General features: G+C 42.3%; 6 protein-coding genes and 14 non-coding genes across 20 annotated transcripts; 8 read left to right on the forward strand and 12 right to left on the reverse strand.

The window, feature by feature from the left end:
- Positions 1 to 7,716: 7,716 nt before the first annotated feature.
- LOC100665711 (histone H1.3) lies at positions 7,717 to 13,272 on the reverse strand. Its single transcript, XM_064281753.1, has one exon. The coding sequence runs from the start codon at positions 13,202 to 13,204 to the stop codon at positions 12,539 to 12,541; it is 666 nt and encodes a 221-aa protein (XP_064137823.1). The 5' UTR covers positions 13,205 to 13,272; the 3' UTR covers positions 7,717 to 12,538.
- A 6,189-nt stretch (positions 13,273 to 19,461) lies between these two features.
- Positions 19,462 to 26,717, forward strand: LOC100665424 (histone H4). Its single transcript, XM_023555727.2, has one exon. It carries the CDS (start codon positions 19,502 to 19,504, stop codon positions 19,811 to 19,813), a length of 312 nt encoding a protein of 103 aa, XP_023411495.1. The 5' UTR covers positions 19,462 to 19,501; the 3' UTR covers positions 19,814 to 26,717.
- LOC100664283 (uncharacterized) lies at positions 24,870 to 50,987 on the reverse strand. Its single transcript, XM_064293594.1, has 7 exons — positions 50,050 to 50,987; positions 44,006 to 44,017; positions 41,792 to 41,806; positions 40,173 to 40,589; positions 32,176 to 32,513; positions 29,945 to 30,159; positions 24,870 to 25,749 (listed from the first exon to the last, which is right to left on the reverse strand). The coding sequence occupies exons 1-7, from the start codon at positions 50,970 to 50,972 to the stop codon at positions 25,297 to 25,299; spliced, it is 2,373 nt and encodes a 790-aa protein (XP_064149664.1). The 5' UTR covers positions 50,973 to 50,987; the 3' UTR covers positions 24,870 to 25,296.
- On the reverse strand, positions 25,814 to 32,116 carry LOC111752372 (histone H3.1). The gene has a single exon (XM_064281800.1). The coding sequence runs from the start codon at positions 30,898 to 30,900 to the stop codon at positions 30,490 to 30,492; it is 411 nt and encodes a 136-aa protein (XP_064137870.1). The 5' UTR covers positions 30,901 to 32,116; the 3' UTR covers positions 25,814 to 30,489.
- LOC100664570 (histone H2B type 1-C/E/F/G/I) lies at positions 32,132 to 32,775 on the forward strand. The gene has a single exon (XM_023555708.2). The coding sequence runs from the start codon at positions 32,177 to 32,179 to the stop codon at positions 32,555 to 32,557; it is 381 nt and encodes a 126-aa protein (XP_023411476.1). The 5' UTR covers positions 32,132 to 32,176; the 3' UTR covers positions 32,558 to 32,775.
- Positions 42,488 to 47,249, forward strand: LOC100663722 (histone H2B type 1-C/E/F/G/I). The gene has a single exon (XM_064281916.1). The coding sequence runs from the start codon at positions 42,513 to 42,515 to the stop codon at positions 42,891 to 42,893; it is 381 nt and encodes a 126-aa protein (XP_064137986.1). The 5' UTR covers positions 42,488 to 42,512; the 3' UTR covers positions 42,894 to 47,249.
- Positions 50,988 to 51,403: 416 nt separating the features above from the next.
- Positions 51,404 to 51,475, forward strand: TRNAM-CAU (transfer RNA methionine (anticodon CAU)). Its single transcript has one exon. It is a non-coding gene; the product is annotated as a tRNA-Met (tRNA).
- Positions 51,476 to 55,416: 3,941 nt separating this feature from the next.
- Positions 55,417 to 55,489, forward strand: TRNAR-UCG (transfer RNA arginine (anticodon UCG)). The gene has a single exon. It is a non-coding gene; the product is annotated as a tRNA-Arg (tRNA).
- A 5,098-nt stretch (positions 55,490 to 60,587) lies between these two features.
- On the reverse strand, positions 60,588 to 60,669 carry TRNAS-GCU (transfer RNA serine (anticodon GCU)). Its single transcript has one exon. It is a non-coding gene; the product is annotated as a tRNA-Ser (tRNA).
- Positions 60,670 to 67,174: 6,505 nt separating this feature from the next.
- TRNAQ-UUG (transfer RNA glutamine (anticodon UUG)) lies at positions 67,175 to 67,246 on the reverse strand. Its single transcript has one exon. It is a non-coding gene; the product is annotated as a tRNA-Gln (tRNA).
- A 504-nt stretch (positions 67,247 to 67,750) lies between these two features.
- On the reverse strand, positions 67,751 to 67,822 carry TRNAQ-UUG (transfer RNA glutamine (anticodon UUG)). Its single transcript has one exon. It is a non-coding gene; the product is annotated as a tRNA-Gln (tRNA).
- A 1,118-nt stretch (positions 67,823 to 68,940) lies between these two features.
- Positions 68,941 to 69,022, reverse strand: TRNAS-UGA (transfer RNA serine (anticodon UGA)). Its single transcript has one exon. It is a non-coding gene; the product is annotated as a tRNA-Ser (tRNA).
- A 343-nt stretch (positions 69,023 to 69,365) lies between these two features.
- On the reverse strand, positions 69,366 to 69,437 carry TRNAM-CAU (transfer RNA methionine (anticodon CAU)). Its single transcript has one exon. It is a non-coding gene; the product is annotated as a tRNA-Met (tRNA).
- Positions 69,438 to 69,900: 463 nt separating this feature from the next.
- On the reverse strand, positions 69,901 to 69,971 carry TRNAG-GCC (transfer RNA glycine (anticodon GCC)). The gene has a single exon. It is a non-coding gene; the product is annotated as a tRNA-Gly (tRNA).
- Positions 69,972 to 75,283: 5,312 nt separating this feature from the next.
- On the reverse strand, positions 75,284 to 75,355 carry TRNAW-CCA (transfer RNA tryptophan (anticodon CCA)). Its single transcript has one exon. It is a non-coding gene; the product is annotated as a tRNA-Trp (tRNA).
- Positions 75,356 to 76,926: 1,571 nt separating this feature from the next.
- On the forward strand, positions 76,927 to 76,999 carry TRNAR-UCG (transfer RNA arginine (anticodon UCG)). The gene has a single exon. It is a non-coding gene; the product is annotated as a tRNA-Arg (tRNA).
- Positions 77,000 to 80,764: 3,765 nt separating this feature from the next.
- TRNAS-AGA (transfer RNA serine (anticodon AGA)) lies at positions 80,765 to 80,846 on the forward strand. Its single transcript has one exon. It is a non-coding gene; the product is annotated as a tRNA-Ser (tRNA).
- Positions 80,847 to 81,215: 369 nt separating this feature from the next.
- On the forward strand, positions 81,216 to 81,288 carry TRNAR-ACG (transfer RNA arginine (anticodon ACG)). The gene has a single exon. It is a non-coding gene; the product is annotated as a tRNA-Arg (tRNA).
- A 1,857-nt stretch (positions 81,289 to 83,145) lies between these two features.
- On the reverse strand, positions 83,146 to 83,217 carry TRNAM-CAU (transfer RNA methionine (anticodon CAU)). Its single transcript has one exon. It is a non-coding gene; the product is annotated as a tRNA-Met (tRNA).
- A 1,357-nt stretch (positions 83,218 to 84,574) lies between these two features.
- Positions 84,575 to 84,646, reverse strand: TRNAW-CCA (transfer RNA tryptophan (anticodon CCA)). The gene has a single exon. It is a non-coding gene; the product is annotated as a tRNA-Trp (tRNA).
- Between the last annotated feature and the right edge of the window lie 35,749 nt (positions 84,647 to 120,395).

Consider the following 120,395-nt stretch of genomic DNA (forward strand, 5'->3'; position numbering starts at 1 on the left):
AGATCCTACATAAGGCTTGTCATCATCTGACCTCTGGTTTTTGGGACTTGAGGCAGTGGCCTGCCATATTGCCTGCCAATCATGGGTTTTCTTGGCCTTAGCAGCCTGTGAGTCAGCAGCCTGCTGTCTTACCTGCCGACCTTGCATTCATCAGTCCCTGCAGCTACGTGAGTTAGGAAAAGCCTCTAGCGTGATGCCTGACCCATGGATTTGGGACTTGCCAGCCTTTACAACTGTATAAGCCATTTCCTTGAGATAAAGCTCTCTTTCTTCTTCTTCTCTCTCTTGCTCTGTACATATATACACACTTCTATGGTTTTGTTTTTCTACAGAACCCAGCCTGAGACAGTATTTTTTTGTATGTCTGGTGTGAGAAGGGGATTACAATTTTTTCCTTCACATGGGTATCCAGTTGACCTGGCACTATTTATTTAGAAGACTTTCCTTTCCCCACTGCACTGCAGAGTCACCTTTGTCATAAATCAAGCCTCCTCTCTTTCTAGTTCATATGTGTTTCAATTTTTTACTTTTCTGAATTATTATAATCTTTTTTAAACTTAGTTAATTAATTCATCTGGACAATCAACTGTATATGGTTCAAACATTTATTCATTTGTTTCTTCTTTTTGGAAACACATACTGATTGCCTACTATAGCCCATATACTAGACCAGGCATAATCTAGGCAAATATAAACAGGTGTTCGTTTGGCTAAGATTTAATTGGATATAATACACTCTGATAAATTTTAAGAAACAGGCATGGACATGATCCTATGCAAAAAGATATGGAGTACCCATATATTGCCTAGGCTTTGGGAGAAGGGTAGAGAGAGCAGACAGGCTTCCTGGAAGAGGTGATACTTGGGACTGTCTTGAAAAATAATTAAGAGTAGCAGGTGTATTACGGATTGAATTGTGTCCCCCAAAATGTGTGTCAACTTGGCTAGGCTGTGATTTCCAATATTGTGTGATTGTCTACCATTTTGTCATCTGATGTGATTTTCCTGTGTGTTGTAAATCCTACCTCTATGATGTTAACGAAGCAGGATTAGAGCCAGTTATGTTAATGAGGCCCTCACTTGTCTGTCAGTTTGTCATACTGTGGGGGCTTGTGTGTTGCTGTGATGCTGGAAGCAATGCCACTGGTATTCAGATACCAGCAGGATCACCCATGGAGGAGAGGTTTCAGCTGAGCTTCCATACTAAGACAGACTAGGAAGAAGGAACTGGCAGTCTACTTCTAAAAAGCATTAGCCAGTGAAAACCTTAGGAATAGCAGCAGAACATTGTCTGATACAGTGCTGGAAGATGAGCCCCCCAGGTTGGAAGGCACTCAAAAGATAACTGGGGAAGAGCTGTCTCCTCAAAGTAGAGTCGACCTTAATGATGTGGATGGAGTAAAGCTTTCGGGACCTTCATTTGCTGATGTGGCACGACTCAAAATGAGAGCTGCAAACATCCATTAATAATCGGAACCTGGAATGTAAGAAGTATGAATCTGGGAAAATTGGAAATCGTCAGAAATGAAATGGGATGTATAAACATCGATATCCTAGACATTAGTGAGCTGAAATGGACCGGTATTGGCCATTTTGAATCTGACAATCATATAGTCTACTATACTGGGAATGACAACTCCAAGAGGAATGGTGTTGCCTTCATCGTCAAAAAGAACGTTTCAAGATCTATCTTGAAGTACAACGCTGTCAGTGACAGGATAATATCCATATGCCTACAAGGAAGACCAGTTAATATGACTATTATTCAAATTTACACACCAACCACTAGGGCCAAAGATGAAGAAATAGAAGATTTTTATCAGCTGCTGCAGTCTGAAATTGATCGAACATACAATCAAGATACATTGATAGTTAATGGCGATAGGAATGCGAGTGTTGGAAACAAAGAAGAAGGATCAGTAGTTGGAAAATATGGCCTTGGTAATAGAAACAACGCCGGAGATCGAATGATAGAATTTTGCAAGACCAACGAATTCTTCATTGCAAATACCTTCTTTCACCAACATAAATGGCAACTATACACATGGACCTCACCAGATGGAACACACAGAAATCAAACTGACTACATCTGTGAAAAGAGACAATGGAAAAGCTCAATATGATCAGTCAGAACAAGGCCAGGGGCCGACTGTGGAACAGACCATCAATTGCTCATATGCAAGTTCAAGCTGAAACTGAAGAAAATCAGAGCAAGTCCACGAGAGCCAAAACATGACCCTGAGTACATCCCACCTGAATTTAGGGACCATCTCAAGAATAGATTTGATGCATTGAACACTAGTGACCGAAGACCAGATGAGTTGTGGAATGACATCAAGGACATCATCCACGAAGAAAGCAAGAGGTCACTGAAGAGACTCTGAAACTTGCTCTTGAGCGTCGAGCAGATAAAGCAAAAGGAAGAATTGATGAAGTAAAAGAACCGAAGATTTCAAAGGGCCTCTCGAGAAGACAAAATAAAGTATTACAATGACATGTGCAAAGAGCTAGAGATGGAAAACCAAAAGGAAAGAACATGCTCGGCATTTCTCAAGCTGAAAGAACTGAAGAAAAAATTCAAGCCTCGAGTTAGAATAGTGAAGGACTCCATGGGGAAAATATTAAATGATGCAGGAAGCATCAAAAGAAGATGGAAGGAATACACAGAGTCATTATACCAAAAAGAATTAGTTGATATTCAAACATTTCAAGAGGTGGCATATGATCAGGAACCGATGGTACCGAAGGAAGAAGTCCAAGCTGCTCTGAAGGCATTGGCGAAAAACAAGGCTCCGGGAACTGATGGAATATCAATTGAGATGTTTCAACAAACAGACGTAGCGCTAGAGGTGCTCACTCGTCTATGCCAAGAAATACGGAAGACAGCTTCCTGGCCAACTGATTGGAAGAGATCCATATTTATGCCTATTCCAAAGAAATGTGGTCCAACCGAATGTGGAAATTATAGAACAATATCATTAATATCACACGCAAGCAAAATTTTGCTGAAGATCATTCAAAAACAGCTGCAGCAGTATATCGACAGGGAACTGCCAGAAATTCAGGCTGGTTTCAGAAGAGGAAGTGGAACCGGGGATATCATTGTTGATGTCAGATGGACCCTTGCTGAAAGCAGAGAATACCAGAAGGATGTTTACCTGTGTTTTATTGACTATGCAAAGGCATTTGACTGTGTGCATCGTAACAAACTATGGATAACACCGTGAAGAGTGGGAATTCCAGAACACTTAATTGTGCTCATGAGGAACTTTTACATAGATCGAGAGGCAGTTGTTCGGACAGAACAAGGGGATACTGATTGGTTTAAAGTCAGGAAAGGTGTGCAGTAGGGTTGTATTCTTTCACCATGCCTATTTATTCTGTATGCTGAACAAATAATATGAGAAGCTGGACTATATGAAGAAGAACAAGGCATCAGGATTGGAGGAAGACTCATTAACAACCTGCGTTATGCAGATGAGACAACCTTGCTCGCTGAAAGTGAAGAGGACTTGAAGCACTTACTAATGAAGATCAAACACCACAGGCCTCAGTATGGATTACACCTCAACATAAAGAAAACAAAAATCCTCACAACTGGACCAATGAGCAACATGATGATAAACGGAGAAAAGATTGAAGTTGTCAAGGATTTCATTTTACTTGGATCTGCAATCAACACCCTTGGAAGCAGCAGTCAAGAAATCCAAAGACACATTGCATTGGGCAAATCTGCTGCAAAGGACCTCTTCAAAGTGTTGAAGAGCAAAGATGTCACCTTGAAGACTAAGGTGCGCCTGACCCAAGCCATGGTATTTTCAATCGCATCATATACATGTGAAAGCTGGCCAATGAATAAGGAAGACCGAAGAAGATGCCTTTGAATTGTGGTGTTGGTGAAGAATATTGAATATACCATGGACTGCCAAAAGAACGAACAAATCTATTTTAGAAGAAGTACAACCAGAATGCTTCTTAGAGGCAAGGATGGCGAAACTGTGTCTTAAGTACTTTGGACATGTTGTCAGGAGGGATCAGTCCCTGGAGAAGGACATCATGCTTGGCAGAGTACAGGGTCAGCGGAAAAGAGGAAGACCCTCAACGAGGTGGATTGACACAGTGGCTGCAAAAATGAGCTCAAGCATAACAACTATTTTAAGCATGGTGCAGGACCTGGCAGTGTTTCGTTCTGTTGTGCATATGGTCAGTATGATTCGGAGCTGACTCAATGGCACCTAACAAGAACAGATGACTACGACAGTGAGTAAACACAAGTAAACCCGTGCATACCTTGCTTAATGTAATCCAGTGTGTACCTTGCTAACTAGTTAATCCACCCCTGTGCAGGAGCATACTATTGTGCTTGTATAACAGCAAAGAGCATTACTGACCCTCCTGATTGGAGTTGCTGGATCAGAAGGTGTACGTGTACAAGACGGTTCTCTCAAAATGGATCAGAGACCCATTAACGGTTAACATAATCCATCCTCGCCCAGTAACTGCTCATGTTGGATCCAGTTGCATATTGGGTGACTATAACAAGAGTTAGACTCAATAGCTCACCCCCACCTCTTGTTTATTAGAAATAGTATACTACCAAGAGACCCACCTAGATAGGGAGTTTCAGTTACACTGGAGGGGACTATAGCAGACAAATGTCAATGAAAATATTGAAGTGGTGGGGGCTTCATAGATTAAACAACCTTGTGTGTGGTGATCTTTATTTCTGGCTGGCATATTCTCACACACCGGAGCTGGTATCAGTTTCATTTAGTGCCCTGCCAGTTCTCTTCCATTGCAGCACTTGCTTTTCCTTGTGTCCTGTCTGCTTGACATACATGGATCTTTGCTTTGGGTGACTAATGTCCCTGTTTTGTTGATGCCCTAAGCATGTGCTTACCTTGCTTATTGGGACATCCATCCCTGGTTGCTTGCATCTCTAGCCTCCATTACAACCAGGACACAAACTTGGGACCCAAGCTCTATCCATTAGGTGCACTATGGCAACTGGGGCAGAGGAGGTGCTGGCAGATAAAGCTGAGAAATAAGGAAAATCATTTCTCAGGTATTATATAAAGAACAGGAACACAGGAACAGATCCATTACCAGAACCAGTTTGGAGGTAGTATTATTTCAAAGATTCGTGCTAGCCAGTACTTACTAGTATGTTTGCACTGGTCATTAAAATCAGGGTGGGACACTGTTCGTACTGCTTAGCACCTGATGTAGTTCCCAGCATTCCTAATGATTCTGTAAGCTTCCCAATATACTCTTAATAAACTCCCTTTCTGCTCAACCCAGCAAGGACTGCTTCAAATGCTTGCAAAGAATATCCTCTGATGCAGAATGTGGTTACTGAATATTAATTACTGTTTCCTTATAATGTGGAGTAAATAGCTTATAGGATTTACCCACCGGACATCTGAAAATCTTTCATTTTTACAAGAATGGGGTATACTGGGTGGCACTAACCTTACACCTAACTTGCTGTCGTTGGTTGGCGTCAATTCTGGCTCCTGGTATCCCCATGTGTTGCAAAGTAGAACTGTGTTCCATAGGATTTTCAGTGCTGTGGGCTTTCAGAAGCAGATCTCCAGGCCTGTCTTCCAAGGTGCCTCTGCGTGGGTTCAAATCGCCAACCTTCTGGCTGGTAGTTGAGTGCTTAACCATTTTTTGCCACCCAGAGACTCTTATCTATCCATCTCTATGTATATATGTCACTTGTGCACAATGAATTTGGAATACTGGCGCTAGCACACTACTGAAGGTATGACTGTATTGATCTCAGGTTCTAATCATATCAAGAAGAGGAGATTTCCAAGTTTCCTCACTCACTTTATTATATCCATTCTAAGTGAATGATAACAAAAGAGTTAAATATCCTTGTACAGTCACAAAGAGGAAGGGGGCAGAATGACAAACGGAAGCTTAATTTTGAGTTTTGGTAAGTAAACATGGCATACAAAAGTTCAGTAATGTGTATTAATGATATCTAGCACTTCACAGCTATAGTTTCTTTCAAAATACATAAAATAACATTTGAAAACATTCAAAAAAGCAAAAAACACTTGGGGTAGTGGAAAAAGGCAATACAAAGAAGAATAATGCCCTAGAGTTTAGTTTAATTAATGAGAGAAAAAAAAAAATTTTGCTATTGATAATAATGGTACCCAAATATTAAATGTCATGAAAGTTCATTATCAGAGATAACTGTAAATTTAAAAATTAGGGGGATTTGAAGCATTGGAAAGATTGTCATAGGTAGAGAGGGGAAACAGGGAATTCCAGGTGAGGAAAGTTGACAAAACAAATATATATATGTGTCAAAATAAATATACATATATACATAGTAAAGGAATAAAAAGGTAAGCTCGCAGCCCTGGTGACACAGTGGTTAAACACTTGGCTGTTAACCAAAGGATCGATGGTTCGAACCCACCAGCTGCACCAAGGAGAAAGATGTGGCTATGAGGTAATTCTAGTTTTTCCTAAAGGGTCACTGTGAGTCAGAATCTACTGCGTTGCAATTTTTGGGGGGTGCAGAAGAGGCAAGGAGGGTCAGTGTGAGCAGAAGACTATTATGAAAAGCCCCAAACACCAGGTCATAAAGCCCTCACTTGAACCTGAGGCAATGGGGAGTCTGCAAGCCTTTTCATAAGGCATGTAATAGTATGACTGGAATTTAGAAATTGTAGGCTGGAAAAACTAGAGTTAGGAAATGGATTAAGAAGCGGTGGAATCATCCCAAGTATGAGGAGATGAGGAAAGAATGGAGAAAGGGAAAATGTCAGCTTCACTGAGAATTCTTTAAAAATCAACCTGACTTAGTAACTAAGTTAATACGGTAACAGAAATGGTTGAGGCCTCCATACAGTGACATGAACTCAATCAGCTCCTTCTCTAGTTAAAAGGAGCCAAGCAATCTGTAAATAGGAGGGAGAAAGTAGTAACTTCAGGCTGATCCTAAAAATTACTTTCAGCATTAACACAAGGCATATGCATAGGCGCTCTCCAGCAGGAAAGAAAAAACGAAAATGCGGACACCTTCCATGCTCATGCTGAGACATCCTTAGTCTCCTTTACCCATCGAGATAGAGGAGCCCTGGTGATACAATGGGGAAGCACTCGGCTGCTAACCAAAAGGTCAGCGGTTCAGCACACAGCACCACCACCCATCAAGACGTTCATTTTAGGTCCCTAGGTGGCTAAAACAGTTTGCACTGGACTACTTACCTAAGGAGCCCAGGTGGCGTAGTGGTTAAGAGGTCACCTGCTAACTAAAAGGTCAGCAGTTTGAATCCACCAGGTGCTCCTTGGAAACTCTATGGGGCAGTTCTACTCTGTCCTATAGGGTTGCTATGAGTTGGACTCCACTCCATGGCAACAGGTTTGACTTACCTAAAGGTTGGTGGTTAGAACCCACCCAGCGGTACTGCTTCTGTAAAGATTGTTGTTGTTGATTGCCAACAAGTCAATCTCAACTCATGGCAACCCCATGTGTATCAGAGTAAAACCATGCTCCACAAGGTTTTCAAGACTGTGACATTTCGGAAGCAGATCATGTGCCTCTGGGTCGTTCCAGCCACCAACTTTTGCCCAGTAGTCTGAGTGCTTAAGCATTTGCACAACCCAGGGACTTCTCCATAAAAATTACAGCCAGGAAAACCCTACAGAACGACTCTACTCTGTAACACATGGGATCAACATGAGTAGAAGTCAACTAGTAGCCAATAGGCTTTAAGATGTTCATTTTAACCTGATTTAACCTTTACAAAAAAATTTGAAGATGGGCAAAGAAGACCCTCATGATTTAAGAAAACTCTACTTTGAAAGCTAGAGACTGTTCCAGGTAGGGAATACAATTAAAAAAATTTACGCAAGAGTAATTGATTTGTCATGTCTAATTGTTTCTGTGACATTTCAATTGGATACCTCACAACGGGCCAAACATAGAAATAAATGCTCTCTATGCCTTTCTCAGGAAACCCGGGTGGTATAGTGGTTAAGCGCTACCGCCGCTAACCAAAGGGTTGGCAGTTCAAATCCACCAGGTGCTCCTTGGAAACTATGGGGCAGTTCTACTCTGTCCTATAGGGTCGCTGTGAGTGGGAATCGACTCGACAGCACTGGATTTGGTTTTTGGGTTTATGCCTTTCTCAATTAGCCTAAAATACAGAGAACTCTATTTTTTTCTAGTTGATATAATGGATGTGGGGCACTGTAAAGTGAATAAGACTAGGAATCAAGAAATGCGTGACCCAGGTTCAGAATTAGCAAGGGAATTGTGTTCATTGCATCTTTCTAAACTACATTTTTCTTAACCATAAAAGAAGCATCTTAACAATAAGTAATACAAATGTTTTGTGGTGGGGCCGAAGTGAGGCAGTCTTAGAAGTGCTTTATTCACCCTGTAGAACTACAGAAGTATGTCACAGACATTTTAACAGCCCTTGTTTCACACCACATTCCCATATAATTCTCTTATTCCTCAACACTCTTCATCAAAAGCCTCTGTCATTTTGGGTGTGGAAGACCTCTCGGGTCTTTTCCCCCTTATCTTTCTCAATCTGTGATTCAGTTTCCTATTTTTAAAAAGATTCTCTGGAGTAACTCTTTCAAATTCTCCATTTATCGATATCTCCTTATCTATTAATCTACTGTTATAAAGGGGTAGGATTTTTTACTTTCTGTGCAAAGAATAAATTACAGGACGCAACTGTGATTCAAAAAACTTGAATTTCTGCTTGGAATAACTAGAAACATAATTACAGGCCATATCCCTTAATTTAGACGTTTCAGTGGAATGTAAAATGTAATGAACTATAAACGAATAAGGGGTTAGTGCTATAAACAAAGAAATAAGATCAATAGACATTTCAATCATGAGGAATTCATGGGAGCTGGTCCCACTGATAACATGCTCAGGAGTTTATGACTTGTTTTCGGCTGTGGACACTGGGTTGTCTGAGAAAACCTATGGATGCCTTAAAAACCATGTTTTTAAATACTTCAAGGGTACAGAAATAAGAAAGGTAGCAACATTAGAATATCATTGTTAGCTGACATTAAGTCAGCCCCAGATTCTTGGAGACCACATGCACAGTGGGATCGGACCTTTGTGATCCATGGCATTTTCACTGGCTGAAACCAAGCCTTTCTCCCTGGTCTATCTTAGTCTGGAAGGTACACTGAAACCTATTTGCAGTCATAGCAATATGACTGACTGGTGGTAGCTGTGCATGGTGTGAATAAGCTGGTATCAAACCCAGGTTTCCTACGTAATAGGTGAGAATTGTTGTAGTGGGAAAAGTCACAAAGTTTAGTAAAGCGAAAAGAAAGTTTTAATCAGCATATATTCAAAAAGGTGATAAGTGGACAAGCATGCTGCCAGAGCTAATGTCTGCTCAAGTCCAAGGAAATATTACAGAGTAAACAAGAATGGGAAAATGGACAAGCACGTTTCACAGCCATGTGTGCTGGACTCCAAGGAACATTGCAGAATAAACGAGAATGGGAAAACAAACAAGCACATTTCACAGTGTTGTCTGCCCAAGTCCAGAGAATATTACAGAATAAACAAGAATGGGAAAACGGACAAGCACACTGCCACAGCCATGTCTGTCCGAGTCTAAGGGATACTACAGAATAGACAGAAGTGGGAAAATGGGCAACCATGTTGCCACAGCCATGTCACCCCAAGTCCAAGGAAGATTACAGAGTCATCAGTATATATTAACATTACAAATGGGCAAAACAATTGAAAGCTTCACCTTTTCACAGATTGGCTAGAAACTGTCATCTTATATATTGAATTGTCTTTCTTAACAATCATTGGTACAGGTTTCAGTAACAACAGTCGGGAGGGTCTTCATTGGTCCAGTAAATTTTTATTCACTAAATGTTAATGGAAAAAGGTAAGAGCGGAAAGTCTTTTGTGTTCTGGCTTATGTGAAAGTTTCCCTACAAGACATTTTCTAGAATTATTCTATCTATTGTCTTTATACCTCAGGGCCCAGTTGATGTGTCTTTGTGAGTCCTTGTGAGCCCTTGGGACCCTTGTGATCCCTTGTGAGGCCAGCTCCAGCTGGGTCACATTCTGTATGCTCGAGGACAGGGAATAATGACTCTAATATTATTTCCTAAATCAGAATTCTACCACTGAACTACCCCCTCTCCAACATTATCAAAATGTGTTAAAAAAAAAAAAAAATACTAAGTATATATAGGAAACCCTGGTGGCATAGTGGTTAAGTGCAACAGCTGCTAACCAAAGGGCCCGCAGTTCGAATCCACCAGGCGCTCCTTGGCAACTCTACGGGGCAGTTCTACCCTGTTGCTATGAGTCGGAATCGACTCAATGGCACTGGGTTTGGGTTTTTTTTTTTGTTTATGTATAATAACATATATACTTGTTCAGTAACACATTAAATAACAAGGTCTAGTAGCGGGTGTAATAACGGATCAGTTTGAAAGACTCACAATGAGTAAGCTATATTTCCAGATACCTGTAATAATAGCAACCATTGCCAACGAGTGGATTCCGACACTCACACTGACCCAATAGGACAGAGTTTCCAAGGCTGTAATCTTTACGGAAGCTGACTGCCACATCTTCCTCCCCGTGGAGCAACTGGCTGGTTCCAAACGCGAACCTTTTCATTAACACCCGACCTTTCCATTAGCAGCAGCGCGGTTAATCCGTAGCCGTTCAGTCGATTCTGACCCACACAGACACTACAGGACGAGTAGAACTGCCCCCATGGGGTTTCCAAGGAGCAGCTGGTGGATTCGAACTGCCGATCTTTTGTATAGCAGCCGAGGTCTTGACCACTACGCCACCAGGGCTCCTCTATGACACCAATGCTCCGTAAAAACTGCAGTCATACGAAAATCTCTGTGATTTCCATTGATGAAAAAGTCACAGATATTGCTAAATCCATTGGTCATAGTTCCCTGTACTTGTAATTGATGGAAAAGATAAATTACATTTACGGTTTGTGAAAATAAAAGTGTAATTTATACCCATCCAAATCGACAGTCCCCATAAAGGTCTGTAGAAATCAGATTCTTTCAGGGTTTGTCAGGTGCGCTATTCACACACACAAAAAAACTTAGAGCCCTGGTGGAGCAGTGGTTAAGCATTGGGCCAGCCACTCTTTGGAAACCTTATGGGGGCAGTTCAACTCTGTCCTATAGGGTAGCTATGAGTCTGAATAGGCTCAGCGGCAAAGAGTTTTTGGTATCCCAAAATGAAAAACAAAAAACCCACCTCAGCCCTAGGGATAAAATATGAAATGCAAATGGTGGGATGTCCAGGTCAAGGCATCTTCCTACAGTCCATTTTGTTGCCCTGGTAACTAACCCTAGCTTCAGGAGATCCCTCAACAATCGGGCAGTCCTCCCAAAAGGTTGGTTTTATTTTGTTTCCCTTCACTCTCACATGCCTGGGAGATCCTGGACAGCCAGCTATGGCTCCCTAGGCCATCTCAACAATCTATGGGATAGGAATCTGGGGAAGAGGGGGCCAAACCAAAAAAAACATTGAATTGCCAGAGGCACCTTTTACACTTACTATCACTTAGCACCAGGTGGCAGCAATAATTATGAGACTTTTGGCAAAATGACAATAGCCCCCTCAAAGAGGATTCCACTGTTGGGGGAGAGGGGTGCAGGACTTTACACTGCTTCACAGTATATAGGAATTCTAGTACCTAAAACTCTGATTGGTACAGTATTTCCTCGGGGCCCACGTAAGTAAGTCAGAGACACTTTCTGATTGGCTGACTTTCGTCTCCAACGGCTGCAAGCCAATAGGAAAGCAGACTTTACGAACCGCCTAGAGACTATAATAACTCCTTCTTCAGTTTGGGTCGTGAAATTGAACTCCACTCATTCTGGCTTAACAGTCCTGGGCGAGCTAAACAAGCAGGCAAAGCTCGCGCTGACACTAAAACTGGCTCTTAATGGCTCCCGTTGCGGGTGGGTCGAGTACAGCACCTGAGGAGTTTCTCCGAGCGAGTCCGGGTGGCGAGCCGGTGTACCTGGCCGCCGTGGAAGCACTTGACTGCCGAGATCCTGAAGGTGACGGGACAACGCCGCCCGGGACAAGAAGCGCATCTTCCTGCGCCACTTGCACTGGCCATCCGCAAGGACGAGGTCAACCTGCTGGGTAGTCACTAAACAAGGCGGTGCCCCCCAAATGCAGTGTAGTGCTGCTGCCCAAGGCCAACTAACTGGGTTAGGGTTACTACATAAGCTGAGCTGTTCAGAGCCATCCCCGACCGTGTGACCAGTCAAATTACACAAACCCTGCCTCCTACGCAGTACGAGGCATAAGCATATGGCCGGACGGGCCAATCACACCAGCGCGGGAATTTTTGAAAGTAAAAATGTAATTATTACTTCTACCGCGCTCCTACCGTTGACATGGCGTAATTGTGGATTCACAATGGCTCAGCTCTTTTGATTTGAGATATGTGGGTGGCTCTGAAAAGAGCCTTTGAGGTTTGAAGCAGGAGGACGTACTTCTCCATACTTTTTACTTTTTCTTGGACGCAGGCTTCTTTGCCTTTGCAACCTTCGGTTTGGCAGTTTTCGGCTTGGCTGCCTTGGGTTTAGGAGCCTTAGCCTTAGCTGGGCTCTTGGCGGCCTTCTTGGGTTTGGTTGCTTTCACCTTCTTCGGGCTCTTGACCACTTTCTTAGTCTTAGAAGCTGCTGCCGGTTTCTTTGCCTTTTTGGGGGTCTTTTTAGCACTCTTCTTTGGGGTGACCGCCCCTGTCGCCTTCTTTGGCTTCTTGGCAGCTCCGGAAGCCTTCTTCGGCTTGGCCGAACCAGCTTTCTTGGTTTTGGGCTTGGCTTCCCCAGAGGCCGCCTTCTTGTTGAGTTTGAAGGAGCCGGAGGCGCCGGTGCCCTTGGTCTGCACCAGGGTGCCTTTGCTCACCAGGCTCTTGAGCCCCAGCTTGATACGGCTGTTATTCTTCTCCACATCGTAGCCAGCGGCTGCCAGCGCCTTCTTGAGCGCGGCCAGGGACACGCCGCTGCGCTCCTTGGAGGCGGCCACCGCCTTGGTGATGAGCTCGGACACCGGGGGCCCGGACGCCTTGCGTTTTCCTGCAGCTGCGCCCGTTTTCTTCGCCTTTTTCTTCACAGGTGTTTTCTCCGCAGGTGCGGGAGCAGCAGGAGCAACTGGAGCAGTTTCTGACATGTTTTTGTTTTGCCAGTAAAGCCAAAAACTAAACTCAAAACTGTCAGAACGGCGTGTTCCCGGCGCCGGAGGCTGGGGGTTTATATAGAGAGAAGCTGAGTGATGATTGGTTCCCTGCTCTGCGCGCCGCGCTGCTGGAGCAGGGCTCCTCGGCTCCGCTGCATGGCTGTGTTTCTTGCCCCTTAAAAAAGAAGAAAAATGTAAGAAATCTGGGCACGGAGCTATTAGGGATTTGGGGGAAACTGATCCCAGAGGCCTCAGGCTTCATTGCTACCTTTTTTGCTATACCTAGTTTCTAAACCGGCACTCTGAAACTTTCCTGATTCCCCCAACTCTCTTCATAACTTAGGTCAAATAGAGACAACTTTCAGGTTTTCCTTAAAAATACTATTTCCCCACGTTACGTTTGTAATGCTTTCTTCCAAGACCTTGTTCCGGACATTCTTTTCTTCTCAACTGTATGTAAATAAACTTATTTTTCCTAAAATGTGTAAGGAAAATCGGTTTCTCCGCGGGAGCAATAGCACAGGCTCTCCCGTGAGTTGTTTGCACCAAGCTCTAGAAATTGGCGCTGGGGTAAAACGTTTTATGCAGAACTGGGATGGTTATTTTGGAAAAGATCATTTTTTTAAAGGTATTTGAGGGACCAGTATGTAAACTGGGTTTGATCTCTTGTGTTTTGGTGATATAAACACTTTAGGAAGGATGGGGGTGGGGCTGCTCCAGGTGTCTTCTAGATCAACTGGTCTAAATAGGGTCACCAGCCTTCTGGAAAAAATCAGTATCATAGACTTTTCAGACATGGAATGAATGTTACAAATTAAGCACGGCGTCTACAAAGAAGAAAAGTGAATCCTGAAGCGATGGAACGGCAGGTCTTGTCATTTTACTATCTGTGAGCTGAAGGGCAATATGAGCTGCTATATGTTTATATCCTATCTCTTTAAAATTGTGCTTCATTTTAGTGACAGACACACTACTTATAAGGTTTTTTCTCCAATATTTAGCAAAGAGCTCTGTAATTATTTCTTATATTTCCAAATGGTAATTAAAATACAAATTTGATTTGACTTTTTTTTTCCAACATTGCAATACGGACACAGAATTATTACAAAGAAACAATTTCTCATTTAAACTACTTAATGAATTTTTGTAATTCTCCCTGGGCTTTTTACTAACAAAATGTGAACTAGACTGTGTTAACTAAAGTAATTGACTGAATGTGTCCACCCAGGGACCACTGAAGGAACATTTCATAGCAAAAAGTAGTGATCTTCCTACTCCATCTCTTTTCGTTGGTGACACGACAGAGCTGGAGGAATTAAGTAAATATTGGATAGTTAAGCACCAAATTAGTAATCACCACAAAATAAACAGATAATGAAATTAAACCTATGTTTGTTAAAATAAATAGACAAGAAAAATATTTTGATGTTTCTTCTAAAGCTATTCCTGTTTCCACAGATCTAGTTACTCTGGCTCATATTCAATGGTGATTTGAGGATTTTCTCATATATATGCAAGATACAACAATCAACTTTAAAGATGTTGTCTCCCCGCACTTAACCAACGAAAGAGAGAGAAAGCTCACAGGGTGCATGGAGGCTCAATAACCACCAGTGGCTCCGAGGGAGAAAGACGTGGCAATCTTCTTCCATAAAGATTTACAGCCTTGGAAACCCTATGGGGTCACTATGAGTCAGAATCCACTCAATGGCAGTGGGTTTGGCTTTTGGTATACATGTACGTGTGTGTGTGTGTGTGTGTGTGTATAAAACTTGGCTTGGCTTTTTTTTTTTTTTAATAGTCATTCGCTGGGTGTCATAGAATGAAATAAAGTCTCCGGAACTTAAAATCATGTTATACGCAGTAAACAAACTACAAATATTGTGAATGAAGGAGGTAAGCTTATAGGATTGGATCTGCAGCACTCTGCTTCCACTAGGGAGATATTTTATGGGTGTCTGGAGAAAGGAGCTATTTGTCATCATCTACAGCATCGTTGTCAATAGCAATGGGCACAAGTTTCTGTCGTTGTTGTTCCATATATTTATATTATCTAAAGACTCAATGGTAATGGGTTAAAGACAATTAAAATTTAGATTTTAAAAACTTTATTATTTTGATTATTTTCACAGTTGTACTATCAGTTATTGAACAATTGTTGAAATTGTTACACGCATAAATTCAAATTATATACATAAATTCCATTTAAGATAGGTGAAAAGTTCTTTCTACAATAGATGTCACCATTTCATTCTTGTGTAACTCTTAATGGTTCCTACGGCTATTTAGGTCCCAAGTAAGTGAGAAGATATTGGGGCTAAGGGCCATTTCCTTAGTTGTTCATAGGTAATCTCTGGTCTTCCTGGAGAGCAATAACGGAGACCTGACTCGATTTCACCCTGCACTTTTATAAACGAAAGAGGCAGTACTGTGCTGCGTGTAGTTACTCTGTTATTTTCTTGCCTGGGATCCAGTTGCTTATCTTCTCTGTAACTGTGTCATGTACAAGGTTCCCGAAAGCAGAATAAACCCTATGGGACCGTAAATTTTAGATCACAAAAAGTTTCCTTTGCTACTTTGGTAGCAAGCAAAAAAAAAAAAAAAAATTGTTTTTTCCTTTTGAATCTTCAATCTGTACATATCCTAAAATGGTAGATTGCCCAAGGCTTGAACCATTTATTGTAAAACATATGCAATAAGAAACACAACAGTTTAGTAAGTGATGGGTAGTTAATGTATGACTTCATGTTTTCTCAATATTTTGGTGGTAAAATCCCTCTCACCATAGTAAATGCCCCTAAGTGGTTTAGGTAATTGCCACCAGGTCAATCCACAGAGGCTGTGCTTAAGGAAAAAAGTGACTAAGTTTTTAAGGAAAAAAATGGCTAAGGAGAATAACTTCCAAAAAGGATAAAGAAAAAATAAGGTCTACATTTCAGACAGTCCTGATGGTACAGTTAACAGTTCTAACCCACTGGCCCACCTCACAGGAGGAAGATCTGGTTGGTAATCTGCCTCCATAAAGATTACAGCCTTGGAAACCCTATGGGGCAGTTCTACTCTGTCCTATAGGAATCAACTCAACAGTAGCAGGGTTGGGTCAGATTGCGTTTATGGCAGACAGGGCATTGTGTTAGCATTATATGTTCAGAAGGACCATGAGAAATCATATCTACTTTAACTTCCTATCAGATGACCTCACCTAAGGATGCTCTTCCATTTGAAACCGCCCTCTAAACAAAACTGTTTATTACTTTTCTTTCCTAAAAGGGAAATTGCTCTCTCAAGTTTCTGATTTCCTTTTTATTATATGTCCCTTTTTATCTCTATCAGGAAGTCCTGGTGGCATAGTGGCCAAGAGCTCAGGAAGTCCTGGTGGCATAGTGGTTAAGAGCTATGGCTACTAACCAGAAGGTCAGCAGTTCAAAGCCACCAGGTGCTCCTTGGAAACCATATGAGGCCATTCTACCCTGTCCCATAGGGTTGCTGTGAGTTGGAATGGACTCGACCGCAATGGACTTTGTTTTCTTTTGGTCTCTCTATCAGTGATACCTTGTATACCCAGAAATTGGCTAATTCCATTATACTTCAAAAATATTCCAATTCTCACTTCCTGCAGTAAGCCTCCTTCTCGAATACCCACCACACTCCCTTCCTCAGTCTAGATTAGGATTGATTCAAAAAGAATTCCCTACAATAGCACAGCACAACAGAGTTTTCTGCAATGCTGGAAATGTTCTATATCTGCACTGTGCAATAGATGGCCACTAACTATATGTGACAGGGTTCCTGGGTGGTGCAAATGGCTAAGCGCTGGACTACTAACTGAAAGGTTGTTGGTTTGAGCCCACCCAGAGAGAGGCACCTTGGAAAAAAAGGTCACAGGCTCAAAAACCGTGTAGAGCACTACTACTCTACACACACAGGATCTTGATGAGTTGGAATCCACCTGATGGCAACTAACAACAACAGTAGCTATATGTGGCTATTGAGCACTTAAGAGTGGACAGAATGACTGAGGAAATCAACTTTTAATTGTACTTAATTTCTTAAAACCTTAAATTTAAATAGGCACATGTGGCTAGGGCTAATATAGGCAGCACAGGTTTAGGAAAACGCTTCTCAAACGTAAATGAGCATACCATTTACTTGGAGGCTTTGTTAAAAATGCCGCATAAATTCAGTAGATTTTGAGGAAAAAAAAAAAAGTAGAACCTGAAATTATCCTTCTAGCAAGCGTGCAGATGAAAGTAATGCTGCTGGAGTACTACTTGTAAACCCATCCCAACTAGTCCGAAATTAAGAGCACGCTTGAGTTAGAATCGACTCAATGGTAACTAGTTACTGATCTGTATGTCAGACCTCTCACCCTGAGTGAACTTTTTCTCTACTAGACTTTGAGTTGTTTGTTTGATTTTTAAAGAATGATTGTGTTTCTACATCTAGTATTTGTACATCATTCTTGGCATGTAAAAAACCAAAACCCATTGCCATGGAGTCACTTCCGACTCGTTGGAGCCCACCGCCATAAAAAAAAAAAAAAAATCCCTTTAAGATCAAGTCGATTCCGATTCTTAGCAACCTTATACCCTAAAGGATAGAGTAGATCTGCCCCATAGTGTTTCCAAGGAGGGGCTGGCTGATTCAAGCTGCCAGCGTTTTGGTTAACAACCGAGCTCTTAAACCACTGCGTCACTATGGCTCCTGCGACTTTATAAAAACAAAAACAAAAACCCAACCCACTGCCGTCGAGTCAATTCCGACTGATAGCGACCCTAAATTGTGAATGAATGAATGACTCTGGTTTCTTTCTCTAAAGGGAGAGCATTGGAGATCCCTGGATCTAGGTCTGCAGGTAACTTTTTATACCTGAACTAAATGCCAAATAGACTTCAAAAAATGAATAATATTCTGACTTCCTATAAGGCATGCGGAAACCCTGGTGGCGTAAGGGTTAAGAGCTATGGTCGCCAACCAAAAGGTTGGCAGTTCGAATCCAGAAGAAGCTCTTTGGAAACCCTATGGGGCAGTTCTACTCTGCCTTTTGGGTTGCTATGAGTCGGAATGGCCTCGATGGCAATGGGTTAGTAGGTGGTAGTATAAGGTGCACCATAGAAGAAGGAAATTTTGATTTGTTTGGTTTTAAATCGTCTCTGTAGTACACGGAATGGAGCCCTGGTGGTGCAGTGGTTAAAGCGATGCACTGCTAACAGAAGGGTCAGTGGTTCGAAACCACCAGCGGCTCTGTAGAAGATGTGGCAGGCTGCTTCCGTAGAGATTTAGGCAGCCTTGGAAACGCTATGGGGTCTCTGTGATTCGGAATTGACTCCATGGCAGTAGGGTTGTGTTTGGGGGTAGTATACACGAGGCACTCAATGTAAATGTTTGGAACATGTGAGAGAAAGTTGGAACTTTTCTACTAAACATATCAACCTGTGATCTATCTGTAGAATATTATTTTCAATTACTCTCTTTACTTGAATAATAGTTCACATAATTTGTCAGTGTTATGTCTCTGTTAATTTGCAAACGTTAACTCACCATGATACACTTTCAATGTTTTACTGGTAGAGGTAGTGGTACGTGACAGTCATGAGACTCCAGGATCAGAAGGCCTTTTTTAACCCCAGATTTATCACCTGGTAGATTTTTTTTTTTTTAGATTAGGTCTGCAAGCACGAGATTCTTCATCCCAACAATGCTGATAATGCTTTATAAATTTGGTAACAGACTGGAAATTCAATTATCGTTGGCTCCTTCCTGGGGCTCCTTCTTTATCAGAGAATTGCTGAAAACGATTATGTATTTGCTCTGTCAAACAGGACTTGCCAAATTTAATAATGAGTATTGGTAGAGCTGTGATCATTAAGAATAATACATTTTTGAAGAAACTTCACATTTTAAAATCAATTACATTTTGATATCTCTCCCTTTTGTAGACACAGACTCTACTGCCTCTTTTTTACATATGATAAAAACGGTCAGGAGACTTGCAGATTATCAATAGTCTGAGAGAACCCACAGGCACAGAACAGGAGGCCACAGAAACCGGCGGCTGAGGACCCATACAAGGAAACAGGAAGAAGTTACACACTGAAGCGCATTTCTCCTCCTCCTTCTCTATAATAGGCTTTGGCAGAGATACCCCTAAGGTGGAAAAGAGGCGGGGACAGAGTTCTTGTTCCCGCCCCCGCCTTTTCAGTTTCCTAAAAGGTCCGCACAATCGAAATATAAAGGGTTGTAGCGAGCCCCAGGCTCATCACAACAGAGACAGGTCATTTCTTGTTCGCCATGTCTGGCCGTGGTAAGGGAGGCAAAGGCTTGGGAAAAGGTGGCGCCAAGCGCCATCGTAAGGTGCTCCGCGATAACATCCAGGGCATCACCAAGCCCGCCATTCGGCGCCTGGCTCGGCGAGGCGGTGTCAAGCGTATCTCTGGCCTTATCTACGAGGAGACTCGCGGGGTCCTTAAGGTGTTCCTGGAGAACGTGATCCGCGACGCAGTCACTTACACTGAGCACGCCAAGCGCAAGACGGTCACGGCTATGGACGTGGTCTACGCGCTCAAACGCCAGGGGCGCACCCTCTATGGATTCGGGGGCTAATGTCCCAGCCCGGGTTTCACATCTCCAACGCTTACCCAAAGGCCCTTTTCAGGGCCACCCACGATTTCATACAAAGGGCTGTGCGTGGTAGTTAATTCAGAAGGTAATCATTTCTCGCATTTGTATGTTGCATCGTGTTTGTCTTAGTGTTGGCAACTGAAAAAAGCGAGTCCGTTTTGCTTTCGGATTAATCTGGTTTAACGTCAGTAGCTGTTTACTAAGATGGCGGCTATCAGCTAAATCAAAAGGACAAAGCAATCAAATTTTAGGTGACGTAAGCGGACGATAGATTAGTGCTAACGCCAATTGGAGGAAAACTCCTTTAGAAGATAGCTGTTTCCCGAGTTCCTTGTGCTACCGATTTCACTTTCCTAAGGAACGTTTAATTTACTCCCTGCCCACTCCACAATATACTCAGAGGCAGCTACCCGGTGTCCTGTGGATGGTAATACGGAGCTTTAAACCCAGCCTACCTCCTGCAGGAAAGCCATAGCTATAATTTACACTGCATTGTTGGTAGCTGTGAATGGATGGATAATAGCTAGTAAATTTAAAAAGGGTAGAAAAGGCATTTTAAGGTTCTGTCTAAATCCTCCAAGGGCATCTTCCTGACAGGGCTCTGCCTGCATTCTTTCCCACAGTGCCATCATTCCACCCCATTGTAATCAGAGACCTGAATGACGCAAATTTCATGATCCCGTCTACGCAAAAATAAAGTAAAATAAGATAAAACCAAGAATGACTTCACTGATTCTCCTATCACCTGCAGAATGAAATCCCAATTTCTTTGCTTCACCTAACACCTGCCGACCTCCACAATTCATCTCCAAGCCCCTTAACCCAAAAATCATTTTTACAGTTGAATATATTAAACAATTCATCATGCCTTTAACACTCTGTCAACAGTAATCCTTTACATATGAATGCGGGTGGTGCAGTGGTTAAGTGCTCATCTGCTAACCGAAAGGTCAGCAGTTCAAATCCAGCAGCTCTGCAGGAAACGCGTCAGTCTGCTTCCTTCAGGATTTACAGCCTTGGGAACCCTATGGGGCAGTTCTCCGTCCTACAAGGTCACTAGGATAGGAGTTGGAATCAACTGTACTGCAATGGGTTTCATCGTTTACATACTTTGTTCTTTCTTCCACAAGTAACCTTCAACTCCTTCACCTCCCTCAAGGGTTTCCCTCAAGAGAACTTTACTCAAATGTCCGAGGCAAAGTCAGTAAGTAGTTAGTATTTGCTGACCCTACACACAAATCAACCCTCCACACATGCACATAGCCCATCTTCAGTTTCCTATATGACTTCAGAGGTAGGGCACACTTAAACAATTGTTTGTGATGTGTAATGCATGTTTTTATGTCAGAGTATAAACTTTTTGAGAGTTAGAACAAATACACATTTTAGTATCCTCAGGACGTACAAAAATTACATAGCCCATATTACTCACTCAATAACAATTTGTGTAATGTCAGAATGAATCAGTGAATTGAACAAGATATCTGGCCTGTTCATATACTTTTATGCAACTGACTCCCCTCTAACTGTGTCTCTGGCCCAGAAGAACTATGGCATGCAAAGAAAGAACCTTCCTGTGGAACTTAGAGGGAAAATTGTTTGCAAGGCACTGGCCTATTGGTTTCCTTCATGTATTTTGAGAAATTTCCAGGTTATGAGCTCAGCCTTACCTAGACTTCAGAACTCCATTTCTTAGTCTCCTTTGAAGCTAGAATGCAGATAGGTGGCCTAGGCTTCACCAATCATTCACACCTCTAAGAGACTTCTCTTCAAAGCAGAAAACAGGAGAGCAGAGACTCTGCTTGGAGCTTCCACTTTTGCAATGATAGGGAATGTCAGAAGCTTCTCAACTTCAGTAATGGCAAAGGTCTAACTTTCCCAGTCGGTCAAGTTCTGGCTCAACAGTTGCCATTGTGACACAGCAGCACCAGGCCAGTTCTGTAACAAGGTTTTGAATTTTTTTCCCTAAAACTGTCTAAATTTCTCCCACTTAACAATGTAGCATAGCAGTTAAGAGCAAAACTATTAGCTTTGGATAAACAAAAATTTTAAATTCATACTAACAGCCTTGTTGGACACACCTTCAATGTATAAACAAATGGATGGTTATAAACAGACTAAAATTTAATAGAAAGAACACAGCCTTCTCTCAGAAAACCTGACCTGTAGTCCTAAACAGCTAGGGGACCTTAGATGAGTCACTTAGTCTTAATATGTGGTTTCTGTAAAAGTCTATGAATTTTTTAGCTTTTTGAGTCTACCATTCTAGATATAATGTTCATTTTACTTTTAATACATTAGCTTTCTTATTTTCACAATATTACTTGGAATATGGGTTAAAAATGAATTTATTTCCCAAGAGCCTGAACAAAACAAAGAGACTCTGAGGCTGCAAAGTCTACGAACTCATTGTGGGTCTGATAGAGCCACCATGAGGGGCAGACAGCTAGTGAGGGTCTGCCTGGAATAAAATTTTAGCCTCTTTCCTTGCCATATCCTCTGTATGTCAGTTTGTGAATTGCCTGGAATTTTACCCTACTTAGTAAAATTAGCCTGTTACGCTTTCACAGATACTGGCAGAAGACAAGATTGCAAGGAGACAAGGGACTTTAGTAGTCAACCACAAAGCAGCAAGGAACATGTTTGCATTGGTTCCTCTTTCCCCCCATGTCCCACAGAGGTGGCATGGAGGAGCCCAGGTAGGTGTTGCACACCTAGTGGGTTTGCATCACAGTTATGGAACAGCAAACTTGGGGGACTTACTGCTTAAACTGACTGTGGTAAGCAAACCTACTCTTTGGAGGAAGATGTTACCTTATCCCTTAAGGCTGCTCACTGCAAATACAATTCTGATAAATGACCCAGGTAAAGAGCTGTCAGGGCCTTGCATTTTCAACATACACAGTAAGAACATGCCGGAACCCTGAGGGGCCCATAGCAGACTGCCTCTCCCAACACTGTTCAAAGGCCACACATAAGATGATGATTTTCCCCACAGGAGAACTGTGAATACGCCTTACCACTCTGCCTTGGGCAAAGGGGAAGTGGGCAGCCTGGCACCAAACACTTGGAATGCTCTTGAGTATTCAGTACAGGCACTGGAAAGGTAAAGAAGAAAACATAGGCCTAACTTCCAGTAATTGATAACTTGGTCGAGCCAAGTTCAACACAAACAATTGGAAAATAATACAAGAAAGAAGTAGTCAAGTAGGAACACAAACGGTGCAAAATTTCATTGTGAGAGCCATTTACCAGAGAGAGGACTATGAGAATTTGAGTCAGAAAGTCATATGACAGCTGGGCCTAGAAGGAGTAGCAGATATTTAGCCAAGTTAAAACCAGGGAAGAGTGAGTATAAATAAAGGAGAAAGGTGTAAAAGGGATTAAACTCTTTATTGAACAGTATTCACAGTTCTACTCTGAAACACACGGGGTCTCTATAAATCAGAATTGACTCAGTGGCAGCTATTATTATTATTAAGTTCTGTGAGAGATACTAAGCATGCATCATAAATTAACAAGTAGCTTGTAAGACAAGTTAGACACAAAGAATGGGGGTGAACAGATTTGTGGTGAACATAGAGAGGAGGGGATGGAAAAAACTAGCTTAAAAAAAAACATTTTCCCAGTGACATCAATTCCTAGTCATGGAGACCCTATGTGAGTCAGAGTAGAACTATATCCCGTAGGGTTTTCAATGCCTTTTCTTCACAAGTAGATCACCACACCTTTTTCCTAGGCACCTCTGGGTGGGTTCAAACTGCCAACCTTTTGGTTAATGGTCAAGCGCTTAACTGTTTGTGCCACCCAGAGAATACAGAAGAACCAAAAAACCAAAACCACACCAAGTGCCGTCGAGTCGATTCAGATTCATAGCTCCCCATAGGACAGAGTAGAGCTGCCCCATAGAGTTTCCAAGAAGCGCCTGGTGGATTCGAACTGCCAAACCTTTGGTTAGCAGCTGTAGCACTTAACCACTAGGCCACCAGGGTTTCTGAAGAGCCAAATAGACCCCAAATATTCATGACCTGTATGAAGTAACTAGTATTCATAACTAAAAAACCAATTCTGATTCCAACTCATAGGGACCCTCTTGGACAGAGTTGAACTGCCCCATATGGTTTCCAAGGACTGGCTGGTGGATCGAACTGCTGACCTTTTGGTTAGCAGATCTTGCTCTTAACCACTGTACCACCAGAGCTCCTAGTACTCACAAAAAAAAAAAAAAAAAATCATAAGGCATCTAAAATTTATGATGTCTTAAAACAGCCACCCACTTCTCTGTGCATGACATGCAGATAAAACCCATTGGTGAGTTACAACTATTGACCAGGCATACAAGCCTTCGTATCACTTTAATAGACCAAGTGTATATGCTTGACCAGATAGCCGAACTTTTATTTATTTTTTAAATGCAAGGACTTTTTGAAGAAAGCAAGCCAGGTGTTTCATAGAATGTCTCAAATTCTGGGTTCTGATTCCCCTCTGTCCCCACCCCCCCACCCCCCCAGTGGTGTTTGGTACGCTGTGCTCTCTATAAACAGTAGATTGAGTCATGATTAGATTCCAGTTATACCTGTCAGAAGTGAGGTTCTGTGTTCAAAATCATCACACAGGGAGACTGTCGATTCACTTTTAGGTCTGCTAAAGTACATCACTTAACTAACACGGGAGTAGGTCACTTCATTGTAGATATGCTTTTCCCTTTCCAAATACATAAATGTCTGGGGACACTTTGGCACCTTGTAAATATACTGGTCCCCAACAGCTTTTCTCCTAAAGATTTTAGCATTCATTAACAATCCTTACCTGAATCAATTGTTCCACTTTCCTGAGTTTTGCAGAATGATCTTCTAATTTTTGACCATCACTCGACTTTTTGAAAATGTTTAACACGTGTAAATAGTGGAGAAAAAATAGTAATCAGAACGTAGTATGCCAAGGCTTATAGTTATTATTCTGTTACCTAATCGAATTGGTTAATGAAAAAGGCTGGGTATAATGCTATAGAGACCCCCACATCACTGTAAAATTCACCTTTGGGGGAATTTTTCTTTTTTTTTTTTGAGCAATTACAGTACTTTACTCTTGATAAAGAAAAAATAGCTGCCTTATAGGAGCATCATATCTAAGATTCATATTGTCTGATGCCAGACTGTCAAGACTTCCTACTTTATCCACACCTGTGGCACTTGAGCCCACTAAATACATACCTGTCAAACATGAGATTAAGTGCTCCATGTGACACCTGTTACGAGGAATAGAGTAAAACACCCAACTATGTTAAGCGAAGCTTATACTGATTTTTCCTCATGCACCCAAGTAACTCCTCACATTGCAGTTATGGATGAGGCGTTGTATTCTCTCTGGGCACGTTAAGTGCAAGCTCCTTAAAAGAAAATGGAGGTGGCCCTGAAAAGGGCCCTTATAGCGTGGCTACAGAAATCTAGCAGGTAGGTGCAAGCTTAACCGCCGAAGCCGTAGAGGGTGCGCCCCTGGCGCTTGAGCGCGTAGACCACATCCATGGCTGTAACTGTCTTGCGCTTGGCGTGCTCGGTGTAGGTGACAGCGTCACGAATCACATTCTCCAGGAAGACCTTAAGCACCCCCCGAGTCTCCTCGTAGATGAGGCCGGAGATGCGCTTAACACCGCCTCGGCGAGCCAGGCGACGGATAGCGGGCTTGGTAATACCCTGGATGTTGTCCCGCAAAACCTTGCGATGGCGCTTGGCGCCGCCTTTCCCCAGGCCTTTACCGCCCTTGCCACGACCAGACATAGCTATACAGAACCGAGTAAAAGGGTTGAGTAAGCCAATCACCCGCTGCAGCTCATATATGTCGATTGAGCGGACCTTTTTGAAAACTGAAAGGATGGAAAAGGCGGGAAGCTGTATTGAGTCCCCGCCCCTGTGCTTCTGCTAATCACAAACCCGTTGGCATCTAGCCGATTCCGACTCAAAAAAAAAAAAAAAAATCTAGTCGATTCCGACTCAAACAAGGTATAAAATAAAAATACAGAGATTTACTGGTATTTAGAAAACAGGAACCTTTAAACAGAAGTGTCAAACAACATATACACAAAGGACATTATCTCGTTTCTGTGTGTGTGTGTGTGTGTGTGTGTATGTATTTAAAGATTCGCTCACTCATTCCATATATATTCTTGCATAGTTTGCTATACCGGATTCAAAAAAGAAGCCCAAATCCCAAGAACCAAAGAAATTAATAGTTATATTGCCAGGCAGCCCAGCGAAGTGAAAGAAGCTAGGCTTTGGGTTTGGAATCCGTGAGCAGCTACTATCAGCCTATGATATTGGGCATGTTTGTTAATTATGTGAATCGCAGTGGCTTTATCCCTAAACTCGATAAATATTTGTTGATAATTGAGTTATTGTAAGCAAAATAGCTGACCTCTAGTTGGTAATTAAATTTCTATTGTTGCTTACTCTATTCTTACCAACAAAATATAGGCAGAGCTAAAGCATATGAAATGATTTGGGGACTTTTCCAAAATAACACCAGTAACGACTGGACCACCAGGCGCTCCTTGGAAACTCTACGGGGCAGTTCAACTCTGTCCTATAGGGTCGCTATGAGTCGGAATCGACTCGACGGCCCTGGGTTTTTGGGTATCGACTGGACAGCAATGGGTTTTTTGGGGGCTTTTTTTTTTTTTTTCTGGTTAAGCGTTATACATTTAATCAATGATGGGTTGCAGGGAAAAGGGATCTAAATTGCCCTGAGCTCATTCTCTGTTCCCTTTCTCATATGGAGGTTGCTGGGGAGGGGGTTGTCTCCTCCTGTGAATGCTGCTTAGAACTCAAGCAAAGCTGTCATAAAATCTAATGCTATGCAAAGGAATCCTGAGCGAGTTCTAAAAATAAAGTGGCAATCACTCTGGATTTTTAAATTTAAAAAGATATTTGCTAAGCTGGTTGCATTAGGAAGACATAGATGACGTCCCTAGAAACCATTGAATGTTAATTTAGGAGATAAAATTGGAGCCATTTATTCCCTGTCCTTGAGTATAAAGAATGTGACCTAGCTGGAGCTGGACTACAAGGACACATCATCTGGGTCCTGAGATATTAAAACAATAGCTAGGACAATCTTGGAAAACATCTTTTAGTGAACTTTTCACATAAATAAATCATAAACAGAGCAAAAAAGACACATATTTTTCCACTCCTTTTTTATTTATTTTTTTTAATTGAAAAAACAAAACCAAACACTTTGTGGTTGAGTAGTTTCCAACTCATAGGGACACTTAGGAGCCAGTAGAACTGACCCATAGGGTTTCTTAGTAGAGGATAGTAGATTCGAACTGCCCAGCTCTTAACCATTGCACCACCGGGGCTCCTTCTACAAAAAAATTAGAGCAAAGAAAACCCTAGGGAGCAGTTCTATTCCGTAACACATGACGTCACCATGAGTCGGAATTGACTCAATGACAAAGGGTTTGGTTTGGAGTTTTTCATATTTTCTTGGAATTCAAAGACAGCAGGTTGTTTTCAGTTTGGGGCTACTACAAATAAAGCTGCTGTTAACTTTCATGTTTAGGGTTTTTGTTTTCTTTCGTTTTCCCTGGTTTTGTTTTGCTATGTCTTTGTACCATCCCACCTTAAAATTATATATATATATACACACACACACACACAGAAATGCTATTTTGAGAGTCGAGAGTCCAATAACCTTTCAATGGTCATATGAAAACACCTTGTATTATTAGAGCTTGGAAGTTTGCTTCAAGGTCCAATAATCTCATTGCCCTGAGCTGTTCCGTTTTGCTAAAATCCGACTTCCGAATTCTATGGCTGAGGATTTACCCCAGCCTACAATATTTGTTGAATAAGCTGCTGGAGTCCAAGTTCTTTGGTCCTGCCTTTGGACTTGTGTTTTCAGTACATGCAGAGCTATACACTTGGTTCCTGAAGCACTTCCAGTGTTTCCTAATCACCCTAGGCCAAGGCGAGGCTGGGACCTTCCACTGCTGTCTGCTAAAAAAAAAACCCTGCTAAATCTACAGACTGCACTGCTTCAGGTGTGCTTTAGAAAAAGCTACACTTTTTCAAAGAAAGTTGGGAGCTGTTTTCTCATTTGTCCTTGCAGCTGACGATTTCTAGCAAATTAGGGGATTATTTAGCATCATCTGTGCAACAAGGTCTGGGTTTTGCTTTAATGATCGCATCATGCTTCTTACTGTGTAGGATTTTATCTTAGAAAATTAATGGAGAAATACTCGGGTTTATCATGCATAAACTCGTTCAGTTTATTGCAAGGTAGTCATGGCAAAGCATGCAAGTAAGACCTCACAACGTTAATTTGGAACTGTAGAATCAGAATTAACGATTACAATGATTAGAGTCTAAATCTTCAGATTTAAGCCTTTTACCTTTAACAAGAGGTCTTGGGAGGAAGGCTTGACCATGCTCCAACTCAACTGAGGTCCCTTGTAGCTGGAGTCCGAGGTCGCTGGTGGCGGGCATGGTCTCAGTAGGCTCTAGGTCTTTTGAGAGAGTAGGAGAGGAGAGAAAATTTTCTTTGCCCCTGCTCTCTCTCCTTGAGTGAGCAGAGATTCAGGGTTTATATGTGAAATTCTCACCTTGGCCTCACACTATAAGGGTCTTTCTTCATGGTTAAAGATGAGCCAAGTGACGCATCTCTCCCTCAAGGTTAGAGATTAGGGAGTCTGTTTACACTTATGTCTCAATGCTCTACAAAGATTAACTATGTCTTCTTTATCACAACATGGCAGGTCAAAGTTCGCTTACATTGTTTACATATTTCACATGCTTCTATGTCTAAGTTCAGAATTTTTCAAAATAACTTTCTCATGACTTAAAGGTTTCTAAGGGCTTATGATTAACATCAGAGAACCTCACAAAAGTTAGACATATTTTTATTTCTAAATTCATATTACGAGTGATACACATATGTATTTTGAAAGCATAATAGTAGCTTATAGCATATGGGATTTGACAGCATAATGGAACCACACAGAACACTTCTCATGTAGGGTGCAGACATGGTCCGCACAAAGTGTGAGTTTTCAGTTATTTGCTGCAACTAACTCTTAATTCCTGGTAAGCTGAACGTACTAGCTGCTGCTGCAGGCCCCACGTTTGCCATAGCACTCTGTCCAATTACACCACTGGAACCACAGCTGCTAGGGCCACTGACACTGCTAATGGTACCCTAGAAGTTAACAAACTCTGGGACACCCGTGAAATCCATGACTGGATAACAGCTGCATTTTCTGGACCTTCACCTGAAGATGTATTTTTCAGTGAGGAAGCAAATGTATGACCATCAATCTCCTCTCCAGCAGCACTCAGCGTGGTTCTTGAGTATCAATGTGCATGCCAGAAAGCATTGAGTCCCTTCAAGAGCTTTTCCAGTTGCTCGAGAATACGTCCTTCCTCTCATCGTTTTTTGCATTACTGAATTCCTGGCAAGTTCCAGTCTCATTACATCTGGATTATTAAGCATATGATTAATTTCTGATTTTATGCCAACTGCTGCATTTGTGGTCTGGCTGTAATAAACTGCCTCATTAGATCGGGATTTGACAGCATGCCCTGAGCAGAGATTTTCCATGTTCAGGCCATTATTTCGGGGTTTGGCATAAATTGCCAATGCATCTGACCTCATAGTACAGAAGTTGGATATATTCAAACCCAAGCTGCTCAAACCAATCTACTCAAACCTGGAAGCCCCCCATGGAGACCTAAACCAATAGGGTTACTTGCCATTGAAAGAACCGATATTGGGGTTACTCTTGGGAGCTGATGATGTAGTAACATTATAGCCAATGATACTTGTTTGCTGAGTTGAGTGATCTGCTCTTTTTAATTTTTCCCACCAAACTCCACATTAAGTTGCTCCGTATGTGATTTAAAACGTTTAGATTTCTTCCTTGAACTGCTAGACGGACCTAATCTCACGCAGAATGTAACTAATACTTCTCAGGCATCTTCACTGTGACTCTGAGTATGAGATTTCGATAACAACCAGAACATAAATGAACGTGACACATTGTGAAAAATGTAACCACTATCCCTGGAAATGAACAGAAATTGAATATGAAATTGAGTATGAACAGAAACTGGGTACCTCATTTGCTGTGTAAACTTTCACCAAAAACACACTATAGCCAACCAGCATTGGAGACAGGAAAGTAGGGTAGTATGTATGCTTCAGTGGCGACAGTGGCTGGGTAGGCTCCGGAGAAGGGTACGGTAGAGCGATGTCGGCAGCCGCCATAGGCGCCTCAAGCGGCCCATACCCATCCCAAGTTATTTTGAGTAAATGGTTATCTCTGATAACACCTTTTAACATTATAGAGAGCTCTGAACACTGCATTTAGATTCAAGCTGAGCTTAGAGCTGACAAAGTTATCAGGGCAAAAAGCAGGGCCAAAGAAAATCCGTAAAGGCTGGCTCGAATAACTTGTTTTCCATAGCAACAAATTTCTAGAGAGGTAAATTCAAAGACTGCAACCTAGGCTTCCCATTTCGACTCTTCAAAATCGACTCCACGGTATTAATATTAACGACGTCATGGTCCTTATAACCTGTGACAGCATCTTTCACTGAAAAGATGGTTGGCTCTGAAAAGAGCCTTTGGGTTCAAAGTCTGCACTCACTTGGAAAGACGATTTACGCCCTCTCCCCGCGGATGCGGCGGGCCAGCTGGATGTCCTTGGGCATGATGGTGACGCGCTTGGCATGGATGGCGCACAGGTTGGTGTCCTCAAACAGCCCCACCAGGTAGGCCTCGCACGCCTCCTGCAGCGCCATGACGGCCGAGCTCTGGAAGCGCAGGTCGGTCTTGAAATCCTGCGCGATCTCGCGCACCAGCCGCTGGAAAGGCAGCTTGCGGATCAGCAGCTCGGTGGACTTCTGGTAGCGCCTGATCTCGCGCAGCGCCACGGTGCCGGGCCGGTAGCGGTGGGGCTTCTTCACGCCGCCGGTGGCCGGGGCGCTCTTGCGGGCAGCCTTGGTGGCCAGCTGCTTGCGGGGCGCCTTGCCGCCGGTGGATTTGCGAGCTGTCTGCTTGGTACGAGCCATGGAGATTGCTGAGTAAACCTCAGGACAATAGAGGTAACAACTGCTCTTGCTCCTATTTATAAACAGAAGGCCTTCCTGATTGGCCCGAATATTCAAACTGCGCGCCTTGAATTAAATAACTTGACAGGCCTTGTGATTGGCTACTAGGTCTCACTTTAAAACATCTTGACCTATTGAACTGTGTTTGATTTTCTCCTTTACTAGATTTGTCTTACATACACTCTAATTGATTTTCTTTTAACCCACTTGCTATTTACTAAAGTTAGAAAAGATGCCTGGGAAGAGACGGAAATTAATTTTCTCCAGCTGCTGAGCCCGGGAATGTAAACCTCTTTGCCATTTCAAAACCCCGCGCTTGAACGTGATTGGTGCAGTTTCGTCCTTTATCCTTGGAAAAACCAAAACCAAACGGTTGTAGTGGAGTCGATTCCGACTCACAGAGATCCTGCAGGAAAGAACAGAACTGTCCCATAGAAATTTCCAAGGATGGAAATCTTTACGGAACTCTACTGCCACATTGTTCTCCCGCAGAGCGCCTGCTGGGTTCGAACCGCTGATCTTTGGTTAGCAGTCGAGCGCTTAACCACTGGCGTTTAACCACTCCGTAACAAGGGCTCCCTTATCCTTAAAAGCTAGCCTTAAAAAAATGTTTGAACAAGTACACGTCCGCCCTCTTTCGTACTTCCGAACATTAAAATGGCACCCCCGTTGTAATATGACGATCCTCTGATTCTTGAAAATGTTTGAATATGTAAGAATGGTGCTGACTCTGATCAGACCAAACTGAGTGCAAGTGACATAACTTTGAAAATATTTGAATATTTTGCTAATTTTTATATTCTCTGTTCTGTATAATTAATTCTTCAAGGATAATTTTAAAAGCACCGGATACTGCACCTTGGCAGGAAATTACAAACGCTACTTTTTTTTTTTTACTTAGTATCACTTTTGTCCTTGTATAGGTCCGGATGGGGTGAGAGGAGAAAATACTTTTTTCGTAACTAGATACTATTGGCAAGATAGTAATTTAATTTTCTGTTTTCAAAAGGAAAATACACTTTTTAAATGCAGAAAAGAACCTACGTTAGGTTTCGCAGACACAGCCAATCAAAAAGTAGACTGGAATTCATCTTATTTGCATAAACCTTACTCACTAATTTCCTCCAATCAGAGATAGGATATGACTAAGCTCTTATTTGCATAGAAGCTCTATAAAAATAAGCCAGCTTAACTGTCAGGCTTCACTCTCCAGTGTCATAGTGAAGAGATCCTTACCATGCCTGAACCAGCTAAGTCCGCTCCTGCCCCGAAGAAGGGCTCCAAGAAGGCGGTGACCAAGGCGCAGAAGAAGGATGGCAAGAAACGCAAGCGCAGCCGCAAGGAGAGCTACTCTGTCTACGTCTACAAGGTGCTGAAGCAGGTCCACCCGGACACAGGCATTTCGTCCAAGGCCATGGGCATCATGAACTCCTTTGTCAATGACATCTTCGAGCGTATCGCGGGCGAGGCATCGCGCTTGGCACATTACAACAAGCGCTCGACCATCACATCCAGGGAGATCCAGACGGCCGTGCGTCTGTTGTTGCCCGGGGAGCTGGCCAAGCACGCGGTGTCTGAGGGCACCAAGGCCGTCACCAAGTACACCAGCTCCAAGTAAATGTTTACATGGGCACCTGAAACCCAAAGGCTCTTTTCAGAGCCACACAGATTCAAAAGAGAGCCATGACACCAGATCAGATGTTTTCCTTATACCCACTTCACCTGTTTAATCGCTCAATGAATCTTATAGTTGGAAGCAATTACTTATATGATGTAAACAACAAAGTGGGAAAGAAAGCAGTGGAGTAAGTACCATTTGTATTTAGGCTCCAAAAGCAGTTGAATGTTAACATAAAAGGTATGTCCTTTAATGGGTTACTATCCAGTAGGATTTAACAAATGAACACTATCCTGATAGGATAAAAACTTTTAACAATAGATCGGAAAAATTGGGGAGCTGATTAGAAAGGGAAAAACCAGATCTATATAGTTTTAGATTTTACCTTTTTTAGAAAGATTAAATAGGATTTGTAAGAGAAAGAGGGGATGAAGAAACTACAGACACCCTGTAAAACAATGTGGCTTGTTCTTAGGTAATGTGGTTGGCAGGCAGCCAGCAAAAAATCCAATCTTGGGTACTCTTCCCCTTAAAGAGGCTGAAAGCATCATCAAAAAATACAATTTAGGTTACAGATTTTCAAAAAAAAAAGTCATGTGTATATAACAGGCTGTCTGCAATGTTATAGCCTTTCTATCACTAAAACACTGCCCCCCGCTTAACCATGTCCCATGTGCATTTTCCCTCCTGGGCGTTTCTCTGTTGAATCATTCACCAAAATTCTTTACTGAATGGAAGTTTGATTGGATGGTCTAGGACTCTTGAGTTTATTTATTTACTGAGAGCCTCTTAAAATCAGAAAGTGATCAGTACCAGGCAAAGAGGAATGAGCAAGACAGAAAACTATCCATGTCCTCAGGTCTCCCAGTCCGAGAAGGGTATTTAAACAATCATCTCACAAACTAACAGAAGTGGGAAGCCTGAGTTTGGGAGTACAGCATTGCCAAAATCTGAATTGACTGAATCTTGAAGAATTTCAAGTTTTCTGGAGGCAGTTCTGGAGGGAGGGTGGAGCAGGAGAAACAGCAAGGAAGAAAGAGACATAAGATGGATTTTACGTTGAATTGCTGGTTTCCTTTGGGACAGTTATAGAAAATTTCTCTATGGGTTGGCCAAATGAATTTTAAGAACAGAGAAGAAAGGGGAAAAAAATTTTTTTCGCTGAGTCTATTTCCCAAAATTGGATATATACATATGTATGTATGTGTTAAGAGAAAGAGAGTGAGAGAATGAGTCACAAAAATGTGCAGAGTTCAACTCTGTATTGATAGACAGTAGTTTAGAACTGGGGCCACACATTTATACTCTTATGTGGCCATTTCTTATTTTTTATCAAGGATTTTGTGGAACTCCTAGTGCAGTGTTATACTAAAATGGCAATATCTTACTGAAAAGTAGGAAGGAATACCATAATTTCAAACCTTGTCCATTATTCCTTTCAAGAATTTTTTTTTTTTAAGTAAGAGAAGGTTTCTTTAGTGTACATCTGTATGCATTAGTAAACTCCTGAAAGTGACAAACAACCTAAAATAATCATCAGTGATTATTTTAAAATACAAGTCTCTTTCTCTTTTATATAAAAGTATATAGCTCAGGCCTGGAACAGAAGTTCCTCTATCCTTAGGGAGCTCAACTCCTTCTGTGTGTATTGTGTGTTTGCTGTACTATTTGAGAATATATTCTGAAATATATTCTGCTCTTGATTTCTGCTAATGAGAACCAAAACAACACCACCACCAAATGGGATGGATGAAACTGATAGGGAATGTTACATAGGAATTTCATAACTACAAAACAAGTGTTAAATAGGTAACCAAAGAGCACGTGATATGTAGGCAAAATTCAAAAGTTATGATAAGTTAGTAATAAGAGACATGTATGACATAGAAAAAATCACACAGAGACTCACAGACATAGAAATAGACAAAAGAATCAAGAAATGCCAAATATCTGTGAGGTACCAAATATTTAGACATCTTAAATGGGCCACCCATTGATGATGCTCATTCTGGTCCTATTTTCTCTGTGCCAGTGACAAGAACATAAAAGGCACAGCTGCTCAGAACTTCATAGGAGAGCTATGCCAGCGGCCCTGTGCTTGTGTTTGTATCTGTCTGAAACAGCAAGCATGTGCTGGATTTAAGTGCCTTCCATCTGCTGAGCCTCTTTACTCATCATGAGCTCTGGTTCTCATAACCACACTATCAGTGAGAAGATTAATCAGACACAGAGAAACAGAAAGCCAGCACATATGAACAATGCATAACCAGGGATTCAGGTAATGTGACTGCCCCATTTGCAAACTATTCTAAATGTGTTAACCTACCGCATCTCTTTCCCCTTGCTTCTCACTATATGTTTTATAAATCAAATAAACCATGAAACTCTGGTATCTGAAATTGTCTGTGAACCTTTCTGTTCCATGACCTCAGGAATGGCCTGCCTGGTAGTGTATGGGGAAGCTACCATTGTCGTGAACATAACTTCCCACCTGACATCCTAGCTCTGTCATTCTTAATATGCCCCTTGCACCTTGTAGTCCAAGATGTCTGCTCTAGCAACAGCTATCATATCCACACTCCATTCTCAAGTAAGGAGAAAAAGGCAAGGGGGGAACACCCCCACCATTTATGGAAGCTCTGGGATGGTATAGCCCCACTTTTGCTAATACCTTACTGACCAAAAACAGTCAATGACCATACCTGGCTGCAAAGGAAGTTTAGGGGTTTAATTACTGAATAAGAAAAGAAAACCAGTGGTCTCTACCAAAACTGATGCCTAAAAACAGTATAAATGAAATGAGAGTGAGAGAGTATGTGTAGCTCTTGGAGCCAAACTGGTGAGTTCTTACATCTTCAGAAGAACGCTAGAGCTTCTCAGCACAAAATAAATGGATTAGAAATACTGGCAAGAATCGTTTGCTTGGAAAGATGTAAAAGCAATACAACTCTAATAAGAATCAAAAAAAGTGTAGGGGGCTTCAGGATAGTGATTTTAAAAGGTAAGCAAGTGTTCTGGAAAGGGAATTAGAGCAGGGTAGAGGGGTGCTATGTATCTAGATGGTTGAGCCACAAAATATATGACACCTAGGTTCCTGATTCTGCTTAGAAAAGCTGCCTGCTGATCCACAGACTCCAGTTGGGACCTCATACAAGCAGAAAATTAACTTGTATTGTGTTAAGCCACTGAGGTTCTGTGGTTTACCTGTTCCAGTAGTAAGCATTACCTTAACTAAAATACCCTCCACCAAAGCAAGGTCCAGATCCCTAATTTCAGGTCAAGACACTCCAACTATAGAAGAAAGTTAAGATTTCATATCTCATAGAAAACCAAAACAAAAGGTAGTTGAGTTTCTCCAAAGTATAAACCAGACAACAGGAAGCCATACTTGTTTTTACCAACAATGGAACTCTGTCCCCAGCCCACTGATCTTTCAGAGCTGGATGTGAAGATAAGGACAGGACAGTTTTAGCTAATATGTTGTTTCTTGGAATATTAGAAAAGCTCATGAAAAAAATAGAGACACTAGGAAATGGATGTTGCTCCCTGAAAATCTCCTAGAGTTATCTGGGCAAATCCTAAAGAATACTAGATTCCTGTTCTTCCCTCAAACACCACTTAGAAAAACGTGAAGGTATTTGATAGTTCGCACATCATAATGAAAATCCCTGCATTTGGTCTGCAGTCTCACCCAGTTTGAAGGGTTCTGAAGAGATGTGATCTCTCAAATTCTATGCCAAGATTCAGCCAGGGCTCAAGATCAGCAGTTGGGGAACATGTATCATCTTTGCCATAAACAAAAAAAAAATTTAAGTTTTTAATCTAATTTTGTTTTGTTTTAACAATTATGGTTTTGGCGATCAAATTATGACCACTATGGAAGTTTTAAGATAGAGTTCACTTAGCAATCAGATGAGGAGTTTTATTTGTACTGGAGAACTCATCTATAGATAGCCTATGCAATGAATTCACAAAAAAGAAATGTACATATTACAATCTAGAAAGCCTTTTTACAAATATCTTGTTTAGATTTTCTTTCTACTGAAAAGTACAACATAATAATGATAATTTACAAACTCAAATCTCATATTTCTCGTTTTAAGTAAATCATCACATAATTAATACTCTTTCTTTAAATACTTGTATCCTTGAATCACGATGACCACTCTTCATGGGGTACATAAGCACTCATCTGTCCCTACTTCTTGGTTCCGCATCTTAACTGAGTGTCCTGAGGGACGTGGAGCATTGATTTTGGGAAAAATATCAAGAATGTTTAAAGTAGTACTGAGTTACCTCAAAATTCCAGCTTGAGATAATAGCAGAGGACCTTGGTTTTATGGAGTTGGTTATCAGAACAGTGGCCATGACCTTGGGTGTGTTCCTGACTCAGGGTCTGTGCGATCACTGTCTCTTCTTGGTGGAATAATCTTCCCACAGATATATGAAGACCTTGCTCCATTAGAAGCTTCAGGCCTCTCCTCAGCCTTATCTCAGTTGTGAGACCTTCCCCAATCACTCTGTTTAAAATTGCAACTATCCACCAATCATCTCTCCCATCCCCTCACAGTCCTTATTTCCCTTAGGCTGTTTTCTGTGTTGATTTTATTTGTTTAACCTACTGGCATACTATATTTGCTTATTTTTTGTTAATTTTCTGTCTCCCGAAACTAGAATGTAAGTAAACTCCACAAAGAAGAGACTTTGCCTATTTTATTTACTGTACCTAGAACAATGCCGGGTACATACTATGTACTCGAAAAGTATTGGATGGATGGATGGATGGATGGATGGATGGATGGATGGATGGATGGATGGATGGATAAAATGAATGGATAGCTGGCTGGTTGACTGGATGGATGAATTAGTAAAATAAAAATTTGCACGTCATGCACAATGCCCATTCATTCACTAGCCCCCAAGATAGGGTCCATGACTCAGTTCTCCAAATGAGCACCAGCATAAAGTAGTTCACCTCACTATACTTCAGAGTCTTCATCCTTGTAGGAGGGCTGTTAACGGTTCCCAAACCACAGAGTTATTGCAAGGATTAAACAAAATAATCCAGGTAAAGCCCTTAGAGCAGTGCCTACATGGTAGATACTAAATTACAAATATTTGAACTAATGAAATCATGAATCCTTTAACCACCTAGACAGTTCTGAAAGTAAGTATTAACACCTCTTTTTGCCAAATGGCACAAGATGGAAAGTGCTACAGGGAACTTACAACTAACAATCAAGAGGGTAGAATTCAGCCAGATTTATTACTGATTGAATCACCCAGTGCAAAAAAGCTGAGTAGTTCACCATTGTTCCCGATACAAGGAACCCTTACCTGGTCCCTGAAGATGCTGGGTTTGCAATCCTGAGGCTAAATAATTTGCCTCTGGCCATGAAATGAATAAACTGAAATACAAAAATATGAGCCAAGATTAACCCAAAATAAGCTATTACATAAGGTTTTCCCTTTTTTCCCTGTCTATGAAAAGCACCAGGTCAGCTTCTATTTTCAAAGTCTGAAAAGCACAAAACAAAACCAAACCCCTGGGCCCTAATTTTCTTATTGGCGCACAAGTGAAAGTATCTAAAAACAAGGCAGAACTGACTTAAATGAGAGGTGAACACAGAAACCCCTATGTTTAAGTCCTCTCAAGGCTTTCCATCTTGCGCAGAGCAAAAGCCGAATTCTGTAGAGTGGCCTACAAGCCCCTATGTGTTCTGACTTTCTTTTACTTCCTTGCTGTCATCTCCTCCTGTTGTTCCCTGCTCATTCCATATAGCTACCCTGGCAACTCAGCACTCTCGCCCTCATCTCCCCCTATACATCCCCACAAGATGTGGATCTCTTCATTTCTTTCAGGCCTTTGCTGAAATATTATCTTCTTAGTGTGGTCTTCATTGGTCACCTTCTCTAAATTTCAACTCCCTATACCACTCCTTATTCTTGTTTTATTTTTTGCTTTCTCAGGATCTAATACACCTCATGTGTTATTTATCTGCTTTTTTGCCTGTGTATTCTAGAATCAAATGTAAATTCAAAGAAAGTGGAGAATTTTGTCTTTTTTGTTCTACAGTGTATTCCAAGTACATAGAATAGAGCCTGGCACATTGTAAACTCTCAGCAAATACATGTGGAGTAAATAAATTTTAAAATTCATTGATAGTAAAGAAGCACTCTTGTTTGTTGGAGGAATAATGATGGTATCATAACTAGGTTTTAAAATGACAGATGTGTATTTAAATTTTGAGAGATGAAATCATGTGATTTGCTTTGAAGTGAAAGGGATATAGATAAAACATATTTGGCCAGTGTTGATGATTTTAAAGCTGGTTTATCATACTATTATCTCTACTTTCATATATTTTGAATGTCTCATAATAAAAAAAAGTTTTAAAAAATAAAAGCAATACCTGGGAAAAAAATTATACATTGCATTAAAAAGGGCAAAGGAGAAAGACCACGGCGTCGCCTGGTCATCCTTGTAGCAACCCTGAAAGCCTGATATTGTCAGTCACCGAAAGCAGCTCCATCTCTCAGGACAGACTCCCATTAGCTCAGCCCTCTGAAATTGCTATAAAAGTCAGGAACCATTCGATTCATTGTACTGAGATAAATGGTTGTCAAGCAAGCCAGAAAGTCCTCTTGGAGATCAGTATAGTCTCTCTGAAGGCAAACTACAAGAAAAGCCTGATTTGATTAGAAAACTCCTTGTAAGTCTGGAATCAAACAAGCATTAGTCATAGGTTTATAATTTATGTAGCTATAGCTGCAGGCTGTGAGGAGTTTTAAAAATTGCTGTTGCCTGGGCCGACCCCTATGCTTTGATTAAAAAACCCACTGCCCTCAAAAGTCGAGTCTGACTCATAGCAACCCTGTAGGACAGAGAACTGCCCCATAGAGTTTCCAAGGAGCACCTGGTAGATTCAAACTGCTGACCTCTTCATTAGGAGCTGTAGGACTTAACCATTACGACACCAGGCTTTCTTTTCCTTAAATTGGCCCTAATTTGCCCCCAGGCAAAGATATTTTTATAAAAGCTACCCAAGTGACTAACATGTGCAGTCAACATAGAGATCAAACTATCTTAGGGTCTCCCTGTGACGCATACTTGCTTTAGGCAATATTTCATTGTATTACAGAAGGAAACATACAATTTGCAAAAATACTGGTAAAAGTTTACAGGTGAGCTGCTTTTCTTGGTAAGGCCTCAAAAACACAAAGAAATCAAACAGGGCATTTCAAAGTGCAACCATCCCACTTCCCACAAATACGAACAAATTCCTTGAGAACTCGTAAGACCTAACTGGGAACTCTGGTGGCATAGTGGTTTAAGAGCCAAGGCCGCTAACCAATAAACATCTGTACTTCGAGTCCTCCACGTGCTCACCGGGAACCCTATGGGATGGTTTACCACGTCCTAGGCTGCTAGGAGTTGGAATTGACCTGCCGGCAAGGACTTTGCTTTTCTTGTGGTATGGAGAATTATGTAAACTTACACATTAGTACTAGTTACCACTCCCCTATTGCCTAAACGGTTTACAGGTTCTTTTTAAGATAAAGTGGGTGGCTCTAAGAAGAGCCTTTGAGTTGTGGAGGTACAAACAAATTTCACGCCCTCTCCCCGCGAATACGGCGGGCCAGCTGGATGTCCTTGGGCATGATAGTGACGCGCTTGGCATGGATGGCGCACAGGTTGGTGTCCTCAAACAGCCCCACCAGGTAGGCCTCGCACGCCTCCTGCAGCGCCATGACGGCCGAGCTCTGGAAGCGCAGATCGGTCTTGAAGTCCTGCGCGATCTCGCGCACCAGCCGCTGGAAAGGCAGCTTGCGGATCAGCAGCTCGGTGGACTTCTGGTAACGCCTGATCTCGCGCAGCGCCACGGTGCCGGGCCGGTAGCGGTGGGGCTTCTTCACGCCGCCGGTGGCCGGGGCGCTCTTGCGGGCAGCTTTGGTGGCCAGCTGCTTACGGGGCGCCTTGCCGCCGGTGGACTTACGAGCTGTCTGCTTGGTCCGAGCCATACTGAAACGACTGGCAAAAGACAGTTGGCAGAAAAACACCTAGAAGGTGCCTTTATATATACTCAGGATCATTCTGATTGGCCTTGAGATTTTTCAAAAGTCCCGCGCAATAAAACCATTGGCTGAAAAAATGAGAGCGGTGATTGGTCCATAACTAGAGACTCTGATTGGAGGAATTACTCCACAGCAGCCCCTCTCCAGTCCGTTAGCCTACGATTCTAAACGCAATCTTGTAATATTCTAATTCGGCAATTCTCTAACTACAGTGTCCATAATGAATTATGTGGAGATCTTGAAAAGATGTTGATTACGACTAAGTAGGTCCGTAGGAGGTCCTGAGATTCCAAGAACCATGCCTTGAGAAAAGATTTACTTGTATTTTTTCTTCTCTCAGGCGGTTTTTCTAACTAAAACCTCGGGTCGTCTGCCTTGCCACTTCCTATCTCCACTCTGTGAAGCCTTTCATCTGTAAGGCAGAGTTCCTAGATGGAATATCTGAGAAATATGGATAAAGAGCCTGGTACGGGGCTACCAGGCACAAAAGTGAGCTACAACTGTTCGTTGCCTTACCTATGCTGGCTGAAATGGGGTTTTGTTTTAGTTCGGAATTTGAAAAGCCAGCGATTACTTTACCAACAATTAGGTTTTGGCTTTTTTTGGGTTTTTTTTGATGACATACTAGTCAACCACGCTCACCACTCCCTTCCGCGGAGTGGACACGTTTACCTCAAAAATAGCCTGTCCCTTACTTGATTTCCATCCTCTCTAGAGAAATATTACAAATCGAATCGATAGGTTAGGCCTGATTCAGAACAACTGAAGGTTTCATAAACGGTTTGCTAGTGGTCCCGAGACGTGGTTTCCTTCCAACTATGTCCCCTAAAGCCCTGATTTGCAACATTACAGCACTTTCTCGTCTTTATGTCTTTTACCCTGAAATACAATACTGCCGTTTTTAGCACAACTTAATAGTCAAAAATACAATTAGCAGTGAGCGAGCTAAGAACTGTATGGTCAGGGTTTTTAAGACCTTTTCCACTAGTCAGTTACAGACTTTTCATGTGAAAACGTGGGTGGCTCTGAAAAGAGCCTTTGGTTAAGACAGAAAGCAATAGCTGAACACACTTTAGGTACTTCATTTGCCCTTGGCCTTGTGGTGGCTCTCGGTCTTCTTGGGCAGCAGCACGGCCTGGATATTAGGCAGGACGCCACCCTGCGCGATGGTGACTTTGCCCAGCAGCTTGTTGAGCTCCTCGTCATTGCGGATGGCCAGCTGCAGGTGGCGCGGAATGATGCGCGTCTTCTTGTTGTCGCGGGCCGCGTTGCCCGCCAGCTCCAGGATCTCGGCGGTCAGGTACTCCAGCACCGCCGCCAGGTACACCGGCGCGCCGGCCCCGACCCGCTCGGAGTAGTTCCCTTTACGAAGCAGGCGGTGCACTCGGCCCACGGGGAACTGGAGACCAGCTCGAGAGGAGCGAGTCTTGGCCTTGGCGCGAGCCTTGCCTCCCTGCTTCCCGCGTCCGGACATGGCAACGAAAAGAGCAAAAGTGCTGAAAGACAGACTTAACTGAAACAGAAGTTGGTGGTCTACGCTCCCAGGAGCTAGGCTATTATAGTCTCCAGTAGTTTAGTAAAATAGCCCGTGCTATTGGCTGAAAAAAAATTTAACCAATCAAGAAGTAGATCTAAACAACCTTATTTACATAATACGTTTCTAGTTCAAAGGTCAAATTTTTCATCTTGAACTGGGAAAGAGCCAATGAGAGTTGGGAATAAAGAAATAGCCTATTACGGGGTAAGATACTGAAACAGCCAATCAGAACCTGTAATCTTGCAATCCTTAATTTGCATATAAACCTCACAAATAATAAGCGCGTTAGTTCTTAAGCTTACTTTGCTTTTTGTCTTTTGGTCGTGTAAATTGGACCTTACAATGCCTGAGCCAGCTAAGTCTGCTCCGGCCCCCAAGAAGGGCTCCAAGAAGGCGGTGACCAAGGCGCAGAAGAAGGATGGCAAGAAGCGCAAGCGCAGCCGCAAGGAGAGCTACTCCGTCTACGTCTACAAGGTGCTGAAGCAGGTCCACCCGGACACTGGCATTTCTTCCAAGGCCATGGGCATCATGAACTCCTTCGTCAACGACATCTTCGAGCGCATCGCTGGTGAGGCGTCTCGCTTGGCGCATTACAACAAGCGCTCGACCATCACATCCAGGGAGATCCAGACGGCTGTGCGCCTGCTGCTGCCCGGGGAGCTGGCCAAGCACGCTGTGTCCGAGGGCACCAAGGCCGTCACCAAGTACACTAGCTCCAAGTAAACTTGCCATCTGCATAATAAGAATGCTAAAACAAAGGCTCTTTTAAGAGCCACCCACGTTTTCATTTAAAAAGTCTGTAACTCTGAAGAGTTTCGTAAATAGGACAACGCACGTAATGAGAATTACTAAAATGTCAAGACACAACGGTTCTCCCTCTTTAGTGTGTAAGGATCGCCAAGGAATAAATTTGTACGCTGTTGTACTCTGGTAGCCACCAAGGAAGTTAGGGTTCTGGTTTGATCTCAGAAAATCACTTTTCCCCACCCTTTTCAGATGTTTTGTTTTCCTAGCTTCAGCTTCTTTTTGTCATCCATCGGTTTTGATAGGGAGTAACGAGTGTTTTATAGCATTTTACAAGGTGTTTTTTTTTTGAATGGTCCTAAATGGACTGATGATTAGATGAGAATAGTAGGGGAAATGAAACTGCTTCATTTTGTAATTTGCTGTCACCTTGAGAATGGCTACAGCTGCGTCATTTTTCTAGGTTGCATTCCTAAACCACAGCAGATCAAACCATTCTTTGCTACCTCCGTCGTTCAACATTCACTAATGTATCCACAAATCTCTTCACTGAATGTACTGTTCCTGGATTATTTCACGTAGCTAAAACACTACCTTCAGGGAAGGTCAGGAACTCTCATCACCCACTGAGTTTTCTACTGGGCTGAACATACTGGGACCTAAGAGACTTACCAGGCAACAAGATAACATGAGCGGGCAGGGAGGAAGTGAAAGTCTCCACTGCTATATAATTTAACAACTGATTCGGGGGGGAGGTGGGGGAGATGGGTAGAAATGGGGATCTGTCTCCATCTGTCAGCCTCCTCACTCTTAGGCTCCAAGGATTCTCAGAGTTCTCCCAAAACCTTCTACTCCTTGTTCTACATATCTATCTGCAAAAGCCTGCATAGCAGATAACTGTGAACATTAAATGAGTGATCCAAAATTGCAATAGTGCTCTGTAGATAAAATTCCCTAAGCACCACCTATAATTAAGGTATTTACTTCCTGTTCTCCAAAAGTTAATTGTAAATACTTTTTAAAAACTATGTATTCGTGAAAAAGAAATATATAAGCATAATTTAAGGGAGAAATCCCCTAGGACATGATACAGATCTGATGGCCTATTTGAATATTGAGTTAAGACATTAATGCCTCTGTGAGCATTTCCTCACCTCTAAAAGGGGAATAATAACTAGTAATTACTGCACGGCATTGCTGGGATGTTCAATAAAGGAATGCAGGTAAAGGTCTTAATGCCTACACGGAGGAAGTCCCCAAACCAATTGCAGTCCGGTCACTTCCAACTCATAGAGGCCCTATAAGACTGAGTAGAAATGCCCCACAGGGTTTACAAGGAGCAGATGGTGGGCTCAAACTACTGATCTTTTGGTTAGCAGCTGAGCTCTTAACCACTGAGCCACCAGGGTGCCAAAGGTGTTAGGTTTGACTAAAACCTCTGGCTGAAGCCAGAGGAAGGGAACCCTTGGTCCTGCCCACATTGGTACCCCAAGGTCCTGTAGCCTTGAACAAGGCAGTAGACTTTAAAGTCCTAGAAACACATAAAAGGGTTGCTTAATAAATTTTTACTCTCTTTTCTTCCCCATCTCTCCTGCTTCCTTTGCACAACCTCGCTTTAAAGCCTACTGGAAATTACTCGCTTTAAAGCCTACTGGAAATTAACACCAATGAAGTTTCCTTGTCTTGGTAGTGCGAAAAAGATTTTTTTAATAGTTCAAGGCCCTCTTTATAACAATCTCTTCCCTCCGAACTGTTATCAGAACATCCTAGTACCTGTGGCTGTGAGACTTCCCTGCCTTTGTGTGCCAATTCAAGCAACATATGCCATCTTCTCCAGGGACTCGCCCACGCTTTCACTAGAACTGTTGCTGCTGCTGTAGAGTCATCTCCAACTCATGGAAACCCCATGTGGCCTCTGGGTGGACTTGAACCTCCAACCTCTCGGCGATCAAGCACTTTACCCCTTTGCACCACCAAGGGACTCAGAACTACGGGTATGCCTCATTTAACGGTCAGATGGGTTGGGTTGTAAGGAAGGGGGCCTGGAAACACATGTAGGAGTTGCTTAGTAAATTTTGATTGTCTTTTCCTCTCCATCGCTCCTGCTCCCTTTGCATAACCTCGCTGCATTTATTTTCCTTTATTTACTAGGCTTCCCTCATATAACTCCAAACTAGAAACATTTTTTGCATAGGCTCCTCCTGCAACTTGGTAAGTACGCTCTTTAATTGGAACATAAGAAATTGGCTGCCTGATAAGGGGCAAGCTGGTCTGAATCCATTCCACCTGAGACACTAATCATTTTAAAGGAAACTCAATGGTGTAAATTCCTGTTGTAAAAGCCTGATATACTTTAGAACACCAGCCCTTCCCTCAAAATAGAGATAGCATCATCTTTAGGTTCTGATTCAAGTAGCTGCTACCTCCCGGTTTGTCTTTCCTATAGTAAATAATTTCTGAAAAGGACCAAAGAGCCACCCTCTCCTATCTACCCTCAGTATTACATATATATTATAGGTGTGGGTGGGAAATCCTGGTAGTGTAGTGGCTAAGTGCTACAGCTGCTAACCAAAAGGTTGGCAGTTTGAATCCACCAGGCGCTTCTTGGAAACTCTATGGGGCAGTTCTATTCCGTGCTATAGGGTCGTTATGAGTTGGAATTGACTCGATGGCAACAAGTTTGGTTTTTGGTTTGGTTAGGTGTAGGTGTGTATCTGTGTTCAGTGTGTCGGTGTGTCTGGGGTAGAGAAGCAGGCATGAAATTGTAAAGACCTAGAGAAAAATAATCACAGGATGAAAATACTTAAGAAGTATGGTATTTAGATATACTTCATCAACTGAGCACCCCACAGGCATCTCAAACTGAGCAGGAACAAAACTGGCCTCATTGTGCTCCTCTTAGCTCCACTTATTACTCATCCAAGTCTGAAATCTAGTCAACATCTCAGAAAATTGCCCTTCTCTTTCTACAAATATTTAATAATATACAAAGTCCTATTGACTCTACCTTCTATTTTTTTTTTAATATCGCCCATATCTCTAGTTATTTTAGCAAAAACCTGGAAATACCATAACTGTTTAAGAGTAGAAGTTTAGCTAGAAATAGTTTTCATCCATAATGAAATACTACGCAGCCATTAAAAATAATGTAGAAACAAACAACATAAAATATGCTCATGGGGTAGTATGGGGGAAAACAAATTGTCAAATAGTGTACTCACATTTATATTTAAACATTATGTATGTATATGTACACATAATATAGTCACAGAGGGAAAAAAAAGACTAGAAACATCAGTGTCAAAATTTTAACACTGATGTTACATTCTTTTGGGTGAAAGGATCAACTCTTTCAAAATTTTTTTCTATTTAGCTCTTTACAAAACTCCCAGTGGTGCAGTTAAGAAATAGATGGTTCTCCCTCAGATTCTTTCATCTTTAAGTCTCCTTATCCTATGCTAAGAAAAACGAAAGTAATTTACTCAGCAAATGATTATTGAGCCCCGACTATGTACCAGATATTATGCTAAATCCTTGAAGTACAAAAATGAATAGAATGATTTTTCCCCCATTTAACAATTTTATTAAGTAATCCACACAATGGAAATTGTACTTTATATTTTATATTCCAGCAAAGCGTATGACAGATCTTTTTTTTTAAAAAGGCAGCCAACGAAGCAAACATTAACCAAACAATAAACAGAGGAATTGCAGCAAAGTCACGTGGTGGAATCTAAGGCAGCTATAAAAACAAAAACTATAGCTACGTGGATGAATTTTAGCAACATAAACGTTCTCTGAATAAAGCCAAGTCTCAGAAAACTTAGATGTAATATGACACCATATCAATAGGCTTAAACTAGTTGTGCTGTGCTAACAAACAATCCCAAAATCCCAGTGGTTTATTACAATAAAGATTTGTTTCTGGCTCACTATGTTTACTGACTGTGGTTCAGCTGTGAGTCAGCTACAGCTCTATTTCACAAGTCTTCCTCATCCTGAGAACTATGCTGAAAGAACAATGACAGACCATACAATGGCTCTTAAGGTTTCTGCTCAGGAGTGGCACATGTCATTTTCTCTCATATTCACTGACCATAGCAAATAACAAGCTCAAGCCTAACGTCATTGGGATAGGAAGCATAACCCTGTCATATAGTTAGCTGGGTCTCTTGAGTCTAGAGTTCAGGAGAAACCTCAGGGCTGGTCACTTCATTTCCGTGTCATCAATGTGTACACAGTATCTCCACAGCAACAAGGAAACATCAGTGGAATCAGGCACGGGATTGCCTTCTCAAGGTCCATCTTCCCAAGAGAGATCAGGAACCAGCCAAGCTAAGGAGGAGAAAAAGCAAAGTTAGACAGAGGGCTCTTAGAAACTAAGTTCCACAAATAGGCTTCAAAAGGCCTGAGAAATCCCTGGAATTACTTGTAAAATATGGTGGGGGGGGTGCATTTTGGGAAGGGCATGTATATCTATCACTGGATCCCCAAAAATGATCTCTCATGGCTCTAAACTTTTACAGACTATTTGAGTACCGGTATCAATTTTATAGAGTATTCTTATTACTGACAGCACTTTTTCACATCTGTAAAATAAGGATAATATTTATTCTGCTAGTTCGGAGGCTAGAGAAGAAAGCCCTTGTAAAACTATAATATGAATCCATATTCATGAATACAGAGCAAACACTATTTCTCTGACATAAGGCTTAGACCTTGAACTGGTTCTCTTCATCAATTCTCTTACCTAAGAGACACCATCTGATCCTGTGGCTTTACTCTCATAGCAGTTATACTCTTACAACTCTCATTTATGTTTCCAGCCCAAACTTCTCCCCTAAACTCCAGACTCATATATCTGCCTATTTCATATCTTCCTCTTAGATATATAACAGACTTTTCCAACTCTACACGTAGAAAGCTAGGTTTGTGATTCTCCTCAAAATTTGCTCCTTCCATATTCTTCCCATCTTTAGCAAATGCATCTCCACCTTTCCAGTTGGTTAAAACCGTTGGAATCATCCTGTTTCTCTCATACCCTACATCAACTCCCTCAGAAAATCCTATCCCTGTCTTCAAAATATATATATACAGAATCCAACCATTTTTCACCATCTACACCAGTAACACACTGGTCCAAACCACTGTCACCTCGCAACTGGATTATTGCAGTAGCCTCCTAACTGGTCTCCCTGATCCCATCACAGTCTGTTCTCTACCAGGTATCCAGGTAGATCATTTAAAAATATAGATCAGATCATGTCAGTACAGGGATCTCACCTCACTTTTGTAAAAGCCAAAGTAGTTACACTGGCCTACAAGGCCCTACCCATCCTCTTTCCACTAGTCTCTCAGACCTCAACTCCTTTTCTTCAAGCATCTGGCCCTCTTCCCTTCACTCTGTCCAGACACTTGCTACTTCAGGGCTTTTGTACTTAGAATTCCTTCTATTGGAAGTACTCCTTCATTTTCCCAATCTTTTTTCCCCAACCATCACTTTATCAGTAATGCCGTCTATGACCGTACCATTTAAAATATCACTTCTCTCCACACTTTATGCCTTTTCCGTTTTAGTGGTCTTCATAGCACTCAGCACCATCTGACACACTGTGTTTTATTGTTTGCCCCTCCCCCAATGAAATATAAACCCTGAGTTCATTAGTATTGTTTTCTCACTGTTATTCACTGCCCTATTCCCAGAGCTTGGAACAGTGCCTGGCACATGCTATGTGTGGGGGGGGGGGGGGCGGGGGGGGTTGTGGCTAAATTAACATATTCAGAAAGCTTCTCGAACTGGTGGCTTAACTACAATACCTCATTTTTTTCGTATTTAAGCACAAGAGTCTGTAACTTTAAAAAAGACGAGATTCAGAATGACTCCACTCAGTCTCCTGATTTCAAAGTATCAACCTACAGGTTACCTGCTGGTCATGACGAGGAAAAAATCTGATTTTCTAATGAACTATCTAAATCAGTGATCAATCTTATCTCAAATTGTAAAAACCAGACATGTGTTCCTGATGTGGTGGAATACCATGTAGTAACATCACTTATAAACTGTTCTGACAAAAACATGAACCTAACTTCAGTCACATCTGTGGAAATCACTTTTAGTTTACAAGACAAACAAGGCAGAAATGTCAAATGATATGACCCTATCAGCAAACAATCAATCCAGAAGAGGCGCCCATTCTATATAACAGGCCTGGTCACCCAACAAATAAACATGTCAAAAAAGGGGTGCTAACCTAGCTCCTCGTTTGAACAAATCAGCTCTAAGACATCTGGGACATAACTGAATTTTCTTAATGTGGACCGAGCGCTAGATATTCAGGAAATTGGGTTTAGTTAGGTGTGATTATGTGGGGTTTTTGTTTTGTATTCACACTTAACAACTTGGGATTAAATGTACCGATGTCTACAGACGTTAAAAAAAATGCTATTTCTTTTAACATAGGTGTTTATATTATTCATTGAATAGTTCCTACTTTCCCGCTTTAATAAATAAAGTCAAGCCTCCTCTATGCCGAACAATACTTGCTAGCTCTCCTCCCGTGTGCCTTTCAGTATTTCCATCACTGTTTGCACACAAGCGGCCAGACAGCGGGGAAGAGCGGCAGTACTCCGGGCAGCTACCCCAGGACCCGGCAAAAAACCAGCTCACGACCTCGCCTTTGTCGCAGCGCTTCCCTGCCAGGCGCCCTGACTCGGGCTTTCTTTGTTCCCCGCCCTCCCCGCCATTTTGAGCACTGGAATCCTGGCGGAGGCGGGGGCTCGCCTGCTCACCTCTGCGAGCTAGTTTCCACCTGCTCTACAAGACTATCCATAAACAACCACCCGAGCTTCCTCACTACCCCTTAACACAAGGAAAGCTTTATACTTACAGTATCCCGGCTGCTGGAAAGCAAAAAGGCATTCTTCGGTGAAACCTCCACGCTCAACTTTGGAAAACATCAACTGACTAACTGGTACTGTCCTCATGTTAAAACGGTAAGGGTAACAAAAGCAGTCTTACACAAAAGAAAGAGAGATGCTAGCTCTTTTATGGAAGCTGTGGGCGGCCCTGAAAAGGGCCTTTGGTTGAGAAGTTTAAAGTGGATGAAGAATGGTAATTTAGCCGCCGAAGCCGTACAGAGTGCGCCCCTGGCGCTTGAGCGCGTAGACCACATCCATGGCCGTGACCGTCTTGCGCTTAGCGTGCTCGGTGTAAGTGACGGCGTCCCGGATCACGTTCTCCAGGAAGACTTTGAGCACCCCCCGAGTCTCCTCATAAATGAGGCCGGAGATGCGCTTGACACCGCCACGCCGAGCCAGACGACGGATAGCAGGCTTGGTGATACCCTGGATATTATCACGCAGCACCTTACGGTGGCGCTTAGCACCGCCTTTCCCAAGACCCTTTCCACCCTTACCACGTCCAGACATCGTCAAGCCACCGCAGTACGAACCAGCTGCAGAGAAATAGCTGCTAGAGGAAAGAACCCGTTTATATGAGCCGGTCTCGGACCTAATTGAAAACCGAGCCCGCGCGCGCGGGGACGTACGTTGGCCTTGTTGGCCCCGCCTTTCGCAGCCCGACGCAACCTGGCTGACGTCATCGAGGACGAATTGGGCCCCGCCCGATGGTGGCGGCGTATCGCACAGGTCCTGCAGCACCAGATTGGGATTTTCGGACCACTTAACAACTGCAGGAGACAAAAGAAAGTGACATTTTTCAATGATTATCATTTGCTGCCTGGAATGGTTACACAGGAGACCTGGCCGACACGACCCAAACTGCAGCAGCCTCCTTTGGGATGCGAAAGTGTGCTCCTTTGCCCTCAGGCTTTGCCCTTTCCGCTTTTCCTCTGCAGCAAAGCCTCTGTGGCCGAAACGGCCCTGCGGACGAAACGCCCCTACTGAGGAGTTTTGGAACTGCAGGACATCGCCCTTCTGCATCACCAAGCCAAAGAAAATCTGACCAAAAGGGTATTTATGAAGACGAATACAGTTTATGTGTGGGGTTGTGATTCGTGGTAGAAATCTCGCCCGCCCCCGCGAGGTCCCGGATGCCATTCCTGGCTTTTATCTTCTCTGTTCACTCAAACCTGTAATTATTTAAATATCCAGTGTCCCCACACCTGTGCACCCAATAACTTACCAGGTTGTTAATGTTTGCTTTTCTACCTCTCGAAAGAAAAACCTGGCGACCTACTAAGGAAGAATCCCAAAAATCCACTGCCGTAGAGCCGATGGCGATTGAGAGCGTTAGAAGCATCAACCATTGAAAACCCGATAGAGCGCAGTACTATTTCGGTATCGACTCGATGGCAACTGGTGTCTTTTGTTTTTCTCTGCTCCTTGCTTTGTTTTCTCTTTGATTCTGGCAGCAAAATTATTGCAAAGAAAATTGGCAACTAGTGGTAGCAAGGGTGTTGAAGTAAATATGCAACAGCGCTTGTGCAGACAGAGTTAAGAGTATTTTTAGGGAAGAAAGCAACACAGGGAGCAGAGTGGCGCAGCGGAAGCGTGCTGGGCCCATAACCCAGAGGTCGATGGATCGAAACCATCCTCTGCTAGCTTTTTTTTTTTTTCCTCTCCCGTTAAAATCCTGTAATTTAGTTTTATAAGATTAAAAAGAAAAGCCAAATATAAAACTAAAATTGTAGAATTAATATTATTTCCTGAGAAAAACGTGAACCCATTTATAATCTTTACAGGTAAACCGAACATCTTTCATGGACACTCAATTATCGTTGTTAATATGTCCTCTCATAATAAACCGAATATCTTTGGTTGCCAAAGTGACTGTGACGCTATTCCGAGCTAGTCATCATGACAGTGCCGTGTTGCCCTTTGAAGCTGAGAAAATGCTGAAACAAGTTCAGTGCCAGAAGTGGAGACAAGGGTGGGGGCCGAATATTGAGTTCTATTTCCTTCTGTACGTAATTCAGGAAGCACAACTTGTTAGGTAGTTGTAGCCAAGTGGTAAGGCAATAGACTAGAAATCCATCGGACAAACCCTGTGCAGAATCTTCGCAACTACGAGAGTCTTAATCTTGGAAGTAAATGAATTTGAGAAAGAGTACAGGGTTTTGGTGGCCATGATTCAATTCTGATCTGAGAAAACCACTTCTGCGCTGTTAAAGGTAAATGTGTCTCTACCCTCAACTCACCTTTACAATCTCTAACAGGAATATACTCTACGCTCATTTTTTAAAGCCTGGATGCTGTCGAATGTTTTATATTTCTTGCTCTCAGAAAGGATGCCTTATTCAAATATTTATTGATTGACTTTTATGTGCCAGATACTGTGCAAGCCACTAAGGAGAAGAAAAAGACATTAAGTAGACTACAGTGTAGACATGCTTTTAAACAAGTAGGTATGTATAGTGCAATAGAATATTTATTTAAAAGGATTATACGCAAAGTGCAGTGGGAACTAGGAAGAATGATGGTTATCTCCAGTAGCCCCACAACCACTCACTAGTTTGGTGATTCTCTGGAAGGATTCACATGACTCAAATATACGCATGGTTAAGATTTATTACAACAGAGGTTACAGTTCAGGAACATGAGAAAAATATATATATATATATATATATATACACAGGCAAAGACTAGGACATGCCTTTCTCTCCAGCTGCCACCTGCAGGGTTTTATACCAGATGCCCTTGCCCAGCAAACTGTCCTTAAGTCTTGAAATTCAAAGTTCTTGAAGGGAGCTGGTCTCATACCTGCCACATGATCAACCATGGGTTGGACCCCAAACCAGATGCCAGGTACACATTACAAATCTTCATATTTCCTTTAAACATGCTGACAACCTACTTCATCTTGACCTACAGCTTCAGGTGTATAGAATAACAGCATTACCCAGTAACTAGTTCCACTATTTTAGTTCTTGGGGTTTGATCAATGGTCATCACCACAGCTACAGAGGCAAGCAAGAACTCAGTGAAACAGAACTGTTGGGTTAACTTTGCTCTGGCAACGGCTTAAGTATTAATGGGGGTTCCAGGAGAGGTGACTGGTTTTGAGCTGAAACTTGAATGAGTAAGCATTTGCTACATGGCTAAGAGCATTCTGGGTAGGAGAAACAAATACAAGGAGGCATAATACTTAGTGGCTTCTAGGGGACTTCAGATAATTCAGTGTGCTAGAAGATGGGGGTAAGGGAGGTTGTGGGGAGAGGGATTTGGAGAGAAAAGAAAAGTTGCTGGAGGGATAGCAGAGCAGGTAGGGAAAGGGCAGTTCATAAGGAGGTGAGTACACAATGCAAACAGGGTTAGATTTTATTTTCCTATGGGCAATGGGAAATCACTGGCCAATTTTGAGCAAAGGAATGACATGATCAGATTATCTCATTAGAAAAAAATTCTGGAGTTTTCAAGTCTGTGGTCTTGCCCTTTAATAGGTTTATTTTTCAGGAAGTCATTTCTAAGATGGGGAAAAAGGTTTGGGGTGAAAAAATATGTATATTTTCATCATATAATCTGACCACTCCATACTTGGCTATTTAATGCACAATTTAAATTTAGCATGTCCAGACAGAACTCCTGATTATAACTGCCCCCCAGATCCACCCCCAAATACTACTCTTGCCGCCTTTCCATTCTGTAAATGGAAATTTTATTGGTATGGCAAAAAATCTTAGAAATGTATATTACTTTTCTATGTCTCTAATACCCCCAATTCAATCAGCAAATCCATTAAAACATATTCAAAATCCAACCACTTTTCACCACTTCCACCAACACAACCCTGCTTTTGTTGTTAGGTGCCATCGAGTTGATTCTGACTCATAGCAACAAAACAGCACAACAAAACAATACATTGTCTGGTCTTGTGCTATCCTTGCAACCATTGCTATGTTTGAGCCCATTGTTGCAGCCAGTGCATCAATCCATCTTATTGAAGATCTTCCTCTTTTTCACTGACCCTCTACTTTACCAAGCATGATGTCCTTCTCCAGGGACTGGTCCCTCCTGATAACATGTCCAAAGTATGTGAAACCCTGGTTTAGCTATCGTTGTGTAACTTGAAAACCATAGTAGGCATAGTGGCTGAGAGCTACGGCTGCTAACCAAAAGATCGGCAGTTAAAATCTGCCAGGCGCTCCTTGGAAACTCTATAGGACAGTTCTTCTCTGACCTATAGGGTAACCAGGAGTTGGAATTGACTCGATGGCAACAGAGTTTTTATGTGTCACCTGACTATTGCAATAGCCTCTCCAACAGTCTTTCTGACTCCAGGAAGAGAGAGAGAGAGAACAAGTCTATATTCACATATTTACAGGCTAGAAGAATCTTCTTGTTAGGTAATTCTCACATTAAAGATGAAAAAAAATGTATGTGAAAAATTAAGCACATTTTTAATTAGCTACTGCTGTTTGCCAGATGTTATTCTATGGACAAGGAAAGAAAGGCTATGTAAAAGGCCCCATTTCTGTGCTCTCAAAGCTGCTAATTTACTTGTCAAGAAAGCCCAAGACCTACCACAAACGAGGCAGGAGAGCCATTGCTCTCAGAGTCTGGGATTTAAGAAAATTAAGGAAGTGCCCTGAGTGTAGACTGCTGTCATTATCTTCAAGTGAGGTACTTAAGGTCACAGAGATTCACTGACAAGCTTGAAAGAAACCTCCCAAAATATAACTAAATCCATATCCTGTTAATGGAGCACTCTACCAAACACTATAAATTGTAAATACTCTGTCCATAGAATATTATTGCAACGTTTTTTGTGCTGAAAGATTCATAAGTATAAAAAGTGTTAATGGCTTTTTTGTTTGTTTGTTTTGTAATCCTATTTGAGGGTTCTTTCATTTCTGAATATATGGGACCCGCAAAAAAATAAGGGTCTTGGACCCTGAGAAACCACAAGAAAAGCATCCTCTTTTCTTTCGAACAAATAGGGACATGCTGTGAAAAAATGCTCTGATGTCACGTTATAACAATCAGAGAGTGTGGGAAAGGGATACTTGCTATGCCCAGGGGCTTGCAGACAGCCACGCAGGACCTCAGAAGATGGTCGTGCAAGCACTGCCTTTTGGCGAGACTGCTTTCCAGATGCGGTTTCCGTGGCAACCGTCTGGGCCGCCATCCCAAGTACCCGGCGTCTGAAAATGGTGAATGTGGGCGACCATCAATAGGTGAGAAATCCTAAGTAAGCTTATTTTAAAATATCCCTCAATATAGAAAATTTTGCAATATTTTGGCATCTTTTCAGTCCCATAAACTCCTCTTTTTGTCTACCTCGGTGTCGTAGAGCCATGATTTTTCTCCATGGGGCAGCCATAGGCTCCAAGGCAGAAATAATTGTCAATCCCAGCTCTTCGTAAAGCCCCTGGCCTCATATAGGCCACATAATCTAGAGCTTCCATTTTCCCGGAGACGAAAAGCGCCGGCGGCGCAGGTTACATTTCTTTTTTTTTCATTAGGTGACTGTGTAATAGGGTCAGGACCCCGGCAGAAAGCTTCCTCTACTTTCTAAGTATTGTAGCACGAAGCTGTCCCCGTGGACCACGTGGCCTAATGGATAAGGCGTCTGACTTCGGATCAGAAGATTGAGGGTTCGAATCCCTTCGTGGTTAGTTTGCATTTTATGTGCTGCAAGATAAATTGCTGTATCTCATGAGGAAGGAAGAAACCAACAAAAACAACGACGTAAGACCACTGTTAGATTATCTGAGTTATTCAAACCCCTGTCTTTCTTCACTCCTTTTAGAGGAAGGAAGAGACCATAACAAAAGATCTTGAGAGAACCGGTGTGAAGAGAAAGCGATTTCAGAGGTGAAGAGATGGTAACAGTCGGAACTGAAATAAAGACATCCAGTACTTTGGGAGCTCTCAAGTTCTCCCCACATTTGCATTTTGAACGCCTGGGTTTTATTTAGTTTTGTATGTTCGGTTTATCAGACGAAGTCTCCCCCAACTGCTGAGTCTCGATTTAAGAAAAAATCAGACCAAGGCCAGGCGCCTGGGCCTACCACAGGTGGTTGCTGTGCTTTTCCCCTGTTGCTTCTTCCCATTAGCTTCGCCCTAGGCTACGATCTCCTTCACTTTTCTAGTCTGAGTCCACGAGTTTTAGGAGCTCTGGCTGTTGTCGGAGTCTGCTGTTACTAGTTTTCACTATCCCTCTCTGGATAAGGAGATGGCAGCTTGTTGCCATCAAAAGGATGAGAAGAGCTCGTATTCAATCCTAAATTAGAGAGTAGCAATATTAAGGTCATTGAAAGAGCCCAACTGTTTGCAGAATATAACTGCACAAAATGCATAGGAACAGTTCATGGGCCTAAGTAATCGAATTTAATAATAATTCAGGATTTACAAAAAGTAATTTTCAGTTGTGAACTTCATGGCGTAAGCCTGTCAAGTTTAACACCAAATCAGAATGTTGCTAGATCAAATCACTTGGGTGCCATAAATGCTTTTGCAAAGTCATGGCAATGGATATTTAAAACACAGCATAGGTTAGCTCTACCTTTTCCCAGCCTCCTTCTTAGGCCTCCCCTGATTCTGGTTTCCTCTAGTCATCTGGAAATTCCAAAAAGTATAGAATAATTGGGTTTTGATCATTAGTACCTAGACGTCGAGATTTCTTGTACTAAAAAAAAAACTTCAATTTCCTAAACCCTGGTAGCCTAGTGGTTAAGTGCTATGGCTGCTAACCAAAATGTCGGCAGCTAAAATCCCCCAGGCACTCTTTGGAAACTCTATGGGGCAGTTTTATTCTGTCCTATGGGATCGCTATGAGTAGAAATCGACTCCACAGCAACTGGCTGGGTTTTTTTTGGAATGTCCTGAGAGCCACTCCCTGTTTTCTTCCCTTCCTCACCCCCAAAAACTTGCACTAAAATCCTTGTCCTTAAGAGGCTTGGTGGCGAGGATTGGTGAAGACAGCAAAACACAAAATGAATAAGTAGATTATATATTAGATGTAAATCACCGTGTATTGTATTGGTGTTCTCCTGTTGAACATAAAATATTTCACAGTACACCAACAACAGACAAGGCCACTCTGACTACGATGAAGCAAGATAAAAACAAGAACGGGCCATAATCATGTCTGAGCACATGTCTGAACATTGTGCACATCACAAAAGTGACCAAATAGTCCCTTCTTCCTGGCTAATATGAGCGATTGCTGCTTCTTTACCAATTCAGCTCTACTCCTACTTCATTCCTCTTTTCTTCTAGATAAAAATTATTACAATATCCAGTCATGGAATTGCTGAGCCACCTCTAGGTTCCCTAGGGTCTTTTGTCTCTCTCGTTGCAATAAGTCAACAAGTCCAACTTTATTCAGCTACTGGTGTGCCCCTATTGATCTTTGGTTGAAGATTATCAACAATTTTCACAGAGATAGAAGCAGCTAAGTTTTATGGAGTATCTTCCCTCTGCCCATTACTAACCAGGTTAAAGGGAGATAGATTAAAATGTTGAAGACATCTATGCATGTCATTAAGTGTAAAAAATTTTTGCTGTATTTGACATTGATATATTTGTGTTTAGATATGGCATGCTTTGAGCCAAATAAAAGTTTTCGATTTTTATGTAGCAGCTTCATCAATCTTCTGCTTTACGATTTTTTTTAATACAATGTAATTCCTAATGGTGTCATGGTCTTCTGTTATTCAGGAGTAAGATAGGTAGTGTAACCAATCCCTTACCGATTTACAGTGTTACTGACATTTGTTGTTCTAAAAAGTGCCGTGATGTACATTTCTATAACTAGCAGGTATATATTTGCTGATGTCCTGTTTTCCTAGATAAATTCATAGCAGTGGAATTTCTGGATTGCAGACTATATATACAGGCTATACATACTTTTAAGGCTCTTCGTGTAAATTGCCAGTGGTGCTCCAGAAAGGATTTCTGATTTACATTGCCTCCAGGAGTGTGGTTCACTAATTCTTAGCAAACAAACACCAACTTTATTAGGCTAATTTCATTATTAGAAATAACTTATGTGTTCTGTGTATTGTATATTGTCTGCCTCCTGTATCTCCACCACCAATAATAAAAGTGATATATTTCTGTTTTGTTTTAATGGTGTATCTTAAGCACCTGAAGCAGTACCTGGTACCTAATAGGTCTTCAATAAACAGTTGTTGAAAAAGGCTGATGGGGGCTATGGAAACGACAAAGCAAGCCAAGGGGACAGATAGCAATGGTCAGGTAAGTCCCCATGAAGTGATACTTGAACAAAGGAGGTCAGGATTTGAGCCAAGTAAATATTCCAGAAGAGCTCCAGGCAGAGAGGCTAGCAAGTGTAAAGGCTTAGAGGTAGAATTGTACCTGAAGTATTCAAGGAATAGCAAGGAAGCCAAGGTGGCTGGGGAGGACGGGTTTGAGCAAGAGAACATGGTAAAAGATTTGCTCAGATAGGTCCCAATGGACCAGATCATGCAGGGTCTTTGAGATCATGAAATAACTCAGGCTTTCATATTGAATAAGAGGGAAGAGGATAGAGGATTTGGATCGAAGGAGTAACATCATGCTGGCTGCTGGGTTGAGAATAGTTCATAGTGGGGCAAAGTGGAAAGGAGGGAGATGAGTTAGGAGGCTAGTTCATGGTGGCCTGGACTACCGTGCCAGCTGTGCAAGTGGTAAGAAGCAATTTGATTCTGGATATTTCGTAAAGAAATAAGCAAGAGGCATTGCTCTTTCTACTTCATGCATTCCTCTTTCCTTCCCTCTTTAGTAGTTAAAGGGAAAAACAGACCTCTTGCATTTGAAAGAGGTGAGGGGCAGTGGCAAAATTGCCCCTGATTTCTCTTCCTACTTTGTAACACTGCAAGGGACTTGGGCACATTTAAAAATCATTGTTTGGTGTGTATTAAAAGCAGTGACAAAGGCCCTGGGTATATTCTGCTTGGAGGAAATTTCAATCTCCCTCTGCCACCAGCACCTTCCCTCCCCCTCTCCTCCACCCCCACCCCTACACACAATATGCCTTTGAGTGTTTCTTTGGTAAGTATCTACTGAATGTTCACAGTGTGCAAAGTGGAAGAGAGAAGGATATAAAAGTGTAGTATCCCTCGGACTTTATTCTCAAAGGAAGGTAAAGGGAGTAAGGAGAACCTAGGGGCAAGACTGCTCAGAGGTCTATAGCATCAAACATCTCCCTCCAGCTTTTTTTTGGAGAAAAGACGAACTATACAAAGCATATTACCCAATTCCTGAAAAATGTACTTTCGCTTCCAATCCAGATCAGCACCTCCCCAGTGTTTATTTCTAAAATTAAATGATTTATAGTTTCTAAACTATCTTTGAGCCACGTATACCACATAAATGATATCTTAGATAAAATCCAAAATTCTCCCCTTTTAGCTATCAAGCCACATGTGGCTTTGGGAGATCTGCACACTTATAAGAAGTTTATTTCAAAAAGCGTCACAATCGCAACCACAGGATTCAAACCTGTGGGAGAGACTCCATTACCTAAACCACTAAGTCTAAAACAACTTGGTTATCCTCACCTTAATAAAGAAAGGCTGATTATATAAATTTTTTAAACAATTAGTTTGTGTGTTCTATACCTCAGTTTCCTCATCTGTAAAATACAGATGAACGCTAAGGCGGGGGGGGGGTGGTTTTCAGCGGGCTAATCTTCCCGCCAATTTTGACACTCCACGCTGTGTAGATGGCCCCTTGCTACGCTTACTATTAAGTAGAAACAGAAAAGTGAGGTTCTGTGGCGTCATGTGTGAAAATTAGCATGTAAGTGGCAGAAGACAATCAAAGAAAGAAGGGGGAAACAAATACAAAGTGGAGCGTTTGGGGAAAAAAAATCTTCAGATAAAACACAGAGAGTGATCCCTCCCGCTTGCCGATTCATGGGAGAAAGGGTGCATTTGATCTGGGTCTGGCAAAAGGATTTTCCCAAAAGGGAGAAGAGACCCATCCGGCGGAGGGAAAGGTTAAGAGCAAAAGTAGAAGGTGAAGGCAGTTTCTCCTACTGGAAGGTGGGGACCAATGGTCAGGTAAACCTACAGTTTGGCGGAAGGTGGCGCGTGTGAGATAGGCTATTAAGAAGGAGAGCCTTGAGCGGGGTCTAGAAACTTCCTAGGTATTTAGAAAGGCGGGGAAGATTTGACAAAACTTGCCAAGACAGGGTAACTCAGACTGAGTAGTGGGTGCGGCCAGCGAGTGAAGAGTACTGTCAGCAGACCCATTCGATCAACGGTGGCGCCTGCAGCACCGACAACTGGGCCCCACCCTCAAAGATTCTGATTTAACTGGTCTGGGGAAGATCCCCTGTTGCGTGTGATTTGCAGCCACTGTTGTTTGCAAACTCAGGCGGGAGAGAGGCCGGTGGCTGCTTGGGCAGGGGGTTAACAAGAGTAACTGTGAAGGAGGAAGTAAGAGGGTCTGGAATTAGGCATTGCACGGAAGGTTTTCGATTGCAAAGGCGGAGAGCCTGGAGCAGCCGTGAGCAGACCTGCCTGAGCACGATACTTAACTCCCTTATAAACGCGATGCAATGCTTCGGGCAGATATCGTGACCTCCGAATCCTTTATAAAATAGGAATAATACCTACTGATCTCTTCTGGGTTGTTAGTCACTAATAAAGTCGCTTGTCACAGCACCTTAAACCATCTCTTCCTCTTGCGCCCCAACTAACAACCACTCGTTAGCAGAAGGCTAAAATCTCACCCTCACAGCAAGGTGAGGAAACCATGGAACGACGAGGATGGGATTCGAACCCACGCGTGCAGAGCACAATGGATTAGCAGTCCATCGCCTTAACCACTCGGCCACCTCGTCTGCCCGCTGATACAGCTTTTCTCAGATGATTACCATGGTTCTTTACTCTGCAGGGTTCCATTTTGTAATTCCTATTTTTATGTGTTAATTAATGAAACCAATGTCTTTATTCTCTATAAACGACCCTGTTGCTTTGTGAAAGGGAGAAAAAAATAAACGGGACTATAGGTGGAAGTAGGGAGGTGGTCTTATGAATAAAGACGACAAAGTACATTTTCGAAGGGAAAAAGGAAGAAACTTGGGGAAATGGAGTTAAAGACTAATTTTGTTTTAAAGATCAAATTGTATTTCGTCACTTCTATTAGGCCATGAATATTAAGACCATCTCAAAACTGGTTATATAATACTTATTGTTGCACCCCTGAACACTCGGTATGATTCTTACGCAGAAGGATCCCTGCCTGTCATATGGAACATATAATTGTAACCTCTTTAGGAATCCCGAGTGGGTATTGGGAGAAGAGGTGTGAAGATGGGTTAAGGTCAAATTGTGATTGGTTCTGAATGCCAGGCCACAGATTTGGGACTTTATCTTAAGAAATGTGGGGACATCTGAGCGTTTGTGGCGTTTTTGTCTTTGTAAGTAGCCATATAATCAAAATTATAATTTCGTGTTATCATTTATTATTATTTATTTCAATGCCCTCCAGCCAAAGACCACTAGGATCACACCTGTAATTGAATAAACTGGGTATATTGCTGCTGAAACTAGGAAGAACCAACACCATGGGGAACCTTGAAACAACTCAATAAACTGGTGTTAAAAAGACCTTATTGCAGCATTTGTGCCTGTGTTGATTTGGGGGAGGATGCAAGAATGCTGGGCTTTGTTCTGAATTGAATGCTGTCAGGAATCTATGATTGGGTATCTTAATAAATTTTATCTACAAGCAGGGAAAAATCGACCAAAGCTAAAACTATAAAATTAGTAGGGGATGTTTGGTATTTTCGTCATTTGCAACAGTGACTGTTTTATTGTCTGTGCTTAGACAAAATTATGCAGTATTTTTTTGTTGTTTGTTTCTATTTCACTGCATCATAATCACAGGGTGATCTCATTTGATAATGGTGTTCTGTGACATTATGCTCTACAAAAGGACCCCAGGACCTCGTGGTACGCACCAGGCCAGTTCCTGACAACACCCAGCCCCAGTGGATAGAATCAGGCCAGTTTCTGGATGCCAGAGGCTGCTTTTCACTTTCTCACCTATACCCAATATCGTTACAAGGAAATGATTGTGTGTGTGGGTGGGTGGGTGTCCACATTATGACATAATGCAACATAAAATGGGTATAAAAATGAAGATGAAGGAAAAATAAAGATGATGTTTGAAATAGGGGCAGGATTCAAATTCCATGTTCTAAGGAAGGGTGGAGAGATGATTAAATATCAAATGTATTATGTGTCAAGTCAGTATCAAAACATACCAATCTAAAACAGGTTAAATTTATGAAGTTGCATTTTTTTGAAGCTTAAGTGAGTGACAAATTCTAAAATATTTCTGGAAACTAAAAAATTACCTTGGCTTGGTAGTGTGATTTTATATATATGCATTATATGTTTTATATGTGTATATATATATATATATAATCACTGACGCTGTTTCTCTAGAGAGTGCTATGACAGGCACATATGAGATGCTCAATAATATTTGTGAAAAGATTGAATAAGTTAAAGAACCAGCAGACAGACCTTCAGGCCCTGATTTGTTTATCATGCTTTACAATTTCCAATCACAAGCTGTAGGAATTATTTTTTCCAGAAATATTACAGAATTTGTTACTCACTTAAGCTTTAAAAAAATACAAACTTGTAGACTTTATGTATGTATACGTACAGAGAGAAAGAAAGTGAGATTTAGTTCAAGGGATTGGCTCACACAATTGCGGGGGCTGACAAGTATAAAATTCATAGGTCAGGCAGCAGGCTGTAGACTCCTGCAGGCTTTGGCCCCAAAATCAATAGGTCAGGTGATGGAAAAAGTAAAGTAAGAGTCTTGCTGAAATATCTATATATATAGCCTGGAAGCAGAATATATCCAAGGGAAACTCCTTTTTGCTTTTAAAGTCTTCGACTCATTGATTGAGGCCCACCCACATTATATGGAAGGTAATCTACTTAAAGCCAACTGATTTAATCATATGTAACTTCTACATAACAGCAACTAGACCACTGTTTGACCAAACAACTGGGCACCATACCTTAGCCAAGTTGACACATTAAATTAACCATGTGCCAGAAACTGGTCTAGGTGCAGTGGTATACAGTACACACAAAATTCCCTATAGAGATAGGCAAGAAACAATTTAAAAAGCAAAATATATATTATGTCGGAAGGTGATAAATGCCTTAAAATGGTGGGCCAAAACCAAACCAAACCCATTGCCAACCAGTGGACTCTGATTCATAGCAACCCTATAGGGTAGGGTAAAACTGCCCATAGGGTTTGTAGAACTGCCCCATACGGTTTCCAAGGAGCAGCTGGTGAACTTGAACTGTCAAGCTTTTGATTAGCAGTCTTCATGGATTGAATTTTGTCACCCAAAAATATGTGCATCAATTTGGCTAGGCCATGATTCCTAGTATTGTGTGATTGTCCACCATTTTGTCATCTGATGTGATTTTCCTATGTGTTGTAAATTCTCTCTCTGATGTTGATGAGATGGGATTATCAGCAGTTATGTTAATGAGGCAGGACTCAGTCTACAAGGTTGAACTGTGTCTTGAGCCAATGTCTTTTGAGATACAAAAGAGAGAAACAAGCAGAGAGACATGGCGAACCTCATACTACCAAGAAACAAGAGCCAGGAGAATAGCGCATCCTTTAGACCCAGGGTCTCTCTCTGTGCTGAGAAGCTGCTTGACTAGGGGAAGATTGATGACAAGGTCCTTCCTCCAGAGCCAACAGAGAATGAAAGCCTTCCCCTGGAAATGGCACCCTGAATTTGGATTTCTATCCTCCTAGACTGTGAGATAATAAGTTTATTTTTGTTAAAGCCACCCACTTGTGGTATTTCTGTTATAGCAACACTAGATAACTAAGATAACAGCCAAGTTCTTAACCACTATGCCACCAAGTCTCCTTGAATAAGACCGTCAGGGAAAAATCAGCTCAATAGTTCTCACTCCATGCTGCGCATTTGAATCCATGGGGAAGTTCTGAGAAATATCTGTGTCAAGGCCTTATTGCTAAAGATTAGAACAGCAACACTCAAGCTATTCAATGCTAGTTTATTTTTAAAGAAAGAAATATAAAAGAAAACTATTTTTTAAAAGTTGTGACTTAGGAGTAATTTTGCCAAGTAGGAGGTACCAGGAGTAGCTCTCAATACAGCACTTCCTGATTACACGGACGAAATTGCCTGCAAAGTATCAGTCATACCGCTAGGACAGAAACAGAGAGGGTTCAGTCTGCCTTGGAGGCCCTAAGGTCTTTAAAACCCTGTGTGTCGGGCTGACTTTTTGTATAATTCCCTCTTTGTGAGTGTAGGTTGGGTCTAGTGTTTTGCTTCTAACCATACAGCAAAGGTGATGAGATACCACTTCCATGATTAGGTTAGAAAAGTTTGTGACTTCCATTTTACCATAAAATTTTCCCTATTGCCGTCTTAGTTTTTATGCATTGATGAAGCAAGCTGCCTCTTTGGTGAGGTTCACATGAAGAGGAACTGAGGATGGCCTCCAGCCAACAGCCAACAAGAACAGAGGCCCTCAGCCCAACAACCTCTGAGGTACTAAACCCTGCCAACAACCATGTGAGTTTGGAAGTGGGCCTTCCCCAACTGAGCTTTAAGGTGACTACAGCTGACACCTTGAATACATACTATGAATGCAGGCTATGAAAGACCCTGAAGTAGAGGGCCCATCTAAACTCTACCTGGATTCTTGGCCCACAGAAAATGTGAGATAATAAATGTGTGTTGTTTTAAGCTGCCAAATTATACACTCAGAAAGGCCTGATGGCTCAGAGATTACTGGACCCCAGGGCTGAGAGGGAATGTAATTGAGAAGGTAAAAAAATACAAGATACCATAAAATTGCCAGATCTGAGTTCAGATACTAATCATTATCCTATGGAACCCTTGCTTAAGTGTCTCTCTATTGAAAAATCTGTGTTGAAATTTAAGTCAGATTGATACATTATCTTTGAAAAAAAGCTCATGACAGATAGATTAAGTCTAAGAAGCACTGATACTTGCTAGCTATTAATGAAGGCTACGGTAGGATGAATAGTGGCCCTGAAATGTGCCCACCTCTTAATCCCTGGAACCTGTAAATATATTATATGGTAAAAGGGACTTTGCAGATGTGATTAAACTGAAAATTTTGAGATGAGGAAATTATCCTGGATTATCTGAGTGGGCCAAATGTAATCATAAAAGCCCTCATAAAAGGGAGGTAAAAGGGTCAGAGTCAATAAAGATGTCATGATGGAAGCAAGAGGTTATACCGATTCAAGGAAGGGGTCACTACAAGCTGAAAAACGCAAGTAAACAAATTTTCCCTTGAAGCCTCCAGAAGGAACAAAGCTGTGCTAACACCTTATTTTAGAATGCCAAAACCAACCAAACTCATTGTGGTCAAGTCCATTCTGACTCATAGTGACCCTGTAGGGCACAGTAGAATTGCCCCCTAGGGTTTCCAAGGAGCAGCTGGTGGATTTGAACTGCTGACCTTTTGCTTAGCAGCCTATTAATGGCTCCATCTCAAGAACTGTAAGAAAATATATTTGTGTTGTTTTAAGCCACTAAATTTGCAGTAATTTGTTACAGCAGCAATAGGAAACTAATACAGAGGCATCAAGACACTACCATGACTGGGGCTCAATAGGTGGGAGGAAGTTCACAGGGCTTTTTCTGGAGAAGTTTTCAGAGGCCAGAGTAGCTCATGGGGCTCTTCCTTTGCTGTCATTGAGAGCACTGGAAAATATGTTTTTGAGCTGCTGTGAGAGAGTCAACAGAAGGAATTTAGGGTCTCAGTGATGACTGGGACTGCTGCATTCAGAGTCTAAGATATGAACCTGTATACCATGGGACCTTTAGATAACAAACCTTCTACAGGAAGATTTGTATACTATTGTATCAGGCTAGTTCATCTTAAAACGTCCTAGGCATAGATCCAATGTAAGAGAGCCTGCTGTATAAGAGATGATAGAAGTTCTCAGATAAAAGTAATGACCAGGTTTTCACTGTACGGTTTGCCATTTTCAGGCCTGTGTTCAGTTAGCTTACAGAATGTTTTAAGTGGGCTCCGGAGAAGAAAGTCATAGATGGGGCCTCTGACACATGAACCCTTAATCACCTGAGCATGCAATTAACTTATGAGATCCAAATGAACAGGCACCAGGCAAAGTAAAAGAGGACATCGAGAGGAAGGGTTTTAGGGGGACATATTTTTTATGGGTGGCAGGGAGAGGGCAATGTTCAGCATTCAGAGAAGAGAGCAAGGAGCTGGACATTGTTTGGGGGGAGAGGAAGTACAGTGGAGAGGAAGTGCCTATGTCTGAGTGTTCTCTTGGTTTGAGAAAAGCAAAAGCAAAGTCACCAAAACCGAGATCATTCCACCAAGAGTTGAAGTCCAGACGCTAGCCATGTAGTTGGGTCTCTACTGAAAGACTGATGTGTACTCTTAACAGACCAGTTCATTTTAAAATGAAGTGGACACAAATTAGTTTAAGAAGTTGGATCAGAGCCCCTGCTGGATACAGACAGTGGAAGCTCTAAGATGTACACGACAACCGTACAGTACAAACTTTTTTACGGTTGTGTTAGTGGTTAGAAGCTGATGAAACACCTCAGTAGTTTCCAGGGAAGGAAAGACCTGAGACTGAGGACTGTGGAACATGAATCTTTAACCACTGGGCCGGGATTCTAATTTACCAGGATCTGAGGAATTCGACAAAAAGGCAAAAGCAAAAGGGGACTGGGGCTGGAATTCCAGAGGTGGATGGTTAGAGACAGTTTTCTGCAGGCTAGAGGCTCCATGTTGATTTGGTGGAAGTAGTTGGCAGCGCTTGCCAATTGCACAGCCAGATCAACTAATGATTTAGGCGAACTGCAGAGGAAATCACCAAGAAGTTGCTGAGGTCCCACAGAGATTCTGACTGAAATAGCTGGATTCAGAGTCCAGGGTGCTATCCATTATACCATAGGGTATCCTTTCATGAGGAGACGGCTACTGCAATTCTTATGTTTTTTTTCATTTTGAATGGGGTCCAGAGAAGAATAGGACCACGGGCGGGGCCTCTGACACGCGACCTCCTAGGCACCATGGACACGGAAATAACGTAAAAGGATCTGACTGATTTTACCAACCAAGGCAAGAGAGGTGTCAAGAGAAAAAGACAAAAGGACAGGAGCCAGAGAGTAAGGAGTAGCACGACGCTCCTTGGGAGAATCAAGTGCGGCGGTAGTGTATATCCATAGACGCTACGATGTGTCCGCGATTAAAGAGAAGAATGTATCTGCTATTAAAGAATGGAGACAGGTTGACCAAAATCGAACCAGGTCCCACCGAGATTTGAACTCGGATCGCTGGATTCAAAGTCCAGAGTGCTAACCATTACACCATGGGGCCTTGATACGTACCTTACTAATGCAATATCTCTGAATATTCATTGTAGAGCGTTTCATTCTGTTCAGAAATATTGATAAGGCCTCTATTTGGAACAAAGACTCCAAGATGAATACCACCGTCAACTACCGACGACTGGGGCTCACATGCTTTACGGACTGTTTAGAACTGAGTTCGTGGTTAGAAGCGGACAGAACTCAGGGAGTTAGTCTCCAAAAAAAGGAAAGACTGAGGTGTCGGATACGAAGCACGAACCCTTAAGCATCCAGGGACGATAGCTAATTTACCTGAACTTGAAAGACCCAGTACAAAAAAGGCAAAAACTAGCGTCAAACGAGAGCGCGGATGTGAAATTCCAGAGGAAAGCGTAGGGGACGGTTTTATTCGGGCAATGTATCGTTGCTGATTGGGAAGGGGTGGTCAGTTTCGCAAGGGGCCGGGTGTCTACCTCCTACAGGTGCGAGGATGATTTGATAGAAGCTGAGGAAAGAGTACCAAAACGTAAGCAGGTCCCACCGAGATTTGAACTCGGATCGCTGGATTCAAAGTCCAGAGTGCTAACCATTACACCATGGGGCCGACAAAGGTCGGTTTCCCAGGCAAGATTTTGTCAGTGCGTTTACAGTGTGTCGGAGGAGCTTGATTGGAATGCATTTTTGATGCATGGAGAATACGCAATGTCTTGAAATGGAGGACTCAGCAAACCTGCTCAATCAGGAAGAAAACAGCAACAGACCTCAGACCTTTGCTAGAATTGCTCTAATCTGATGGTGGAGCGTTTGAGGACGGGCGGGCGTTCCTTGCAAAATCGGAACTGTGCATTTACTGAATTCTTCATCCGGATTTATAGATCAAAATTACAAATCTCTCAGGACATGTATGCAATTGGAAGACAGAATAACAAAAACAAAGTGAAATATTTATGAAATGTCGGGAATTTACTGATATTTTAGGGGATTATCTTTTTTAAAAACGTTTGCTTTTTAACATATTTTGTTTTTTCTTATCAGCATTTATAATGGTGGATTAAAAATAAAAATATTATATTTACTTTACTCTTATTTATGTTGCATATACGTGTGTGTGAGAAATAGTGAGTTTTAGCGAGCAAAACTGTTTTGTTTTGTTTTGTTTTAATAAGATTTAGCCTACACCTGAAAACAGCTTTGAAAATTCTCTATCTGGTATTTCCTCTCTGTAATTCTGCCCCCCCCCCCCGAAAAAAAAAAATGGGATGATAAGAAGGCTCCAGAGGGGAGGAAAGACCGGAAATTTCTGTTAAAAAAAAAAAATTATTCCAAAACAAACTGCTCTTGAGTAAAATAGTGATGAGCTCGAAGCACCCAAATTTTTGAAAGAACCTCAGGCTTTTGAAGTTAGAGACAAGAGAGATTTTGGAAGTCAGACTTAAGCTGCATTTCGGTTAAGAATAATATAGAGAGGACAACTCAAAAAGAATCAAAGTCAAAACAGCCTTGACTTCTTTTGGTTTTTTCAGCATTTTTTGCAGAGGTCTCAGAAACCCCTGGTTTTACCAGATAGTCTCCCAAAGACGTTTTCAAAAACTTTCTCTACCTACTTACTGTAACACAAAAGAACTAAAATTACTTGCCTTCAATTTTATGTAGAAAGATAACAACAACTGAGGAAAACAATTTCGTGGCTTTTTGCGTCCAGCAAGTGACAAAAAGCCCTGTCGTAGTCGGCAGGATTCGAACCTGCGCGGGGAAACCCCAATGGATTTCAAGTCCATCGCCTTAACCACTCGGCCACGACTACACGACTGGCTTTGACTTCTGGATACTTTCCCATGAGGATTAATACCTTTTCTGTTGCAACATTGTTTAGATTTGTTCGTTCAGATAACGCAATAATCATTCTGGAATGCCTGTCACCATGGAAAAATGATCAAGATTTTGAAGATAGACATGTTAGTTAGAAGAGTTATTATAAATTCAACACTTGCCTGACGTGCGAGAAACTAAAAACTTTCCGAGAGTCACATTCTAACCCCTAAGTCCCCAAATACCGAGATTGCTGGTATGCAGAACTTTGATGCAGAATCAGTGACAAATTTGTTCGTTTTTTTCTAAAATCTGGATGGAATTAAAATGTGGCTTTTTAGCAGAGGATGGTTTCGATCCATCGACCTCTGGGTTATGGGCCCAGCACGCTTCCGCTGCGCCACTCTGCTAACACGCTGAGAGGGGCTATAAAATGGAAATTCAAGGCCATAAATTTTGATATGTCTCCAAAAACAATTTACAGTTTTTCAGTGGTTCCAAAATCTGCCCTCGAGAATGGGAAGGACACATTGCTATCAGCAGGCAGTTATACTTCATCTTTAGATACCAGTGGCTTAGAATGCCCCTCTCCAACACACTCAGATCAATTGAGGCAGAAAAGGAAATATGGGAAACTCAAATCTCCCCGAGTTTACTCGAGCTCGGGAGGGATTAAATGTTTCCGATTATCAGGAAAACAAACCCATGCTAGGTGGCATAATTTATGAAGAAAAAATTGCAAAGGTGTTACCCTTGGTCTCTTTTTTGCAATATCTGGGGTACCGGAACCACGGTAATGTTTAAATAATTTTTGTTTGTGGTCTTCAGTTAAAACATTTTTCCTCTCCCAGTGGGAAATGTAAAAGCTCTGCTTGCATTGGCCGGGAATCGAACCCGGGCCTCCCGCGTGGCAGGCGAGAATTCTACCACTGAACCACCAATGCTCGACGGAAGCAACTGTCTGTGTTTAGCCTCATATAGGTGCATTTAAGTTATCCCTAAATTAAGAATTTTTTTCCCTCAGAATTTAAGTCTAATTTTTTTTTTAAAGAAAATATTATATCTAAATGATGTTCTAAGAAAACCTGTGAACTGGAAGGAGGCTGAACCTCTGCTGAGATGTAAACTTGGTGAAAAATGACTATAAATACCCAACATATAAAAATACCTTTCTTCATCCCACCCTCAATTTAAATCTCTAGTGGAAACAAATTCTGAAAACCTCTCATTTAGAATGCAAGCCAATTTGATTAATATACTAGATCAAAGCGCTCAAGTCAACTCTGAAACACCAAGTTACAACATTTTGGAAAACAAAAAACAAAAACTCCTACTGACTTTCTGTTTGTAAAGGAGGCTATTGTCATTGGAAGTGGGAATGATAAAGTAAGGGTTCTGAAAGTATTCTTCTGAGCCCTCCTCCATGTGTACATCCCCATTACTCACCCCCTAGAGAGGGTGACTACCAGCTGCTGAGACTGCTGTGGCACTTTGGAACCAAAAGCCAAAAAAGAGGCCTCAAGCTAAATGGAGATATGGCCCCTATTTTTGAGGATTTTTCATTTGGTTTGGAGAAAAAGCCAACACATAGACAACCACCGTGGAGCAACAAAAAGTAAATTGAGAGAACAAAGCTTAGTTAATTCAGTAAGGGAGAACACAACCTCCAGAGTCTTAATTGTGTCTTAGAGGTTGTTGTAGGATAAAAACATCTTAAAGTTTAGTAAAGCAAAAAGAAAGTTTTGTTCGACATATATTCAAAAAGGCAAAAGTGGAAAGCGTACAAGCATGCTGTCAGAGCTAATGTCTGCCCAAATCCAAGGCAATATTACAGAACAGACAAAAGTGGGAAAACCGACAGGCATGCTGCTAGAGCCATGCCTGTCAAAGTCCAAAGAATATTATAGAATAGACAAGAACAGGAAAACAGACAAGCATGCTGCCACAGCCATGTCTGCCCAAGTTCAAAGAATATTAGAGTCATGAGTATATATTAACATTAAAAAATGGGTAAAACCACTGAAAGCTCCATCTTTTCACAGATTGGCTAGAAACTGTGATCCTACATTTTGAGTTCTCTTTCTTAACAATCATTGGTATTGGCTTCAGTAAAGACAGTCAAGAGGGCCTTCATTGGTACAACAAATTTTCTTTTGAGTAAATGCTAACAGAAAAAGATAAGAGTGGAAAGTCTTTTGTGTTTTGTTAGATTAGTTTACTTGAAATGTTCCCTAACAGATATTTTCCAAGATTATCCTAGCCGTTGTCTTTATACCTCACAGCTCAGTTGATGTGTCCTTGTGAGCCCAGCTCTACCTGGGTCACAGTCCCTATGCTCAAGGACAGGGAACGATGACTCCAATATTATTTCCTATATCAAGGTTGTGAGGGCAAATTTGAGCTATTTATTGAGATTTCGAAATCGAGTTTATGGTGGCTCTTTCAGAGTTGGGACATGTTAAGATAGGGTTAGGATCATGATATAATAGCTTAGGATTGGTAGATACAACCAGGAGAGGATTTTGAGGTTGTAAACTTTATCTATTGCTGTGTAACAAATTGCCCTAAAACTTAGTGGGTTACAACAAGCATTTATTATCTCATCGCTTCTGTGGATCAAGAACTCAGGAATGGCTTAGCTGGGTGGGTTCTCATGAGGTTCCAAACAAGATGTTGACAGCGGCTGCAGTAATGCTTACCTGGGGCTGGAGAATGCTCTTCCAAACTCACTCACTTGGCTGTTGGATGGAAGCCTTAGTTTTTTACAGCATGGGCTTCTCCATAGGTGAGTGTCTTCTTGACGTGGCAGCTGGATTCCACCAGGTCAAGTGATCTGAGAAAGCAAAGAGGAGGCTGCAGCATCTTGTATGACTTAGTGTGGCACCGTCACTTCCACATTATTCTATTCGCTAGAAGCATGTCACTAATTTCAACTCATGCTGAAGGGGAAGCAAGTTGGAGGGCAGGGTATTTAAGAATGTGTGGCCATATTTTACCATCACAGGTGCTGAAAGATTATTGCTGTGCAAAGTGTCATTTGATACCTTCTAATGAGAAGCTGATGGGCCTTTCAAGAAATTCCTGCAATAAGCAATAAAAAGCTCCTGGAATACACAAAAAGTTATTTGCAATTTTTATCTTCCTAGGCAAGAGCCTCAAGGAATAGTAATGTGATGAAAATGCTGGAGTACGGAAGTCATATTAATGTAGACAGTAAACTGTGGGCACAGTTTGGATTCTCACATTCAATACAAGGCTCCCATAAAGTATATGATACATTTTCTTCAGATAAACTTAAAATGCAATATTTTAAAAAGTAAACCCTGAAAAAAGTATTAATTGAAATAATTTAGTTGTCTTAAAATGAAGTCTAAAATACTCATTGTTTTAATATGCTTCCTCTTGGAAATTAAAGCCTACTTCCTACTATTCTGGATTTTTTAAAGAAGCTTTGGATTGACATTTTACAGCAATGATACATTAACTTGGCTTCTACATTGAAACAGAGGCAGAACATAACACTCCCTTACCAAACGCTGCAGTCAGTAAAAATGTTAGCCATTCTGACTAGAAAATGCCCTGGGAACAGCAGTGGGAAATGAGACCAATTGCTCAGCTAAAAGATAAACCTAGTGAAGACAGATGAGCATGCACATATGAAACCTAAAATTGGGAAATCCATGTGTAAGTGAGATAGAAAAAAAATGTCTTTTTTGGAAGTCAATCAACCTTTCAAACGTAATTACTGCCTCATTTTTATGTCCTGTTCTAGGGTTTGGACCTCAGTTTTATTGGTAAACTTACTGAAATTATCACTTGAGGGTAAATAGGTTCTAGGGACTGATTCACGCTAATAGGACTCACAGGAGCTTGATGTTATAAACCAAAATACAACTTATTAACCTGCAGGGGAGTTTATAACTTTTCAAAACTGGTACTTACAGCCACAGTTCAGGTCACCTTGATCTTGGTCATGAGGGTGACTCAGTAATGAAAGGAAAGTAGGTCTTGAGGGATATTTCATCCAGGTTATGATAAACCCTGATGAACTGCCCAAAGTTATTTTTTAAAGGAGATTCCCACACATTCCGTATCATGTTGCAAGAGCCCAACAATTACAGCTAAACTATCCACTGCATCTTTCCCGATACAGAGGAATCCTAAGATATAAGAAACAATGTAACATGCTTTATGCCATTGTGCCTTCTTAACTGCTATTTCTTTTAATTCTATTCCAAATTAACCGACATTTATGAATCTCCTACTATGTATTTAGCACTAGGTATGGCTCTGAATAAAGCAGATATGGTTTCTGCCCTCAAGGGGTTTAGAGTTTGATGGACGAGAAAGGGTGGTAAAACATACAATTTCACTTAATTAAATTAGTACAGAGGCAGAAGCACTTCAAGATACTACAGGATCACAAAGTCAAAGCACTTTTAAAGTTCACTGGGTACTTCAAAATAATCATACCACCTTTTCATGTACAAAACCTGTATTAGAAGCTCATAGTTTTGTTGTTGTTGTTGTTTGGTCATACATGTAAAAACAAACAAATAAGCAAAATTGTATCTACCTAGACTGTACATCTCTTCTCTGCCTCTCAACCCTTTTTTCCCTCATAGATAACTCCTCTTTATGTGTCAAAATTCTGCTCCATTGTCCCTGCTCCCTGAATTCCTAAGTCCCACACTCTGCACTCTTGACACTAACACTGCATCAGAGTCAGTCACTCTTAAATAGCTACTAAATCTGGCTCAGATATGTACTTGTCCCTGTATAGTTCATAGTTTACCATAATTATGAGTTAATACTGCTGTCTCTTCCACTGGGCTGCTATTTCTTACACAGCGGAAACCCTAGGTATGATTCATCCTTCTATAGAGCCGGTAGAGTATATGCTCAGTAATTTTTTTTACGTAATTTTTATATTTCCCTCTTTTTAAATAAAACCTTTTCATCAGGAAACATTTGAAAAATACAAATCAGCAAAAAAGAAGCAAATTAAATTAGTGCCTAATCCCGCCCCCAGAGATAGCCACTATTAGTTTTCTGATGTTGTCATTACCTAGTTAGCTTTATGAGTCTTACGGCTGTATAACCTGAACAATATACTACCAGCAAATAGTTGCTGAATGTATCTTCTGTCCACTTTAAATATCTTAAACATCTTTCTGTATCATTAGCTATTTTTCTTTGATATCATTTTAATGGCTGCACAGTATTTTACTCTGTAATAAATAATACATTTATTTAACCAATACTCCACTGTTAGTGTTTTGTTTTGATTGACCATTAAAAGATGAATGTCTGAATCATGCAGCAAAGGACACAGAACATTCCTCACAGAGGAAATGGCAGGGGCAAAGGCCCTGTGGTGGGAAGGAGCATAATGCATTGAGGAACTGAAAGAAGGTCCCAGTGGTAAGAGGATTAATAAACAGTTAACTGTTTTGTTTTAAGCAGGAGAACATTAGGATGAGATATGCATATTTTAAAAAAATGTAATAAGGAAACTGATTTAACTGAGCAAGAGGAGATTTGGAGAGATAAGTTAGTAGGTTCATGTCAATATCCCTAGCAGGAAGTAATTGGTGGAAGGAAAGAGGTCATTGTGGTAAAGAAGAGAAGCAGGCAGATGGCAGGTAACATATTAGGAGGTAAAACTCCACATAACTCACTGCTCAGACTGGGAAATGAGGAAGAGAAAGTATAGTCCAGGACGGCTCTATGTCCTTGGCTCATTGGGGCTGGAGATGAAACTGTAGGCCAGATGAGAAGAACGCACGAAGTGTTGGTGGCCTATAAATGAAGGAAAAGTCAGGAAGCAAGAGGGCGGAAGAGGAGCCTCAGGAAAGCCATCGTTTAGGGCTTAGGTGGAGGGGAGGGTTCTGGGTAGCTAAAAAAAAGTGATAAAAACACAAAGAAGGGAACCAGGAGACTACGTGATCCCTGGTGCCAAAAGGGAGAGTTAAGTATCTTTTTTATAAGTAAGGTGGCAAAAGATGCACGGCCCGTGTGGGGATTCTGTCCCCCTGTCTTAGAATGCCAACAGCGAGCCAAAGGCCAAAGAGGAGGTACAGTTCCATCCCACTGAAACTCTAAAAAGGTAAATCGTCTGTTTCCCTCGCCTCCGTTCAGTCTCTGGCAGCTCTAACAGATCCCAAACCGGAGATCATCTTCAGTCAACTACACCTATAAGGAAAGTAGGCTGTCAAACGGATTTTTGTTTCTCCCTCCAAAAAGGTGCTCATCCTGACCCCGACGTGATTTGAACACGCAACCTTCTGATCTGGAGTCAGACGCGCTACCGTTGCGCCACGAGGTCACGGGCGCTGCTCTCGGCCTTTCGAAAGCAGGATCTTGAATCATTCCTCTTCCTCCAGATCCAAAATCTTTCTTTCTTTATTATTAATTTTGATCATTTTTCTCGCCACCGTTCACAGTTTTGCTACTGCTTCCTTGAACAAAAGTAAAGGATTGGCCAGATTAAATATGAATCCCCAAACCCAAATGCTCCATAAGAGAAAAACCCAGAGAAAAATTCGATCTTTCCACTGGTCGAAATTTCTCTATTTTAATAAAAATATTGGGTTTACAGGAATCAAAACGGCTACAAAGTTTGCACTATTATTTTTTCTATAAATTCACTGGATGCCTCCCTCTTCCATGTAAAACTCGTAGCCTTGCGCGGCCAGGCCTCGCGGTCCTCTACCTTCCTCCTCCCTGTCCGCGCACCGGCCTCACCTTCAACCTGATGAAAAGCTGCTTCTCCTCAAAGCCTCAAAATTCCTCAGTCAGAATCCACGGACCCTGCGGTCTCTACAGTGTACACGTGCCATTCCTTTTACAACAGGAACCCCAGACGAACCGCTAGCATTCACTGCGCGCTTGGATGGTGAAAACCTGGAAGCCAGGGCTTTCGGAAGAGTAACTTGTTAGACATGTAAACTCTCGGCCACACTCCAGGCATACTGAATCCGACACTCTGGGTTTGAGACGCAGCAATCTGTGTTTTAACGAACTCTCCAGATGATCGTGACACACGGAAAAGTTTGAAAATCTCTGCTCCAGCTTAGAGACCCTATACTTTACACTCTCAAGAAAATAACCTTCCAGCCTTCTTCCAGGATGGAGGAAGGGCAGTTTCCAGGTGAAGCTGGCGCTGACAATTCCCGAGACAATGAGGCAACTCTATGGGGGGTGCAGATGGGGGTTCTGCGGTGTAAATCTGGTTGCCTCTTTGCCTTTCCCACTGTTGGTTTAGGATTCAGCTTTCTCAGGTCTGACAAATCAGCTATCACTCCTCAATAGTCTTTCCAGATTACGAAACTTGGTTGCTCTTGTCTCGAACGTTTGTCCTATGTGAATTTGTATTTTAGAATTATTTTCGTGTGATTTCCGGAGTGCACAAAAGTAAATTATTGTGTTTAATCCACAATCAGTCTCTACCTGGAAGGCAAGGAAGTGGAAGTTCCCGGGTTTTTAAAGGAACTGGGTTCTGTCTTGACCTAGATAACCCCTCTCCTCCTTCAGCTCTTAGCTCAAGCATTTGCTCCCTGGCACGACTTTTCTCCCTAGTTCCCATACAAAGATAAAGCATTCTATCTATTAATAGTGCCATACTCCAATTATCGTAGCATTATATTCCTCCCCTCGGTAGTTGTCTAGTTCCAACTTTACAGTATTTTTTTTATGCTTAGATTAAATTTATTTCCCCAATTAGACTGAAGGATTTTTGAGGCGTTGGAATTTCCCTGGAATACTATAGTAAGTTCACAATATTACCTAACATATATACACACTTTATACATTTTATGTATATCCTATAGTTAGAGCTCAAGTGAAGAGCAGCAGATTATTTTTCCTTTTAAAAAGTTTCAGCATGTAGTAAGAACAGACCACGTGGCCTAATGGATAAGGCGTCTGACTTCGGATCAGAAGATTGAGGGTTCGAATCCCTTCGTGGTTACTCTTAAATTCTTGAGATTTTATGGTACGCACTTCAGAGCTTTCCGTTCGTAATGCCAGTTGTATTCCATTTTAATACTTTCATTTGTCTTTTCTCGGTAAGAGCTGAAAATAAGAAACTGAATAGTTTATCCTCCGCGTATTTCCCCTCCACATCCTTTGTCTTTGTTTTTCTTCTTCCAAGTGTCTCTGTATATCTCTGCCTCTCCTCATTACCACTACACAGCCCTTTCTTTCGGTTGGCGCTACTCAAAATTTGGTCGGTGGACCAGCAGCAGCCCCTGGGAGCGCCGCCCTCGATTTACTGAATTAGAATCTCTGGAAGTAGAGCCCAGGAATCCGGGTTTTAACATGCTGTCCAAGTGATTTCTATATAAGCACTCAAGTTTGAGCGCCACTGGAGTCCTTACAATCTGCATAATGTCACATTCTTCCCGTCCACTTGGAGAAAGTGCAAACTCTTAGTGCCAATTAACCTGAGTTCCCAGGTTGCTGCGCACCGACTGGGAGGCGCTTGGAGGGGGAGTGGGGGGAGATAAAAGCAGGAAAGAGGGCTACAAGCTTGACAGGAGCGACTCCTCACAAATGTAGAAAGAATGCTAGAATTAGAACAATCGCTGTCTGCAACCCCCAGAGAAATTATAAACTTAGGCAAAAAACATTAGAAGTCTTAAAGCCATTAGGCAAAGAGTTATTGGGAAATAACAGATCTGTATGGTGCTGAAGTTATCACCCCACCAATTACTTGCCAACTGGAAAGGGAAAAAATAAAGAACCCCGGGAACACCACTTTATTTTCACCATCATTTCGATATCTTGACACGTGCCTCTTAATGTGAAGCAAATACTGTATAAAGAACAGTGTCAGGCCAAAAATGTTTAACCCGAATCTAATCAATCAATCAAAAAGATCTAAGCCATCCTTTAGACTTAACTTCCAGTGTACAGGAAATAGAGGAATAAATTAAACGATGGAGTGAGAAAACAATGAGACAAATCCAGAATGTAGGACATTCCACAAGACAACTGGCTTGGACTTTTTAAAAAGTCCATGTCAAAACAAAGCAAAAACAACAAAAAATGATGGGATGCTGGTCTAGATTTAAAAAGGTTAATGAAATAACCAAATGCAATGAAAGACCTTTGATTCCACCTTGGTTAGAAAACAACGGCTGTGAAAGACATATTGTTGTTGTTAGTTGCCATCGATTATTTATTAAATCCTTGTTAAAATAAGTAGCCAAAGATGAAGAAGTAGAAGATTTTTATCAGCTGCTGCAGTCTGAAATTGATCAAACATGCAATCAAGATGCACTGATACTTACTGGTGATTGGAATGCAAAAGTTCGAAACAAAGAAGAAGGATCAGTAGTTGGAAAGTACGGCCTTGGTGATAGAAACAATGCCAGAGATCTAATGATAGAATTTTGCAAGGCCAACGAATTCTTCATTGCAAATACCTTCTTTCACCAACATAAACGGTGGCTATGCACATGGACCTAGCCAGATGGAACACACAGAAACCAAACTGGCTACATCTGTGGAAAGAGACAATGGAAAAGCTCAATATTATCAGTCAGAAAAAGGCCAGGGTTCTGTGGGACAGACCATCAATAGCTCATATGCAAGTTCAAGCTGAAACTGAAGAAAATCAGAGGAAGTCCACGAGAGCCAAAATATGACCTTGAGTACATCCAGCCTGAATTTGGAGACCATCTGAAGGATAGATTTGACGCATTGAACACTAGTGACCAAAGACCAGACGAGTGGTGGAATGACATCAAGGACATCATCCATGAAGAAAGCAAGAGGTCACTGAAAAGACAGGAAAGAAAGAAAAGACCGAGATGGATGTCAGAGGAGACTCTGAAACTTGCTCTCAATCGTCAAGCAGCTAAAGCAAAAGGAAGAATTGACGAAGTCAAAGAACTGAACAGAAGATTTCAAAGGGCGTCTCGAGCAGACAAAGTTAAGTATTATAATGACATGTGCAAAGAGCTGGAGATGGAAAACCAAAGGGGAAGAACATACTTGACATTTCTCAAGCTGAAGTGAAGGATTCTATGGGGAAAATTTAAACGACTCAGGAAGTATCAAAAGAAGGTGGATGGAATACACAGAGTCATTATACCAAAAAGAATTAGTCGATGTTCAACCATTTCAAGAGGTGGCATATGATCAGGAACCGATGGTACTGAAAGAAGAAGTCCAAGCTGCTCTGAAGGCACTGGTGAAAAACAAAGTTCCAGGAATTGATAGAATATCAATTGAGATGTTTCAACAAACAGATGCAGCGCTGGAGGTGCTCACTCGTCTATGCCAAGAAATATGGAAGACAGCTTCCTGGCCAACTGACTGGAAGGGATCCATATTTACACCTATTTCCAAGAAAGGAGATCCAGCCGAATGTGGAAATTATAGAACAATAGCATTAATATCACACACAAGCAAAATTTTGCTGAAGATCATTCAAAAATGGCTGCAGCAGTACATCGACAGGGAACTGCCAGACATTCAGGCTGGATTCAGAAGAGGACGTGGAACCAGGGATATCATTGCTGATGTCAGATGGATCCTGGCTGAAAGCAGAGAATACCAGAAGGATGTTTACCTGTGTTTTATTGACTATTCAAAGGCATTTGACTGTGTTATCAAATTATGGATAACATTGCAAGGACTGGGAATTCTAGAACACTTAATTGTGCTCATGAGGAACCTTTACATAGATCAAGAGGCAGTTTTTCGGAGAGAACAAGGGGATACTGATTGGTTTAAAGTCAGGAAAGGTGTGCAGCAGGGTTGTATTCTTTCACTATACCCACTCAATTTGTATGCGGAGCAAATAATCCGAGAAGCTGGACTATATGAAGAAGAACGGGGCATCAGGATTGGAGGAAGACTCATTAACAACCTGCGTTATGCAGATGACACAACCTTGCTTGCTGAAAAGTGAAAAGGACTTGAAACACTAATGAAGATCAAAGACCACAGCCTTCAGTATGGATTGCACCTCAACATAAAGAAAACAAAAATCCTCACGGCTGGACCAGTAAGCAACATCATGGTAAACGGAGAAAAGATTGAAGTTGTCAAGGATTTCATTTTCCTTGGATCCACAATCAACACCCATGGAAACAGCAATCAAGAAATCAGAAGACGCATCGCATTGGGTAAATCTGCTGCAAAGGACCTCTTTAAAGTGTTGAGAGCAAAGATGTCACCCTGAAGACTAAGGTGCACCTGACCCAAGCCATGGTATTTTCAATCGCATCATAAGCATGTGAAAGCTGGACAATGAATAAGGAAGACCGAAGAAGAATTGACGCCTTTGAATGGTGGTGTTGGCGAAGAATATTGAATGTACCGTGGACTGCCAAAGGAACGAACAAATCTGTCTTAGAAGAAGTACAACCAGAATGCTCCTTAGAAGCGAGGATGGCCAGACTGCGTCCTATGTACTTCGGACATGTTGTCAGGAGGGATCAGTCCCTGGAGAAGGGCATCATGCTTGGCAGAGTACAGGGTCAGCGGAAAAGAGGAAGACACTCAACGAAGTGTATCGACACAGTGACTGCAATAATGAGCTCAAGCATAACAACGATTGTGAGGATGGCTCAGGACCCGGCAGTGTTTCGCTCTGTTGTGCATAGGGTTGCTATGAGTCGGAACCGACTCAACGGCACCTAACAACAGCAGCAAAGTAAGTAGCTTGGAATAGATGATATAGGATAACATAGAGTACATTGTAAACATTATGTATGCAGCAGTAGTCGTGGCCGAGTGGTTAAGGCGATGGACTAGAAATCCATTGGGGTCTCCCCGCGCAGGTTCGAATCCTGCCGACTACGAGTGCGAACTTTTGTGTCTTCATCTCAGTCTCTGCCCGTTAATTACCATATTCTATTGCAAGTTTTTTTTTGCAAGTTACTTCTTAAAAATACTAAACTTTCTCTCGGATATTTTGCAAGTTACATAAAAAATGCATTTCTCATTGCCCTGGAAGGAATTATTTCGGGTGACTAAGTCAGGGGAATCATTTAAGTCAGGGAAATCACTAGAACCGTGTTTTGTTTCACTTCTGAGGTTTCTTAGGTTCAAAATCCTGCTGATTGAAGAAAGCCAAGCTAGAAGAAAGGCTTCACATACATTTAGAACGATACAGTAATCCCACCACTTCCTTTTTGTGTAGTGTTAATTACAGTAGCTGCGGTGTGGGTGGGCCAGTGGCGCAATGGATAACGCGTCTGACTACGGATCAGAAGATTCCAGGTTCGACTCCTGGCTGGCTCGTGGAGCACCTGCTTTTTTTGAGATTCCACGCATTAGGAAAAGGTTAGTATGGAACTAAAAGGTTCTGACAAATGACCCCACCAGAAATCTTGTTCTCTTGCTAACAGTTATTATGCTCCTTTTAAATACAAAGTACAGCGAGGAATGAAGTTGGAGACTTCGTGGTCTGACATCCTGTAATGATCCCATGAGCGTTCTCGTTTCTCTTTCATTCACTCCAAATACAAAAGTGCTCTTGCTGTCTCTTTAACTGTTCTGTAGGTGTTTTTGCTTTGTTTGTTTGACTGAATTTTGAAGAAATAATACCCATCAACTTTAGGGAAAAGGTGGCACACTCTATGTTGATACTAGCCATCAAAGGTATTTCCCATTTGACTGGAATGAGGGTCCCTTAGAAAGAACCCTCTTCAAGGGTGTATTTTCATTTATAGTGCTCTAACTCCTAAAGATTAGCTCTGACTCAGGAAGTTCCACACTGGATAAGATTTCTTAATGGAAGTCTTTTAATTTAAAGAATGCAAGAGAAAGAGGAAAGAAGGAAAAACTCCAGTGTAGTCTGGAATGAGGGGAACCTTCTGTGCCAACCAAATTGCTCCTTTTTTTTCTTCCTTTAAACATATTGGGGTTGGAAAGCAGTTGCTCTGCGATCGCAACATTTCATTAATCAACAAAACAAAACAAAGTTTCTCACAGCTCAGATTGGGAACCTCAGAAACATGAACCTCACAGAGAGCCATTTGGTTTTTTAAAAACAATCGTTTTCTTTTCAGGGCTGGAATCAGAACAGAAGTCCTCCATGGCATGTTAACAATCCATGGTTTTAGTGCCTCAGAAATCTGGCCCCAGAAACCTCTTTGATATTACCTTCTGCTACTCTAGTACTCATTCACTCAGTTCCGGGCTCACTGTCCTTTTGCTATTCTCGGAACAAGCCTGCAGGCTCCTGCCATAGGACATTTGCTGTTACCCTTTCTCTGCCTGCAAACATCATCCCTCATACAGCAATGTGGCTCACTTACTCGTCTCTTTGAGATCTTTGCTCAAATTCATCTTCTCAGCGAGACCATTTCTTGACCTCCCTATTTAAACTTGCAACACCCCCCCAAACACACACACTCTTTATTCTCCTTCCCTGCCGTATCTTTCTTTACAGTTTGTTTATTGTATGTTTTCTGCACTAGAATGTAAACTTCATGAGAGCAGGATGTTTGTTTTTTTCTTTTTTTCCCCTATTTTATTGACTGCTGTAGTCCTAGCACTACATAGTGACTGGCAATCAGATATTTTTTGTTTGCATAAATGAATAAGTAACTAGAGAAACACAGCAAAGAAAATTTGAGAACTAATAAAGGAATAAATGAATGCAGTAGAGCTTTTACTCTGCACATCTTTGAACAAGTTGTTTAAACTCTAAAAACATCAGTATTCTCATTCGTAAACTGGGAGTAATAACAGTACTTTGTAGAACTTGAAATGATTTAGAACTTGGAAAGCCCTTGGAACAGCGCACGGCACCTAAGTGTTCAAACAATCAATAAAAGCCATTATTGTTGCTTTTATTGTTCTCGTTATTTTTTAGAGTTCATTTTTGGATAGTGGTGTATGGCACACAGAGAAGCAGAAGCCTGAGAGAACTGCACATCAAAAAGGTTCTTCTAAGGCCCCATGGCAATTCTATCAGGTTCTTCATATTACAAATTAGTGTCCTTTTTCTCTTATCTTTAGCCAAATGCTGGGGACTCTCATGGCGACACTTATCAGTAGTAGATCACCAGACCTTTCTTTCAAGGGGCCTTTTCGAACCTTTCGATTAGCTGACAAGAGCGAGGATTTGTGGGGGAGAAAAAGGAAAGAAACTAGCAGAGGATGGTTTCGATCCATCGACCTCTGGGTTATGGGCCCAGCACGCTTCCGCTGCGCCACTCTGCTTCGGGATGGTATAGTGCTCTACATATTATTCATCGTTTCTCTGGTTTGTCAATTTTTCAAAACGTTGAACTAGGTGTTTTCGTTTTCTTCTAGAGTGCTTATCTGTTTTTTGTACTATGACGGCCATTTGCCTAGTCCAACTACTAAGGGAAAGGTTAAAGGGAAGTATTTATTTTTGATACACTTCACCCATGCACAAATGCATGATTAGATGTATCAGGTGAGCGTATCACTACACCTGTAACTTAAAACGTCTGCTGATATTCCAAATGTCATGTTTTAAAGTCATTATAAGTTACACGAAACAATAGAAACTCTTCTGAAGAAATAAACCATGTTTTCCTTTTGCTCGGTGCTGTAATGTGGTAGTTCACAATCTGTTGCTGGTTCTCTCATACACAGTTTTTACAGAGAGTAGTAGGGGGTCCAAGCAACCTCTAACCTAGAAGTCTACCTTTCTCTGACCTAATGATTCATCCCCTACAGTCTCAATTCAGCAAAGTAACTGTGATCACGTTTTCTGCCTCTGGAAATGAGCCGCTGCCTTCCATGGTTTGCAGGGTGGGGGAGTCGCGGAGAGCGGAAGATGTGCTGCGTAACCCCTCCGCTGGAAAAGCAGACCCAGGTGTGAGGCAGGTGAGCTTAGGTCACCCACTCGAAGATCTACTAAGCTTCTGAAGGTTGGAGTGAGAGATGTGGATGGACAGGCAGGATCGTGAGCACAGAGTGAGCGTAGAGAGAAAGCAAAGAGTTGGCGAAGAGGGAAGTTCATGTTTGCAATAAGAGTAAAATTATTGTCTCTCTGGGATCAGAAATAAGCCCCCAAATACAACGATATATTCCTGCGTGTACCCGCCTATTTTTAAAAGGCATTTTGAAGAAGGCTCAAAATTGGCATTAAACAACAACAAAAACAAACCTTTTGCTGTCGAGTCGACTCCGACTCATAGCAACCCCAAAGGACGCAGTATAACTGCCCCATAGCGTTTCCAAGGAAGGCCTGGTGTATTCAAACTGCTCACCTTTTGGTGAGCAGACATAGCTCTCAACCATTATGCCACCAGGCTTTCCCAAACTGGCATCACTTCCCTAAGATGATATATCAAGATTGGGTTAGTTTAGCCAGAAGTTAATTCTCAAAACTTCTTAAAGTTTGAGATCGGCCCTTCGAGGTCTGAGGAAACGGTTTCCTTCAAAATTTGCCCCAGAGTGACTTGGGAGGGACCTGAGCATCAAGCCCGCGGGTGATGCAGGGAAGCTATACTTTTTTCTTTTCTTTTCTTTTCACTTCACGCATCGCCTCCGGGCCCAACCCACTACTCCTCCCGCAAACTTCTCCCTAGTGAACTAAAAAGCTTGACCCCGACGTGATTTGAACACGCAACCTTCTGATCTGGAGTCAGACGCGCTACCGTTGCGCCACGAGGTCTCCTGTAGGCCTTGCATTTTTTTTTTATGACTGTCAATTGATGTTTGGAATTGATTTTCGGTACTCATTGAAGCGCACGTGGTTGAATGCAAAGTAATACCCAGCTGCCTCCTTTGGGATCAAAACGCTGTCCAATCACTCCCTGATTTTCTTTGCCTCCAAATTGCTTCTGTTTTCACCTTTTTCTAGTCATATTTCTTTTTTTTTCCTAGTTTTCTCCACATATACGCAAAATAGATGTTTGGGGGACGGTTTTTTTTTTTTTTTTTTTTTTGGCGAGGGGGCACCTTTTTGGGAAGTCAAACTTTCTGTTTAGGGTCGGTCGTTTCAGGGTGAGGTGGGGCAGGAGAGGGAGCTAGGCTAAACATATTGAATGGCCCTCTTCTCCTCCCCTTCCCAGTTAGGGACTCTGCCCAGGGCGGATTTTGAACTCTTTTCCAATGTTGTTGACATTTGACCCTAACAAGTGTGACAATGACATAAATTCAAGGGGGGGGTTGGCCCAAATTATTGTGCCACTGGCCTTCTCTGAGAAAACGTTTCCCTGCACCCTCTGTTCTCCTTAGTTGACTTGAAATATGATTATTTTCTACAGTGAGAATCCTTCAGACTCAGATTACTGGATCTGATACTGCCTAGAAAAAGAGTAATCGGTCTTTCTGCGAGAGCGAGTGGGTGACTCTAACTCTGACTCTGATTTGGCTGGTTAAAGTGCCTGTCTAGTAAAGAGGAGATAAGGGTTTTGAATCTCACCGGGGTCTGAGGTTTTTTTTTTTTTCCCCTGGGATCTAAAATCTACACGTGAACTGTCTCCCTAAATAGAGACGAGGATGTTTTGAATTCCCTTTGTTGTTTGTTGTTGTTAGTGCCGTCCAGTCAGTTCCGACTCATAGCGACCCTATGTACAACGGGATTAAACACTGCCCGGTCCAGCGCCTTGCCCACACCTGTTGTTATGCTTGAGACCATTGTTGCAGCCACTGTGTCAATGAATCTCCTCGAGGGTCTTGCTCTTTTTCGTTGACACTGTACTTTACTAAGCATGATGACCTTCTCCAGGGACTGATCTCTCCTGACAACATGTCCAAAGTATGTAAGAGGTAGTCTCGCCATCTTGCTTCTAAGGAGCGTTCTGGTTGTACTTCTCCCAAGACAGACTTGTTCATTCTTTTGGCAGTCCATGGTATATTCAATATTCTTCGCCAACACCACAATTCAAAGGTGTCAATTCTTTGAAAAAGATATTCATATAAGTTATCTGCTGTAACACAGATGCCTCTTTCTTTCTCTGAAAATTAAGGTTTCCCTTTCTTAATCTGAAAAATCCACAGTCTATGGTTTCAGCTGGGAATTGTAAAGGACTACAAATACTGGCCACCATCCTTCTGTGAGTTTGTTGTACTCTGGTGGATTACTGTTGCTATGATGCTGGAAACTATGTCACTGGTATTTCAAATACCAGCAGGGTCACCCATGGTGGATGGGTTTCAGCAGAGCTTCCAGACAAAGACTAGGAAGGCCTGGTGATCTACTTCCAAAAATTAGCCAATGAAAACCTTACAGATCACAACAGAACATTGTCTGATTCTCTTGCTTTGGACATGAGAAGGGATCAATCACTACAGGGGGACATCATGTTTGGTAAGTAGAGGAATGGTGAGGGTGAGGGAGACTCTTGATACAATGGATTGACACAGTAATCATAGCAATGGACTCAAACATGTCTGTGATCACGTGGATGAGGCAGGACTGGGCAACATTTTGTTCTGTTGTACCTAACATCACCATGAGTAGGAGTTGACTTATAGACAGCTATCTATCTATATGCCAAAAACAGTTCTCTGAATTTTCATATGTTGTATGTAATCACATTTAATCCTCACAAAAAGTCTCTGAGGTTGGTGTTCACAAAGTGAAAAATTCCCCCAGCAGCTGCAAGCTAAAAGCTAGGACAATTGAACATAGACGATTTTTACGCTATAAGCAATAATCAGATAAGGCCACTCTGTTACCTATGGTGGATCAAGATGAAGACTAAATCACTCCACAACTACCTGAAACAGGAAAAATATAAGGGCACAAAAATAAGTGAACACTCCCCTCTTTCAGCTAACATAGTGATTGTGCTTCCTTACCAATGATATCCCCAACCCTACTTTAATTCTCCCGTCTCCTGGGTAAAACACCACTGGTATAGCCAGTCATTGAATTGTCCCAGTTTTTGATAGTACCCTATCTAGAACTGATATCTGATTCCCTCATACCCTCCTTAAAAATGCCCAGCACAAGCCCAAATTTCGTAATAAGCCCCTCCCAACTTCTCCTTACCTAATTACCCCACTATTGCTCGAGCGTGCACTCTCCCTTGCTGCAGCAAATTAAATAAACCTAACTTTGACCACAAGTGAATTCCTAGCGGTCAGTGGACCTTAACAATGCCATTAGCTTCACTTTACAGAAAATTAAACGGAAGAGTCCTTAGGGAGCCTGTAATCGGGTAAGATTTCATACAAGAGGTCGCCTTACATGCCTGCAAGGAGCACACGGTCTGGGCTGAATCTAAAAGATTTTAGAGAGAGCAAAATGAAATACCTGCCAGCACGGGAACTCAAAATAACGGCAAGAAGCTGTTATACCCCTAAGGATAAAGGGGCAGTGGGAAAGGTGGTGTTATCGTAGCTCAGAGTGGGAACTAGAGCTTGTGGCAGACCAGCAGAAAGTTAAGACCACAGAGTGAACATCCCAAATCCCGAGTGAATGAAACTGCTTAAGGAAATGCCACAGGAAGAAGGAAACGGAAGAGAAATATCCCGGCTTCTGCCTTCGCCTGGCCTCGGTATTCTGTCTGCTCTCCAATTGGTTAAACCTACACAGAAGCAAGGGAGCCTGGGAAATGTACTTCCTTGTGATATAGCACAGCGTAAGGGATAACAAAATGGCAACTTGTTTGACACAATATTGCTCCCAGCTACGACCAAAGTTTTAGGTCTACAAAAAAAATTTTTTTTTTCTTTTTGAATGACTGTATAAATGAGTTCTCACTGGAGTTGTTCTTGGGACCAATCCCTTCTGATACGTAATTACAATCATAAGGCCTCCAGCGGTTCCCTGGTGGGGCAGTGATTAAGAGTTCAGGCTGCTATCCCAAAGGTCGGCAGTTTGAGACCACCAGCGGCTTCTGGGAAACCCTGTGGGGCAGTTCTACAATGTTCTATATATATAGGGTCACTGTGAGTTGGAATTGACTCAATGGCAATGGGTTTTTTTTTTTTTTTTAAGTAGGTAACACAGATTGATATTTTCTATGCCTTTATAGAAGTGCAAAATTTTTATAGCATAAAAATCATAGGGAACAACAAATTACAAATATTAATTAAATAAAGGTTCCCTTTCTAACATGTAAGCATTCAGTATATAAAGCACATACCATATCCCAGGTATAGAAACACTGGTAATTCACTTATGAAAGAGGGGATTTCAATAGATTTGGTAGTAGGATTTTTGTTGGTTTGTTTTAAATATAAAGCACTTTAACAAAGATTAATTAAGGTCAACTCCATGATTAATTAAAGGTCAACTCCTTCACCAGGTTTCCCTTGTTGTTGTTGTTGTTGTTGTTGTTAGGTGCGGTCAAGTTGGCTCGGACTCATAGCGACCCTATGCACAACAGAACAAAACACTGCCAGGTCCTGCGCCATCCTTACAATGGTTGTTATGCTTGAGTTCATTGTTGCAGCCACTGTGTCAATCCACCTCGTTGAGGGTCTTCCTCTTTTCCACTGACCCTGTACTCTGCCAAGCATGATGTCCTTCTCCAGGGACTGATCCCTCCTGACAACATGTCCAAAGTATGTAAGACGCAGTTTCACCATCCTCGCCTCTAAGGAGCATTCTGGCCGCACTTCTTCCTGGACAGATTTGTTCGTTCTTTTAGCAGTCCATGGTATATTCAATATTCTTCGCCAACACCACCATTCAAAAGCGTCAACTCTTCTTCGGTCTTGCTTATTCATTGTCCAGCTTTCACATGCATATGATGCGATTGAAAATACCATGGCTTGGGTCAGGCGCACCTTAGTCTTCAGGGTGACATCTTTGCTCTTCAACACTTTGAAGAGGTCCTTTGCAGCAGATTTGCCCAATGCAATGTGTCTTTTGATTTCTTGACTGCTGCTTCCATGGCTGTTGATTGTGGATCCAAGGAAAATGAAATCCTTGACAACTTCAATCTTTTCTCCGTTTACCATGATGTTGCTTATTGGTCCAGCCGTGAGAATTTTTGTTTTCTTTATGTTGAGGTGCAATCCATACTGAAGGCTGTGGTCTTTGATCTTCATTAGTAAGTGTTTCAAGTCCTTTTCACTTTCAGTAAGCAAGGTTGTGTCATCTGCATAATGCAGGTTGTTAATGAGTCTTCCTCCAATCCTGATGCCCCATTCTTTTTCATATAGTCCAGCTTCTCGTACTATTTGTTCAGCATACAGATTAAATAGTAATGGTGAAAGAATACAACCCTGCTGCACACCTTTCCTGACTTTAAACCAATCAGTGTCCCCTTGTTCTGTCCAAACAACTGCCTCTTGATCTATGTAAAGGTTCCTCATGAGCACAATTAAGTGTTCTGGAATTCCCATTCTTCGCAGTGTTATCCATAGTTTGTTATGGTCCACACAGTCGAATGCCTTTGCATAATCAAGAAAACACAAGTAAACATCCTTCTGGTATTCTCTGCTTTCAGCCAGGATCCATCTGACATCAGCAATGATATCCCTGGTTCCATGTCCTCTTCTGAAACCGGCCTGAATTTCTGGCAGTTCCCTGTCAATATACTGCTGCAGCCATTTTTGAATGATCTTCAGCAAAATTTTGCTTGCTTGTGATATTAATGATACTGTTCTATAATTTCCACATTCGGTTGGATCACCTTTCTTGAGAATAGGCATAAATATGGATCTCTTCCAATCAGTTGGCCAGGAAGCTGTCTTCCATATTTGGCATAGACGAGTGAGCACCTCCAGTGCTGCATCTGTTTGTTGAAACATCTCAATTGATATTCCATCAACTCCTAGAACCTTGTTTTTCACCAGTGCCTTCAGAGCAGCTTGGACTTTTTCCTTCAGTACCATCGGTTCCTGATCATATGCCACCTCTTGAAATGGTTAAACATAGACTAATTCTTTTTGGTATAATGACTCTGTGTATTCCTAGGCATTAGTGAGCTGAAATGGACTGGTATTGGCCATTTTGAATTGGACAATCATATAGTCTACTATGCTGGCAATGACAACTCGAAGAGGAATAGTGTTGCATTCATGGGCAAAAAGAACATTTCAAGATCTATCCTGAAGCACAACGCTGTCAGTGATAGGACAATTTCCATACAACTACAAGGAAGACCAGTTAAAACGACTATTATTCAAATTTAAGCACCAACCACTAGGGCCAAAGATGAAGAAATAGAAGACTTTTATCAGCTGCTGCAGTCTGAAATTGATCGAACATGCAATCAAGATGCATTGATAATTACTGGCGACTGGAATGCAAAACTTGGAAACAAAGAAGAAGGCTCAGTAGTTGGAAAATATGGCCTTGGTGATAGAAACGATGCCGGAGATCGAATGATAGAATTTTTCAAGACCAAAGACTTCTTCATTGCAAATACCTTCTTTCACCAACATAAATGGCGACTATACACATGGACCTCGCCAGATGGAACACACAGAAATCAAATTGACTACATCTGTGGAAAGAGACAATGGAAAAGCTCAATATCATCAGTCAGAACAAGGCCAGGGGCTGACTGTGGAACAGACCATCAATTGCTCATATGCAAGTTCAAGGTGAAACTGAAGAAAATCAGAGGAAGTCCAGGAGAGCCAAAATATGACCTTGAATATATCCCACCTAAATTTAGAGACGATCTCAAGAATAGATTTGACACATTGAACACTAGTGACTGAAGACCAGACGAGTTGTGGAATGACATCAAGGACATCATCCATGAAGAAAGCGAGAGGTCACTGAAAAGACAGGAAAGAAAAAAAAGACCGAGGTGGATGTCAGAGGAGACTCTGAAACTTGCTCTTGAGTGTGGAGCAGCTAAAGCAAAAGGAAGAATTGATGAAGTAAAAGAACTGAACAGGAGATTTCAAAGGGCTCTCGAGAAGACAAAATAAAGTCTTATAATGACATGTGCAAAGAGCTGGAGATGGAAAACCAAAAGGGAAGAACACGCTCGGCGTTTCTCAAGCTGAAAGAACAGAAGAAAAAATTCAAGCCTCGAGTTGCAATAGTGAAGGATTCCATGGGGAAAATATTAAATGATGCAGGAAGCATCAAAAGAAGATGGAAGGTTTCCCTTACTTGAGCAAAAAATGCATTCATTTTTGTAGAATTTTAGGACCAGGCCTTGGGAAAAATCGCAAATATTCAACAGTCCTTTGGTTGGAGAAATTGTCGACACGCCACCATCCCTGGCCAAATCCAGCCCACCACCTATTTTTGTGTGGCCCACAGCTAAGAATAATTTTTATGTTTTTAAACAGTTGAAAACAGATGAAAAGAAAAATAATATTCCGTAACTCGTCAAAATCTTATGAAATTCTAATTCCAGTGTCCATAAATAAGGTTTTATTGAGACACAGTCATGCCCATTAGTTTACAACGCGTATCCATGGTCACGCTACATGAGTAGACGTGACAGAGAGCGAATGGCCAGCAAATCCGAAAATATTTCATATCTGGCCCTTTATCGAAAAAGGTTCCAGACCTCTGAGCTGGAGAAAAGTGTTTTCTTCAGAGACAGAGGCAACTGCTCCTCTCTCGGCGTTGGAAGCGTCCCCAGCGCTTCTTTCTGGTCGTGGAGGGCAGCGCGGGTCACGCGTAAGGGGCCGCCTGCTTTCCGCGAGCTCTCGCTGCTGCCGCAGGGCAAGGCCGCAGCCTCGCGGAGGTCGAGGGCTGGGTGGCGCCAGGCCGAACATTCCGAATTGCTTGCCGCGCTCTCCGCCGCTTCCCAGGCCAGACTAGAGGCCCACCTAAGGCTCTGTTCCCGTACCGCCAATCACCGGTCTGTCCTTGCAACAATGTAATACAATTCTCCTATTTCCCTCCCATTCCCTTTGAGTTTAAGTTGCAGGGTTAGAAGCAAAAGTATTAGGGAATGAAAACTCAACCAATGTTGCGTGCGTGTGTGTATGTGTTTCACTTTGTAAGAAACATTCTTTTCATTTTGGGAGGAGAGTAGCACACAATATCCTTCTAAATCAGTAGAAAAGTAAACAGGTTCTAAATCAGTGATTCACTCCTTCATTCTTCATTCAACAAATACTTACTTTTTGCCTAGTATGTGCCAGGCACCTTTTCTATACTTAGGGGATACTTCCCCAAACCGAGATGCAATTCCAAGGAAAAAGGGAACCCCAGAATCAATTGATAAAGTCCTGAAGTGACTAAGACAAAGCCAATTGATTTAGGAGTAGCCTGATTTGACTATAATAAAGGTCCAGCCATTAAGCAGAAAGGGCTGGGGACTGAAATAAGATTCCGTCTATAAATGTACAAATTTTCACTCATGAGCTTGATATTATACCCTACAGACTTCAAGCATACTCATAAGGCTTTCTAACTCCGTTATAATCATCTTGCGGGCGACAGCCACATTTTCAGTCCGTGGGATTCTCCCTTGCGCAGAGCTCGGCTTGCCTAGCCATAGGCTCTTCTCGATTTTTCTTGGTTGAGAGGTTTAGACATTCTCAGGCACACAGCGCATGCAGTGATGCGCAGGAGCCACTAGAGGGAGGACAAACCTAGCGATTATTATCTGAGGCGGGAAGGGAGAGAGACCAGGGGGGTAGGAGGAGGAGCGGGAGGCGTGTGGGAGAAGGCGGAAGGAGGAGGAGGAGAAAGGAGGAGAGAAAAGGGGGAGCAGAGAGAGAGCATAAGAAGTGAGAGGAAACGGGGAGAGGCGGGGGGAGGAGGAGAAGGAGGGAGAGAGAAGGGGGGGAGTGATTGGGAAAGAAGAGGAGGAGGAGGGGGAGAGGATGGAGAAGAGAGGGAAGGAAGAAAAGGGGTGAAGTAGGAGGGCTAGAAGGAGGAAAGAGAGGTGGAAGAAGGAGGGGGGACAGACAAATTATTGAAGAGGAAAAAATAATTCTCTGGACAGCGTTAGTGACATTTGTAGGGTAATTTACAATTTACAGTGGATAACAGATACTGTTGTCATTTTCTCCTCACAATAACAGCCCAGTTAGTTGGGTAGTGATTGCTGTCCACATTTTAGTCTGAAATGTTCTTTTATAGTTGTTGTTTTGCATCAAACACACTTCGTAATGGCAAAATGAAGAGAAACCTTTGGGCAGGGACCCCAAAACTAATGGCCCTTTACTAAGGTTTACATTTTTATTAAGCTCATCTCTGTGGTTATTCTGAGATCTCTGAATAACATGCAATGACATTGCAGGACATGCGATCCTCGTATCAGAGTTCAGACATACCCCAACCTTACTGGATGCTGGACTGGTTGCCATTGAGTCGATTCCAACTCAGAGCCAACCTAGAGGATGGAATAGAACTGCCCCATAGGGTTTCCTAGGAGAACCAAAACTCAGCGCCATCGAGTCAGTTCCAACGCATAGCGACCCTATAGGACCGAGTAGAACTGCCCCATATGGCTTCCAAGGAGTACCTGGCAGATTCCAGCTGCCGACCCTTATGGTTAGCAGCCATAGCACTTAACTGCTATGCCACCAGGGTTTCCATACTGGTGAATTGGAACTGCTGACCTTTTAGTTAATAGCTGAGAGCTTAACCACTGTGCCACCAGGGCTCCAAAGTAAGATCAGTGGCTTTCAAAATTGTTGACTTCAACCCACAGAAAGAGACGATCATTTTATATCATGGTCCAGCAAACACATTCACCCAAATCCATGTATATATATACGTATATATTATGTATATAAATAACAGAAATGAAAGTATTTCAAAACAAATGCATGATGATATTTTCAATTTTATTTTAATGCCGGTTTTGATCCATTGGTGGATTTTATGACTCACTAACAGGTTTTGAGACCTAAAATCGGAAACACCCTGGTTAGATCCCAAGCTGGAGTGTAAAGTGAGAGCCAAGGCTAAAGCCAGGGCCTTGGCTGCAGAGGTGAAGTTCCTTCCCCAGTAGGCCATGGGGCTTGATGGGGACACTCAGGAAAAGTTCATGGAGAAATTCCAGGGCCTTATGGTTCTCCTGTGCTCAGTGCTTTGCTTTCCTGCAAATTGCATGAGTATTCCAACATCAGAGGGTATAGCTCCCTTCCTACTGACAAAGCTCTCCCAGGACTGCCTTTCCTCACCATGGCCTGGAACTGCCCAATTCAATCCCAGCTGTTCATGCCAGGGACTGTAGCTACCGCAAATCCAGGAAGGAATTAGAGACAGGCATCATCTCTTCGTTGTTTCAACACTGTTTCCCTGAGCACCAACTGTGTGCCAGACACTGTTCTAGGCAAAAGGACAGAGCAGTGCACAAAATTTACAAAAGCCTGCACTTGGGCACCTGGCATGACAGTGGGAGGGAGAGAGAAAATAAGCAAATAACTAACATATAGAGTGTGTCAGATGACGATATAAATGCTGGGGTGGGGGAATTAAGCGTGGGAGAGATAAGGAGGGCGGTGGAGAGGGGGTTGGTCATAGTCCTTATCTCATAAAGTTCTGGGGAGGAATATAAAATAGCTATTACATATACAGGCTTTAGCAAGTGCTCCATAAATGTTTGCAGTACGCTGAGAAATTGAGAGATAGTTTAACTGCTGTAATCACGTTTGGCACTATGATGTTTGGGGAATTGGATTCGTTTTAATTCCACAGAGCAGAACTAGAAACAAAAGGTTAAAGTTAACGGAGAGGCAGGTTTTGCTCCATAAGACAAAGAAATATCTCAAAATTAGCCTTGTCCATTTTCTGAGGTAGCGAGTTCCCCATTTTGGAAGCCTTTAAGTAGAGATCTGATCTTTAAGCAGAGATCTCCAGTACTCAGATGTACTAGAGACAGTCTCTGCACTTCGTGGGCAAGTATATTAGACGAGCTTTTTAATTTCTTTCCAAATCTCAAACTTTGCGATTCACCTAAAACCTACCAATAAATTAATCTGACACGCATTGAGTGATACACATTTACTCAACCAATCTTTTCTTCTTCTACTGGTCGTTTTTGTAGATTAAGCATAGCCCTTGCAGTGTGGTGGAAATACAACTGTTACGTTATATATCCTAGCCACAGATAGTTAGCAGGTGGCCTGGCACATACTGGCATTACTTTTAAACATCCAAAATGTTTTCCTTCATGGCTTATTTGTGCTATAATATCTATAAGCTAAATAGTTACCCACTGTCTTCTCTATTATCATGCAGATTCACCACAGCATATTATTTACAGACAGAAACTTTGAAGTGAGGCAAGTCTGGATTTAACCTAACAAACTACTCCTACTCGGGTGATCTGGGCCAGGTGGCTTAACATCTATGAGCCTGAAATTTCTCAGATAAGTCCGGGTTCTCCAGAAAAACTGAGACAATTATATATACATACATATTTAAAAAAATATATATATATATATATATAATTAGAATTATATAATATATGCCTTAATATGGAAGCCCTGGTGGCATAGTGGTTAAGAGCTTGGCTGTTAACCAAAAGGTCGGCAGTTCGAATCCATCAGGCGCTCCTCGGAAACCCATAGGGTCGTTGTAACTTAGAATCAATTAGGCGGCAATGGTTTTTTTTTTTTTTTTTTATACCTTAAGATATTATAATATTATATTAAATAATCAATCAAAAGTCCAAAGTCCATCGGTGACAGTCTGGGAACTCCTGCAGTCTTGTGTTCAAAATTGGTAGGACAGGCAGTAGGCTGGAAACTCCAAAAGGATAACTATGTTATGGTCTTGAGGCAGAATCCTCCGTTCCCCCTCAAAAACAAACAAATCCACTGCCACTGAGTCAACTCTGATTTCATAGTGACCCTATAGGACAGAGTAGAACTGCCCCATAAAGTTTCCGAGGCTGTAAATCTTTACTGAAACAGACTGCCATATCTTTCTCCCCAAGAGCAGCTGGTGGGTTCCAATTACTGACCTTTCATTAGTATCTGAGCGCTTTAACCATTGCACCACCAGGGTGTCTCCAGAATTCTCTCTTAAAACCAAAAATCCCATTGCTGTCAAGTCGATTCCAACTCATAGTAAAAAAAAACCCTATAGGAAACCTCAATTTTTGCTCTTAAAGGCTTCATCTAATTGGATGAGGCCCACCACTTTATAGAGATTAATCTGTTTTACTTAAGGTCAACTGATTTAAATGTTAATCACATGTAAATACCTTCAGAGCAGCATCTAGTGTTTGACCAAACAACTGGACACCATGGCCTAGCCAAGTTGACAAATAAAATTAACCATCACAATGAGCTAGCTAATCATTAACAGTATAAAAATGGTGTTTTGAGGACTAAATAAGGTAGTACAAATATAAAACACTTAGCATAGTGCCTGTGAAAGAGTAAGCTATTAACTGCTAATAAAATTATTTTTCATTCCCATCCTACACACACCATCGACTGTAACACATATTAACATTGTTTAGGCCCTGATTTGAATTAATCAATTGTAAAAAATATATTTTTGAGACAATTGGGGAAAATTTGGGTATGACTAGGTTCCTGGGTGCTACCAATAGTTAATGCCCTCAGCTGCTAACCAAAAGTTTGGAGGTGCTAGCCCACTCAGAGGCACCTTGAAAGAAGGGTCTGTGAATCTACTTCCAAAAAAATCAGCCACTGAAAACCCTATGGAGCACAGTTATACTCTGAGACACATGGGGTTGCCATGAGTTGGAATCAACTCAATGGTAACTTTTTGTTGTTTTAGGTTTTAGATAATTTGAAGGAACTATAGTGTTATTAATGTTATCACTCAGGACAAAGGCACTGTGGTTATGTTAAAAAAAAATCCTTATCTACGTATTAGAGATTCATCCTACCATGCTTACTGGTAAAATGTTTTGGTGTGTGGGAGAAAAGTGTGAACAGAGAGATGGAACAGGATGGCAAAATGTTACTAGTTGCTAACATTGGGAATGGACACATGAATGATTCTTTATATTATTTTTTTCTACTTCTGTATATGCTTGAAAATCTCCATAATAAATTTAAAAATAGACTTCAAAAAGGCATGCAAACCTTCCTAGCATATTATTGAATAAAAATATTTTAAAAACATTATGAATTCGTTTGGAAAGAAAAATGCATTCATTCACTGATCCATTCCACTAGTATTTATTGAGTGCCCACTTTGTGCCAGCCCTTGTTCTAAGTGCTGGGAGAGAGGTGGCCAAGATATGCACAAAGGCATTTGACTGTGTGAATCATAACAAATTACTCATAACATTGTGAAGGATGGGAATTCCAGAATACTTAATTTTGCTCATGTGAAACCTGCACGTAGACCAAGAGGCAGTCGTTCAAACAGAACAAAGGGATATTGTGTGGTTTAAGATCAGGAAAGGTGTGTGTCAGGCTTGTATCCTTTCACCATGCTTATTCAGTCTGTACGCTGAGCAAATAATCTGAGAAGCTGGACTATATGAAAAAGAACGCAGTATCAGGATTGGAAGAAGATTCATTAACAACCTGTGTTATGCAGATGACACAACCTTGCCTGCCAAAAGTGAAGAGGACTTGATGCACTTACTAATGAAGATCAAAGACCACGGCCTTCAGTATGGATTATACCTCAACATAAAGAAAACAAAAATCCTCACAACTGGACCAATGAGCAACGTCATGATGAACAGAGAAAAGATTGAGATTGTCAAAGATTTCATTTTACTTGGATCCCTGATCAACGCCTGTGGAAGCAGAAGTCAAGAAATCAGATGGCATATTGCATTGGGCAAATCTGCTGCAAAAGGCCTCTTTAGAGTGTTAAAAAGCAAAGACTTCACTTTGAGGACAAAGACTCATCTGACCCAAGCAGCGGTATTTTCAGTCACTTCATATGCATGCGAAGCTGGACGATGAATAAAGAAGACCGAAGAAGAATTGACACCTTTGAATTAAGGCATTGGCAAAGAATATTGAATATACCATGGAGTGCCAGAAGAATGAACAATCTGTTTTGGAAGAAGTACAGCCAGAATGCTCCTTAGAAGGGAGGATGGTGAGACTTTTCTCATGTACTTAGGACATGTTATCAGGAGGGACCAGTCTCTGGAGAAGGACATCATGCGTGGTAAAGTAGATGGTCACCAAAAAAGACAAACACCCTCAACGAGAGGGGTTGACACAGTGGCTGCAACAATGGGCTCAAACACAGCAACAATTGTGAGGATGGCGCAGGACCAGTCAGTGTCTCGTTCTGTTGTACGTAGGGTTGGCATGAATTGGAACCAACTCGATGGCACCTAACAACAGAGATGTTTTTGATTGCTATGATTGGTTGGGGGAGGGGTTGATACTGCCTACTAAACATTCTTCAATGCACAGGACAACCCCTAAAACAAAGAATTATCTGGCTCAAAAATGTCAATGGTGCAAAGGTTGAGAGACCCCTAGCTGGAGAGTGAGGAGTCTGGGGGTGGGAGGTGTCTAGGTGCCTCTCTGAGGTGACATTTGAGTTGACATGTGAGTGACAAGGAATCAGCCAGGTGCAGAGCTGAGAGGAAAGCATCCAGGCAGAGGAAGCAGAAGCCATTGGGCAAAAGAGCTCACTATGTGAGAGACAAGGAGGGAAGACCTGTGGTGGGATGTGGCTGCAGACGAAGCGTAGGTCCTGGGACCAGAAGCACCAAGTTTACTGGAAATGCCAAATCTAGGGCCCCACCCCAGACCTATTGAGTCACAGTCTACATTTTAATAAGATCTCTAGATAATCTGTATCTCTGTTACAGTTGGGGAAGCATTGCTCTGGACAGTGGTAAGGAATTTGGATCTTATTTGAACTGCAAGAGCTATTATACGGTTTAGATAGAAGCCTGCCGTGGTTTACATCATTAGTTTACACTACATGTTGTGTGGTGGGTACATGGGGTGGAACAAGTGTAGAAGAGTGTCTTAGTTATCTAGTGCTGCTGTAACAGAAATACCACAAGTGGATGGCTTTAACAAAGAGAAATTCATTTCTTCACAGTCTGGAGTCTGACCTAGCCTTGCCAAGTAGGCTAAAAGTCAAGATTCAGGGCGTCAGCTCCAGGGGAAGGCTTCCTCTCTCTCTCTCTGTGAGCCTTCTCATCAACCTTCCCCCAGATTAGGAGCTTCTCCATGAAGGGGCTCTGAATCCAAAGGGCACGCCCTGCTCCCAGCACTGCTTTCTTGGTGGTATGAGGTCCCCAACTCTCTGCTTGCTTACCTTTCATTTTATCTCTTGAGAGATAAAAGGGGATGCAAGCCACACAGCAGGGAAACTCCCTTTACTTTAGATCAGGGATGTGACCTTAGTAAGGCTGTTATGATCGCACCCTAATTCTCTTTAACATAAAATTACAATCACAGAATGGAGGACAACTGCACAATACTGGGAATCATGGCCCAGCCAAATTGATACGCACATTTTTGGGGGGACATAATTCAATCCATGACAAAGAGGAAGACCAGTTAGGAAATAATTATAGTCATCTACACAACAAATAGAGCCCTGGTGGTGCAGTGGTTAAGAGCTTGGCTATTAACCAAAAGGTTGGCAGTTCAAATCCAAGCTACTCCTTGAAAACCCTAAGGGGCAGCAACAGGTATGATTTTGTTTGTAAGCAAGAGATAACTATGAAGGCTTGGACCAGGTGATGCACCCGTGGTAAGAGTGAACATGGAGTGTAACGGATTCAGGATTTATTTGAAGGTAAAGCTGATATGACTTGTGGATAGATTAGATGCTGGGGGTGAGAGGAGAAAAACAAGGATGACTTTCAGGTTTTGGCTTCAGCATCTGGGCAGATGTGGGGAGACCAGAAGAAAAGCATGTCAATCGTGCTTCCTTTGGTGGTGGAATTATGGGTGCTGTGTGCTGTGTGTGTGTGTTTCTGTCACTGTTCCCAGTTCTCCTGTTGTCAGCCACGTGACTTTGCAATGCCACACCTCATTGACTTTGGGCTTGTGACTGGCTTGGCCAATGGAATGCCAGTGAAATGGACAGAGGCTCTATAAGTGCTTGCATGGCCTGGTTTGACCTTCTTTGCTTCTGCCATCTAGCAGGGAAGCATGTGCCCTGTAGCTCCTGTCCTGGAATGAAGACACCTGTGGAGCAGGCTAGACCCCAGCCTACAGTCTGGAGTCTGATCTAGCCTTGCCAAGCCCAGGTGAACCCAGCTTTGCTCAGCCACACCCTGGTCATGCAGCAGACCCTGGAGAAAAAGGGATGTTGATGTAAGCCCCTGGGATGTTCGGTGGTTTGTTTTGAAGCATAATTGCAATAGAAATCTAATATACCACCAAACACATACACCCAAAACAGAATAAATGTTATTACCATTATTATCATTATATTAAATAATAATGGTGACTCCTTGCCACTTATTAAGGGGAGACTACTTTGACTAGGGAGTTTTGGTGGTGCAGTGGTTAAGAGCTACAGCTGCTAACCAAAAGGTTGGCAGTTCGAATCCACCAGCCACTCCTTAGAAACCCTATGGGACAGTTCCACTGTGTCCTTAGGGTGACTATGAGTCAGAATCTACTTGACGGCAACGGATTTGTTTTTTGTTTTACTTTGACTGGGTCCGAGATTTTCTGTTTTGTGGATCAGAGCAGCTTAGTCATTTTGCTGAGCATGAAAGTGGGGGAGGAACATGAGGAGAAAGGATTCTTGCTGTCTTCACACACCCCAGGAAAAGGATTTAAAGCAGGATTAACTCCAGGGCCAGATTTGGGATGAAGGATGATCCCAGGGAGGGGAAGACCCCCTTGCACCTGAAAATATATGTCCAACCTGCTTACTATTGCCTGAAATCTGTTTATGAGGGAGAGAGCCTTTTACTCCACAATTAGAAATAAAAGACTTAAAATGCCATGCAAAAGAAATAGAGTAAATGAGTTTTTAAGCCAAAAGTAAAAAATAATTCTTTCCTCCTGTCTTTTTCTTTTTCCTTCCTTTCTTTCTCTTTCTCTCACACCCTTCTTTTCTCTTGTCCTTTCTTTCTATTGAACCAATGATTTTGGCGGTGACACCCTATCTTTCAGGCCCTAACTCGTTTCTTCAAGTATGCAAGTGTGAAATAGATAAGGGTCTTACGTTGCCAACGCTTATATCGGATAAGGGATAGGATTAAAAAGTCAGCAGGCCCTGAGCATCCGAAACTGAGTACAAAGAGAACACTGGATATCTTGAAGTCAAACTTCTTGAATTTCACAAATTGGCCTCAGGTATAGCCCCTTTTTTTTTTTTTTTGATTCTACTTTAGATGAAGGTTTACAGAACGAATTAGCTTCTCATTAAACATTTAATACACATATTGTTTTGTGACACTGGTTGCCAACCCCACAACCTGTCAACATTCTCCCCTTCTCTACCTTGGGTTCCCTACTACCAGCTTTCCTGTCCCCTCCTGCTTTCTTGTCCTTGCCCCTGGGCTGGTGTGCTCATTTAAACTCATTTTATTTTATGAGCCCTGGTGGCACAGTGATTAAAACAACTGACTGCTACCTGAAAGGTCGGTGGTTTCAAACCACCGGCGGCTCTGAGAAAGATGTGGCAGTCTGCTTCGGTAGAGATTTACAGCCTCGGAAACCCTATGGGGTCACTATGAGTGGGAATCGACCCGATAGCTGTGTGTTTGATTTTGGTTTAATCTTTGGCTGAACGGTGAACCTCAGGAATGACTTCAGAACTGAATTAAAAGGGTGTCTGGGGGCCATACTCTCAGGGTTTCTCCAGTCTCTGTCAGACCAGTAAGTCTGGCTTTTTTTTTTTTTTTTTGTGAGTTTGAATTTTGTCCTACATTTTTCTCCAGCTCTGTCCGGGACAATCTACTGTGATCTCTGTCAGAGCAGTCGGTGGTGGCAGTCAGGCACCATCTAGTTGTGCTGGACTCAGTCTGGAGGATGCAGTGGTAGTTGTGGTCCATTAGTCCTTTGGACTAAGCTTCCCCTTGTGTTTTTGGTTTTCTTAATTCTCCCTTGCTCCAGACTGGGTGGGACCAGTGGAGTATCTTAGATGGCCACTCCCAAGCTTTTAATACTCCAGATGCTACTCACTAAGGCAGGATGTAGAAAACACAGTATGTTTTTGAAACAAACGGAAATAGGGATTAAGGGTCTATCACAACACGTGCTCTGACTCTATCTGCCAACCAGAAATCGGAAATCCCTGCTGCTGAGACTAACATTTCTAGAGAATGCCTCTCATTTGGCTAACAATTGCATTCCCTGAAAAAAAAAAAAAAAGCAGAAGTGAACATTTACATTTATTTGCTCTTCCCAGCATAAATTATCAGAAAATGGAACTTGTTCCTTATGTGTGATCTGAATAACAGCTTTTCCCACTGAGGCTGAGAAACCCAACTGTCCACCAACAGTTATGTTTCCCCTTCCAGAATATTGGAGCCCTGCAGATAAAGTGGTTAAGATCTGTGGCTGCTAACCAAAAGATTGGCAGTTTGAATCCACCAGCTGCTCCTCGGAAGCCCTATGGGGCAGTTCTACTCTGTCCTTTGGGATCACTATGAGTCAGAATCACCTTCGTGACAATGGTTTTTTTTCTTTCCAAAATATAGATTTATCACTGGTAATTAGTTGTCCTGCTGTCCAGAGTCTCTAGGAGGTGCACACAGTTAAGCACTCAACTACTAGCTGAAAGGTTGGTGATTTGAACCCATCAATAAAAAAAAAAAAGAAAGGCCTGACGTTCTACTTCCTAAAGGCCATGGACTTGAAAACCCTATGGAGCAGCTCTATTATGCACACATGAATCTCCAAGAGTCTGAATCCATTCAACAGCAACTAACAACATCAACAATTAGTTGTCCAGCCAGGAAATACATTTCCCAGTACTCCTTGCATCTAGATGGGGCCGTGAACGTGTTCTCACCATGGAATATGGGCAGAAGTAAGGTATGTCACTTCTGGGCCAAAGCGTGTAGTAGATGGCTTCTTTCTTTTCCTTCTTTCTGGTTTGACGTAGAGAACTCTGTGTCCTAGAAGATGGGAAGTTACAAGATGAAAGGCGGCACCCAGTGGAAATCTCTCTGCAGACCAGGAACAATTGCATTGCATAATTATGTGAAAAAGCAGCAAGTGCTATTGGATCAATCCATCAAAATTTGGGGATATATTTTTTATAGCAGCTAGCATTACCCTAAGCAATATACATACCTTGCATATTCAATAAAAAAAAATATAGAAATAACAAGAGTTCTTCAGGGAGGTAGTGTCTCAAAAATTTCCTCCCTTTCCCCCGTTTGCTAGCACCTCCCTAAATATCTGTCAGAAAATGGCATCAGAAGAATTTTGGTAACATTCACATTCCAGTCAGAGTGGTCAGGCCTAGAGCGCATGACCATATCAGCGTGCCTGAGGCTTGGGCCTTGGTGTGTGGGTTGTGCAGTATCTGAGGAAACAACGTGCCTGCCAGGGTCCTGAAGCTTATACAAGTTCAGGACCTTATTTAAGATACAACACAAAATTATGCATATAAATTAAGTACAGGCCTGTGGAAGGGGCCCTAAAGCTTAAATTTTATTTATGTCGCTCTAAATCTACCTCTCATGCTTACAGAAGAGGGATGAGCAACCGGGAGGTGGGCAGAAACACAAAGAAGACAGCCTGTGCATTTCTCCTCTTTGCTATGGTACTTGAAAGCAATATTGTGAAACCAAAGGCATTTGTAAAACTGTGTAAACCTTGAGGGAGCTGATGGACATAAAAAACCCTTTGCCGTCAAGTCAAGTTGATTCCAACTCATAGTGACCCTATAGCAGGCATGGAGGCTTGCAAATGACTGGGTAGGGGACTTCTTGCCAAGCTTTCAAATGAGAGCTCAAAACAGATTTAATTTGCTTTAGAAAAATTAAAACCTTATCCTATACCTCAGGTTCTGCCTTCCACACTGCCCCCAGCTTCTTCTGGAGTCTTCGCTTCAGAACTTTTCTATTTCTCTGGCTGTTTTCTGAATGATGTTGACCATTTGTGTGTGCCTTCCGTCCGAGGCTAACCCAGCTCTCTCCTGAGCTCTAGATTGGCCTCTCCAACTGACCACCCCATGTGTCTGCCTAAAGGTCCCAAAACACCTCAAACTCAACATGTACTACCTCTGTCATCATTGCCCCTCTGCTCTGCCTCCTGTTAACCCTGTTTCAGCAGTGATGGCACCATCATCCCCTAGTCCCCAAACCAGAGGCCTTGGAACCATGTCAGATAATCCCTTCTCTCCGCTCCACCTCTGTTGTTGTTTTTAAACTCATAGTGACCCTATGCACAATAGAATGAAACATTGCCTGGTCCTGCACCATCCTCAAAACTGCTGTCATGCTTGAGCCCATTGTTGCAGCCACCGTGTCAATCCATCTCATTAAGGGTCTTCCTCTTTTTCGCTGACCCTCTACTTTACCAAGCATGATGTCCTTCTCCAGGAACTGAACCCTCCTGGTAATATGTCCAAAGTATGTGAGATGTAGTCTCACCATCCTTACTTCTAAGGAGCATCCTCGTTGTACTTCTTCCAAGACAGATTCGTTCGTTCTTTTGGCAGCCTATGGTATATTCAATATTCTTCTCCAACACGATTCAAATACGTCAATTTTTCTTCGGTCTTTCTTATTCATTGTCTATCTTTCCCATATATATCAGGCGATTAAAAATACTATGGCTTAAGTCAGGAGCACCTTAGTCTTCAAGGTGACATCTTTGCTTTTCAACACTTTAAAGAGTTCCTTTGCAGCAGATTTGCTATTTCTACCCCGAACTGGCTACATAGGTTGTAGGATCCAGTGCAACATAAAAATGTGAGGCCCCTTGTTCAAAAGGCAGGAAAAAGTACCATTAGAGATACTGAAATATAAAGCTTTACCTTCTTTTACAGTCTTTCTTTTGACTTGTCTTGGTGGTTTTTGTTTGCTAGTTAATGTCATTCTAAGAAAAGAAACATTAGAATTTTTATTAGCATGAATTTTACCATTTACCTTTATATTGTACAATGTTAATTTTAAATGTAAATATAAGAGCACTTAGCTTATATGTGGAACCACAAAAATTACATAATTAGTATTTCATAACTCATACATACGCATGTATTTTGTTCTTACCAGGACAGTGGAAATGCTGCCCAAAACTAACTCAACTGTTTTTATTTTGCTTGTTGCTATGCATGTACCAACAATCTCTACTTTCGGCTTACTGATGAGTAAGGAAGAATTGAAAGAAAAATAAATATGGCTTACCCTCTATTTTCCATTCTTTCTGGTCATCCTTTTCAGCATAAGTGGTTGGCAAGTACTAAGAATTAATACAAGAGAGGATATGATAGGGTTCCCCTTGAGCATTTGTATTTCTCAGAATGCCATTGACTACTTTCTAAGTTCAAATCAAGTTTTGGTTCAAAACGGAAGCATGGCTTATGGGGCTCTGTCATGGTTAAGGTTGTGTGTCAACTTGAGTGGGGCATGATTCTCAGTGGTTCGGTAGTTATGATGTAGTTTGGCAGCTCTGTAATGATGTACTCACCTTCATAATGAGATCTGATATAATGTAATCACCTTCATAATGAGCTCTGATATAATGAAATCACCTTCATAATGAGATCTGCTATGAGTAGCCAATCAGCTGAAAAGGAGTTTCTACGGGGGTGTGATCTGCATCCAACATATGTGGACTTTCCGGCAAAGTTCATGGCTTTCGTTCACTCTGGATCCTGCATCTGGCTTCCGTTCTTCTGACCTCTGGTTCTTGGGCCTTGAGATAGCAGCTTGCCGGCCAGTCTTGGGTTCTTCAGCCCTTACAACCATGTGAGTGAGGAGAAGCCTCCAGCCTGACCCACGGACTTGGGATAGTCCAGCCTCTACAACCACATAAGCCATTTCCTTGATAGAACTCCCTTCTCTCTCTCTCTCTATATGCTTCACTGGTTTTGCTTCTTTAGAGAACCCAGCCTAACACAGGCTGTCAGCGTCATTCGTATATACAACATGTTTACCTTGTACTCACTTTGAGTCTCATTGAATGGCCATGTATTGTGGTCCACTGGAATTCTGTGCTCATAAGGCATTGCCAATTCTATATGTGAATGGGCCAGCAAGGAGCAGTGGACAGGCATATTACGCATACCTCCTCTCCTCACAAGCACTCACCATTATCCCATTGGACTTCACTTAAAAAACAGGATTTCCAAGATAAAATTATTAAGATTTCAAGATGGCGACAGCAGAGCACTAAAACAAGGGCAGTGCCCTTCTGAGCACAGGGTCTTGTGTTGCAGCACATGCCTATGAGACCAGTCTTCTTTCTTTCTCTTTACTCTCTCTCAGACCTCCTCTTCATTCCCCTTGCCTCTGTCCTGGTCACTGTAATTTCTCCCCTAGACTGCTGCAATAAAAAAAAAAAAAAAAAAAAAGCCACTGCCATTGAGTCAATTCTGACTCATACTGACTCTATAGGATAGAGTAGAACTGCCCCATAGAGTTTCCAAGGAGTGCCTGGTGAATTCAAGCTGCCGTTCTTTTGATCAGAAGCCATAGCTCTTAACCAGTACACCACCAGTGTTTCCGACTGTTGCAATAGCCTTTCTATGTTCTGTCCCTCCTACCATCCTTTCTCCATGTTTTTCTGAGAGTGACCTTCATAAAGTACATATTTAGTCCAATCCTTTAACCCCTCTCCTTTCAAGCCCTTCCACGGGTTAAAGTATAAAATACTAAACATGCTGTCTAAGGCTCTCTACTGCATTTGAGTTGTGGTGTTAGCAAAGAATATTGAATATACCATGGTCTGCCAGGAGAATGAACAAATCAGTCCTAGAAGAAACGCAACCAGAATGATCCTTAGAAGCGAGGACAGTGAGACTTTGTCTTGCTTACTTTGAACATGTCATCAGGAGAGACCAATTGCTAGAAAAGGACATCCCGTGTGGTAAAGCAAAGGGTCAGAGAAAATGAAGGAAACCTTCAATGACATGGATTGACACAATAAGTGCAATAATGAGCTCAAACATACCAATGATCATGAAGATGGTACAGGACCAGGTGACATTTTATTCTGTTATATATAAGGTCACCTTGAGCTGAAGCTGTCTTGACAGCAACTAACAACAACAAGGCCCACTGTGACATGCCCCTGCATAGGTCTCATCTTCCCCACACCCCAAACCCTGACAAACTGTCTTTAAATGAGTAGATGCCTGCTAGAATTAGCAAATAAAAATACAGGGCACCTATTTAAATTTGTCCAATTCAATATTTTGGAGCCCTGGTGGTGCAATGGTTAAAGCAATCGACTGCCAACTGAAAAGTCGGTGGTTTGAAACCATCAGTGGCTCTGTGGGAGAAAGACGTGGCAGTCTGCTTCTGTAGAGGTTTATAGCCCTGGAAACCCCGTGGGATCTCCATGAGTCAGAATTGACTCAATAGCAGTGGATTGGTTTGGTTTTGGTTTATGCTAAAAAAATCATTCATTGTTTATCTGAAATTCAAATTTCACTGGGCGTTAGCAGTATTAGCTACACCCTATCTACCTCATCCTCCAAGTTACCCCTTAGAGGCTGCCTCTTCCTGAACGTCTCCTCGGTCTTTCCTGTAACTCTGTACTTGGTCACTTCCATTATTATAGCACCATCATGTTGTTCTCATCGTTCATACAGTCAGTGCTGGTCGGCCCCCAGCTGACTCTGGAGCCAAATAGCCCTATTTTAAAGTCCAGTGCCACTGTCCTCTAGCTGTGATAAGTTACTAAATCTCTTTTTGCCTCAGTTTCTTGGTCTGTAAAAGAAGGATAATGATGTTGGTGGTAATGAGGATAATGGTGCCTGTCTCTGTGGAGCCCTGGTAGCATACTGGTTAAGAGCTTGGCTGCTAATCAAAAGGTTGGCAGTTTGAATCCACCAGCTGCTCCTTGAATACCCTATGGGGCACTTCTATCCTGTCCTATAGAGTTACTGTGAGTCAGAATGGACTCAATCACAGCAGGTTTTTCCGAGGGTTGTAAGGACTTAGGGGTTCACACATATAAACCACTTGGAGTGGTGCCTGGAACAAAGTAGGCGTTATGTGTTTCTTCTTAAGATGACTTGGCTGTAGACTCTTGGCTGACACGAAACGCCTTCTATTTATTTATTGCATGTTGTACAATACCTGGCACAGAACTGAAACGTTTATTGAGCGAACTTATTTATTTTAACCTCCAGCCTAGAACTTCGAGAAGGAAGAATATGAAGCCTTAGCCTGAGCTACAGCCTTATCAAGTTGTCAAGAAGATTCCTACTGGCGGGACTCTTTCTACTGCACTGCCTCACCCTGGCTTCTGCCCCTTTCTAGGCCTTATTGTCTCCCTGGCTTTTCCCTCCTCCCCCTCAGCAGCAGTGTTTGCGGGTCCTGAGTCTGTGCACCTCCCTGCAGGCTGAGAAAAGCTGCTTGTGTCCACCACCCTCTACCCGCTGCCCCCCCAACCATCAGCCTGGCCTCTCCTGGGTGCAGCATCCAGGTCAGGCTCTTCTGCTGCCTGTGACCCAACTCTGTCAAACTCCAGAGAACAAATGTTTCACACCACGCAACCCGAGGTGCTAGAGACCAGGGGAAGTAGAAGAACTAACGGGAGATGGGCAAGCAGCATCAGGTATAGGCGGAAGACTGGGAGAGGGAATAAGAAAACCACATGATCCCTTTCCTGTTAATCTTTTTGGGGCAAATAAACTGGTAGGACAGGAAAATTGCCTCCAGTGTTTTGGCCAAGGAACTTTGCACTGTAAACGTGTCACCTACAAACATGCCCCCTGGCTGTCACGTCTGAGCTGTTGCTGGCTGCTTCTTGTTTCTCGGGGCAGTGTGGCAGCCAAGGCAATGGGGGCAGGGCCTGGCCCACAGAAGAAGCAGTTCAGAGGTCCAATTGTGCAGCCAGGTCAAGCTGGGGTAAACCCTGGCAGGGCCATTCACTAGCTGAGTGACTTTTGTCAAGTCATTCAACTTCTGTTAGCCTCCATTTCCTGCAAAAATGGTGATGATAAAACCTTCCTGGCAAGTTTGCCACAGTGAGAAAGATAAACAAAAACTTACACCCCTGGGATTTGCTTGAGTCATTGGGATGCACATGGCCTCTAGGGGTGTACTCCATAACCACTGGGTTTAGAATTCACGTCTTAGGGGGAACAACAAGGCTTCTGGAGTGTTGCCATCACAATTTCGTGAGTTAGAGCCACCTGCCACAAATAGCCAATTCTTGAGACAGGGGTGAGGTGGGTAGCAAGAACTTTGTTAGATATACTGGTATATGGAGACAGAGGGGAATGATCTCTTCCTAAAGTCATCTATCTCACCAGGCTACCGATCAGCTTGGGTTGTTAAGGGAAAAGGGGTCATAAGTATCAGGGACTTGTGGAATGTGCACTTTCTTCTGTTTGGTTTCAGTGGTCATATCTCAAACATGTTGATCTTTTCTTTCCATTATCCATCCCTTCAGCTGGGGGTGGGGAGTGGCTGGTGCCATCCTTCTTCTTATTTGACAGGCTTAGATCAATATCACTTGCTTTCCACAGTCTTAGAGGAAACACTGGTTAACAACCATTTGGGGAGCTAACATCAGGATCTTACTTGGAGGCAGGGATGGGCTAGGGGAAGGAAAGGAGAGAAAGAAGAAAGAAGAAGGAAAAAAAAAATTGGCTCAGATACTGTTCAAGATATGGCTGAGCAGCCTATTTCAGTGTGACCTCCCAAGAAGGAGCGAGGTCTGGAGTTAAGGAGAGATTTCTCTTCTCCTCTCTTCTGCGACCTTCACTTCAAAGAACTCTATAATAGTTTTCATGTGAGAAGCTGATAGAAAGCTCAAGAATTCTATACAGACGGGCTTACGTGTGTATAAAACTGGACTACTCCTTAGAGGGATGGTGAAACTTCAGCTTACTTACTTTGAATACACCATCAGAAAAGACTAATCCCTAGAAAATGACACCATGTTTGGTAAACTGGAGGGTCAGAGAAACCGAGGGAAACACTCAATGAGATGGATTAACACAACAGCCACAACAACGGGCTCAAACTTATCAAAGATTATGAAGATGGCCCAGGACCCAGCAACATTTCATTCTGTTACACATAAGTTCACCATGAGCAGGAGAAAACTGGGTGGCAACTAAAAACAAAAAATGTGTATGTGAAGTCACTGGATGGTGCAAATAGTTGTTGAGCTAGACTGCTAACTGAAAGGTTGGAGATTCAAATCCATGCAGAGATGCCTTGGAGGAAAGTCCTGGCTATCTACTTCCAAAAAATCAGCCAGTGAAAACTCTATGGAGCACAGCTCTACTCTGAAACACATGGGGTCACCATGGGTCAGAGTTGACTCAATGACAAATAATTTTTATGTGTGTGTATCTATTAGGGGAAGGAGCTAAAGCTGAATATGCACAGCACTTGTCATACAATCGAAAAATTGTCAATAGCCTAAAGAAGGGGAGCTGATGAAGATTTAGAGAGGCACCTGAATTGCCCCATAGTCACCACCTTCATCAAATGTGTTTTTGCATTGCAAATGATTAGGGAGGCATTGTTGGAGTCAAAAGGAAAATAAGTTTAGTCTGGAGGTCCCAGAGCTGTCACTAATTGCAGGATGTTAAGGAAAGGGAGTCACTAAGCCACCTTGGATCTGGAATTTTGTTTTGTTATGTAAATTGAGGGGACAGAGATTGGACTGGAAGACCAATAAGGATCCTAGAGTCTTAGCATTCGACAACCCACTGTTCCAGCGTGGTTGAACAGGAATATCCTAGAGATGTGCACTGTTCTGTGAAGAGCATTCTGCAGCCAGCTGTAGAGATGTTAATCCCCATGTTGGTGTGGCCAGCTTGTCTAGCTTTACCAGAAATGCTTGGGAGTGGTTGTTCTCTCACCAAAGCTTGAATGGCAAACAAGAGGTAGGAAAAGGGAATAGAGAAGAGGAGAAAGAGCTGAGACTGGATGCAGTTTTGAAGGAGACTAGTGATGGAGCTTAAGGACTGCTACCCACATCAAGAAATCCCATCCAGAGGTAAGACATGAAGTCTGCCCTCCATTCTCCCCATCACCTCCTCTGCTTCAGAATCTGTCTGTTCAGTCTACTCCTTTCCCACACCCAGGGAGGCACCTGCCCTGCCCCAGGCCCCTGCTCTTGTACCATTTAATGGTTGCCTCCATCTTCTATGCACAGAAGGACCCTGTCTTAGTCATCTAGTGTCGCTATAACAGAAATATCACAAGTGGATGGTTTTAACAAAGAGAAATTTATTTCCTCACAGTAAAGTAGGCTAAAAGTCCAAATTCAGGGCTTCAGTTCTAGGGAAAGGCTTTCTCTTTCTGTCGGCTCTGGAGGGAGGTCCTTGTCCTCAATCTTTCCCTGGTTGAGGAGCTTCTCTGTGTAGAGACCCTAGGTCCAAATGACACACTCTGCTCCTGGCACTGCTTTCTTGATGGCATGAGTTCCCCCCTCTCTGCTTGCTTCCCTTTCCTTTTTATCTCTTGGAAGAAGAAAGATAGTGCAAGCCACACTCCAGGGAAACTCTCTTTATATTGGATCAGGGCTGTGACCTGGATAAGGGTGTTACAATCCCACCCTAATCTTCTATGACAAAATTACAATCACAAAATGGAGGACAACAACACAATACTGGAAATCATGGCCTAACCAAGCTGACACATATTTTGGGGGCATACAATTCAACCCATGACAGACCCTTTGGACAGGGAGCTTCTGTGGCTGAATGCAAAGGCAACAACTGCCAATTCCTACATCCAAATAACTGGAACCAGGTCTGGTACTCAGTTAAGCAGGAATGGCCCAGGGCAGAGGAAAGATCATCAGGCTAAAAGTTAGGAGACCCACTAGCAGTGAGCTTGGGTAAGTCAATTAAAGTACCCTAGACTTGATTGCCATCTGCAAAACGATAGGGAGAAAGAGAGGGAAACTAGACTAGATGAGTGATATTGTGCCTTCTAAGAAAGCCTAGGTTGTAGAAAGGCTGAGTTGACAAAGCTGGTGGAACTCTGGGTCCCCTCTCCTGTCATAGGAAGGAAAGATTATTTCTGGTGAGAGGGATCAAGGAAGACTTCATGGGCAAGAAGACATTTGAGATGAATGAGTGAGTGAAGTAAAGCACCATATCAGTCACAGTCCAGGCAGGAAAGGGTGCACAGCCCAGAAAGGTGATTAAGGAGAGTTTAAAGGAGGGACCATTTGCAAAGGTCTGAGGGAAGGTTTGGAGCCCTGGTGGCATAGAGATTAAGAGTTTGGCTGCTAACTGAAAGGTCGGCAGTTTGAATCCACCAGCCACTCCTTGGAAACCCTAAGTGGCAGTTCTACTCTGTCCTCTAGAGTCTCTATGGGTCGGAATCGACTTGATGGCAGTGGGTCAAGGGATGATGTTGTGTCTTGGAGCTACAACTGGTACCATCACCAGTGGACCTGAAGGAGCAAAGGGAGAGTGCTTTCAAAGTAGAAGAAATCTGTAGTAGAGGGTCCCAACAGAAGCTGTGGTCTCTAGAGTAGGAAGGTGGCCATAGACACCTTGATGTCTCTGTCTTTTCACCCTTTGATCTTCTGCTGTTGTCTCTCCTTGATAGATTCCCACCAGAAGCCAGATTGTAAAGGCTGCTGACACGGTGCTCAGAGGTCAGCCTCTGGGACACAGAGCATACTGGAGACTCTTGGATGGGAGGGAGGGGTAAGAAGTGCAAATAAAGAAAAACCTGCACAGATATCTCCCTTAGAGGATTTGCCATTTAGAGGGAGAGCTAGATGTTAATAAATAACCATATTGCTGGGTGAATTAGGGTAAGAGTTATTAGAGCAATAGCTAATATTTATTGAACACTTTTTATCAGGTGCTACTGCAAAGGCACAAACGCATCCCCTTGTTCCATCTTCACAACTTTCCCTCGAAGCCAACGCTACAATTAAACTCATTTGGTAGAGGAGGCTTATGGAGTGTCTTAATTACCTAGTGCTGCCGTAATAAAAAATGCCACAAATGGGGTGACCTTAAAGAACAGAAATTTACTTTCCAACAGTTCAGGAGGCTAGAAATCCAAATTCAGAGCCTTGATCTAGGGGGAGGTCCTTCTACGTCTACTTAAGCTTCTAGTAACTGGCAATCCTTGGAGCTCTGGGCTCGTAGATGTATCTGTCATGTTGTCTGTCTTCATATGGCATCTTTCCCCTGGGTGTGTGCCTGTGTCCGCTCTTTTTACAGCTCAGAAGTGATTAGGTTTAGGACCCATCCTACTCTGATATGACCTCATTAACATAACAAAAGAAAACCCCTACTTCCAAAAAGGGTCCAATTTACAGGTTGAGGGGTTAAGATTTCAACACATATTTTTGGGGAACACAAATCAATCCTTAACAAGCCCCGAGAAGGAATCAAGACAACTGATGCTCTGATTTGGCCTTCTAACTTCCAGAACTGTGAGACAATACATTTATTTTCTTATAAGCCACTCAGTTTGTGATTGTTATAGTAGCCTGGAAAACTAATACACCTTCCTCCCTAGCTACTGCTCTCTGATCCTATTGCCCCTCACTTTCCTGCAAATCCCTGTAGGACCAAAGAAGTAAAACGTGTTTAACAGATGTATTCTGCATTGTGTTTTTTATCTTATTTTGTAATACAAAGTTGTTTTTCTCCAACTTGTTCTGCTAGGACACCCAGCTACATCACCTGCCTATTCCCAAGCACACAGGAATTGCCAACAGATCCTCTGAGCTCAAAGACCTCACGCCAGGTGGTGTGAGTGCCAGGCTGGTAATGATGCAGTGGGGCTGACCAACCCTGGTCTGTGTGGGCTGATCTCTAGACTTGGCTTCTTTCCCTGGAATCCTCAATATTACATCATAAGTGTAGGGTAAAGGGCTGCAGAGTACAGAGTTCATCTCTGTCTACATCTGTCTGTGCAGCCTGGGGGGACAGGGGTAGGGGTGTGGCGTCTTGACCAGACACAAATCTACATGAAGTCCTCAGGGGAGCCCTGCCAATGGTAATGCACAGCTCCAGCCCTGAGCACTGCCCCTCTTTCTGACTGGATTCCAGTGTGAGGAGGAGGAGGAGACAATGAAGAGTCCTGACTGAAGCCCTGGCCTATTCCCGTGTCTGAATCGCAGGTGATTCAAAGACCCAGACAAACCGAAGATCAGAGAAACGTGATGGTCTGTGAATGGGATTTGGGGAGACTGCCAAGTGAGTATGGTGAAGGATGTGGGAGGATGCGGGTATGAGGTCAGAGAGCCCCTTGAGGACAAGGGTTCTGTCTTACCTTCTTTTTACTCCCCCACCCAATGTCTGTGCTTAGCTCGGTGTCTGGCTGCTCAGAGCAAATACACAGGGATCTCTGCTTCTAAGCTGAACCCAGGTCCCCTTGTCTCCCAAACCAACGTGGAAGGAAGAGCAGAGGAAGAACCATAGAATCAAAGAGTCAGAAATAGCAGGGACCTTAGAGATGATCTAGTGAAGTCCAACCCCTCAGTCTAAGATGAAACTGAAGCCCAATCGGTTTAAGGGACTAGCTCCAGATCACACAGTTAGCATCAGATCTGAGATGAGACCCTTAGCATCTCCTTGGAGATTCTGACAATATTCTTTTTCCAAGGCAGTAGCAGTTTCTAGCAAATCCAAAAAAGCTCTTCAGATTTTTTTAAAGAGGGGAGGGGCAGAGAAAGGAGGTCTGGGAAGACTGGAGAGGGGTGCAACTTTCAAGCCAAAAAGTGAGAAGATTGTCATGATACTTTGTGATAGATAACTCCATTATGGGGCTTAACACATCTGGGGGCTACTGGTCATAGTTCAGTGTGCATATTTGGAATAACGTGGCAGACCCAGGGTGAATAGTCATCATATGTTTTTTTCGCTTATTTGCTGACAACTACACAGAGGAAAATGCTGGGCATATTTAATCCATGTTTCTTAGTGGACTGATGATTGTCAGAGGGTAGTGACCTGATAGACGTTGTTGCAGTTTGTCATGCCTTATAGCCGCCCCCACATTCTGTGGCAACTACAGCAGAGGGGAAGAAGTTTACAAGTCACCATAATGTGGTATCATATATACAAACTCTATTCTATAGAACATATTAGGATTTAAAAAAGAAAAAGCTTCCCCAACACTACTGGGAACTACAGAAATCATTGTGGTCTGACCACCTTATTTATAAATGAAACCTTGATGCTCAGGGGGAGGAAGTGACTTGCCCATGGCAACCCAGTGGCTGGGTTTTGTCCTTGGATCAGGTACTGATCTTTAAAATAATCATTCGTGATTATGGGTTTTCTGAATTTAAAAGTAATATGTGTTTATTTCAGAAAATGAGGAAAATAGAGAATAGCACTGGGACAGCATGTTTTAGGCAAGTGAATGGCAGTGATGGCAGCAGAAGCGTCTATTGTTTGAGGATCTCTGCTGAGCAGACTTCCTTGGGTCTCTCTTGTCTCCCAAACTCCCCTGCCCACTGCCCAGTCTGCCTCCTCCTGAACCTATGATCATTGTCTCCTCTTTCATCTGCAACAGCTTTTCTGTTCACGGCAGGCATGGCAAAGGCAAATTTCCCAGCCGCCTTGCCTGGCTTGTCTATTTCCCAAATCAAACTCCGAGTCGAAAACAATATTCATTCATTCCACTCATACTAATTGAGAGTCCTCTATGTTTAGAGTTGGCAGATCTTGCAAATAAAAATGCAATGTATTTAATCTAGGACTCTGGGTGGCTTAAACAGTTTACACTCGACTACTAACCTAAAGGCTGGCAGTCTGAACCCACTCAGCGGTGCCAAGAAAGAAGGGCCTGATGGTCTGCTTCTGTAAAGATTATAGCCAAGAGAACGAACAAACAAACAGAACTCCTACGAAGCAGGTGTACTCTGTAACACATGGGGTTGCCATGAGTTGGAATTGACTCAGTGACAACGGGGTTTTTTTTTTTTTTTTTTTTGGTATTTAATCTGGCAATCCTACTACCTTCTGTGTTAAGCACTGGGGATTCAGCAGATGTCAAAATAGACACAAATGTCTGCCCCTGTGGAGCTTACATTCTACAGCAGGGAGAGAGATAATGAAGAAAAATACAAGTTAATTATAATGTGAAAAGCTCTATGGACAAAAATAAAACAGGGACTCAGACCACCCCTGGACTCTCCCTGACTTGTCATGGACAGGTGTGACCCATCCTTAGGTTATCCCAATGTCCCTCCTTCACTCATACCTGTGCCCACCTCTTCTATCTTACTCGTTAACCAGCCCAACTGGCAATGAATGATCTCCTGAGGTGACTGATTTTCTGGCCAAAGGAGAACATCGAGCTAGTCTACTCTCCCCCAAGGCCAGCACCGAGCACCGGAAGAAGCAATATCTCCCAGCACAGTCCTCTTCAGGGGTCATGTACTCCGACAAGGATGGGGCTCATCAGCGCCACACGGGGGAGGCTTACACCACAACACGGGGATGCCAAGCCAGACCCTCTGAGTTCTCACTGTTTTTACAAAGATGTGACTTCACCGATGCCACTGCCGGACAGGAGGAGGCAGGTGAGGATGCTGTTTAAAAAGGCGAGGGGCATACCTGTGTGTAGTTCTCTCTCTTCATCTTAAGCCCTTTGCAGATGGTCTGAATCATTTCTGGAAATCTTTTTGGGCTTTTATAAGCACTACGTAGGTAGAATTTCTGGAGAAACGGTCTATTCATCTGCTTAATATCTTATCTAATATGTGCTGCCTTGGTGTGAATTACCACTGCCTGCTTTGTGCGCAAGGCTGGAGGAGAAAGAAAAGATATAAGAATTGTTAGGAAAAATTGTGAGGCTTTAAAATGGCCCACAGAGATGACTGGGTGTCTTTTCAATGGGATACTTACTTGCATGGCCTAGGGGACATCTCATGTTGGGTATATCTGATGCCATAGCCGTGTGCCCTTATTTCTAGGCTATTTTACAGTTCTGTAAAGGTAGATATTAACCTATGAACAGTGATGGTAATGCAAATGATTTTTGATCATGACAATGCAAGTGATTACTATCTGATAAAGAATATAAGTTTCTGTAAATCAGAAGTTTCTATATATCAGAGAATATAAGTTTCTGTAAATCATATCCTTGTTTAAACCAGATTTAACATCCTTACTGGTTTCCTCTTTTATTTATGAGTTAAATAAATTCTTTGGCACATGTTATTTTTACATCTTTTTCTTTTGGGGAAAATTATCCTTTATTAGGACATACACAGTTTTTACCCTAAAGCCATCACCAGTCTTTGAGGAAGTTAAGGCTATTCTATGAAATAGCTAGGGAATGACCCAGAACAATAGACAACCTGGGGTTAAGTTTTATGGAGGAAGGACAGAAATAAAACAAATGAGGAAGGCCTGTGTAGGTTGCTGTAGAAGATAATGACTAAGCAAACAAAAAGTATGGTGTTTAAGTTTCAGGAAAAATTGACGAAAACTAACTTATTAATAAAAATTGCCACTGCATTAGGAAGATAATAGCTGATTTCTGGACTCTGATTATGCACGGCTACTGTTATTTTAATCCTCACAACCATAATGTTTGGCAGGAAATAAATGTTGGGAGGAAATTTGCTTATGGGGTAGTGCATTGGCCCTGGGTTGTTAAATTTATGACCCAAGGGAGATCCCCTGTTTTAGCTGTGTGAGTAGTTTCCATTTTGTTAACTTTTTCTTTGCAAATGACGGTTCACTGAATTTGCAAAACCCCTTTGAAAAAGACTTCTATTCACGCGGAATTTTTTTCTTTTTTCCCTACAGGAAAAATAAGGAAATTACATCCTCATTTTTTTCAACTCAATAGTAGTTATTGGGTACTTATTAAATGACTAGCATGGACTGGGTACTAAAAAAATAAATTAAAAAAAGAAACACAGGCATGAAAGTTCAGTATAGATTTTCATATTCTCTTTCCATAGTTTTACTTGATCTGGCAGTGTCAGTAGGACAGGTACTATTACCGAACCTGGTGAAGCAGTAGTTAAGAAAGCAGCTGCCAAACAAAAGGTCGGCAGTTCCAATCCCCCAGCCGCTTCTTGGAAACCCTATGGGGGAGTTCTACTCTGTCCTGTAGGGTCCCTCTGAGTCAAAATCGACTCGACGGCAATGGGTATCCATTTTATAGAAAAGAAACCAAGACAGAAAGATGGATTTGGCTGAAACCACATGTAGAGATAAACTGTGGAGATGGGACTAGTACCCAGGGCTTCTAATTTCTACCACAGTCCCCTTCCCTACCAAAAATACTTCACTCAACCGTTAAGTGTAACTTGAGGTTCTCCTCTGCTCAAGGTGATTCTTAGTGGAAGGCTTCTCTTCTCATGAGTCGGAAGGAAAAGGAACGATTTCTACCCAATCCTCAGCATCGCAATTTCAGTCTTGTATTCCAGGAGTGATTCGTGACTTTTCAATTTAATCCTGAGTTTTTGTTTTGTTTTTAGTGGTGACTCTCAAGGTTTCTTCGTTTTCCAACCATTCTGTGGGAAAGGATGGGGCAAAGTTAAGTCACTGTCTAGCTAGGGCCCCTGGATTAGACTGGACCAGAGATCTTGAGGGGTCCTGAGGGAATCTGGGTTTTTACTGTCACCGCAATTTTGTGAGTTAGAGCCGCCTGCCGCAAACAACCAATTCTTGAGACAGGAGTGAGGTGGGTAGCAAGAGCTGTATTATATACACCGGTGTAGGGAAACCCTGGTGGCGCAGTGGTTAAGTGGTACAGCTGCTCACCAAATGGTTGGCAGTTCAAATCCGCCAGGAGCTCCTTGGAAACTCTACGGGGCAGTTCTATTCTGTCCTATAGGGTCGCTATGAGTCGGAATCGACTCGATAGCAGTGGGTATATGGAGACAGAGGGGAATGATCTCCTAAAGCTGTCTGTCTCCAGGAACTGCAGGTCAGCTAGGGTTTTAAAGTGAAAAGAAGACATAGGTTTTAGGAACTTGGGGAATGTGCATTCTCTCTGTTTGGTTTCAATGGTCGATGGCCGTATTTCAAACATGTCGATCTTTTCTTGCCATTATCCCATCAGCCCAGGGGGTGGCTGGCGCCATCCTTCATCCTGTTTGACAGGCTTAGATTGCTATGGCTTGTTTTTCACAGTCCTAGGGGAAATACTAGTTAATATTTAACTTTTAGGGGAGTTAACAGCAAAATCATATTTGGAGACAGAGACAGGCTAGCGAAAGGAAAAATGGTGCAGATTCTGTTCAAGATATGGCTGAGCAACGTGTTTCATTACTATCAGGCACCTCAAAACTCTTCCAGCTGCTACCCATTACCCAATTCCAAAGCCACTTCCACATTTTTAGGTATTTGTTAGAGCAGCACTCCCACTCTCTGGGACTCTGCATGGCTCCAGCACTCCATAGCCATTGGACTTTCCCTGTTTTTTCTCTACAGGAATAATGCTCAGCAATTCCTGCTCGGGCTTTCTCCTCCTGAAGGACTTTCCTTGGGCAGCAGCTCAAACTTCACTCTTGTTTCTCCTGGGGCTTCTTCTGATGGGTGCTCTCAGCTTCATCTGGAAACTTCACTGGGAGAAACAACGAGAATGCCAGATCAAAGGTAAATTACTGTGAAGTCCGAGGTAGTGAGCCCCAAAGATTATGGGAAATGGGATTAGTCAGAGATGAAGAGGATCAAGAGGTTTTTTCATTGAGGTTTTTAATGCAATCCTTCCTCACTAGATAACCCCAACCCTATTCCATTTCATTTGCCCCAGCTGTAGCCCTGACTGTGACCTAGAGTTTTCGGTTGTGTGACAGCTCACAGGTCTCATTGCATACACTCCCCAGGAAGGAGGTTTCCCAAAGGGCCCCTCACCAAATAGACCTGGCTTCTCTGATGCGAACAACAACAACAAAACCCAAATCCATTGCCACTGAGTCGATTCCAACTCATAGTGGCCTTAGAGCAACCTTATACTGATTAATTTCTTGTCCTTTTGCAGAGAAACTCCAAAGAGAGCTCAGTAAGTTCTGTGCTTCCCTGTCCTCTGTGTATGATTTGAGGCCCTCTCACATGCCAGTTATCTCATGAAGTTTCTTTGTTCTGCCACAGACTGGAGAAAAGCCCAGAAAGTGGATGGTACGTAAGCTGAACTTTTTTTTTCCTTTAGATTTAAGATTTTACCTGCATCATTTAATAGGTCCCTTAAAAAAAAAAAAAAAAATTTTATTTTGATTCTTTTCCCTGAGGCCTTGCTCACCCTTACACAATTTGGAGTTTTAACCCATATATCCCAATAACCCCGGCTATCACCTCATGGGTGCCCCAGAGGTTCTTCAAACTTGTGTCCAAGGCTGAACTCCATATCCTTTTCCACCAACCTGCTCCTCCTCCTGTATTCCTTTGCTTTGTTAATGGTGGCACCTCTGACCCAGGCAGATGATGCCTTTCTCTTCTACGCCTCAGTGGGCAAGCCCTTTGCACCACTTTGCCTGACAGGGACTTCTCAGTCATGGACCACTTCCCTAGTTTTTCATTTCTTCTTTTATCATCAATTTCTGGGACTCAGTTTATCATGTCCCTTCTCCGAACAACAGTCACCCACAAACTG

The sequence above is a fragment of the Loxodonta africana genome, chromosome 1 (assembly GCF_030014295.1).
Source record: "Loxodonta africana isolate mLoxAfr1 chromosome 1, mLoxAfr1.hap2, whole genome shotgun sequence".
In the NCBI taxonomy this organism is placed as follows: domain Eukaryota; kingdom Metazoa; phylum Chordata; class Mammalia; order Proboscidea; family Elephantidae; genus Loxodonta; species Loxodonta africana.

Excerpts from the sequence above, each read along its gene's own strand:
- LOC100665424 (XM_023555727.2), top strand. The coding sequence starts at position 19,502 with ATGTCTGGCCGTGGTAAGGGAGGCAAAGGCTTGGGAAAAGGTGGCGCC.
- LOC100663722 (XM_064281916.1), top strand. The coding sequence starts at position 42,513 with ATGCCTGAGCCAGCTAAGTCTGCTCCGGCCCCCAAGAAGGGCTCCAAG.
- LOC100665711 (XM_064281753.1), bottom strand. The coding sequence starts at position 13,204 with ATGTCAGAAACTGCTCCAGTTGCTCCTGCTGCTCCCGCACCTGCGGAG.
- LOC111752372 (XM_064281800.1), bottom strand. The coding sequence starts at position 30,900 with ATGGCTCGTACCAAGCAGACAGCTCGCAAATCCACCGGCGGCAAGGCG.
- LOC100664283 (XM_064293594.1), bottom strand. The coding sequence starts at position 50,972 with ATGGCATCCGGGACCTCGCGGGGGCGGGCGAGATTTCTACCACGAATC. Across the intron at positions 32,514-40,172 it reads CGTATTCGCGGGGAGAGGGC|ACACCGCGTGCTTGGCCAGC; the intron begins GTGAAATTTGTT and ends TGGTGCCCTCAG. Across the intron at positions 25,750-29,944 it reads AAGTTTACACAGCAAATGAG|CAGAAGCACAGGGGCGGGGA; the intron begins GTACCCAGTTTC and ends GTTTGTGATTAG.
- LOC100664570 (XM_023555708.2), top strand. The coding sequence starts at position 32,177 with ATGCCTGAACCAGCTAAGTCCGCTCCTGCCCCGAAGAAGGGCTCCAAG.